This window comes from Phoenix dactylifera, chromosome 2 (genome assembly GCF_051530095.1).
Source record: "Phoenix dactylifera cultivar Ajwa chromosome 2, Ajwa_hap1_PhDact_Kaust_v1.1, whole genome shotgun sequence".
NCBI classification, from domain to species: domain Eukaryota; kingdom Viridiplantae; phylum Streptophyta; class Magnoliopsida; order Arecales; family Arecaceae; genus Phoenix; species Phoenix dactylifera.
Genome location: NC_143191.1, coordinates 32071751 through 32215327, shown reverse-complemented (window position 1 = coordinate 32215327; position 143577 = coordinate 32071751). Strand labels below are relative to the sequence as shown.

At 40.0% G+C, this 143577-nt stretch overlaps 9 protein-coding genes and 2 long non-coding RNA genes across 22 annotated transcripts in view; 4 read left to right on the top strand and 7 right to left on the bottom strand.

Annotated features, from left to right (window-relative positions):
- Positions 1-2313, bottom strand: part of LOC103711466 (protein PHOX1) — an 8602-nt gene extending 6289 nt beyond the window's left edge. The window contains exon 1 of the mRNA XM_008797603.6: positions 1-2313. This exon is cut by the window's left edge and continues 292 nt beyond it. Within this exon, the coding sequence (XP_008795825.2) occupies positions 1-1590 (1590 nt within the window). The 5' untranslated portion in view covers positions 1591-2313.
- An 11756-nt stretch (positions 2314-14069) lies between these two features.
- LOC148714680 (uncharacterized) lies at positions 14070-16078 on the top strand. The gene is made up of 3 exons (XR_015975321.2): positions 14070-14189; positions 14555-14716; positions 14816-16078. It is a non-coding gene; the product is annotated as an uncharacterized LOC148714680 (long non-coding RNA).
- Positions 16079-26589: 10511 nt separating this feature from the next.
- Positions 26590-31007, top strand: LOC103711510 (uncharacterized). The gene is made up of 3 exons (XR_015975322.2): positions 26590-26853; positions 30357-30469; positions 30549-31007. It is a non-coding gene; the product is annotated as an uncharacterized LOC103711510 (long non-coding RNA).
- A 16202-nt stretch (positions 31008-47209) lies between these two features.
- On the bottom strand, positions 47210-60779 carry LOC103711467 (protein S-acyltransferase 24). Of its 2 annotated transcripts, XM_008797604.5 has the most exons (13): positions 60191-60779; positions 59828-59968; positions 58374-58486; positions 57886-57965; positions 57564-57727; positions 54252-54390; positions 54063-54162; positions 50788-50845; positions 49484-49561; positions 49285-49383; positions 49057-49135; positions 48802-48950; positions 47210-47915 (listed from the first exon to the last, which is right to left on the bottom strand). In XM_008797604.5, the coding sequence occupies exons 1-13, from the start codon at positions 60443-60445 to the stop codon at positions 47505-47507; spliced, it is 1866 nt and encodes a 621-aa protein (XP_008795826.3). In that variant the 5' UTR covers positions 60446-60779; the 3' UTR covers positions 47210-47504. The 2 variants fall into 2 exon arrangements, with proteins under 2 accessions (XP_008795826.3, XP_088572056.2); XM_088715930.2 differs by lacking the exon at positions 49285-49383.
- Positions 60780-67775: 6996 nt separating this feature from the next.
- Positions 67776-71349, top strand: LOC103711468 (uncharacterized). Its single transcript, XM_008797607.5, has 4 exons — positions 67776-67930; positions 68100-68221; positions 70535-70593; positions 70783-71349. The coding sequence occupies exons 2-4, from the start codon at positions 68102-68104 to the stop codon at positions 71105-71107; spliced, it is 504 nt and encodes a 167-aa protein (XP_008795829.2). The 5' UTR covers positions 67776-67930; positions 68100-68101; the 3' UTR covers positions 71108-71349.
- A 4590-nt stretch (positions 71350-75939) lies between these two features.
- Positions 75940-77043, bottom strand: LOC103711469 (triphosphate tunnel metalloenzyme 3-like). Its single transcript, XM_008797608.5, has one exon. It carries the CDS (start codon positions 76734-76736, stop codon positions 76098-76100), a length of 639 nt encoding a protein of 212 aa, XP_008795830.2. The 5' UTR covers positions 76737-77043; the 3' UTR covers positions 75940-76097.
- Positions 77044-79079: 2036 nt separating this feature from the next.
- On the bottom strand, positions 79080-99698 carry PHT4;5 (phosphate transporter 4;5). 8 transcript variants are annotated; one of them, XR_015975320.2, is made up of 17 exons: positions 99096-99698; positions 98442-98587; positions 97796-97895; positions 97183-97235; positions 93845-93919; positions 91875-91955; positions 91558-91619; positions 87946-88049; positions 86864-86979; positions 84440-84476; positions 82164-82259; positions 81972-82039; positions 81322-81463; positions 81187-81239; positions 80508-80594; positions 80212-80402; positions 79080-79414 (listed from the first exon to the last, which is right to left on the bottom strand). XR_015975320.2 is itself a non-coding variant. In XM_008797609.6 (15 exons), the coding sequence occupies exons 1-15, from the start codon at positions 99486-99488 to the stop codon at positions 80307-80309; spliced, it is 1641 nt and encodes a 546-aa protein (XP_008795831.3). In that variant the 5' UTR covers positions 99489-99698; the 3' UTR covers positions 80012-80306. The 8 variants fall into 8 exon arrangements, 1 of the variants encoding a protein (XP_008795831.3); XR_015975319.2 differs by lacking the exon at positions 79080-79414 and adding an exon at positions 79581-79954 and having other exon boundaries at positions 80123-80402; XR_604768.6 differs by lacking the exon at positions 81972-82039 and having other exon boundaries at positions 79080-79954; positions 80123-80402.
- A 2634-nt stretch (positions 99699-102332) lies between these two features.
- LOC103711472 (pyrophosphate-energized vacuolar membrane proton pump-like) lies at positions 102333-108236 on the bottom strand. Its single transcript, XM_008797610.5, has 8 exons — positions 107681-108236; positions 104917-105491; positions 104237-104616; positions 104058-104144; positions 103609-103939; positions 103100-103510; positions 102955-103014; positions 102333-102835 (listed from the first exon to the last, which is right to left on the bottom strand). Exons 1-8 carry the CDS (start codon positions 107925-107927, stop codon positions 102629-102631), a joined length of 2298 nt encoding a protein of 765 aa, XP_008795832.1. The 5' UTR covers positions 107928-108236; the 3' UTR covers positions 102333-102628.
- Positions 108237-121622: 13386 nt separating this feature from the next.
- Positions 121623-126047, top strand: LOC103711473 (glycerol kinase-like). Of its 2 annotated transcripts, XM_008797611.6 has the most exons (4): positions 121623-121973; positions 122163-122384; positions 122974-123979; positions 125602-126047. In XM_008797611.6, exons 1-4 carry the CDS (start codon positions 121828-121830, stop codon positions 125842-125844), a joined length of 1617 nt encoding a protein of 538 aa, XP_008795833.3. In that variant the 5' UTR covers positions 121623-121827; the 3' UTR covers positions 125845-126047. The 2 variants fall into 2 exon arrangements, with proteins under 2 accessions (XP_008795833.3, XP_038985479.3); XM_039129551.3 differs by having other exon boundaries at positions 121623-122384.
- A 1370-nt stretch (positions 126048-127417) lies between these two features.
- Positions 127418-133055, bottom strand: LOC103711474 (ER membrane protein complex subunit 7 homolog). 2 transcript variants are annotated; one of them, XM_008797614.6, is made up of 7 exons: positions 132901-133055; positions 132735-132778; positions 129566-129674; positions 128297-128360; positions 128100-128216; positions 127897-128005; positions 127418-127764 (listed from the first exon to the last, which is right to left on the bottom strand). In XM_008797614.6, exons 1-7 carry the CDS (start codon positions 132978-132980, stop codon positions 127676-127678), a joined length of 612 nt encoding a protein of 203 aa, XP_008795836.3. In that variant the 5' UTR covers positions 132981-133055; the 3' UTR covers positions 127418-127675. The 2 variants fall into 2 exon arrangements, with proteins under 2 accessions (XP_008795836.3, XP_008795835.3); XM_008797613.5 differs by having other exon boundaries at positions 127461-127764; positions 129566-129680.
- A 2507-nt stretch (positions 133056-135562) lies between these two features.
- On the bottom strand, positions 135563-141051 carry LOC103711475 (ubiquitin C-terminal hydrolase 22-like). Of its 2 annotated transcripts, none has more exons than XM_039129556.3 (3): positions 139730-141051; positions 138614-138735; positions 135563-136671 (listed from the first exon to the last, which is right to left on the bottom strand). In XM_039129556.3, exons 1-3 carry the CDS (start codon positions 140659-140661, stop codon positions 135908-135910), a joined length of 1818 nt encoding a protein of 605 aa, XP_038985484.3. In that variant the 5' UTR covers positions 140662-141051; the 3' UTR covers positions 135563-135907. The 2 variants fall into 2 exon arrangements, with proteins under 2 accessions (XP_038985484.3, XP_038985490.3); XM_039129562.3 differs by having other exon boundaries at positions 135563-136668.
- Between the last annotated feature and the right edge of the window lie 2526 nt (positions 141052-143577).

Sequence of the window (143577 nt, the reverse complement as noted above, 5' to 3'; positions counted from 1 at the left end):
TAGTTCTTTTAAACGCTGCTCTTCCATCTCCTCCCACATCTCCGTGCCCCTTTCCATATTATCCTCAGCATTGTTGAAGAGCTCTAAAACATCTGCTGAAGGCCAGGTCTCTAAATCTACCTTGCTTCCAATTGCATGGTACCAAGAAAGCTTTGCTTGCTCAAATTGTTGCTGCCCAAGTGCAAGAAGGGCTTCATAGAAGTCTGGTTTGATTTTCAAAGCTTCTTCATACCTCTTTCCTGCTTTAACATATTCTGCCTGAGCCCATTCATATGCAGCTTTGGCTTGTGCAAGTATTGATTCCTTGGAAGCATTTTCTGACAGGAACAACCTCTTCCTTGCACGAGACATGTGAACATTGCCCCAATTAAACAAGGCCAGGGCTGCCATCTCCTGAAACTTTTCCTCAGCAAGTTCGAAGATTTCTTGAGCTTCTTCACTTGTGACAGTATCTTCCATTGCCTCGGAATACAACTTCATCCCAAGCTCATGAAGATCCAGATATGAATCAGAGTCAAAACCCACATGGTTCCTGAATAGCCGAGCAAATTGCACAATCCAGTCATCAATACAAGTTGAAGAGCTCTTGTCCTCGTCATACCTGGTGCTTCCATTTTCAGAAATGCTGTTATTATTTCTATCTAGCTTTTGCAACACAGAACCATTTTTGGCCTCCTCAAGCAATGGCTCTTGTTCAGGATTAACTTCAGTGATGTACAGCCTGATTGATCCCTGTGGGTCTGCAGATTCTTCAGCCCACTTTAGCTCTTCTGATGCAGTAATAGTCACCAAGTCACCTTCTTTGTCCTTGTATTTAACTAAAACTGCCTTTGGTCCTGGAAACTTGTTTCGAACAATCTCCCTCAACTGCAACATGCTACAATTTGCTGGTATCTTAGCCATTCTTATGTCCTCCCCAAGCACTAACTTCACAACCTTCATTGGTTCTTCCTTCACATCACTATGCTTCTCCTTCATCACCACCTTGTCCGCAGCTTTGTGGCTCTTCTTCTTCTTCGACTTCTCTTTCAATGGTACAACTTCTGGAGGTAATATAATTGTCTTATCATCCAACTTGATGCCTTTTTTCTCCATTGTCTTTTTAACCCGTTCAGAAATTTCCAATGCTGTGAGGTTGTTCGGCTCCAGACTCAAAACCACATCAACATCTCTACAGGCCCACTCCAATCTATTCAACGCTTCAAAACATCTCGCCCTCTTCAAAAATGCTTTGGTATACTTGGGTGAGACCTCAAGAGCCAGATTACATTCGTTGATAGCTCGGTGGTACTCTGCAGGGCTTATCTGCATGTAACAAGCAGCTATATTGCTACGGAGGTATGCAACATCTACGTGGCTCTTGGGAAGCAGCTTAATGGCTTTTTCATACTTAAGTATGGCCCCCTCATAGTCCCTCCTTTGGAATAGTTTGTTGCCCTCCTCTTTCATATCCTGAGCCATGTCGATGAACACGGTCGTGTCCTCATCAAAAACCTTTGGGCTGTGCTCAGAAGACCGGCTGTGTTTTGAGTTTGTGTCACTAGCTTTGCTTCCTGATTGCTTCTTCTTCTTTCCTGCAGGCTTACCCATTTCTAATTCACAAGTAAAATCAAAACCCTAGCTTAAGCTCAAACGAAAAACCTTCTTTTTTTTTTCTTTTTCTTTTTTGTATGTTTCCACCACTATCGATTGATCGACCACACAAAGTTTCGATACAACAGTTCTGTAAAATAAGATTAGAGAGGGTTCTGCGGTATAATTCCTAATAATACAGCATCAGCAAGCCAAACAACTTTTTCCCCAAGACTCCACCGAAAAGAAAAAAGCAATCTTCTGAACACAGCCAAATGGGACCTGATGGGGATGACGGGTTTTCCCTTAATCGCCCAAACTGAGATAGAAAAAACCCTAATCCCGCATCAAGGATCCCTCCTTTTCTTGCTAGGCCACCAAAACCGCCTCAAAAGATCCGTCAACAGAAACGAATAGACCAAATCAAGAGAGGGGTTTTCCCAAATCTCCCTCCCCGACCAATCAAAACCAAACCTTGCACCCGAAAACCCACTATTTCGGACAGAAATCAATCGAAACAGCCAAGAGAAGAAAACTTATCTGAATCACGAGTCCTCCTCAGATCGCCCGATTGAGAAATCTCGCTCCACCCCCCCAGAACCTTGAGAAGATGAGAAATTCCTCCTTAAACTTAATCAGGGAGGAGGGTTCTCTTCCCCTTCCTCGATGGAAACAGCTCCAGCTGCAGATAGCCTTCCAATTCCGGAGGAAACCAAATCGATGCCGTCAAGAAGTTCCCAAAACGTGCCTTCGCCCCAGCTTTCCCTATCTAGCGACAGTCGTCTAGGCCTCTGGATCCAACCCAAGGCGACCGCACGCAATCCAACCGTTTGCTTCCGCGCAAAGTTCCCTTTTTTTATCAAGAGATTCGGTAATCTGGACGGCAACGGGAGGCGCACAGGCGAGCCGCAGCCGTCCACTCCGGTGCATCGTCTTCGCTGGCGCGTGGGGCCAAAAGGAAGGCCGTTTCCTTTTCGCACAGGCTCCAAGATTTCCGCGGCGGGGCAAATACAACACCCCAACTGCCCGAAGTTTCAAGCTATGGATGAGTAAAGGCAGAGCGATACGGGCTTCACCGTCCCTTTCATTATTTTCCATTCACCTTCCCACCTTTGACCGGTTGGAGGGAATTTATGCCGGAGAACCATTTGGGCAGCTTCCACGCACCGTCCCGAAAGCCTTCTATATATGCCCATCCACCTGCCTTTTTTTTTTTTTCTTCTTCTTCTTTTTACGCAACTCCTAATGGATGTATTTTTCTTCGTCTCTTTGATATATAAAAAAAATAATTATATAAATATTTTTTTAAATATCAAATTTTGCATGTACCTTCTCTTTAAATTAATATTTATATATATATTTTCGTAAATGCTATTCTATTCTTTTTATTTTTATTTTTACATATGTACCTACGTCATAAAAAAATTAACCGTTTTCAAATAAAAATGACTAAACTATTCTTAATGAATATATGTGCAAAAAAAATATTTGCAAAGCGGTTACGGTAGTAAAAAAATAATTTTAAAATTTAATTTAATTTTTAATTAAAATAAATATAATTTTTATTAATGATGTTAGAAGAATTATTATATTAGATATATTTGTATAAAATAGTATTTTATGACAACATAAAAATAAATATAAATTTTAAAAAAATATTTATGGAAAAAAAATTATAAAAAAAATGAAACCTTATTTTGTTTGCATGGCAACTCTAAACTTCGGCAAGGACAAAAGGGATGACGACATGAGACAATTTCCCGTGAGGATGACAAGGGCGTGAAACAAACGTAGCTAGGAGACGATGGCATACTTTTCAACGGTCATCTGGTCATACTCATAGATGTCTAGAGACAAAAATAAAAGTGGCTAGCTTTGTTTTATTATTCAATAACAAAAAGAGCCAGTCCGTCAATTGGAAGGCGCTTTTACGGGACTTTGATAGTTTTTTTAATTAAACAGAAGACTTTCGTAGTTGTATCAAATGATCTGGAAAACTCCAACGGGAATGGATCCAAGATACCTATCTGGTCTTCTCTCGATAAATATAAACCTATCAGGTCATGTAGATTATCTTCCCTTTTCTTAACCTAAGAACTCCCTTGTCTTAAAGTTCCAGGGAAATAAGGATTACAATAATTCCTCTAAACAAAAAGAAAATTAAAATGAAATCTCAAGAGAGAATGTAAGTTGAACTTGCACACCATGGTCCATAACCAAGGTTAACGCAAGCTAAATAACTTCTTTTCTTGCATTGATCAATATAATTGAATTCTAAAACAACCCATCTACTAATGAGAAGATGGAGTTGATTGAGATAAAGGTTTATCCCCCGTGACAAATGAAGAGAACATGGAGTTAAGCATTGGAAGGGTCTCACTCTAGTCAAGTCCAAAGCATGGAGTCAGCGTGATGCTGGTAGAATACTCCAACTTTGATCATGGTCTCCTGCTTTGGACTTGACTAGAGTTTCCAACAGTACCTAACCCAACCTCAATTTGCAAACTAACCTTTGGTCGATACCAATACTTTCTTTCAAACAAAAAGAAAATGAAGGAAAGAATGGCTGTGCTTGAATACAAAAAATGTGGTTCAATCCATATGGCATTAATTAATATCGTTTTCATCTCTTTATGTAAATGAAGGAAAGATTCTCCGGAGGCAAGCTATGATTGCCACCTTATGTTCTTGTCTGCAAAATAAACATTTATTCGTTCCATCCTCTCCCCAAACATAAAAAAAAGACTCAAACCTGACCTTGTTCCATAGTATACCCTTCAAAAAGGTTGTGGATTATTCGTTCTCATTGACATAATAATGTACTAATTTCTGCATGATTGATTATATGTTTGCATGCTACTCAATGATCGTGATCACTAATTATTGATAAATACTTTTTAAAGTATTTATGATTTACCAAAAAAGAAATCCATGTGATGATTATATACATACATTGTTATTTTTACATCTTGAGTAGTGAACATATTGCAATTGGCAATAATGTTCAGCGAATAGCGGGAAATTGTTCTAAGATGTTCACTCCAAGCTTGAAGGCCAACATAATTTTGTAATCTGGATTTTACTGGCTTGAAGAGATCTAGTTCATTTCAAATTGTGAAATATCATTCCAATTTAGTGGGGCCAATGGACAATTAATGTGTTGATGTTGTCATATATTCTAAGACTTACTGGATTATTAAAATTATTTGATTGATATAAAGGGCTAAGTTCAACTTGTATGAACTCTCAAAATCTAAGGTCCATGTTCTTTTGAAAATGTCAAGGGGTTTTTTCAGTCTATCTGGTTGGATTGAAATCCAGGTCCATACTCAACAATATGTAAGGAATCATAGGCTTGGGTTCAAATAGCACAATGAGATTCAAATATGGCCACAACCCACAACGAATTTGGAAAAAAAAAAAACTTGCCACCATATAGTAAAGTAAGGTTCTCTAGATTGGTATGGAAGGTTGCATATCCGTATATATTGTATCGAGCCAACGTGAACTGAAGATAATAATCTAGAATCTATAGAATAGGAGGGGAGAGAAGGAGGAAATTGTAACCGTAACCTTGGAATGAGGGGAACTGGGGATGGGTAGAAAAGATGAAGGTGAGAAAGAGGGAGAGGGAGAGGGAGAGGGGCGAGAGGGACAAAGAGAGGTATACTCGGCATTGGCATCAATCGAAGGCATTTCAGTTGGCACCAATATTGATCAATGGTGGTGGCACTAATGTCGGGTATTGGTGGAGCCTCCGACAACTGCATAGTGGGGTTTCAAAGATCTAATCATGGTGGAAGGAAGGGGAGAGGAAATGCGTCGCGGCGTGGGGGGCTCAGAGGGTTTTAAAGACCATACCAATCTACCGAACCGTGTCGGTTCTTGGCATGTTCAGTTCGGTATAGCTTGACTCACTTTGTTCGGAATGTTTGAGTGAATTTTGAGTAAAGAGTTTTTTTGCAAAAAAACATAAAATTTGAGAAAGGTATAAAATAATTGTAAGATGCATTGTCCAATGCAAGGTACGCCGTACCGATCCGAACTGGACGGTATGGGGTGTGCCATACTGTATCGGCTCGACTCACCAACTCTATAGGGCGACCCCATAAAGGAAAGTAAATGGAATGCATATTTGCAAACTATTTAGTTTAGTGTATGCATCTATTCGGCCGAGAAAGATTTAAAATCTAAATCATAGTAAAGGCATTTCTCTAATGTTGGACTTGCAGTTTTTCTTATTAGAGGTGCTCCCACCTTTTTTATCTAAACAATAAAATACGCATCATTTAAGGTCTATTTGGTGCTTGCAACTGAGCATCCATGCTGAGCTCGGATAAGGAAAAATCCATGTAAAATATTTGGCTGAGTTCAAGTTTTTGTTGAACGGAATTCTCGCCAGGGCAAATTGAGGTTGAATAAAAGGGGGCACCAAAAGCGAAATGGACCCACCACTAAGCCCCCTTGCCAAACGGGCCCAAGCCTACATGCGTGCCTCAACGCAACCACCCTATTAAATAAGAAAACTCATCTAGGCCACTTCAAAGACAACCCAGCACACAATGGGTTTTTTTTTTTTTTGGCTAAAAAATAGAAGAGGAAAGAGGAAACCTCACCCACATAGCAGTCCCACTGGGCCCCCCTTCATCAGAAAATGTTTGATACGGATAGACAGGATGGCCATCCTTTCCTCGTACTCTTTCCGACTCGTAGGTTATCTCACGTGTGAGTACGTCACTCCAGCGCCACCTTAGTACCGGGCCCGGCAGATCAGATGGTGATTCCACCGGGCAAACCAGACGGAGGGCATCCGGTACCCACATTTAATCGACGCCCAGAATTTCGAATCTGGATCACTCTGGTGGAATCGTAGCCCATTCCAACCATGCTACCATCTTAGTGGCGCACACAACGTTTCTCGCGATCAACACGTTGTTAGCAATATATCTCCTAACTAAATAAATAAATCTATAAATTCAATTAATAAAAAAAATCTTAAAGGAAATAATATACATGCATATCATTCGGCATCCAGATAATTCTATTTTAATACAAAATAAATCTATTCTAGCACAAAATAAATCTATGCATTTAATAAGTTTATATCATAGAATTTCAAATCCTACCAATCTACTAATATTAAATTAAAAATAAAGGTAGAAGAAAGTAGCCTGATTGAAAGCAGGTCGAAGCGCGTAGACGCTGTCCCAAAGAAGTATTTGCCCCCACGTACGGGTCACCCGGCAATCCTTCTCGGAGATACGACGACCCTACAACCTCTTCTTCGGCACGTCTCGGAAGAAGTCAAAACGAACCCGATCGGACTTGCAGATCCAGCAAAGAGCAGTATGAAAAGAATAAAATAAAACTGAATAAAAATGTAAAAATGAAAATCGGAAGTGGCTAAGGGGAAGAAGAATTTCTCCAGAGTTTATCCACTATTTTTCTATAATTTTTTCGTGTCCTTACAGAGATGAAATGGAGGGGTTTATATAGGGATTTAATCGGGGGCAATATGGTCTTTTCGGCGGACGCGTCCGCGTTCTTCTCGCGAACGTGGGCAACGTGCGCCAACGGGAGCACGCGTCCCATTTAATGCAAACGAAAACGCCAACGGGCGTTTTCGTTTTCAAACGAGCACGCGGCCGCGGCCGTTTCCAAAATCAAATGCGTAACGCCCGCTGGGCGTTACCTTTTTTTTTTCTCCTCTCAAACGCGCACGTGGCCAAATTTCGGGCCGCGTGCGCATTTAAATTTTTCCTAACAATCCCCCACAAAAATTAAATAATTTTAAAATCAAAATAAAATGCTGGATATCTTATATTATGTAATAGGTGTAGGTATCTTTCGGTTTGAACCTTCACTTAGTGACAATTGATTACATCTGTGGAGCCAAGGTGGTCTTAACCTTGAACCTCGGTCCATGGCTCAGATTAAATCAACAGCACACATAATATAGCCCGATCTGGGTTCTAAGCGGGTTGCGCTATTATGGCCATGCGCAGGTATCTTTCATGTGCTTTTTAGGGAATCGCCCATTTTCCATAATCGCGGCCTCACGACTGCACATATAGGTGAGTCCTAATAAGGAAGCTAGCAAGGAAGCTCCTGCCTCTTGGGTCTCGGACTCATTAAGAGTTATACAAACGAACTCATCCTACCGCTTGCTTTTATGAGCACTAGCGCCATAGGGATGAGGAAAACATGAAATAGTGCTCCTCTTAGTCACACTCCGGTTTGTTTCTACCCATTGAACCTTTTAAGGTTGGGTTCCCACCGTGGTGATCTATCTTTATGGGCTAAGCCCCATCCCCCTCGACGACTCTAGAACTACTGTTCTAGACAAGCCTTTAGTAAGCTGATCAGCCAAGTTATTTTCTGATTTAACAAAATTTAAGGCAATAACATTATTTTTCAATTTATATCTTAATAATTTATGACACACTTTTAAGTGCCTGTTCATTTTTACATTGGCATTTTCTTGGTTGCACTTATCTATTGCAGATTTACAGTCACAATGTAAGGAGACAGGTGGTAAAGGTGACTCATCTACAGGAAGGTCTATTAGTAGATCTCTAAGCCACTCAGCCTCAGTGCTTGTGGTGTCTAAAGCTATCAGTTCAGACTCCATGGTACTCCTAGATATCAAGGTTTGTTTGGTGGATTTCCAAGATACAACAGCACCTCCTAGGAGAAAGACATATCCTGTGGTGGATTTGACATCTAAGTTATCGCTGATCCAGTTGGCATCACTATAACCTTCTAGAACAGCAGGAAACCCACTAAAGTGCAAACTATAGAACTTGGTACCCTTAAGATACCTAAGGATCCTTTCTAATGCTGTCCAATGATCTCTATTTGGATTAACAGTATATCTACTAAGTCTATTTACAGCATATGCTATGTCTGGCCTAGTGTAGTTTGTTAGGAATCCTAGTGAGCCTATGATTTGAGCATATAGGCTTTGAAGGATAGGAGTTCCTAAGTTCTTCTTAAGATGTGTAGAGGGATCAAAGGGAGTAGAGACAGGCTGACAATCGGAATAATTAAATTTATTGAGTATCTTGTCAACATAATGACTTCGGGATAACTCAATTCCATTTGCACTTCTAATTATTTTGGTATTCAAAATTAAGTCAGCTTGTCCTAAGTCTTTCATATCAAACTTATGCCTTAAGAATTGTTTTACTTCATCAATTATCTGAAGATCTGTCCCAAAGATCAGTATATCATCTACATAGAGGCATAAAATCACAAATTTGTGTCCAACTCTCTAATGATATACACATTCGTCTGTGCTATTGATTTCAAATCCAAATGTCATTATGGTTTCATCAAATTTCAAGTGCCATTGCTTGGGTGCTTGTTTAAGACCATAAAGAGATCTGACTAGTCTACAAACTTTATTTTCTTGGCTTGGGGTTTTAAATCCCTCTGGCTGATCCATATAAATTTCTTCATTTAAGTCTCCATTTAGAAAAGCTGTCTTAACATCCATCTGATGAATCACTAATTTATGAATGGAGGCTAATGCTATAAGGACCCTAATAGTAGTAATCCTAGCTACAGGTGCATAAACATCAAAGAAATCTACACCAAGTCTCTGAGTAAAACCCTTGGCAACTAATCTAGCCTTAAATTTATCTACAGAGCCATCAGGCCTAAGTTTCTTCTTAAAGATCCATTTGCATCCTATTGTTTTACAACCAGGAGGAAGATCAGTCAATTCCCAAGTATGGTTTTGGATAATTGATTGCATCTCATTGTCCACAGCTTCTCTCCAAAAAGGTGAATCCAAAGATTTCATTGCGTCCTCAAAGGTAGTTGGAGAGTCTTCTATTAGGAAGGTATAAAAATCATCTCCAAATGTTTTCTCTACCCTGGATCTTTTACTCCTCCTAGGTTCTGCTTCTACTTCTATTTCTCTTGTCCTTATTCTACTAGAGCTACTAGCTATACCGCTATCTACTCTAGTCTTAAGTGGAAAGGTGTCTTCAAAATATGTTGCATCTCTGGCTTCTATGATAGTGTTGTTACTAATATCATTTACTTCTGAACTTATCACCAGAAATCTATTGGCATTACTATTGGCTGCATAACCTATGAATATGGCATCCACTGTTTTAGGGCCTATTTTTTTTCTCTTAAAATCAGGTATTTTTACTTTTGCCAAGCACCCCCACACTTTTAAATAGCTAAGATTAGGTTTTCTATGTTTCCAAACTTCATATGGGGTTAGATCATTATTTTTAGAGGAAATCCTATTAAGGATATAACAGGCTGAAACAAGAGCTTCCCCCCACAAATTTTCTGGCACTCCTGAGCTTATAAGCATGGAGTTCACCATATCCATTAAAGTCCTATTCTTCCTTTCTGCTACTCCATTTGATTGGGGAGAATAGGGTGCAGTCACTTCATGAATGATTCCATGATCTTCACAAAATTGAGTTATATCATTGGATGTATATTCACCTCCTCGATCTGATCTAAGAATTTTAATTTTCTTTTCTTGTTGGTTCTCAGCTTCGATCTTAAATATTTTAAATTTGCTGAGCACCTCATCCTTGGTTTTAATTAGATAGATATAACAGAATTTGGATAGATCATCTATGAAGGTCACAAAATATTTGTTACCTCCTCTAGAAGTTCTACCAGAGTCACAAACATTACTATGGATCAACTCTAATAGATCTGAATCCCTATTAACGGATTTAAAAGGCTTTCTAGGGATTTTAGCTTCTACACAAATTTGACATTTCTCATGGTTCTTAAGATCACTTTTTGGTATTAGATTTAGGTTCATAAGTTGCTTAATTGAATTATAATTTACATGACCTAATCTACCATGCCAAATAGAAGGAGGCTCTATATTCATAATCAAAGGATTTTCATTTATTGAAGGAGCTATTACATTCAATTTGAACAATCCTTCACTAAGGAATCCTTTTCCAATAAACATAACACCATGAGAAATTACAACCTTATTGGACTCAAAAACAAGACGAAAGCCTTGCTGGACAAGCAAAGAACCACTAATGAGGTTTCTCCTAACAACTGGAACATGTTGGACGCCGTGCAGTGACAGGACTTTTCCAGAGGTAAGCTTTAAGTCCACACGTCCTACTCCTAACACACGTGCCTCCGAGCTGTTTGCCATGATCACAGCTCCTCCACTTGAGATCTGGTAAGAAGAAAACCAGGAACGATCCGAACAAATATGAATACCAGCTCCGGTATCAATCCACCAATCTAGTGATTGTAAAGTCATGTTAACTTCAGGAGTGAAGGAAACAGACCTGAAAGCTGTCTCAGAAGAGCCAGCGCCGGAAGTCACCATGTTGACTTGAGCACTGGATGTGTGTGGACCCTTCTTCTTAGATTGAAGAGGTGCAGTCTTCTTATAGAAGCACTGTGGAGACAAATGGTTGGTCCGACCACACACATAACAGAAACGAGCACCACCTTCCTCTTTCTTCTTCTTCTGCTCCTGGGATTGAATAGGCTTCCCATTGTAGTGATGGTTAGGGTTTCTAGGGTTGTAGGGTTTCTTCTTGAAATTCTTACGGAAGGGTCGGTTCTGATTTTTCTTAGGAGGAGCTTCTACATTATATGCATTATTTTTGGGTCCAGTAGAGTTATTATTTCTGAGCCTATGCTGCTCTTCAATCCTAATGGAGTTTAAGACTTGGGTTAGGGTGAGAACTCCTTGGGTATGGCTCAGGGTCTTGGCAAAATCAGACCAGGAAGTAGATAGTTTATCTATCAGACAGGCTACCTGGAATGATTCATCCAAATTGGTTCCATTAGCCCTAAGCTGGTGGATCAGGGTTTCAAATTCATGAATTTGGTCATTCATAGGCTTTGAGTCCACCATCCTAAACTTATTGAAATCGGAGGCCTTGAACCTCTTTACCCCAGCATCATCAAGACCATATTTGCTATCTAGGGTGTCCCAGAGTTCTTTGGCACTCTTGGCTGTGTAATAGATATCATACAGCCTCTCAGAAAGAGCACCTAGGATTCTATGGATACAATGATAATCTATCTCATCAGGTGTCCTAGAGGGTGTGCTAGTGGAGGCAGAATGTTCAGTGTTGGAAGAGGTAGTTGGGTTGGACCCGTTATCAACTTCGGTCGTACTTTCACCTATGGCTGAGATTAACCCTAATGTGGTGAGCCAGAACCGCATTTGGTTCTGCCACCTCCGAAAGTTATGGCCATCAAATTTTTTAGGTTTGGCACTAAGATGGTCACTAGTGTTTGAGGCCATAGGATCAGGGTTACAGAATAGTGACAGAAATCTGATTGAAGGCAAAAAATCTATGTCAAAAGATTGCACTAATATTTATATTGAACTTTGGATGTCTAATTGATATATCCAAAAAACTAATAGCCAGATCAGCTCCAGATCGGTGGTGGAGCACTAGGCTCACTTAAGTACCAGCCTTTCTTAGGCACGTATGCCTTTTTGACAAGCTTTTCTTAGACACTATTAGTTAGTGGATATAATCACTAGAAATCACACAAATTCAATATTTAAAATAACCTAAATGCAAATTTAAACGAATTAACTAATTTTTGAATTTTTCGTTTGACCTTTCCGAATTAGTAACAATTGATTACTAAATTTAATTCTAGCAAACAATTATTGTAATTAAAATCTAATTTATCAATTCAATGAATTATATATATTAGAGTTGATTTATTTGCTTATTAGAATAATTGATTAGTAATCTTTTGGTAGCAAATCAATTATTGTAATTAAGATGTCAATTCAATGAATTAAAAGATTTATTTCTTTATTAGAATAATTGATTGAGATCTAATAAGTCAATTTAATGAATTATAAGATTTATTCTTTTATTAGAATAATTGATTGAGATCTAATAAGTCAATTCAATAGATTAATTATTATGTATCAACCAATTTCCGAATTTCCCGTTTGAATGGGATCTGGAAATTACTCCTTGAGGAGTCCAAATGGAGGTATAATAAACCTCTTGGAGGTTAACCAAATTATTAACTCTTTAGAATAATTTATTATTGATGATGTGCTAGCAAAAACAGTTATTGCAATTAAAATCTAATATGCCACAATTGTAATAAAGAATTTAATTAATTATATATTACTAACAAAAAACAAATACTTCTTTGGATTGTTAGCAATATATCTCCTAACTAAATAAATAAATCTATAAATTCAATTAATAAAAAAAATCTTAAAGGAAATAATATACATGCATATCATTCGGCATCCAGATAATTCTATTTTAATACAAAATAAATCTATTCTAGCACAAAATAAATCTATGCATTTAATAAGTTTATATCATAGAATTTCAAATCCTACCAATCTACTAATATTAAATTAAAAATAAAGGTAGAAGAAAGTAGCCTGATTGAAAGCAGGTCGAAGCGCGTAGACACTGTCCCAAAGAAGTATTTGCCCCCACGTACGGATCATCCGACAATCCTTCTCGGAGATACGACGACCCTACAACCTCTTCTTCGGCACGTCTCGGAAGAAGTCAAAACGAACCCGATCGGACTTGCAGATCCAGCAAAGAGCAGTATGAACAGAATAAAATAAAACTGAATAAAAATGTAAAAATGAAAATCGGAAGTGGCTAAGGGGAAGAAGAATTTCTCCAGAGTTTATCCACTATTTTTCTATAATTTTTTCGTGTCCTTACAGAGATGAAATGGAGGGGTTTATATAGGGATTTAATCGGGGTTCTTCTCGCGAACGTGGGCAACGTGCGCCAACGGGCGCATGCGTCCCATTTAATGCAAACGAAAATGCCAACGGGCGTTTTCGTTTTCAAACGAGCACGCGGCCGCGGCCGTTTCCAAAATCAAATGCGTAACGCCTGCTGGGCGTTACCTTTTTTTTTTTTTCTCCTCTCAAACGCGCACGCGGCCAAATTTCGGGCCGCGTGCGCATTTAAATTTTTCCTAACACACGTCTCAAACATTGTAGAGACGATCTCAACCTTAGATCAAGGCAGATGAGGCGTTTGAGAGAACTTCCAGACACAATTGTTGCAAGCTGAGCTGCACAGGATCCGCTCCACGTCAAGTGTTGCTGCTAATCGTGACACTCCTTATCGTGTCCCACCTTTACCGCATTCTTTTGCTCCCACTCCGACTTCGAGCGTTATAAGGGGCCGATCTTTCTTTTTTTTAGTCCTTCCACAGAGAAAGTAAGGCCCTTCGATCGCTTTTTAAGAGAATTCGGAATGAGGAGAGTTAGAAAAATGCCTTACGCCAAATCCAAGTCTCAGCAACTAATTTACTAATCTATGGCGTAGAAGGACAGCTGCCGGTTACTAAATCCCGCTTCGGTGAACGGGTCGTGTAGCCCGTATCGCGGGTCACAATCTGGCCTTATCGGTCTCATGTGCTCTCATCATCGGCAATAAGGCAAGCAGTTCCTCGATGGCCTCCTGCCCCTATAAATATGGCCTCTCGGCGTCTCGGTCTGATCTTTTTCCGTTCTTTCCTCCTTTGTTTCTTTCTTTATCGTTTCTTCCGAGCGGCGAGTGGGAGAACAGAACAGAGGTTGTCTCGCTGTTGGTCTTCTCTTGGCCGATCTCTCTCTGTCCTTTGGCTCTGAGGTGAGCTCCTTTTCTTTGGTTTCTTTTTGGAATTCTTTAAGAATCTGTCATATAGCCTCAGGTATTACTTTTCCGCTTTTTTCTCCCCCATCTACTTGTGCTGCATCTTCGATTCATCGTCTCCTATCTTCGGAAATCCTAGATTTTTTTTTTTAACGCTGGGTAGAGATTCCTGTCGTCGGCGGATCTTTGTGGAGGAGGAAAGAAGAGGTTATTTAGTGATTTACTACTGGTTTTTTGATTCTTTCTGACTTTTGTCTCGATTTGGAAAGTTAATTCTGGATTTTTCTGGGAATCTTGATGCTTTTGCTTTTGTTTTTTCAAGAATGATTTGATCCTTCTTTCCTTTTCTTTTGATCATTTAGGGTTTAAATGTGACGACTTGTGACAACGGTGTGGATATTTGTGAGAAAGACGTGGCATTACAATGTCTTCCCTTGGCAGAGAGTAGGTTTTCTTGATCTTGCAATTGCTTGATGAGGAGTTCAAAGAGACCGTCCAAGAGTACGCGTTCTTTTGGGAAAAAGGTTCAAACCTTCATTAGTGATTTGTTTTTCTAACCGCTGTTGAGTAAAGGTTCTGTTTATTAATTTTTACCTGCCTTCTTCTTCTTATTTTCGTGATAGGCTTGAGAAGGAATCTGGTTTCTATTCCAATATGAAATTCTTTGAAGATGAAGTGTGTTGCTGGAAATTGGACCCGGGGGCTGCCGCGAACCGAGAGGGGAGGAGTTCCGCTGCCGGGACAGTAGGTGGCGGTGCGTCGACTGGTGGCGTCCTCCTGAAGAATCCTGCAAGAAAGCCGGTGGCCGGGCTTTCCGGCACCGGCCCTCCGAAGCTTAAGTCAGAGGGGGCTAATATGTGGGGAGTGAAGGAGGAGAATGTTTTGCTTTTTTGTGTCTCTGTCCCCCTCTCTTTCCCCCCAGGCTCCCTTTTATAGAAAGGTATTACGTTACCTGGGAGGTGACAGGGAAATTTGTCTTCTTTTGTGATAATTGGGCACGATCACGCTCATTAATGGCGTTGTGGAGAATAAGGCCGGATCAGGCCGGAGTCAGGGAGTTGTCACGGTTGATCGGACCCGTTGGGGTGGTTGAACCGCCGGCCGTGGTGGGCCTGGGGTTCGTAGATGGCAAGTGCATTGATTGCTGAGTGAACCGGTGGTCAGGGAGAGCCATACGCTTTGATGGTTCAGTGATCCGGAGATCATCTTGAGCCGTGTTCATTTAATGACCGAGTGCATCGGAGGCCTGAGGGGGTCTCATGCATTAATGATAGGGTGTGCCGAATGCCTGCGGAGATCACGTGCCTTGATGACTTAGGGATGGTGGCAGATTGCAGTGGAGTCATGTATTTAGTTGTCAGATCCTTTAGAGGATTAGGTGGAGATTGGATATTTGGCTAAGGCACGGGCCCGGCACGGGTGCCGAGCCGAGCCGGTTGCTTAGCGGAGTGTCCTGTGGCGGGGTTGCTTCTCTTGGTCGGCGCTCCTTGGTCGAGCGCCTCTCTGGTCGGCGCTTTCTAGTCGAGCGCCCCTCTGGTCGGCGCTCTTTGGTCGAGCGCCTCTCTGGTCGGCGCTTTCTAGTCGAGCGCCCCTCTGGTCGGCGCTCTTTGGTCGAGTGCTCCTCTAGTCGGCGCTCTTTGGTCGAGCACCTCCGAGGAGGCATGACTTGGGTTTTTCCCCCAACACTACCCCCCGACTTCCGAGTTCCAGCTGGTTACCAGCTTGAGCGTGGGAAGTAGTTTTAGTTGGGTCATCATGAGTTGTGGGAATTTTAAATTATCGCGCGTTTCGAATTATCAGGCGCTTCGAGGTGCCTCTAATGGGCGGCGTCTCTTCTTTCCCGAAAATGCCTCATTATTGGGATGCCTTCTCCGAAGCGTCCTCGCGTCGTGGGCTCATGATGGGGCCGCACGATCCGACGGGGCGCTTCTGTGTTCGAAGCGTCAGCCCGAATTAAATGTGGCGCTCCGTCTTTTAGGCCGACACGCGTCGTAATCCGAACGGGGTGCAGCGTTTTTCTCGCTGATCTGGGCCGTTGGAGGGATCTATATAAACCCTCACCTGGCCTCCTGTTCCTTTCTTATTGTCTCCTTCCTCCAGCTTTTCTCAGTCCGAAGTTTTCTTTCTCCGGCATCCTTTACAGGTCCCTTTTCCTCTCAAACTTTTTCTCTTCCTTCCTCCTAATGGGTCCTGGTCCGAATGAAGTCGAGTCCACCATGGGTGTACTGGATGTCGAAATGACCGAGGAATGGTTTTTTTCTCTACAAGGGTTCCGTTTGGAGCCCGCCAGGCGGGGGGATCGGGTAACCAATCCTCCGGTAGGCCGGATTGGAGTGTACTTGGAGGCACTCTGGGCCGGCCTACGATTTCCTCTTCACGGTTTCGTGAACGAGTTGCTGACGGAATACCAGTTGGTTCCGACGCAGCTCGCTCCGAATGCCTGGAGGACAGTGGTCGGTTTCCTGTCGCTGTGTTTAGCGTACGGGATTCCGACTTCTGTCAACGTTTTTCGGCGACTTTTTGTGTTGAAGTCGAATCCGGAAGACGGAGAGTGGCTCTACATTGCCCTTCGGGCGGGCCGGCCACTCTTCCAGGGCGCTCCTTCGTCCATTCATGACTGGAAGAAGAAGTTCTTCTTTCTAGGTTCTGAACGGATATGGGGGTTTGACCCTAGGTGGGGGCCGACCCAACTCAGGTCCGTCAACAAAGTCCCCAAGCTTTCTCCGTGCGAGCAGGGGATCATTGACACCATCCGCAGCCTCGGGGACGGTATTTTACTGAGCGGCCTCATAAGTGAGGACGCTCTAGTGAACGTTGGCCTGAGCTCGGCGCGTCCTCAGGGTAAGGGTAACAGTAGGGTGTCTTTCATTTTGTTACAGTTCTGAATTCTAATCCCGCTCGTCCTTGCAGATATCGCAAAGATGGTGACCAAGAGCGAGGTTTTATACGCCCGGTTCCAAAAGAGGGCGGCCGAGCTCTCGGAAGAGCCGACCGAGCCGAGAAAGAAGGCGAAGGTCTCGGCGACCGCAGCGGCCGAGGCGGGCGCTCCTCGCCCCGCGCACTCCGAAGCTGGTCGGGGGGAGGGCGCGGGTTATAGGGGCGTGGGCTCTAGTGGAGCTACGGTGGCGCTTCCGTGCCCAGCGCCAATTTCACAGATTCCTGGTCGGCAGGAAGCCCCAATCGCCGACCAGGGGGGAAGTTCAGCGAGTTTGGCGCTCGCGCGCCCTGCTCCAGTTTTGCGGCAGTCAGATCGGCCGCCTGTCCGACCCCAGCCCTCCAGTTCCGAGCCGGGGAGCAGCCAAGGAGCTGTGGGGCCGGCTCTGCCTGGGCCAGCCGAGGTCGGCCTTCCGGGCTCGTTGGGCTCACGGGAGCGGGTGCCTTACGCTCCCGTCTGGTCGGTCTTCGAGGGCGATTCGGCCCTTGATAATCCCCAAGTAGCGCGCGAAGTATTCCGGGTCGCGCTGCTCCCGGCCGACCAGGCCAAAATTCGGTCCATAAACTACGGCGCCTTCATGGACTCCACTCTTTGCTCTATCGTCCGGGTAAGTTAGTCTTCCTATTTGTACAGTTATGCAAGTTTTATTTTTAGTTTCTCACATTTCTCACGTCTCTTTTTTACAGCATCTGCACGAGACGGAGACGCTGATGCACATCGTGCAAGACTACCGGGAGCGAGCCCGGAGGCTTCAGCGGGGGCACGAGGAGGCCGAGGCAAGGTGCCTGGCGTCCGAGGCCGAGCGCCAGGCGCTCCAAGCAAGGGTGGGAGCGGCCGAGGACGAGGTTCGAGCTCTGACCGCCGAGCTCGAAGAGGAGAAGGGCGCGCACACGTTGGCGAGATCTGAAGTGCGCGCTGTGGAGGCTCGTTTGGCCGAGGCCGAGCTGGCGCTGGCCACCCGCGAGCAAGAGGTGGGGAACGCCCGCCTCAAAACCTTAGAGCTCGAGCGGGAAATAAAAAACCTCGAGCGGAAAGCCGCGTACCACGAGGCTCGGGAGCAAGAGGCTCGGGAGCAGGCCCAAGACGCGGTTAGGCTCTTCCGCGAGTCGGAGGAGTTCCGTGACCTTCTGGAAGAGGAAGGCGTGAACGGGCTGATCCAAGGCTTCAAGGACTTCCGCAACCAACTGCGGCGGCTCCTTCTGGACTTTGACCTGAACCTGCTTAAACCGAGAGCAGGGGTCGAAAGGTCGGAGGCGGAGGCAGAAGCTCCGGGGGCCAACCAGGAAGGTCCGGCCGAGGCGGCCGAGGCTGTCCCCGAGGTCACCGAGATGGCTTCCGAGGCTGTTCCTGGTACTGCCGAGGCTGCCGAGGAAGAGGCCTTGATCGCGGAGCCGGCCATTCCTGAAGTCGCCGAGCCCGAGCCTTAGTATAGTTTTTTTTTTTTGTAAGTCGGGATGGCCTCTATACTTGTTAAGGCCGAGCCCGAGCTTTGTACTTAGCCTACGGGCTTTTTTGAAATGAATATACATATTTGTTATAACTTGCAGCTTGACTTGTGCTTTGATTTGATTTTCGGTTGACTTAGATCTCTTTCATTTGGATCCGCTTTTAGGCTCCAAGGAATTGGGCTCTACGGCCCCAACTTCGTCCGCCACATAGTTGGACTTGCGTTTAGGCTCGGCACAGCCGAGCTTAGGTCCTAAGACCAGTAATATAGCGATGCTTATGTCTAGGACGTGCTTGGGCTCGGGGGGTCTTTTCGAGCTTAGCTCAGAATTCGACCGAGCCCTAGGACTAGGGTCACTAGACTTAAAATTCTTTAGCGAACTTTGAGCCCGGACCTCGGGTTGCCGAGGCGGATGATCGGATTTTTTTTTTCGACAAACGGGTTGAACGCCCGTCAGCTCGAGATGGGAATTCATCGAGCTGACGGTATAAACTAAGCTTGCTATTGGACGATGCACGTAGGAGGGGCGAGGCCGAGCAATGATTGGCCCGACCAGGTACCTCGACGCCGGTCGGGGGTTCATTTAGGTAATTAATTAACCAAGAATGAAAATAAATGAGATAATGTAAAGACATTAATTGAATGGGTACCTGGTACCGTGAGCGTTCTTATGCCGAGGCTATGAACTTCGCCTGGCGACTGAAGACGCTCTTCTGCTCGGGGTCCGTTCTTTGGGGACGCCGGTAAGATAGAAGAATCCGAGAATGAAAATAAATGAGATAATGTAAAGACAGTAATTGAATGGGTACCTGGTACCGTGAGCGTTCTTATGCCGAGGCTATGAACTTCGCCTGGCGACTGAAGACGCTCTTCTGCTCGGGGTCCGTTCTTTGGAGACGCCGGCAAGATAGAAGAATCCAGTTTGTTATCAATCACGGACTTTTCGTTGATCACGAACAGGAGATTGAGTCGAGCTCTGTGATCGATGGAGAACGAGTCGGGCTCGTTGGTTGATGGAGTCCGCATCCCGAAGTATCGGGGCATCCCGACCGTGGTCGGGGTAGGAGAACGAGTCGAGCTCGTTGGCCGATGGAGAACGAGCCGAGCTCGTTGGTCGATGGAGAACGAGCCAAGCTCGTTGGTCGATGGAGAACGAGCCGAGCTCGTTGGCCGGTGGAGACCGCATCCCGAAGTATCGGGGCATCCCGACCGTGGTCGGGGTTGGAGAACGAGCCGAGCTCGTTGGTCGATGAAGACCGCATCCCGAAGTATCGGGGCATCCCGACCGTGGTCGGGGTAGGAGAACGAGCCGAGCTCGTTGGCCGATGGAGAACGAGCCGAGCTCGTTGGTCGGTGGAGACCGCATCACGAACTCACGAACATCTTCAGGGAGTCCACGTAGGTACTCCATCATCCCGAAATATCGGGGCATCCCGACCGTGGTCAGGGTAGGAGAACGAGCCGAGCTCGTTGGCCGATGGAGAACGAGCCGAGCTCGTTGGTCGATGGAGACCGCATCCCGAAGTATCGGGGCATCCCGACCGTGGTCGGGGTAGGAGAACGAGCCGAGCTCGTTGGCCGATGGAGAACGAGCCTGGTACCATGAGACAATTTAGGAGAATTGGTGAGTTCGAATGAGTGCACAAGCCGTCATAAAATGAAATTTATGGTTAAATAGTAGGGGACCCCTCGGGGTTCTACTGGTAGTACACGCGGAGATTTTCAGAACTCCAGCTTCGTGGAATGGGAGTCCCATCTAGAGACTCTAGCTTGTAAGTTTCGGGCCGGCGGATGCGCGTGACTCGGTAAGGCCCTTCCCAATTTGGAGCCAGTTTCCCTTGCTCGGTTGGTCGGGAGGCCTCGGCTCTTCTGAGGACAAGGTCCCCTGCTTTGAAGGATTTGACTTTGACCCTGGCGTTGTAGTACTGTGCTGTCTTTTGCTGGTACCTCGCTATGCGAACTCGGGCGGCCTCCCTTGTTTCCTCGATCAGGTCAAGGTTGTTCCTGAGCTGTGAGGAGTTGGAGCTGGCATCGTGATGCTCTACCCTTGGAGAAGGGAGTCCGATCTCCAATGGGATAACAGCTTCCGTTCCGTACGTTAGATTGAAGGGAGTCTCGCCGGTGGGGACTCGGAATGTAGTCCGGTAAGCCCACAGGACATTGTATAGGTCCTCGACCCATTGTCCTTTGGATTTGTCGAGCCTGGCTTTGAGCCCCTGCAAAATAGTACGGTTTGTTACCTCGGTTTCTCCATTCGTCTGAGGGTGCGCGACCGAGGTGAAGCGGTGGTCGATGCCAAGCTCGGAGCAGAATTCTCTGAAATGGAGGTTGTCGAACTGGCGGCCGTTGTCGAATATGAGGATGCGGGGGAGCCTGAATCTGCAAATTTTTTGACTTCCAGACAAAATCCCACATCTTCTGCTCGGTGATCCGGGCAAGAGGCTCGGCTTCCACCCACTTTGTGAAATAGTCGATGGAGACGACCAGGAATTTTCTTTGCCCGGTAGCCAGGGGGAATGGCCTTAGAATGTCAATTCCCCACTGGGCAAAAGGCCAAGGGGAGCTGATAGAAGTTAAGGGAGCCGAAGGTCGGCGTTGGACATTGGCGTTTCTCTGGCATCGGTCGCATCTTCGGACGAAGTCCACAACATCCTTCTGGAGTGTCGGCCAATAGTATCCTTGGCGCAAAATTTTATGGGCCAATGCTCGTCCTCCCAGATGATTTCCGCAAATCCCTTCATGGACTTCGCGCATTGCATAATCAGCCTCTGTTGGGCGGAGACATCTGAGGAGGGGAGAGGTGAAAGATCTCCGATAGAGCTTTCCCTCATGCAATATGTACCAGGTGGCGGAGCGCTTTATTCGGCGAGCCTCTCGTTCATCACTGGGGAGGACTTCGTCTTGCAGATAGCTGATGAGCTCGTCCATCCAGCTTGGCTCAGACTCAATATAAAGGGCCTGCTCGGGCTCCTCCGTACTGGGTTTTTGGAGGTACTCCAGTACCGCCGTTTTGGGGAGCTCGCTCATGCGAGAGGACGCCAGCTTTGACAGCTGGTCGGCCCTAAGATTCTCCGACCTGGCAATATGTTGGATGTGGAAAGAATTCAAGGTCGAGGCGAGATCCCGTACCTTCTGAAGATATTTCTGCATTGTGGGGTCTCTGGCTTCGAAGTCACCCAGGATTTGGTTGACGACGAGCTGAGAATCGCTGAAGGCCTTCAGGTCCTTCACCTCTAGCTCTCTGGCTAGCTTGAGCCCGGCGACGAGTGCTTCGTACTCCGCCATGTTGTTGGAAGCAGGAAACTCGAGGCGTAGGGCCTGCTCAGCGACCACCCCCTCCGGGCTAGTGAGGATGAGACCTGCTCCGCTACCCCCCGAGTTTGAAGAGCCATCGACATGCAAAGTCCATGCCAAACTCGGGGTCTGCTCCGTTGGTGTAGGCTCAGGTTCAGGCTCGACCTCGTCCGGTATGGTGCACTGACTATGAAGTCGGCGAGTGCTTGCGCTTTGATCACCGGTCTGGGTCGGTACTCGAGGTCAAATTCTCCGAGCTCGATGGCCCATTTAGTAATCCGGCCTGCGCGGTCTGATCTTTGCAGGATCTGCTTTACTGGCTGGTCGGTCAACACGGCCATTGTGTGAGCTTGGAAATAAGGCCGGAGCCTCCGAGCTGAAATGACCAAGGCATAAGCAGTCTTTTCCAGCTTGGAGTATCGGGTCTCAGCATCCCTCAAGACCCGGCTGGTGTAATATACTGGTTTTTGGAGCTTGCCCTCCTCTCGGACCAGGACCGAGCTTACTGCTACAGGGAAAACAGCTAAATACAGGTAGAGGAGTTCACCCTGTTGAGGCTTTGTGAGCAGGGGGAGGCCAGAAGGTGCTTGAGCTCTTCAAAAGACTGCTGGCACTCGTCCGACCATAGGAAGTTTTTTGGCTTCTTAAGAGCCGCAAAGAATGGAAGGCAGCGCTCGGCTGAGCGGAAGATGAATCTCCCGAGGGCTGCAACTCGGCCCGTAAGCCGTTGTACCTCTTTGACTGTCCTCGGAGGCGTCATCTCCTGGAGTGCTCGGATCTTTTCAGGATTGGCCTCGATTCTCCGTTGTGTAATAATAAAATCAAGAAATTTACCGGAGGTGACTCCGAATGCGCATTTGGCTGGATTGAGCTTCATTTGGTACCTTCGGAGTGTGGAGAATGCTTCATCAAGGTCGGCCACATGGTCTTGCGCCACCTTGCTTTTCACCAGCATATCATCAACATAGACCTCCATGTTTCGGCCTATTTGGTCTTTAAAGATCCGGCTGACCAGCCTCTGGTAAGTTGCCCCGGCATTCTTTAAGCCGAATGGCATTACTTTGTAGCAGTAGGTACCCCCGTCGGTAATGAAGGCCGTTTTTTCTTCATCTTCTGGCGCCATGCGGATCTGGTTGTATCCGGAGAAGGCGTCCATGAATGCTAACAGCTCGTGCCCCGAGGTGGAGTCCACGAGCTGGTCGATGCTGGGGAGTGGGAAGCTGTCCTTTGGGCAGGCTTTATTCAGGTCGATGTAGTCCACGCACATGCGCCATTTCCCGCTGGCTTTTTTGACGAGGACCACATTGGCGAGCCACTCCGGGTAGGATATCTCCCGGATAAAGCCAGCCTCAAGGAGTTTGTCGACCTCTTCAGCTGCTGCTCGTTGTCGTTCCGAGGCGGCGCCTCGCTTCTTTTGTCGCACGGGCTTGCAGGTTGGCTTTACTTGGAGCCGGTGGACCATGATCTCTGGATCTATCCCCGGCATATCCGCGGGCGACCATGCGAAGACGTCCATGTTGTCTCGCAAGAAGTTGACGAGGCGGTCCCTTTCGCACTCGTTGAGGCCAGAGCCAACCTGCACGGTTAGCTCGGAAAAGTTTTCGCGCAAAGGAACTTGGATTAGTAGCTCACCAGGCTCTACCCGCTTTTTCTGAGGGCTGACTCGTGCCTCCAGAGTTTTAGCTGAAGGCTGGTCGGTTGCTGGGACGGGCACCTCAGCTGGTCGCTTCGCTTCATGGGTCGCCATGTAGCATCGTCTTGCGACCGTCTGGTCCCCACGAACTTCGCCGACTCCTTGGCTGGTGGGGAATCGCATGAGCAGGTGGCGAGTCGAGACCACTGCTCGGAGGGCGTTGAGACCTGGTCTTCCGAGGATGGCATTATAGGCCGAGGGCAGGCGTATCACAAGGAAGCTCATCCTCACGGTACTTTCACGGGGGGCGAGCCCGACCGTGACCAGGAGGTCGACCTCGCCCTCTACTGGGACTGAATTCCCAGTAAATCCGACCAACGGAGCATTCATCCTCCGTAGTTGCTTTTCTGTCATCCCCATTTTACCGTAGGCATCAAAAATACAAAACATTCGCCGAGCTTCCATTATTGATTAAGATGCGTTTTACATCAAATCTATTTATAATCATGGAGATGACCACAGCATCATCGTGGGGAGTTTCAACTCCCTCCAGATCATCGTCTGAGAAAGAGATGGCTTCCGAGGCGCGTAGGCGCTTCGAGGAGGTTCCTTCCCCTGAAGCTTCTCCAATCGAGGCCCCGCCTCGGATGGTGTTGATGGTGCCGGCGATGGGCCTGTTGGCATTTGAACCTTCAGGCTGTGCGGCTTCTTCGGCTGGCTTCTTTTCTTCACGCCGGCCTCGCACGAATCGATCGAGCACCCCTCGGCGGATGAGCGCTTCGATCTCGTTCCAGAGCTGATAGCAGTCCTCAGTATCATGGCCGTGATCCCGATGGAAACGGCAATATTTCCGGGGATCACGCCGAGCTCCGGAATCTCGTTTCGGAGGTGGGAGCCGGATGCAATCCTGACCCTCAATCTCCGTGAGGATTTCGGCCCGAGGAGCGGTGAGGGGAGTGTAGTTTTCATACCTCCCTTCGGGTGCACGGGCCCGTGGTGGAAACCTCGGGCGGAATGGTGACCTCTGCTGAGGCGGTCCCCGTAGTCGGGGTGGACTCTTTAGGCGGGGCGGATTTTTGACTCGGCGCGGGGACGGGCTTCTGGGCTGGCCACGCTTCTCGCGGCGTCTTTTCTGTTTCTTGGGGGTCTGTTCAGCCCCGCTCCGCCTAACAGCCAGGGCTTCCTCAGCCTTGGCGTACTTCCGCGCCCGAACAAGCATTTCGGTGAGGTCCGCAGAGAAATTCTTCTCGATAGAGAAGAGGAACCTGTAAGACCGGGCTCCAGTCTTCAGTGCTGACATGGCGATCGACTGGTCAAGCTTCCGGACTTTCCATGTTGCGGCGGTAAACCGGTCCAAATACTCCCTGAGGGACTCTCCCTCTTTTTGTTTGATGTCAAGGAGGGAGTCCGATGTCCGCCGCTGGGGCTGGCTGGCGGCAAAATTACTGGCAAACTGCCTGCCGAGCTGCTCAAAGGAGGAAACAGTACTCGGCTTCAGCCCGGTAAACCAAAGCCGGGCTGGTCCTCGGAGCGTTGCTGGAAAAGCTTTACACATCATGGCCTCCGAGGCTCCTTGTAGGGCCATTAAGACCCGATAACTTTCCAGGTGGTCAAGGGGGTCAGCCCTGCCGTTGTAAGGCTCCACGTGGGGCATCTTGAACCGCGGCGGGACTGGCTCGTCTTCAATCTGCTGGGAGAACTCGAAGTCACCATCATGTCCCGGTTTCCTTTCGTGGAGTGCTTGGATCTGGCGTTCCAGCTTCTCGACCTTCTTGTCGAGTTCATCATTCTGGGGGATCGCTGCAGCGGTTCGCTCCGGTGCAAGTTGCCCTAGAACCGACTCAGCCTCCGAGGGTTGTGGCCAGCCACCAGGGCCTCTAACTGGATGTTCTCTCCAGAGGGAGGCCTGGACTTGAGAGTCCTGACCTTGAAGGGGAAGTCCCCTTGTAGGAGGCTCCGGTTGAACTGGAGCCGGAGGGAGCGGTGCCGTCGGGATGCCCCTGGGTTGCAAGCCTTGGACAGCGGTAGCCAAGGCCTGCACCTGTTGCACCAGGGCATCAAACTGCTCCGGCCGAACTTGAGGAGTTGATTCGGCCGGAGGCGGCGAGTTCTGGACAGAGTGTCCAGGACTAGGTGGAGGACGTCGAGAGGCATTGGAAGCCCCCTTACTTCTCAGTTTCATGGCTGCAACTCGGGCCCTTCCTCTAGCGCCAACTGTTGCTGGAAATTGGACCCGGGGGCTGCCGCGAACCGAGAGGGGAGGAGCTCCGCTGCCGGGACAGTAGGTGGCGGTGCGTCGACTGGTGGCGTCCTCCTGGAGAATCCTGCAAGAAAGCCGGTGGCCGGGCTTTCCGGCGCCGGCCCTCCGAAGCTTAAGTCAGAGGGGGCTAATATGTGGGGAGTAAAGGAGGAGAATGTTTTGCTTTTTTGTGTCTCTGTCCCCCTCTCTTTCCCCCCAGGCTCCCTTTTATAGAAAGGTATTACGTTACCTGGGAGGTGACAGGGGAATTTGTCTTCTTTTGTGATAATTGGGCACGATCACGCTCATTAATGGCGTTGTGGAGAATAAGGCCGGATCAGTCCGGAGTCAGGGAGTTGTCACGGTTGATCGGACCCGTTGGGGTGGTTGAACCGCCGGCCGTGGTGGGCCTGGGGTTCGTAGATGGCAAGTGCATTGATTGCTGAGTGAACCGGTGGTCAGGGAGAGCCATACGCTTTGATGGTTCAGTGATCCGGAGATCATCTTGAGCCGTGTTCATTTAATGACCGAGTGCATCGGAGGCCTGAGGGGGTCTCATGCATTAATGATAGGGCGTGCCGAATGCCTGCAGAGATCACATGCCTTGATGACTTAGGGATGGTGGCAGATTGCAGTGGAGTCATGTATTTAGTTGTCAGATCCTTTAGAGGATTAGGTGGAGATTGGATATTTGGCTAAGGCACGGGCCCGGCACGGGTGCCGAGCCGAGCCGGTTGCTTAGCGGAGTGTCCTGTGGCGGGGTTGCTTCTCTTGGTCGGCGCTCCTTGGTCGAGCGCCTCTCTGGTCGGCGCTTTCTAGTCGAGCGCCCCTCTAGTCGGCGCTCTTTGGTCGAGCGCCTCTCTGGTCGGCGCTTTCTGGTCGAGCGCCCCTCTGGTCGGCGCTCTTTGGTCGAGCGCCCCTCTGGTCGGCGCTCTTTGGTCGAGCGCCTCCGAGAAGGCATGACTTGGGTTTTCCCTCCAACAAAGTGCAGAGTGGAAATTGGGATATAGTCGAGCGATGCCTCTCTGGTTTTACTAAGGTTGATGATGACCGGTAATCCATGAAAATCTTCTTTGAAATTCGGAAATAGAACTACCTTGAGTCATTGGATAAGTAAGTTTCCTGTTCTTGTATTTTCTTTTAAAGTGATTGAATTAGAGTTGGGCATCGGGCCGTGCCGGGCCGGCCCGGCCCAGGCCCACCGGGCCCAAGGTCTAAACGGGCCGTGCCTGGCCCGGCCCACTTATGAAGCGGGCCGTGCCGGCACGGCCCGTCTCGGGCGCAAAAGGAAGCCCGGCCCGGCCCGGCCCGTCTACGAAACGGGCCGTGCCAGGCACGGCCCGCAACGGTTCCAAAGGGGCCGTGCCTGGCACGGCCCGTCTGGAGAGGGGGGGAGAAAAATAGCCGTTTCCAATGGCTATTTTGGGAAATTTTCAATTTTGCCCCTCCCAACAGTCCAAAAACGGCTAAATTGAGAGGTATTTTGGGAAAAAAAATTTTGGGCTTCTATAAATAGCCCTTTCCTCCCTCATTCTCACCACACCAAACCAACTATTCTCTCCTTCTCTACTGCTATTATTTCTCTCTTCTAAAGTGCTCTTCTAGCAATTTAATTTTTAGTTTGCATTTAGCAAGTGTTCAAGTGCTACACAAGAGGAGGTTCCTGTTGAGAAGAGAAGGTCACTCCTGTTGAGAGCACAAGAGGAAGCTCAGAATCTCGGCTCTGCCTCTGCCCTCCGACCCTCTACTCAATTCCTCCTTGTGGTTAGTTTTTATTTTTTGAATTCATCAATTTAGATATGTCATCTTTTGAGGAAAGTCAGTTTGGCATTCCTCCTGTTTCTGAGGGAGAAGAAACTAATCCCCAACCCCATGTTCCTAGTTCCTCTAGAACTAGTGAACCGAGTGAAGATCAAACCTCTTCTCGTAAGAGGACTAGTGCTGTATGGAATGAATTTGATAGAGTTATGGTTGATGGAGTCTGGAAAGCTAAATGTAAAAAATGTGCCAAACTTTATAGTTGTAGTAGTAGTGGGGGAATAGGGCATTTAAAAAGACATCAAGAGAGTCATAGGATGCATGATTCTCATGCTCAAACTCAAAGTACCCTTAATATACAAGGGGGATTACTTGTAGGTAATTTTGCATATAATCATGAAAATCAAAGAAAAGCACTTGTAAAATGGATAGTTAAGGATGAATTACCTTTTAGTTTATGTGAATCTTTTAATTTTGAAGAATATGTTCAATTAAACCTACAACCTGCTTACAAAAGAACTAGTAGGCGTACATTTAGAAGAGTAGCTATGACTAACTTTTTAGCAATGAAACAAAGTTTAATTGAAACACTTTCTACTTTAAATGTAAAAATTTCATTAACTTCTGATATTTGGTCAGCATCTGTAGGTAGTAATTGTTTTATTGCCATTACTGCTCATTATATTGATAATGATTGGCAATTAAATAAACGTATTCTTGCTTTTCGTGCTTTTGATTTTCCACATTCTGGGCAACAAATTTCAAATATCATTTATCAAACTGCATGTTCATATAATATTAATGATAAAATTATGTCTATTACTTTTGATAATGCATCTAATAATAATTCTGCTGTTGCATTATTAAAAGACTCATTGCATCCCATGTTAGATGGAAATTTATTGCATATTAGATGTGCATGTCATATCTTAAATCTTTCTGTTCAAGCTGGCATGGGTATGATTCAAGATGTGATTGGTAAAATTAGAAATGCAGTTTCTTTTATTCATGCTTCAAGATCAAGACTTCAAGAATTTAAGGAACTATGTATAAATCATGGTAAACGTTTTAAAAAATTTAAACTTGATGTAATTACTCGTTGGAACTCAACATATAGCATGATACATGATGCATACCCATATAAAAACTTATTAAGTGCATATATTAATGATCGTGGATTAGGCTTTACATTGACTGAAACTGATTGGAATAAAGGAAAAATTTTGGAAGATTTTTTGCTTAGTTTTTATAATGCTACCAATGTTCTTTCTGGTATTTATTATCCAACTTCATGTTCATTTTTACAACAAGCATATATAATTAGTCAAAAATTTGCAGAACATAGATATGATGATGTTTTAATGCCTATTATTGATCTAATGGAATCTAAATGGAATGAGTATTGGGACAAGATATGTCCTATGCATAACTTAGCTACTGTATTTGATCCTAGAGTTAAATTAAATGGCGTGCTAATTTTACTTGATGCATACTGTGAAAATATGAATCAAGATTCTGAATCTGCTAAAAATGAGGTAAAACAACTTCTTTATGATATTTATGCTATATATGATGAAAAAATTCGTGGATCTAGAACACAAATACAAACCTCTATTTCTTCTTCTAGTAGTTCTCGTTCGTCATCTATTTTTTCATTCATTGCACAGAGAAGACACACACATGCTTCAAGTTTATCTTCATCTTCTTCATCTTTAAGTAGTGAACTAGAATTTTATTTATGAAATGATCTTCAGTCTGCATATGATGAAAATCAAATAGAGAATCTAGATGTATTATCTTGGTGGAAGAGTGTTAGAAATCAATATCCTGTTATGTCTGCAATTGCATGCGATATTTTAGCTGTGCCGATGTCCACGGTAGCATCGGAATCCGCTTTTAGTGCAGGTCGGCGTGTTCTTGACGAAAAGAGAAGTAGGATGACGGGCGAAACAGTGGAGATGCTTCTCTGCTTCAAAGATTGGTTGGATGCTGAGGCAAGACTTCAAGATAAAGGTAGACATAATACAACATCCTCTGATGATGATGATACAAACACTACTGAAGACTGAAGAGTGAATACTGATTCACTGAATCACTGATGATTAGTAAGATTTCTTAATTTTTTATAATTGTACATTTTTATTGTATTCTGGAGGTCAGATCAAGGTCCAAACCTCGGCCCTTTCTTATTGTATTCTGGAGGTCAGACCAAGGTCCAAACCTCCCTTCATGTACCATTTTGATTTAAATTAATAAACTGGTAGGGGTCTATGCCAAACCCCCCACCATTAAGGTGGCTTTATATTCATAAATCCTTAGTTTTCAATATTTATTAATTTATTAAAAAATTTATGAAGCATTAATTTTTATCGGGCCGGGCCGGGCCCAGGCCCGGACCGTGCCAGGCCTGCGGGCCAGCCCGGCCCAGGCCCTTATGGGCCGTGCCGGGCTGGCCCGCGGGCCGTGCCGTGCTTGGCCCGCGGGCCTAGAGCGGGCCGTGCCGGCCCAGGCCCGAATCGGGCCGTGCCGGGCTCGGCCCACGGGCCAGTAACCTGTGACCCAGCACGGCCCCCTTAAATGGGCCGTGCCCGGCACTGTAGCTATCGGGCCGTGCCAGGCACGGCCCGCTTCGTGCCGGGCCGTGCCGGGCCGTGGGCGGCCCGGCCCAGTGCCCAACTCTAGATTGAATTGAGCCCTTGCAGGGGAAGTGGTTTTAAATTGGAGAATTTTTGTTTCGTTTGACTGGAAAATGGCTTGTCGGGCTTGTTTCCTGTGATCTTTATCATTCCATAGGATTATCCTTTTCTTCCCTTCTATTTTATAATTAAGCATGATTTTTATATCATTTCTGTTTCAAGGCATGATCGTGCAAAAGTTGTTGATATCCTCGTGAAGGATATGAAATCTTTGCCTCATTTAACGACTAGCTTTTCAAGGAAATTACACAACATCTCGCATTGGAGAATTTCAGGTAAGGTTTTTATAATAATTTATCTATGTCTGTTGGTTTGGTATATGGTTGGTCTTTTAGAAACATGCTTATTTTTTAGGGGGAATGAACAGCTCTCAAAATATGGGGATACAAAATCAGCAAAGACAATAATGCTTGCTGAGCTTAAGAAGCTAATTGAGGCAAACCCATTATGCCGCGACAAACTGCAGTCTTGCAGGCTAGCACTCTTATTAATCAGAGGTAAATCAATGGGGGATGCTTTCTCTTTTTATAATGTGGTGCCACTTTAGTTGATATTTTTCCTTCTAATTGCAAACATTTTCCTCAAATATGAAGTTTGGGATTATTCAAAACTTGCATTCATCACATTGCTTTTACTTATTAGTAATAAACACATGTATAAAGGACATGGAATTGTGCTTCCTTTTGTCTTGCATCACTTTAACTTGCTAGTAGTAAGTACATGCAAAAGGGACTTGCTGAAAAGGCTTAGATCACTTAAGATTCTAGTTCTACTAATGTAAGGGTCTCACATCATCATATAGTCTCCAGCTACCTATGCAACATAAATGTTGCCCAAGGTAACAACCCAAGAGGGGGGGTGAATTGGGTTTTCTAAAAAATTATGTTCCCTAATTTACTTTGAATTGAATGCAGCGGAATGATAAGATGTTATTTACTTAAGCTCTAGGCAATTACAAGTAAAGTAGTGGAAGATTAAGCTAGAGCAATTATAATATATGTGAATGGTAAGGATGGAGTGGAAGCTAAGCAAGTTCTAAATAATCACTTATAAATCAATAGGAAACAAAGCTAGAGATATTACACAATCAAGCAAGAATGTAAGGTATGTAACATAAGAGATAAAGCATCACAAACACGAAGATGTATAGTGGTTCGGTGCACCCCAGCACCTACATCCACTCCCCAAGATCTCTTGGAAATTTCACTATAATTTCTCAGATTACAGCCGGTTGTTTTACAAGCTCACAACCTAACTTGTTGTTTTCACGAGATCACAACGAACTCGGTCGGTTTTCGCAGGCTCACCGACTAGAACCAATCCGATTGTTTTCACGGGCTTACAATCCAACCCAGTTGGTTTTTCCAAAGGCTCACCAACCACAACCTTACAACGATTGTTTTTCGGGTTCACAATCAACCCAGTTGGTTTTCCCAAAGGCTCACCAACCACAACCTTACAACGATTGTTTTCCGGGTTCACAATCAACCCAGTTGGTTTTTCCAAAGGCTCACCAACCACAACCTTACAACGTTGGTTTTATACTTGGCTCACCAACAAACCTTAACCCCTTGATTCAATCCCTTGACTGAATCAAGTTACAAGATATTAGAACAAGAGTTTAAATCAAATACAAGCTTCTCAAACAAGCAGATATAACAATATAAATAAATAGAGGAAAGAGAAGAAGCCCTCAAACAAGTTTTGTAGATGAAGGAACTCGGCTTCTTCTTTACTTGACCCTCTTTTGTTTTCGCATGAGGTAGAGGATCACTGAGGCAGCACGCTGTTGGAGAGGAAGCTTTGGGATTCACTCGGATGCTCTTCTTCTCTTACTTTTGCTTTGAATGGCCCTTTTGTGCTTTTGAAAGGTTTCTCTTGAAATCTCCTTGAAATCTCTTCCCTATGTGTTCTCTCCTACTTTCTTGTCTTCTCCCCTAGCTCTTCTCCTGATTTTATAGCTTTGGATGGCGTGGGAACAAAAAACTAGCCGTTAAAGACAAAAATAGAGCCGTTGGAGTTGAAAAAAAACTAGCCGTTATGCCTCCCAGCGTGCTCGAGTCGACTCGGCTGAAGTAGGAGTCGACTCGGCTGAGGCAGAAGTCGACTCGGCTGGAAGTCGACTCGAGCACTGCAGCGCTGAAAATCAACTCTCTGTCTTTTTGTCTGTTCTCAGTCGGAGTCGACTCGCAGAATTCCGGAGTCGACTCGAACACTGTTCCTTGAAACTCCAGAGTGCCAGAGTCGACTCTGAACTTCCAGGAGTCGACTCGAGGACTATTCTTTTGAATCTTTCTTTGAATTTGCTCCTCCAACTTGAATCCTTTGAACTTGAAACTTGGGCCAATGAAGTGTAGCTTTCTTCCAACTTTTCTTGAGAGCTTTTGAGGCCTTCTTGTATTTTTTCAACTTGCTATGTTTCTTGCAAAACAAATTATCTTTCTTCTTGCAACACAAACATTAGTAATTATACTTCAAGGTTTTGTGATCATCAAAATCAATCTTTAACTCAATCTTTGGGTCATCAGTCTCTCCCTTTTTGATGATGACAAAACTTGGAGTATGTGCAATATAAATTATATTGTGTTCTAGAACTAATGCATAGCTAAGTTGCATGAAGTAGAAAACATATATCTTTAAAATATACTTTATGATAATGCTTTAGATTTAATCAACTTAACATAATCAACACATAAAGCATTATGAGCATATAACATAATCAACACATAAAGCATTATGAGCATATACTCAGATATTTCTTTCTTTTTTTGACAACATCAAAAAGGTTGCAAGATAATGAAACATTAAGCGCAAAGATAATGATACTCAAATATTTCTTTTTCTTATTGTACTCTGATTTTCAGTTAATGCATGTCGAATTATTGCACAAATATGAATTATATAACTCAAGGTAATGATGTCAGAATAAGATTAATGAGCATAGATCAGAGCCAATTAAGATGATTTCAGAGCAAGTTATAATGAGAGCACATCGAATGTGATTCCAAAGATAGTTTTCAAATCAAGTGTAGGTGGAACCTTTTCAAGTTAATTCAAGAAGTATCAAGACTGATATTCAAAGAAAGTACGAATGGAAATCTAACCTCCTTTTTTTTTTAAAAGATCTTTAATAACAATTATGAAAGCTTGTTCATTTAAGATCTTTTGTCCAATATATTTAATATATAGCAACATGAGAGCAATCTAATCAATTTTTTTTGGAGTATAATATCAAAACTTATGTACGCGAAAATATAACATTATGTTGGATCATTAATTCTTAATGACTTCAAAGTTCTTTTATGATATAAAAAATATTGGGGCACAAAATACCGAAACATGAATTCATGCAATTTTTGATACATCTTAGAGCTCTTTTAAGACTTTCTTTTATTCCTTTAGAGAAAAACACATTTTGATATATATAAAAATGAATTTGGCACAGGATTGAAACTCTAAAGAGCAAGCCAATAAGAACTCATTAGTGAATTCCAAAGTAGATTTTCTAATAGAGACAGATGGATTTTTTTTAAAAAAAAATTTCAAAACAGTTGATTTCCCAATTATGTGTATTTTACCATCTATAAATCTATCACATATAGTAGTTACTTTAAATTTGTGTTCATAAGAAATACTGAAGGAAATTTAGCTCAACACATTATTCTCCCCCTCTTTCATTAAACTAGAAACTCTTAAGATCAACTGTTTGAATTGTAATTTGGTTCATGATTGATGCATAAAATATATTAACCAAATAATAAGCCTCAAGGTGTATTACAAAAATTTTCATATTTAAATTTTAGATATTTATATAATGGAGAGTATTAGGATTACTTCTCATTTAGTATTGTTTCTCTCTCCTTTAGTTATAGATTTTTGCGATTAAGTTCCATATGATCTCTTCCTCTGAAATTTTCTTTCTCCCCCTTAATTGATCATTCCATTTAAGAGTTTAGAATTTGAAGATAATTTTCAATAAAACATTCAAATTATTAATCTTGAAAATATATTTTTTTACAAATTTCAGCATATTTTCAACTTAGCCCACTGAGAGCATATTTGCAAGTATCACATCATATTCATTTGAAATAATAAATGCTCTATAGAATTAAACTCAAAGTATAGGCTATATATAAATAAGACAAGTAATGGCAACACAAGGAGGTTCATCAAAATCTATTCATAAAATATTCAAGGAATGCATCAAAACGTACATAATGCATTTAGATTAAATATCTAAAGCTCCCCCTCAAAAGATGCATTCTTCTATAATCATTCTTTTCTTTTTGTTGAATTTTAGATTTTGATGATAAGCGTGAATAAAACTAACATTCTATGATATCAAAAATGTAGAGTGATCTAGAATTATTCAAAATTTGTAGCAATCACTCTTTTTAATCTTTCAAGAGCAAGTTATGTTTCCTCTTAATCTTTGAAAAAATGTTCTGAAATATTAATCAGAAAATAATTCATTTGAAGCTCAATTTCTTTCAAAAGCAATTACATTTTCTTTCTTTTAAGAGTCATTTGAGTGAGCTGAAATGTTTCTAACTTTAAGATCATTCACTCTTTTAAAAATAGCTTTTTCTTTTAGTGATGGAAGCAACAATCATGCAGAAAGAGATATAGAAGATCATTTAAGTGAATGTTTATACAATTTAATTTCTTACTCATAGATTCACAGCAATGCATACATGAAATATAATGAATCTTTTTAATATCAAAATAAAGTTATATATTTAGAAACATTTGTTCGCAATCAAGATCATTGAAAAATACATCACTTAAACCAATTTTAGTATACTTTAAAGATAAGAAATGATATGTTTCGGATGCGTATCGGAGCAATCAACCAAGGCATCAAAATTAATTCTTTTCAAATAAACTCCCCCAATTTAAATATAATCTTGCACTGATTTCATCCTTAAGGTGTATTTTCAAGTGATTAAAATTTGACTTGATTCTTCTTATATCTTTCATTTACTTTGTCATTCATTTCCTCTTTTTTTTTTAATTTCTTTCCTTAACCAATTAATGAACATTTTGATTTTGTTTTTCGTTTTTACTTTCTTATGCTCTATACTCTATTTGCTCCCTATCCGGTGGAGTTGGAAGGGGCACGAGGTACTACCACTAGCCTCCCTCTTGTGCCGTCCCTAATATACCCTACACCGAATAGTTGGGTCAAATAGTGCCGGGTACTACCACTAGCCTTCCTATTGGCACCATCCCTATGATGAGCAATATAGAAAGGTTAAAATGTTCACTTCAAACTCTCCCTGTTTAAGTGTAATTAATTACGAATTTTACACCTTCCAAAAGAATGCTCACACAAGTCTCACAAATGTATCGAATATATTATGCTTGTTTTGCTTTTCCTTAAGATTGAAGTATTTGCCTTTACTTAGATTTTACTTCTCTTGAATAATGTTCATTTTCTTTTCTTTATCTCTCTCTCTTTTTGTTATTCTCAAGTAATTTACAAGAAAGAGCAGAATAAAGAAATAATCTTATGTATCATATAGATGTATATCAGCAAACAACATTTTCATTATGCTCAAGGATTCATAGCTTCTCACAAATTATTTTAAATCAAAATTTTAAGCATAAACTTGTATATTTCATGGTTATGACATAGGCAAAGATATATTTTAGTTTGGGCAAACCATGAAACAATTTCTAAAAGCATAAGTCAATCAATACATATATAGACATGATATCAAGAAATTAATAATTAAAGACTATAATCATGCCATAATAAGATTTAAATTATTGACTTTGCTCAGCTAATTTATGAGAGAGGTATCTAAAACTACCGATTCATTCTGCCTTCTTCAAGTCAAATACCTACTAAATTTCTTATGTGTAAACTTTTGGCTGAAGAAGGTTCCCTTTCTTATTTGCATGTGAATGTTTATTGTATCTTATGTGGAGATATCCTTCAAGTTGAAATCTCTCATTTCTTGCTTAAGGATCGTGCATTATTAACAAAATCTTTTTCTTTCTTGAAGGAAAGTTATTAGTTTCTTCAAGATACAAAATATTCATATAACATATTTTTTAACTAGATGACTCAACATAAGATATGATAATAATTGAATATTGAGTCACTTTACTCAAGAGATTGCCTAAATATAAGCAAGCACATGTCACTTGAACTAAAGAGATAGTTTCATTAATCAAGATGGTTCAAGGACAAGCATGTGAGGCGATAGGAAGATTCATCAAGGTCAAATCAATTTCTTGTTTTCAGAATCAATTTAGCTTAGATTCTATTTGCTTAAGATAATTATCAATAAGACATGCTATCTAAGTTTTAATTAATTTATCTTAAACAGTTGTTTCTATCAAAATTCAGATTATGATTCATTTGTTATCAATAAAATATGTTTCATTAGAGTTAGATTGAAGTCTTGCACAAGGGCACATAATGAGCATACAATCTGGTTTACTAGCTGTATGATAAAATAATTATTCTATCATGCTTCAATACAGCTTTAAAACAATAGATCTACTTTGCTCATCATTTTCAAATTCTACAAGATGGGGTCATAGACATACCTTCTTCATGCCAATCTTCTATAAGAGTTTTCTTGTGGACTAACTTTGGTCAATGAAGATTCTCTTTCTTGTTTGTCTTAATTTGGAGTTCGAAAGAAAATGTTAATTCATTCATCATACATATTTCAAAACTCACCTTGCATGAGCTTAATAAAATCTTCATATAAATCTTCATTAGTAGAACCAAAAATGATGTCATCAATGTATACTTTGAGTAAATAAAATATCACAAATTCTTCTTTTTGATGCATAGATTTATCATTATTACTTTCTATCAAAAAGGTTACTCAAAACTTTTATATCATGCTTTTGGTGCTTGTTCCAAATCATATATTGCTTTATCATATTTGTAATGAGTGTTTTCAAATAAGCTGGTTATTTTACATAGATCTTTTTTAATGAAATAACCACATAGGAGTACATTCTACACATTCAATTGACAGAATATAAAGCTCATAAAGCAAGCAAATGATAATGGTGATCTTTACTTCTAATCATGCAAGAATTTCATCAAGATCTATTTCATCTTTTCTTGATTGAATCTTTTAGTAGTCACCAATTTTTCTTCATTAAGTACATTTCTGAAAAACTCAATTTGATTCTAATTATTAACAAGTTTTCAGATTTTATCGGCAAGATTTCAAATTCTATCTCTTTTGAAAATGATTTAGTTTAACTTGACCAATTATAATCTTGTTCATTCTTAAGTGTTTTAGTTTCAGATTGTTATATGTAAGCAAAAAGATTAATCATATACATATCAAATAATCTGATTTTAGTGTCTTGATGAAAGATCAGTAGTCTCATAAAGAATAAAATGAATTGATATTTCTACAACTAGAATCTTTTCATTGAATATTCTATATACATTGCTTGATGAATGATATCCAAGGATAGAAATATCTTTATCAGATTTGGCATTATTTTCATAAGAACATATCAAGCATAATATGTATGACTGAAAAATATGAAAGGTATGCAATAGTTCATTTTCTATTTTTCAGAAGATCAAAAGAAGTTTTCATCAAAAATAGATCTAATAGAAACCATATGTATGACAAGCAATGATGATAGTTTTTTTTTTAAAAATAAAATGACTATCATACAACATTGTCTTTTTCATTTCTTTAAGGATTCTATTAACCTTATTTTACTTATGGTGTTCTTGGTGCAGAAACAATTGTATTCAATATTATTTTCTGTGCACAACTTAACAGAAAATTGGTTTTCTAAACTATGCCATGATACTTCTTTATTTTCACAGTTTTCAAATCTTTTTCATCCCTTTTTGTGAGTTTGTGCCAATGTAGAAAATATTTCAATTTAAGTACCAAGAACAAAGCTAATGTAAGCTTTTGAAAACATCTTTAGATTTAGAAATTGATTTTTGTTTATTTCCTTAGTTAAATGCATAGCAAACTTTGACCTTGCAAAAGATAATCTAGGTAAACCAATGACAAGGTCTTTTGAAATTAGGTTCATACTAGCATAAGTTAATTTTACATGCCTAAAAAATCTTTAATATTAGTATTTATAATGCATATTATTTTTTTTAAGAGCATAATAAGTACATATTCTTATGTCTATGATCGATAGAAGATAATGACATTGATAAGAACTCTTAATCAAGCATATAGAAAACTTATAGAGTTATTCTAGGAGAATTAATTTACCAAATTATCCATCTATAAGTAAAGTATAACATAGAAGAATGGAGGAATTTGAATTTATTTCTTCTATTTTAATTGCTTTTCTTGATTATATTTTAAGTTCCATTCTTTAACGTGTGTCTAGAACACCCATTTGTATGAAAGTTCTATTTGTTCCATGGGTATCTTGGCACACCTACATCTACATCCTCATATTTTCATTTTGGGTACCCAAGCTTGCTTGGGTCCTTGAGAGTTAGGACATATGGTTTTTTTTGGAATCCAAATCTGTTTAATAGTAATAACTTTACCATTTGATTTAATTGTACTAGAGTATAGGTAAAGTTGTTAGGCCCATTCTTTTGATGTTTGAAATACGTTATCCTTTTTGATGATTTGCTTGACGAAATTATAACCTTTTTCTTTAGGGATTCATTGTTAAGTGAAGGAGTTAAGCCAAATTTTGATTTATCAAAATCAGCATGTTGGCTTTCAAACATCATTTTTAATCTTTCTGAACTTACAGTGAATTTGTTAATAAAAGATTTCAATTGGTTAATTTCTTCACTTAAGTTTTGATTTTCTTTAATTAAATTTTGATTTTTCTGAATCAATTATTCTGAATTTAATTTTAAGCTTTCATTTTCAGAATTTAGTTTGTCTTGTATTTCAGCAATAGAATTTCTTTCTTTTGAAATTTTCAGATTTAGTTTCTTTAGATTTTTATTCTTCATAGCTAATTTTCTACATTCACTATACAAATCATGAAAAGTATTTAATAATTCATTATAAGAGAATTCTTCTTGAAAATCATTTGATGTAAAAGTAGATTCAGATTTTACCTTATCTTCTTGTGCCATAAAGCACAAGTTAGTTACCTCTTGTAGTTCTTTGGAGCTAATATCATCATTGTTGCTCCTAACTTTCATTTTTTTGCTTGACTCTTCCTTGGTCAAGGCTTTCTTTCTTTTTATCTCTTTCTTCCTTTCTTCTTGCTTCCTCTTCTTTTTTGTCTTTAGGAAGCTTTTGAATTTTTTTCTTGTTCTTTCTTCCTCGAGTCGACTCGGGTTTACTTGAAGTCGACTCGACTGACTTGAGAGGCGACTCGAGATCTTCGGGAGACGTCTCGTTCTCAGAAGCCGAAGAATTTGTTTTCTGTCTTTTGAATTGTTCTGCCTCGGAGTCGACTCGGGCTTTGTTGGAGTCGACTCGGCTAACTTAGGGGTCAACTCTGAAATACTTGGAGTCGACTCGTTCACAGGGTCTCCAAAACTGAGTCTCTGTCTTTCAGACTGTTTTTCTCTAGGAGTCGACTTGGACAAACTGGGAGTCGACTCGGCTGATGTGGGAGATTTTACAGTCTCACTGTTAGTATGTAATTGAAGCACATGTGAGCTAATTTGAGATTTATCATAAATAATTTCTAAAGTATTCCAGATTTCTTTAGCAGATAAGTATGTAGAAATCTTATTAAATATAGTTTCATGGATAGCACAATATAGTATGTTCATAGCATTAGCATTCAATTGTGCTAAGTCTTTCTTATTAATAGTTTGAGAAAGTGTGTGAAGGTCATTTATTATGATATTCCATAAATCATAGTTTTGTGATTGAATAAAAATGCGCATGCGTGCTTTCCAATGTGTGTAGTTTATGCCATTAAATAGTGGAGGTCTATCAATTAATTGTCCCTCTCCTAGAAAACTATCTATTTGAGTTGTCATGATCTTTAGTTCTTGATCATGAGATCAACAATTAATCTTAGAGCACCTACTGTGATACCACTTGTTGCCCAAGGTGACAACCCAAGAAGGGGGGTGAATTGGATTTTCTAAAAAATTATGTTTCCTAATTTACTTTGAATTGAATGCAGCGGAATGATAAGATGTTATTTACTTAAGCTCTAGGCAATTACAACTAAAGTAGTGGAAGATTAAGCTAGAGCAATTATAATCTATGTGAATGGTAAGGATGGAGTGGAAGCTAAGCAAGTTCTAAACAATCACTTATAAATCAATAGAAAACAAAGCTAGAGATATTACACAATCAAGCAAGAATGTAAGGCATGTAACATAAGAGATAAAGCATCACAAACACAAAGATGTATAGTGGTTCGGTGCACCCCAGCACCTACATCCACTCCCCAAGATCTCTTGGGAATTTCACTATAATCCCTCAGATTACAGCCGGTTGTTTTACAAGCTCACAACCTAACTTGTTGTTTTCACGAGATCACAACGAACTCGGTCGGTTTTCACAGGCTCACCGACTAGAACCAATCCGATTGTTTTCACGGGCTTACAATCCAACCCAGTTGGTTTTTCCAAAGGCTCACCAACCACAACCTTACAACGATTATTTTTCGGGTTCACAATCAACCCAGTTGGTTTTCCCAAAGGCTCACCAACCACAACCTTACAACGATTGTTTTCCGGGTTCACAATCAACCCAGTTGGTTTTTCCAAAGGCTCACCAACCACAACCTTACAACGTTGGTTTTATACTTGGCTCACCAACAAACCTTAACCCCTTGATTCAATCCCTTGACTGAATCAAGTTACAAGATATTAGAACAAGAGTTTAAATCAAATACAAGCTTCTCAAACAAGTAGATATAACAATATAAATAAATAGAGTAAAGAGAAGAAGCCCTCAAACAAGTTTTGTAGATGAAGGAACTCGGCTTCTTCTTTACTTGACCCTCTTTTGTTTTCGCATGAGGTAGAGGATCACTGAGGCAGCACGCTGTTGGAGAGGAAGCTTTGGGATTCACTCGGATGCTCTTCTTCTCTCACTTTTGCTTTGAATGGCCCTTTTGTGCTTTTGAAAGGTTTCTCTTGAAATCTCCTTGAAATCTCTTCCCTATGTATTCTCTCCTACTTCCTTCTCTTCTTCCCTAGCTCTTTCCTTGATTTTATAGCTTTGGATGGCGTGGAAACAAAAAACTAGCCGTTAGAGACAAAAATAGAGCCGTTGGAGTTGAGAAAAAACTAGTCGTTATGCCTCCCAGCGTGCTCGAGTCGACTCGGCTGAAGTAGGAGTCGACTCGGCTGAGGCAGGAGTCGACTCGGCTGGGAGTCGACTCGAGCACTGCAGCGCTGAAAATCAACTCTCTGTCTTTTTGTCTGTTCTCAGTCGGAGTCGACTCGCAGAATTCCGGAGTCGACTCGAGCACTGTTCCTTGAAACTCCAGAGTGCCAGAGTCGACTCTGAACTTTCAGGAGTCGACTCGAGGACTATTCTTTTGAATCTTTCTTTGAATTTGCTCCTCCAACTTGAATCCTTTGAACTTGAAACTTGGGCCAATGAAGTGTAGCTTTCTTCCAACTTTTCTTGAGAGCTTTTGACGCCTTCTTGTATTTTTCCAACTTGCTATGTTTCTAAGTCATACTACTTCTGAGCTTAATCGCCAAGTTCCTCACGGATGCCGCCTGAACGCCCCACACTCGCCATCCCAGCATCAAACGAGCAAAAGCGGCCTTTCCAATACTTACATTGAGCGATAATATGGTAAGAACATGAAGACAAGCAGTAAGACTAGGGGTGGCAAAATATGACCTGATCCGCCAATCCGACCCATATTCGACCCACCATAAACAGGTTTGGATTTCGCCTAAACATATTCAGGTCGTAAACAGGTTGACCCGTTTAACTTGTTTATTAATTGGGTCGGATACAGATTTTAAATGTCTAACCCGTTTAACATATTGAGTCGGGTTGAATCAGATAACCCGTAAACGTTTATCCATTAAACAAACCAAACCCTAACTACTCCCCCTACCTCGCATTCGACATTCCTCCTCCTCCTCCTCCTCGCAAGAGAACGGAAACGACGACGGCGCCTCCCAGAACAGACTCCCGCCCCTGCCGGATCCCATGGCCAAGGACTCCTCTCCGACGAGGCCGAAGCCAAGAAAGGCCTCCAAGCTCCAAGGCGGCACCCCCCAAGCGCTCCCCCTCAGCGAGGCCTCGGCATAGCCCAGCTCAAGCACCTCTGCCTCCAGGAACGCTGGAAGAAGATCATTGAGATCGACCCCGCCCGCGAGATCCATCCCTTCTCGGGCTAGCTTTTCGTCTACGATTACCCCACCGTCGTCGCCCCTCTCGCCGCCTTTGGCTCCTCAGTCCCCCCTCCCGCCCCTGCCGCCGTCGCCCCTCTCGTCGCCTACGGCGCCCTGGTCCCCCCCTCTCGGCCTTGCCTCCGTCGCCGCCTATGGCGCCGGTTGGGGGCACCGGGGATGTGCTATATCCTGCGATGCCGGCTAGTGAGCCCAGGGTTGGGGGTTACGGCGGTGGCGGCCTAGGGATGGGGGTTTAGATCAATACCGGATGGGGATGGGGAGGGTCGATTCCAGAGTTCCAGGTCGAGAGTCGTTTTCAGAGCCCCTTACGAACCAAAAGATGCAGTGCTTCTCCGATCAGTGTGAGTTCTGTGCCCTGGTGAGCACTCTTCTCATTGTTCTCAACTCCAATCTACATTAGGGTTTCCATCTTTCTCTATTTTTCTTGACGTATTAAAGACCTGTTTATTAAACAGGTTAAACGGGTCGGGTCGGATTACCTGTTTAATAAACAGGTCGGGTTCATGTTCTAATTCCTAACCTGTTTAATAAACAGGTCGGGTTCAGGTTCTAATTCCTAACCTGTTTAATAAACAGGTCGGGTTCATGTTTATGACCTGCATCCGACCCGACCCATTTATGTCCGACCCGACTCGACCCGATTGCCACCCCTAAGTAAGACAGCCCTCTTAATGACTTTAGTTTGAATGACATAGAACTAACATGAGATAGGTACTTCTTGACCATTTCATGTCCTTACTCTAAGAATCCTGTAAAAAACATAGAATGAAAAGAGTAAGATCAGAACATTATACCCTCATGCACACAATCATTAGAGGCTTAGCCAGCCTGGCTATATCAGTTCCCTATACCACTGTGGTTAGAGGATCGAGAAGGAGAGGGAGCTCGGTAAAATAATTTTTCCATGACCTTAGATGATGAGCCTCAGTATCTGGCTATCTGCAACATGGATAATAGGTATAAATGGTGGAATTAAATTGTTCTGTTCTTTTGTTGAGACATACATGAACTGATTGTGATTTCATGTAGTTTGTAACTTTAAACTGCATGCCTAGTAGTTAGCCATTGCCCCCCGATGTTGCTTTTTGGACGTGCATGGATATCACAAAAAAACTGTGGTGTCTGGCCTATCTGATGTTTGTAGAATATAGCTCCGGGCTTGGCCAGGGCGTGCCGGCGAATATAAGGGCGCCCCGAGCTTGGCCGGGCGCGTTGGCAAATATGAAGCTCGGGGCATGTTGCTATGAGCATCAAGAAAGGTTGACGCAGGTCGTAGTACCGGATAGACTCGTCTGAGGTCGGCTGAGCCCTCGGCAAGGTCCGAGTTCGGATTGGCTCCTAGCGGAACCGGGGTCCAGCCCAATCGGCGCTGGAGTTTATTTGGCGCTGGAGTTTCTCCTCTATGTCTCGGTTGCCACATGTGGATATAATCCTGGAATGGACCGGTTTATCATGGCTGCCTTCCATACAGGCCCATAGAGCTCTTTTTTTTTTTTTGGCTAAAACGGGCAATTCATACTACTCGGGTACGAATACACCCAACAGAATCTGCGAACAAAAGGTCCTGGAATGCTCCGGGCACGTCATCCCCACCAACCCAAAAGGTGCCTTCTGAGTGGCTCGCAACATACGCCGCCACCCAGTCTGCCACCCCATTCGCCTCACGATATACATGCATAACCTGAAAAGTAAGCCCCTCCCTCATCAACCATATATCACTGAGTAACGGGTGAACTCCTCCATCACTGTGAGGGCCCTTCCGGACCCAACTAATCACTGTGGCTGAGTCACCCTCCAGGAGGATGGAGCTCGCCTGAAGTACCTGTCGTGCATACCGTAATCCCATCCAAGCCGCCCGCAGCTCTGCCCCTGGGACCGAGGTATCGAAGATCTGACAACCCCTGCTGCCACCATGCTGGAGCTCGGGCCCCTAATAACAAAACCTGCTCCTCCTCTCCTGCCTCCATCCAAGACTGAGCCATCAAAATTGACCTTGAGGAAGCTTGGGGGTGGGGGCTCCCACGTGAAAAACACCGTGTGAGTAGCTGCCGAAGCAGAATGGGGGCTCCAGATGTCCCGAGCTGTCAAAGGTCTATGATCCAGATCTACAGAAAGAAACTCTACTGCCTGAGCCCGAGCCCGCTCCATCACAAATCGTGGGGACAGGCTAGGCTCGCCAAAAACACGGGCGTTCTTGGCCATCCACATCTGGTAAGCTGTGCAGGATGCCCTAATAGCCACAGACCTCATCTGGGTGGAGATGGAACAACGCCGGACCTCCTCCAGAAAACTATCCCTCCGGCTCCAGACCGCCTCCTGAATCCCGGATAACCTCCAAGTCCCCCTCGCCCAGACACACTGGAATAGTGCATGATCCACTGACTCATCTGCCTCACAATACTGGCACAAAGGAGGAATGCTAACTCCACGACGGCTCAGCTCCAAGCTCGTCGGCAGACGATCCCATGCTACCTTCCAGAGGAATAATGCAACCCTCTGGTGTAGCCCAAACCTCCATATCCAGCCACAGTCCCTACCCAGGTCTGACTCTTGCTGAAGAACCCGAGCGACATCACCAACCCTGACTCTGGCCCTACAAGTGGTGCTCCAAACTCTAACATCTGGACCTGCCGATCCCGAGATGGGGAGGGCTCAAATCCGCTCTGCTAAGTGCTCTCCGAAAAACTGGCCCAACCTGTCAACATCCCACTCTGCCTCCCCAGGCATAAGGAGGTCGTGCACTTGGAGCCCCACAGGCCCCTCGTCACTGATCATCATCACAGCCTCAGTGGAAGTGCATCCATCCAAGGGTCCTCCATCACATCAATGCTCCGTCCATCGCCAATCAACCACCTAGTATGTGCCAGTGCTGTAGGTATATACCTCCCAACCTCACGCCACATGAAAGATGCCCTCCGGCCGCCCACCACCTGCCCAGCTGAGCCTGGCCGACCGTATCTCGCTATCATGACCTGACACCAGAAACCAAGTGGCTCTAGAACAGTCTGCACTGCACGTCGCGCCAGGAGTGCCTCCCGCCTCGCCAGCAGAGACTACACCCCCAAACCACCCTCCCTCAGAGGAAGGCATACTCTCTCCCAGGCCACCAAGTGTACCCCATAGCCCCTCCCAGAGGAGCCCCACAGGAAACTACGCATAAGCCGCTCTATCCCTACCAGCACCGTCTTCGGCACACTAGTATGGGCCATAATATAGACAGGCATGGAGCAGAGAACTAACCTAACGAGCGTCAACCTGCCCATAATAGAGAGTGACGAGGCTCTCCAACCCTCGAGCCTGCTCTGCACCCTCTGTATCAAAGTGGAGCATTCTGCCATCCGCAGTCTCCTCCCTGTGATGGGGACACCAAGGTAGTCCAGTGCCCCCTCCTGCTCCCGCATCTCCAATATCGCCCTGATCTCCCGTCTGACCCTCCGCTCCGTGCTCGGACTGAAGTGTATGGATGGCTTCTAGCGATTGATTCTCTGCCCAGACACCGTACAATACTCCATCAACACCCTCTGGAGGGCTCGCGCATCCCTCATCCTCGCCTTGGCCAGAAGCAGACAATCATCTGCAAAAAGTAAGTGAGAAATAGGGCGAGCACCCGGGGCTGGACTGTAAGCAGCCAACACCCGGTCCTCGCAGGCTACATGTAAAGCACGGGACAGTACATCAGAGCAGATGATGAATAGGTATGGGGACAAAGGAAAGCCCTAACGAAGCCCCATAGTAGTTCGAAAGAAAGACGAAGGCGTACCATTAACCAAAATGGAGAAGCTAGGCCCCTGCACACAGCCGAGAACCCAGTCAATCCAGATCTGATGGAAGCCAAAACTCTCCAATGCCCGTCTGAGAAACTTCCATCGGATCCGATCATAAGCACGCTCCATGTCCAGCTTTACTGCCATCAAGCATCGCCTCCTCGAAGCTCGCTGTAAATCTCCTATCATCTCCTGAGCTAGCAAAATATTATCTGATATACTCCTCCCAACCACAAACGCACCCTGCTCCTGACTGATAATAGTAGGCAACAGAGCATTCATCCTCCCAACCATAAGCCTCGCCACAATCTTATACAATGTGGTACACAAACTAATAGGCCTGTAATGACCAGGCTCCGACGCATTCCGGCGCTTCGGAACTAAAGTAATGTAAGTAGCCTGCCAGTCATCTGTCATCACTGCCCTACTGAAGTATAGCTGCACTGCCTCCACCACTGATCTCTGAATAATGCTCCAATATCTCTGAAAGAAAAAAAGTGGAAAACCATCCGGTCCTGGAGCCTTGTCCCCTGCTAAGGCCCAAACCGCCTCCTGCACTTCTGTATCTAACACAGGCTGAATCAATGCTTCATCATCAGCCTCCTCAATTCTAGCTGCCGGACTGGGAAGCTGACCCCGCACATAAGTCCCCCCTGCCTCCGTCCATCTGGATCTGAAAAAGTCAAACATCACCTGTCTCACTGCCGAGTCCTCCTCCACCCGCTGGCTCGCCCCAACTCTCAATGATCGTATCATGTTCCTTTACCTCCTGATGATCGTCGATCGATGAAAGAAACTAGTGTTTCGGTCTCTCTCCTTGACCTACTGTGCCCTGCGATTATCATCCAACGATTGTAGACATGTTAACCAAAGGAAGGACTGGTACCCTCATATCATATATACCGGCAAGTCTGCTTATTCATATATATGCACTCCGTACTCCTAAGAAAAAAAAGAGAGGAAGAAATACAGGCCGCATTTATTTGCATAGAGAAAAGTTATTGTTTCCAGCACCATCAGACATCTCAAGGAACTATCAGCTTCTCCTGGTGGTACCCATGTACATGCCGTAACCACAAGTACCTCCAGGTGTGCTAGGTCTGGGCTTCCGAACTTTTACACAGGGCCAAAACAGCTCTCAAGGAACAGTAACTAGTATCTAATAAAACTTGTAAACAAACAAAATCTATAATAGACAGTTCGACAGTTGCATCTACAAAGAGCACGATCTCATGCTCCCCGAGGGGTGATGAATCATGAGGCAAGAACTGATCGTGCATTGTGGCGAACATTGTTACGACCAAGGCCCAATCCCAACCCCAGGGCGACCCCATCACTCCTGCTATGGTTGCACTGCGAAGAGTTCACATGTCCATTTTTAGAATGCACATCAAAGCAAACATGGCCATTGCCGCTACCATGTTGAGAATGGGTGCCTCCAACCTGAATATTTGAACTTCTTGCCATTTGAATCATCCCCATCTCCTCAGAAGGTGGTGTTTGCTCCGGACACTCGACATCTTCATTATAACCATTCAGCAGGAACCCTGAACAGTTCTTGCGAATGCCATGATCATATGGGTTTCTGAACCAACCGCCTCGTCCTTTGAGATAGCTATATCTCATAAAATTTGCCATCTCATTTGTCGTAATGTTCCTCGAGATCTGCATAAAAAAAAGAAGCAATTAGGAAGGGTTAGTCTCTATCAGCAGCTACTAAGACACGGAAAAGCAAATTTACTGATACAAGAATGCACTATAACATTATTCAGGACGCTTGCAACTATAGCACTGAAAAATAGACCTGATGAACTTTGATGCACATAATTTATTGGAGCCATTAATTCCTTGCTGGGTAATAAAGCTTGCAAATAAAAATTCCCAAATCAAATTCAATTTTCAATGAACTTGACCCACTGTTCTGACTTGAGACTTACTAGCCCCGACATTTTCTTTACTTTTTATCTTTCTAATTAATGCTCGCACTTTTTTAAAGCTACTGTTTGCGGAAAGCGTGCTTCATCAACATCCTGCATATTTAATAGACTACTGTGAAAGAGGATTGAGTTCTCAGGCTACAATCACACGTGGAATTAGCAGCAGATTCTGAAACAGATGGACAAACAGGATACACATAAAAAGCAATATCACTCTGAACCAAGAGTCTAAGAGATTCACAGATACAGAGAGATGCCGATAAGTAAAAATATTCTAAAGATAATCACACAATTCAACTTAATAATTAATAGATAATTAGATATTAAGTTCAACAGAAAAACCAAACTGGAAGACAAGTTATGATCCCAAACTCAGAAGCATAAGGATGTGCAAATAAAACCATGCTACAGAATATTCACCACATCTATCATTAAGCCAAAAAGAAAACAGATTATATAGGAAATCATAAAAGTTACTGATATGTGAAAAAACTGCAACAGTAAAATTTTATGACACCACTTGTCATTTCAAAATGCATAAGATTCTCAGTATGCCAAATTAAGTATTTATCAAAAAGCTAAAGAAAATACAATCACATGATTTGTTTACATACCTGTGATGCCTGTATAACAGTCAAAACTGCAACTCCAAAGAAAAGAAAGAAGTCCATCATCAGAAATAATATGGCCCCAGGATGGTAAGTAGCAGAATGGCTCAACCATGCACCAAAAGATGTTGAAGCAGTTGGATCTTTCACAACTCCTATAACACAAATTTAGTTTCCTTTCAATGCAAGTAAAACACATAATATTTCTAATCAACATAAAAAGTAAAAGCTTTAAAAAATAAACTTCAACAAGACACATACTAACTATGGTTACTGCACCAGTAATGATCATAGCACAAACTTCTAGAATGAGAAACATGAAGAAATCCCACTTGTTTCTCTGCAATTGCAAACCAACATTTATTTAATAAGAAAAAGAAGCATATTATATGGACAGGGAGAAAAACCATAGCTCCTCCAGATGAGTTGGTGGCACAGAAAAGGCTAGAGAGCAAGAAACAAAGATGCAGGTAATAAGTGTCAAAGCACCTTGCCAATACAATTTGATACCCAAGGACAGTGATGATCAAACTGCTCGACACAGCGATCACAAGTGGAACAATGTTTTGAACGCAGAGGCTTGACAATCTAAAAGATATTCAAGTATGAGCTGAATCAAGAAATTTTTGAAATACAATTGTTGGACGGGAAAAAGAAACCTTAAAATTACAATACAAGGAAAATGTACCTTGCATGTTGCACAGAGCTGGGACCAATTTCCAGCTAGCAGAGAAGGATTATTTAGTTCCATCTTTAGCAAAGGCTCCTGTATCAATATAAAACCTTGTTAACTTTTTTAAAGAAAGAAGTAATATAATAATTATTGCCTTGATGATCAAATATCTGTGTAACAACCAATCAATTAGGTAATTGGATAAATAACAGCCTGTGTGAGTATCTTCTATTATGTGCTAGAATTGGATAAGTGCCTGGTGCAAGTACTCTTGGGTAAACTAATGGATTGGGGTAACTCGGATCAGCACCAAAGATGAGGTGACAAATAAATCCTTGCAATTCCAAGCATGTTATTATTTAGGCTATTTCTTTAACAAAGTGACCCAAAAAGAACCCCGAAATAGATTATTTTGAAATTTACAAATATCCTTGTTCATGAATTTCAACGTACTAGATGGTATAAATTAACAAATAGGTTCTACTGGATATATATTATGATTTGATTGCATAGTTATAGCTTCAAAACCTTTCAATAGAACCTTCATGTATCAGAATATAAACAAGCATAGATGGAGAATACATGATCTAACATGGGATAAATCTTTTAAATCACCTTATATTCAAATAGAGACATGTTGGCAGGGAACATATCATTATGACAAAGAGATTCTTATTTACTAAAGTTGTGTGACATCAGATAAAGTATATAAAACATCAAGATATCTTAAATTACATTTGCTCTGACTGCATTCAGCAATGCATAAGAGAATTTTATAGCACAATGGGGAGTCACAAATTCATAACTTTTTTTTTTTCTATCATAGACAGAGGTTCTCTTGAACAGACAAAAAAAACTAGCATTTTTAAAAATTTGCAGCATATGCATCACTTTCCTAAGATTACAAAATATGCATACACCTATAGCTATTAAAAAAAGGGTAGCTTATTCAATGGGATGATTGATACCACTTGTAGAATGCGTCTACTGATAAGGCACATAACTTGGCACAGAAGGCAAAAGGCTATAAGTTGTTGTAAAAGAAAAACTTTGATAGAAAAGAGATGTGCCTTGGTGTATCCACTAGCTTATACATGTATAACTCAAAATGCACTTAAAGTGCAAAGAAAGCGGCCACAGTGAAAAGTTATGTGCTATTACCCTAACGCAAAATGTATGCGGTACTCTAACTTAGTAAACAACCACAGAAATGAAAGAACAACTTGTTATTATGTTACAGTCAGCACATGCACCAGAAGAGAGAGATCAGTTGTTTATTGTGATTAGATTTACTCAGCAAGGCCAAAGTTACAACTCACATCATCCTGTTGATTTTGTGAATCCCGTACATTCATTTTAACATAACCAGGATCCTTCCTGTAGCAAATCACAAAAAGTAATGGCAATGAGATAGTGTCATGCATAAATATTAATGTCTGCACCATGTGGCATAGACTGCAAGATAACAATTTGTATTAAATTAACTCTACACAAGCAAACATCAGAGTATCACAATCAAGGTCCACCGAACCGGTACCAGGATCTGTAACAATTGGCGGCCGGTTCAGAATGGTACCGGTTATCAACACACCTTCTTCTTCTTCTTCCTCCTCCTTATCCTCCTCCTTTTTCTGCTGCTTCTGCTTCTTCTCCTTCTCCTTCTTCTTCTTATCCTTCTTCTTCTCATTGTTCTCCTTTTCCTTCTCCGAATCGGTCTTTCACAGCTGAACCGGCGCGGTTCCGCACCGGTTCGGCCGACCATGATCACAATAAAAAGTGATGCACACTATAGTGTTACACATGCTTGCATGTGTGTGCATGCGTCCATCACTTTTGATTTAACACTCCAGCTTATAAATTATGCCTTAGATAAGCACACCTTCCTATTCACTCGCTATTTTTCTCTTCATGTAGAATCATTTTAAAGTCTAGAGAAGTTTTAGAAGGTTGCACCATAGGTCCAAGAGTTTAATTGAAGGCTCCAAAAAGCATCTTATCCCATTGTACCCCATGGGTTACTGCCAAAGACCATTATGATGGAAATAATGGCTGTTATTTGCCCAATCCAGCCTTTGAGGAATAAAAGAGCAGCTATTATAACAGCCATGGTAGTTATTATAATATGTAACGACAGTGTAACATTATTGCACAAATTGCAACATAATAATTTTGAACTAATACTTCTGTTTTATTATTATAAATGACGTGAAGGTTAATGCCAGGCCATCAAGGTTGTCCCTATTGTGGAACATTGCTTTAGATATTGTGCATGTCTCTTAATCTCACATAAACAGACAAAAAGAAAGATAAAATATTATCAAATTGGGAGCGTATTCATCAATATACTTCTAATAGAAAAAGGGAAATTAAAATATAATCCTTAATATCTTAAGATAGACATAATAGTATCCAACAACTCTTCCTCTTAAATCATAATTGTCAATCACATGTTCCATCCACCAGCCACATTCATGAGGAAGAAACTTGGTTTCATCACCAGTAAGAGAAAGGAATTGAAACCAAGGATCGTTATGCCGGTACTAAGGCCTGTACTACTTGGTGGCATGGTTTGGTACGCCCTCGTGCCATTCCGTGTCGCACCTGTACTGACACAACAGAGAGGATGGGAGAGAGGGAGAACAGGAGAGAGGAAAAGAGAGGGGGGGAGGGAGGGGGAGGGAGAGGGAGAGAAGGGAGGGAGAGAGGGGAGAAGGTCGGCAGAGGCAGCTCAATACGGTAGAGAGGGTGGGGGAGAGGCAAAATAGGAGAGAGGAAAAGAGAGAGATGGGGAGGGAGGGAGAAGAGTGAAGAAGAGAGATGGAGGGTGGCGGACAACTGGCGGAGGCTGGTGGTGGGCCAGGGAGGGGCGCGAAGGGGCAGAGGAGGGGGCCCCATCCGAAACAAAGGTCCAGAGCCCCTCCTCCACCCCTCCAGCAGCCTCCGTTGGCCCTCCGACCGCCTTCGTCAGGCCTCTGTGGCCCTCAATCTCCTTCCCTCCCCCCTCCTCTCTCTTTTCCTCTCTCTCTCCTTCGCCGCTTCTCGTTTTGAATGCCGAAACCATCTTATTCTGACACCGGTACAGCTTGGTATGCCCCGAACTAGATGGTTCAAGACGGTTTCGTATTCCTCGATTGAAATAGAGCCAATCAAAGTCAGGGTCCTATTGGAAAATGCCTCCAATATGATGAATCAAAGAATAGAAAGGAAAGGATCATATCTAGTAAACTAATATTCCTCTTAAATCATAACTATCAACTGCATATTTCATCATTACAACTAATGATTAATTTCTCATCAAAGTATGGGATTGCAACTGTCCAGCAAATATTCCTTCATCCTAACTTATTCACATGCATTCTATGTGCCCCATAACTCCATTGACAAAATCAGTCATCCATCAAATACTCCTCTTGAAACAGCCATATGCTTTGCACATACAAACAACTAGTTTCACGATATTGATATAAAAACTGCTAATATTCTGTGTAAAACAGTGTGAAGACCAAGGAACAACTTTTATTGACATTACATGACCATTAAAACTTCTAACAGCTAAATAATAGTTTTTAGATGAATGTATAACATTAAAGGAGCCTCTGAAAAAATGTGACAGTCATTAATCTAATCCATTGCTCAAACATCAACCAGAAAGGTAGATTTTCCAATGTGCCTTCTAGGTCCCATGGCATTCCATCTCTAGCCTAAGTAGTCATGGTGAGGAATTTAACACCAATTCTTATGAACAATTTCTGATCAAGTATACCCAACAATATTGGATTTTTTTGCGTTAGATTTGGGCAAACCATACACCAGCCAACAAGAGAATTGGGTGAAAATTAACCTAATACTTGACCTAGTGTCCGTATTTTTGGATAAGTCGGTCTAACTGGTGTAGAATATTGGTTAGTTTTGGATTTCAATAATTTCCTTACAGTATGAAAAACCAATATTTTTTGCATATCTTAATAGGCCAACAAATTTAAAACACATTATGTTGATGATAGGAAGTATATAACTTTAACAGACAACAATATATAATAAACACCATAATAATTGCCATAAGAAATAAAAACTTTAAAAGAAATACAAACAAATCCATATCTATTCTGATATACAAAATCTTTTCTTTGCCATTCATCTTCTCTTTTTGGCACTTATATGTATTTCTCATAAAAAGGGTGACGCTAAGTACATGAGCAGTATCTAAATATGCATCTTGCAAAGGCAATACGCTGGTTGAGATATAGGTTTCTTCAAAAGAAGAACCAGAAATGCTGATAAATGAATGCTCCAGAAAAAAAATTTCTTTTCCAAATAACATGTCAGTAGACTCTTGCTGAAAACTATTAAATAAAATAGCTAGTATCCTTAAGTGTATTCTCCAACCATGCAACATAATCAGAATGTAATGATTATAGTCAAACTTATATGCATAAATTGCCTCAGAAGAGTCTTAAATATTTCCAAAACAAAACTGACTAAAAGTTGTCAGATGTAACAATTCCAGAATCTTCACATGCATACTGAATCATGAATTTGCATCCGTTTAGCACTTATCAGTTAGAAAATCATGATAAAGAAAAACTAATAATACCTGCTACACCTATAAAACATAACTAGTCCAACAGTTGCCAGAGAGACCCCTAACCATGCAAAAATCCCAAGTGCAGCTGTTAACTTCAAAAGATAGGATCCTGCATCCAAAAAGAAAATAAATAGCATAAACACAATCACTTGACTAAATGGATATGCTTCAGCTCATGCATTCATGCAACAAATATACCTGAAATGACTGAATGTATATATGTAACAAGCATGGCAATAATGATGCACCAAATAGCAGGTGCAAGTCCTAATTTCGATAACTTCCCAAGATGGCTATTCCCATCACATCGCCTGCCAAACAACCTTCTAGCATTATCCTGCACAAATTTTAATTCCATTAAAACCCTGATGACCCTCTGCAACCTTTGAGAAAGTTCTTTTACTTGTAAAAGTAGGAAAAGCAATAACATAAGAAATTTCTAATGCATCAATATGTTCTCATATAAGCTCTTCTGATTGCATTTTCATCAAAAATTTAATAAATTCAATCTCAACCAAGATATACCATCTCGGTACCGAGCCCTATACCGGTGCCACACTACCATCGTATTAGTGATATGGTACGGAGCTGGTTCAGTGTACTGAGTATCAGTATGCCCTACGTACCGTGTACCAATATCGTACCGTCCAGTTCGGTACGGCCTGTACCGTCCGGTTCGGCAAACCTTGCTTAATAACAATGGCAAGAACTTTAAAGGAAGCACTTTTCAAAACTAGAGTCTAGCATGCATGGTGAACCTACACATTTCTTGCATATAGATAACCATGATTTTTCAAAAGAAATATAAGAACTTTTATTTTAAAATAATACAATTGTAACATTAGTATCGTCCATAAACCTATCTAATTGTAGAGGATTAGTTTTAGTCATAAAGAGTTTTGGATATATGAGTTCCAATTAAAGAAGGAAAGTTGAAAATAAGATTTTTCTCATTCCTTTAGCGGTTGGCCAGGGCATCCATGCTATTTAGGGCTAGTATTCATGTGGGAAAGAAAAGAAGAGTATTGCAATATTTTCTTTTTCTTTTTTCCTTCTATGCACGACTTCAAGCTTTTTGAAGCCGGTCATGTAAGGCCTGCCTCAATGTCTTTTCCACTATATATATATATATATGTGTGTGTGTGTGTGTGTGTATGCATGTATTTATACTTATATAGTTGGACTTAGCTATACTTGAGTGGATCCCCACTCGGATTTGGTCAGGGTTTAGGTCGGATAATAGGGGTCTTGTATCGATAATCTGAGCCATTGGATGTGATCTCCTACCTCTAAACTACCTAGATACCAAAGATAATGTAATTTGGAGACCCCTAACCCATACATCAAGTAGTCAAAAAAATGGACAGTTCAAACAACACGAGACAACATAAATTTTTTTGATCACTTGATGTATAGGCTAGAGGTCTCTAAATCGCATGATTTTTTGTAAGCAAATTAGAGGTAGTAGATCACATCCAATGGCTCGAACCGTCAATATGGAATCCCCATCATCCAATCTAGACCTAATTGGATTTGAGTGGAGATCCACTCAAGTGTAGCCAAGCCTATCTACCTACCTACCTATATATATAAAAAGAGAGAGAGAGAGAGAGAGAGAGTAGATGTCATCTAAAACCAAACATTTTAGACTTTTGTTTTAGAGCCTAACAAAAGTATCATGGTGGTAGTTGGAAGAGGTACAAGTGGACAAAATCATAAAAGCATCCAGGAGTTAGAGTGGCATCAGTAAAGGTAAAAGTTGCTGCAACCGTAGAACCTTTCAAACTTCCTATCATGAGCAGCATATGCTGTTTTCTCCCATTGTCATGTTTTATCATCTAATTAAACATAAAGAGGAAGATGAATTTAAATAGAAGGGATAAGGCTTGTTTTTGGTTGCACATTTATATTTGTCTATTATTCCCTCATCCATTGTAAGCTCTTGTAAAGGTTTCTTCTACTTTTCTACAAGGAAGCTTTTATAGTGTACAGGTGAGATAGGGGAACCCTGTAAATGAAACTCAAAAAGATTCTAACTGTTTCAATTTAATACTAAAATTTTGAAGCACCTTGAATTTGTTTCTCAAGTATGGGAACGAGCAAGATGTGCATGATGCGACAATAGGTTGGAAGCAGTTACATTCATTATAAGCTCACGGACTTCATGAGGCATGACTTAACATTCATTGAAACCAAAGTTGCTCAAAACATGAAATGGTCAATTAGAAATAAGCAAACATGAAGAATTCATCAATCTACTTAATCTGACAAGGTCTACTACATGAATCATTTAATTTACTAACATATATCAGAGTCTGTAAAGAGTAGAACATGAATCTTAAAGAAGTTACCTATTTGTCTGTTTCTTCATATTATTATTATTATTTTGAGTTTGTACACCTTGTGTATATTATAATTTGTTAGTAGTGTAAAGAGGGGCCACAAACCTTTAGTCCCATACTGCTTGAGTAGTGGAAAGGATTGTGCTTATAAAGGGTCTCTATCCCCTTTCTCTCACGAAGCGCCTTTTGAACAAAGCCGTGAGGGGTATCTACCGTCCTGGAAAGGCGGGGGGGTCTCCCCAAAGCGGATAATACCTCGTAACGGGACACAACCCCTTTTTCTGCTTTAACAGATAGGGCATCTCAGGTGCGTAGACCTCCCTCCGCACAATCCTTCCCACTCGAGGGGTAGTGTTAAAGGTGTAAAGGGAGGCCACAAACCTTTAGTCCCATACTGCTTGAGTAATGGAAAGGATTGTGCTTATAAGGGGTCTCCATCCCCTTTTCCTCGCGAGGCGCCTTTTGGACAAAGTCGTGAGGGGTATCTCCCGTACTGGAAAGACGGGGGGGTCTTCCCAAAGCGAACAATACCTTGTGACGGGACGCAAGCCCTTTTCCTGCTCTAACATAATCCATTATGAAGTTTGTTTCTGGTCTTATGTCGTTGTCCCCAAATTTGTTTGGTGTCATAAGAGAAAGAGAGTTCAAGTTATTTTTGGGAGCTGTTCGAGTAAACTTAGTGTAGATGCATAGAAAGCTACTTCCCAGCATTGCAAGCTTCTGCAGGTCACAAGAGAAAAGGTGCACATATATATATAGCAAAACACAAAATGAAATTGAACTATTCGCCTCTACTTAAATATCAATGAGATGATCAATCATCCATTAACAAAGGACAATGCAGCTAATGAGGGAAATAACAAGCAGAAGGAAACAATGCTTGGCATTTTATAAAAGAAGGCAGAGGTAACTGATTAAAAAACGAGAAAACAAGAGGTTCTCATTTCCAATTAGTTTCGAAAATGCCAGGAGCGCACAGATGATAACTCAAAACAACAATAAAAATTTAGAACTAACCTCTTTCAGTGCTGGATAAACATTAAGGAAAAGCATAGCTAGATTGTTCATGCATTTAGCAAATAAAAGCTGCTAGATATGAAAATTAAGAAACCATTGATTTATTTCCCCAACAATAAACGCTAAACAACACCATGTACAGAATACGTACAAGGAAGAAAACAACTTGCCGATGATTCTTGTTAGAAGCTAGTTGTGCTGGAGTTAAGCCAGTATTATCTGTCGCCATCAGGTCCTCCTTTTTCCCTGCTTGAACCAGCACTGTGCATGCCTCTAGATTCCCTCTGATAGCAGCCCAATGAAGAGGAGTGCAACCTAACAACAACAGCATATGACTCAGTACAAGTGCCAAAATTTCTGAAAACATGATCATAATACAACCAAATAAGGTGAAATGCATTGGCTAAGGCACTCTATGCTCCAAAAACAGAGAGAGGGAAAAAAAAGGATGACAAAGATAAGGTTGTGTGGACCTTCTTTATCCTGCCGCCCTCTGTAAGCATCCAGAAATAAAAGAAGACGTATGCAATCAGCATATCCCTTGTAGGCAGCCCTAAAAGCTCCAACATATCAAATTAGAAAATTCAGAAAGAGAAGAATCATAGTCCATAATCATCCTGAGATGATAAAATGCATTTTATTTTCTTACAGCATATATTTAGGCAAAAGCAAAGAAAAATAGTCTGCAATGCTATGACACTATGACACGAAAATATGAAAAAGGACTACATTGGAATTTACATCATCAGCAAACTGGGGGGACAAAAGAATTTGGAGTGTTTATATTACTTGCATACTGCAGTGAGATTACTAATTCACAAAGCATACAATTTTGATTGAACATGAAAGACAAGAAGTTTAATGTTTGCCAAAAAAAAAGAAGTAGAATTATGTCTTAGCCAGGTTAAAAGTATTATTCTACACAGTGTAAGTTAAAAGCAAAGGACAGGGAGCTGCATACCAGTGCAAAGGGCTTCTTCCATCATTATCAGGAACATCAGGATCGGCATTCCATTTTGTGACGATGTGATACAGAAATGCTGTTTGTCCATATTGGGCTGCAACATGTGCAGTCTGCAATCAAGTGAAACTTGATTAAAAGTCCATTTAAATGAGCAAAAGCGACTAATTTATCCTGATTTCTAGCAAACTTACTGTGCAGAATTTTTATGGCAATATTTTATCATTGAAATATGAATGAGGTCCGTAAACGGCATTATTTAGTGGAACATGCCTAGGAATGCAGGGACTTGAAATGTAGGAAATTAGTCACAGGCTTGAAGCTGAAGCTTCTTTGGATTGTTGGCAAGGTATGGATTTTGATGAGGTAGAAGCACAAGGTCTTCATTGAGGCATTACATAAAGGATGACATGGAGCCTTCATTGGAAGGTTGAATCTGTCAGCACTTTATCATGGATTAGGAAAATTGATTGAATTATCTATTTAGCTTTTGTACCTTCAGAAGGATAATTGGGCTTCAAAACCATTAAATTGCTCCTAAGGCATTTGGTAGATGCACAAATTGGTACCGAGCAGAAAATTATTGGTGACATGAGGAAAAAAAGAAACATAAGGTCGTAAGGCTTATGTTGTTGGTTAGAATGTAAAGCAAGTAAACAAGATGAAAGTGAAAAGAAAAAAAATGAATAATTGAGATGAATGTCTAGTACAACTCGAGATGTAGAGTGAAACACAATGATATTAAAGGAGGCACAAGAGTTTCACCAATTGAGGACAAAGTCATGAAGAACCAATAGAGATGGCCTTTGGAGGTTTCACTAAGGAGAAATGCTTGAACAAATGTCAAGGGTCTATGCAGAGGATGGGATACTTAAACTTATTTTTAAGCATTTCAGAAAATTTGTAATAACACTGGAGGTATATTTACCATGTACAGTTGGAGAGTGGGGATTCACAGAGCCAAGCATCAATTCCAAATAGCTGGGACCGGGCCTGATATTTGTGATCATGATTACAAAGAAGAATCCAAAATATGCGAACATAAACATCCACAACCACTCCTTGTCAGAGATAGTTAAGGATGTGTTTGGTTCACTACTAGAATCAGAATGGAATAGAAATCGGAATGGCTATATTCTCCAATGCGTTTGGTTCATGATTGGAATCGGAATCGAAATCAGATTTGAATATTATGGGAGAGTCGGGATTGAGTTTTGGGGGATTGGGGCATTCCCATTCCTCCTAGAATCGGAATCGGAATCGGAATGGGGCATTCCCATTCCTCCTAGAATCGGAATCAGAATGGGACTCCCCACCACCAAATGGTTGAAGAAAAATCAAGCATAATAGGCAATATGACTTTCCTTAAGTGTGCTACTAAGCAAGAAATAATAGGCAAGACAGCTGAAAGCCCAGAATACATGATAGAAAAATTACACTCCTTGAAGCCAAACCTGATAACCATACAAGTCTGCTGCGTCCACTCGAGCCCCTTCTTTCAATAAAAGCTCAGCAACTTGGATATGGCCGCGCACGGCACTCCAGTGCAGTGCCGTCTGCCCCGTGTGATCCGCCGAATTCACATCTCCTCCGTGCTGTCCAAACATCAACAATCAATCGCAGAAACAACCGAAAAACTATAATCACACAATAAAAAATATCAAATTTAATGATCTCGAGACAGTCCAAGATTCTTTTTTTCCCCTAAAAATACAAAAAAAATCATGGATAGCAGATAAAAGCAATAGATATATGATTAGATAGACACCCAAAATTTCTATCGAAAAATCATTAAAAAAAAAAAGGAGAAAGCAGACCTCGATGATGTACTGGGCGGCGGCGGCGCGGTTGTTGAGGGCGGCCCACTGGAGAGCGGAATAGCCGAGGCCGTCGGGCTCGGAGACGGAACAAAGGTCCACATCCACCAGCCGCTGAAGCTTCTCCAGATCGCCGTACGCCGCAGCAGTGTAGACGTCGTTCCTTAGCGCCTCCTCCTCCACGGCCGCTACGCCTCCGCCACCGCCGGCGCCGGCGGCCGGCCCTTCCTCCACCACCTCGATCTCCGACGCCATTGCGGCCCACGGCCGCGCCTCGGAAAGCCCACCGCGATCCCACGACGCGGAGACGGAGAATGAAAAAGATCGCTGGGGTTTTGGGGGGTCGGAAGAAGCGAGAGGGATATAATCGAAGAAGACCACGACGACTGGGTTGACTGATTTTCGGGAAGACTGAAAGGATAAGGAGAAGCCGGAAGCCGGAAACTACATTGCGATGAAAGTAAACCCAAAGATTCTGAGAAAAATAACAAGGCCAGGTCCGAGTGGAAGTTTGAAGGAGGTGGGAAATTCCGGACGGGGTTCGCTGATCACTGCCATATAACAATGCTCTACAATTTTTTATTTTCCCGTTGTTTTTAAAGCACAGTTAACTATATAATAAATAAAAATTTATTGTATAATAAATTTTAATAATAATCGAATAGAAATTCTACACAACTTACCTCACAGGCAAGGTATAATTTTCTCATTTTTTGAATTATTTTCAAAATAAATTAAATAATATAATAAATTTTAATAAATAGAAGTTTTTAATAGCCAAATATCTTCTGCATATTTAGCAATGAACTTGAATAATAGTGAGTATATTAATGCCGGCATCCATATGATGAATGGAGAACAAGCCGAATAGTCAAGCAGACTTTAATATAGATCTCATTGATTTCGATATTCTACATAGTAAACATAAAAATCTAGGAAGGTAAAATATCTTTATAGAAACTCTCATCATTTAATGGTGGCTAAATATCTTGATATCGGCATCTATTAAGACATGAATTTTAATGATAGCAAGTACATTAATATTATCATTATAAATATTGGCATTTATATAACAAATAGAGAGCTATGCGCATGTGCTCTCCATCTAGATAATAATACATTAACATATGTTGTATGATAAATAATCAACTTTTCAAATAGCTGTCACATTGGTACCCGCATCATTAATACCGACATCATAAATAGAAAGTTAGGCCTTAATTTCATCATTATATAATAAATATATATGATAGATTAATATTGGCATTACTAATAATTGTTGCACATTAAGCAATGAACTTTGATGATAACTAACATATTAGCATTATTAATACCGGTGTCAACGAAGAGCTCTAAATGTATATAATAGATAAAAAATAATAGATTAATATCTGCTATAGATTAACTAATGAACTTTAATATCATTAACACTAATATCTATATGACGAATGAAGAACTCTACAAATCATGATGTATGATTTTTAATAAGATGCGGCATATATAAGATTTTAATAGACTACAAAACATCGTAGGTTTATGGAAATGGACCGCCTTCTAGGATAGAGGAGACCAACAAGCTTATACTCATCAAATAAAAAGTGCACCAACTGGACTTAGATTTTCATGTGTGGCCCTCCTCGGTGCATTTTATGCTTCCAAAACTTGCGTTGCAATATTGTTTCTGATGTGATGATGTGATGAGTTGATATGCATTCATCCATGAGACTCCTATCTCTTAAGCCACTACAAATATTAAGGTTCTCATTTCTTCTGGTTCAAAAGATGAAAGGCAAAAAAATGAAGCAAGAGAGACAGAGATAGAGAAACAAAAAATAAAAGAGATGATTGGCTTGTTATGTGGTGCAGATTAGGTTGAAAATACATGACGTTACTTTTCTTCACGAAATGCCTAGCTCGTGCACCCATATTTCTAGCTTGCATCAACATTTTGCTCTCATCAAGGATTCCTTGACTCTATGCCACCTTGGTAGGGCATAGCAGCTACGGAGATCGGATGGGTTTCAACGTTAGAGTCTATTTGGATGATTGAGTTGAAAATTCTATGAGATTCAAAGATTGAGCTAATATAACCAGCAAAATCATAAGTTTATATGCTAGACTAGTTCTATATTCATAAATACCCAGAAATAGCTTTAAAGTGGGCTGATCTGAATCCTATAAGAAGAAGAAAAAAAATATGTCGGCCCAATTATCCAAATAAACCCTCAATAAGAAGAGCCAATACAAGAATGATGTACAATTATTATTGTTGCAAATTAGAATTGCAAGTCAGGCTGATTTTTTTTCCCGATGTCCATTTCGAATCAATCCCCTCGTTGGGTCAAAGGATGTCAATTTTTGCCTGACTTGGGTTGAGCTGTGGTTTGAAATGGTTAACAAGGACAAGTCAAACTGGTTTTGGGTTGAAATATTGGATATTAGATGACCCAACTGCAAATTAAATTTCCATAGGAGGGTTTAAGCAAAACTCCACAATCAAACAACTCAGACCAATCAATGCAAAAATGTGAACCCAAACTCATCTCCACATCGAAGCTTCAAATCTAAATTCCAATCCAGCTTAGTCCTCGCTGGAATCAACCCACTTGGCCCAAGTTGACTTGATGTGACTTGGTTGAAAACCATACTTGGGTTGGAAAATTAGTGTCAAGTCAAAAGTTTAGGATTTTAATATCCATGCCCGTTGTTGGTCCAGGTTGAGTTTTTGGACTGCGTTTTTTTTGTTGGTTGAGCCGTAAGCCCAAAACCCCCACCCAATTTGCACTCCTATTACATATTTAAAAAAACAAGAGCTTGCATACAGGAGGGAATAAACATATTGCTTAACTCCAGATGCATATGGGACATGATTCATTGCTAAATGAAATCATTCTATTGTCTTTTGATGAGAATAAGTGAATTATAAACCACTTACCTAGAGCCTTTAATTTGGCATTTCCTTCAGGAAGTCTTTCCAGCAACAAATCTAAGTGAAAACCATCCAAGTTTGAGCAAAACATACTTAAAATTTTCAATGGGGGCCTATGGCTCGACTCTTGATAGCACAAAATTACATTCAATTAGGTATTTGAGTCATCTCTTGTATGCATTGACACCATATAGTCTGAAATATGTGTGCATTCTATATACTTTGAGCCTTGTTCATATGTTAGGTAGTTTTACCGATATAATCTTACTCCTTCCAATAGAGAGATTGAGGTTGGAATACAAAGTGAGGTTGGAATATAATCAATAGCATATGATTTTGGTGCATTCTCAATAATCAATTAGGCCGAATGCAAATTACTAGACAAGGGAGTTTATTATACATGTATGTCCCTTTATATATTCTCACCCTTATCGATTATAAATTATAATTGGAAGTACTGAAATGATAGGTACAATCCAATAGGTTCGGAAGATTCATTAAGGATTTTTTTTGTAATGCACATTTTTCGTATATTAAAGAAAATGTTTGATGGGAAAATAGGAGCAATTGATTAGGATTTTCTCCCTTTTTTGGGTGAAAAAAAAGTGTAACTAGATTTCGGAATATGTTATGCACATGAAGGTAGAGATACAACATAATGCGCACCATTTAGAGCTTCATGGATGCACGATGCTTGGTATTTTCAGTTTAGTAGTAAAGTAGATCTTATACAAGAGTTATATTTATTAATGACATTGAAGATACAATAAGGTAAGCTTACGTATACATACATACATACATACACACACACACACACACACACACATATATATATATATATATACATGAATATGTATATGTCTATGGAACTCCTCTCTCTCTCTCTCTTCACTTATAGATTGTCATGTTATATGTGTAAGTAAATGATTATATATATATATGGAGGACAAAGGGACAGAGACCCACCTATAATAATTTATAGATCAAAATACTTGGGGATGCACTACATAGGACTTGAGCACAGTTCATTAATCACATTAACAGTGGCAACATCATAAAGTTGCATGGCACTGCTATTCTGGTATTTTTAAATTTTTCTTGATTCATGTTAGTTGCTATTGCAACATCAGTTGAATGTGCAAACATTGGAGCATAGGCAACTAAGAACAATGTTGTTAGCAAAATAATTATTTTCTCAAGTGAATTGATAAGAGCTAACAATATTAATTCTATACAGCAACCGAGTGCTTCCTCGAATGGTACACGCAAGTGACAACAGTGAAGGATCTGCCTCAACCGTCGAGGGGCTAGGGTAGATATAAAGTAGAAAGTGAGGATTAACCCCTCCAAATCTTAGAAAAAATCTATATTAACATAGATGTTGGGATTGCCTATCTTATCAATAATTATTATAGTGAATTTAAAGATTTACAACTAGGTTTTAGATATAGATTTTTTTTTATGGCAATTAAAAAAGAAAATACTTAATTTTCAATTATGACATTATGGTGGTAGCATATTATTGAAAAGTTCTTCTCAAGATAAAGGTTAAGACAACTCTATATTGCAAAAGAGCTAAATGATGCTATCCTTGTGCAAATGATGCCAATTAGATATGTGTTAGTCGTTGGAGACACCTCATCTCAAAAGGCATGCAATTCATACGGTAGCTTCACAACAAAGCTCGAGTATTATGTATACATATCCTATTTAATCATGTATACATCTTGGGTATCAGACAGTATAATGAAGCATGACATGATGGGGATAATCACATATCTATACAAACCAACTATCTGATCGATTTAGGATTTAGAGGTTGCATCATAATCCCATTAAATATAAGTTTACATTACTAATCTTCTTGTCAAATTGACCAAACAATATAATGCCAATAAATATGGTTGTATTTGCAGTAATATAGTTCTCTTGGCTCCGACCTTTCGTCCACCAAACAAGAGAAAAAAACTCTCACCTTATTTCAAGATCTTTTTAAATTTTAATAAATCAGGCATTCTCACCCTTCCAAGATTCTTACCCTTCCAAGAAGGTAAAGTCCTGCATGCTAACATGCTACGCTAATGCGGTATCTTTATGTTTGCCCCTATCTATTAGAGGAAAGAGGCACGGCATTGTAACCTCTCTCTGATGCACGACAGCAGGAAAAAGAGGAAGAAAGAGAGAAGAAGGAGAGAAGAAGGAAAAGAGAGGAAGGAGAGGAAGGAAACTAGGCTTCACACCTAGCTCTTGCTCTTGGCTTCACACTAGGGCAGAGACTCAATTTTTTTATTCATCATAGCATAATCCTAAACAATGTACGGTCCAACATATTTATAAACCAAAAAATGCAAAAGACTCCTAAAAAGAAATTAGTCTCACAAAAGACCCTCAAAATAACGAAATAACAAAATAAGCTCTAAAGGCTGTCAAATAACAAAATGCCCTAATAAGTCTAAATAACATAAAATCACTCCAAAATAAAATCAAACTGGCTGGCCCATCCTCCTATGACGACTATAGACCCGAATGGCGGGGGATCTCGCACTGGTGTCCGCACCACTCTCCCTCATAGCAAGCTCTTCAATGCCTAGTGTACTTCCACTTCTATATCCTTTTCTCTACGTCCATTTCGATTGGATTAATCTCTCTTGACGTCTCTCATAACTGCTATCAGCCATTGTTGTTGATCTCTCTCCTCCTTTGTGTTCTCCCTTTCTTTTTCGTCCAAATCACCGCCTGCTCCGCTGGTAAGGATTGTTATTGTGATGTATGCTATTTCTCGTATCCAATATATGTTTTTGGAACAACATGGCCAATATAATATAGATTCTGTCCCCAGTACAACTCTCTAAAGAAATATAGAAATTAAGGACTAGAATTTTCATATATCTACACTGATAATAACGATAACCATGTCACCATTTCGAACTTGAAAGAAAGGATAGAAGAAATGGAAGTTAGAGAAACCAACCTATGGAAGGCTCACCAAATGTTGGTGTGGAAGTAAGAGAGAGTACTTGGAGAATACATACTCCCCAGTTGATTATTATTGCAGCTAGGTGGTTTTAGGTTGGTGTCTTTGATGAAATGCAACTTTATTTTCTTTTGAGACTTGCATCCCCCGAGTAACACCTAGGAAAAGGTGACGGCCACAAAATTACACAGGTGATACGGAAAGATGGACGAGGATAAAAGGGCTAGAAATGGAGACGGAAGAGAACTTTGTGAAATAGACGGGGCAACGCCATGTCAGCATCTGAGAAATGCAATAATTATTTTCATGCCGATATAGCAGTGCTTAATTGCATCTTAAAGAACATTTTTTTCAGCTCAAAAATCACAAAGAATATAACTAATCTTTAACGATCGCAATTTCAACGTCGTCGTCATCATCATCAGTGAAGAAAACCAAGGAGAGGTTCATAAAGTTTGAAATTTGTTCATAAATGATTACTTCTATGCCAATTTATCCAAAACCCACGAGCCACTAATGTTTCATTAAAACAAACACACATCCGTATGGTTACAACTATTCGGTCATAATTAAAATTTACTATGTCGATACCGGACTTCGTATCTATACCATGCTAGCACAGTATTGATATAGTATAATACGAAATTTTTTTAACATATCGAATATTGGTATGCTATCTATTAATCACAACAATAATCTTCGATGTTAGGTTTAAACAGTAGCCTTATGGCGGAGAGTGCCCGTGTGCAGGCGACGGAGATCAGTCACATCTTACCGGTCAAATAGCCCTTGCCAGTTCGGAAAATCTATGGTTCTCATTCTGCTTCGGTAGCATCTCGTACGGTATTTTTTACCTAGGAGCCCCCACCCTTGAGTTTCCTTAAAGTCAACTTCGATGGATCTGTCTTGGATGGAGGTATGAGAAGCGGTACTGATTTTATTATTCGGGACCTGTCTCCCAGAGTTGTGACTGTAGGAGGCAGTCAACTCTTTAACATATCGATTCTGGTTGCAGAGCTGAGGGCCGCTTGGGTGGGCCTTCGTCATGCCCGATGTGTTTTACGGGCCAATTCCATCGTCCTGAAGGGGGACTTGGCTACGATCATCGGCTGGATCCGAGAGGTCCAAGGGGCAACGGTTACGTCCACCCTTTGCTTCAAGATATTTGGATAATGGTGAGGGATGGAGGGGCTTTTTAGGCCAAGCATGTCTTCCGTGAAGCTAATGAGGATGCGGATTCGGTAGCTGCTTATGGAGCTAGTCACTCGGATAGTACCCTCTGGATTGAAGATGGAGAGTTGCTCCTGGCACTCTGAAATATTTTGTTTTTTGATTTTATTAGGTGCATACATACTCATGTGGTATGATCCATCCATCTTGGAGGAGGAGAAGAAAGGGAAAAAAAAACAGTAGTCATTTTTTTTCATATTTTGGGCGCTCGCAGCACTGGCATGTAAAGGGTTTCCCACGTGTACATGCACTTGGCAATCACTTTATTTTTAGATCGACGCGCCCAGTAACATGGCCAAGATCTACTGGGCTACGTACATATCTCTTCCTTCGTCCCTTCGTATCTTTACATGATAGGATAAAATGCCACTGGACACCGAGTTTGAGTCCACTCACTTGTTGTCCGCAGTCCAAAAGCCCTAGATAAACTCGGCGCGAACCTAAACCCTAACACCCCCCAACCCTAGTCCAAAAGCCCCCTTTTTTTTGCCCCTTTTTTTATTACGCATCTCCAGTGAAAGCGATTCTGGAAGAAACCCTATTCGCACTGTGTTAATCTCGCCGGAGCCCTCTGCTCTTCTCTACCTCTCTATCTCTTCGATTTAGGGTGAGGTTCTTTTCTCCTCTTTGTCGATTCTTAGCTAGGGTTTGGATTTAATTCCTCTGTTCTTTCTGAGGGTTTTGAGTCTAAGGGTTTTTTCCCCATGTTTTCTTTCTCTTTTTTTTTTGTCCCGAAAAATAGCTCTAAAGGGTTTGGAATCTGATGTTTGTTGTAGAGATGGAGGCGCTGTGCAGAAGCGAGAGCAATGGGCCTGCTGTTCTCTTCTCCATGATGGAACTCCTCGTGGCGGAGACCGTTTTGGCCGCCGGAAGGTCTCTCGTTTGGCTTCTTCTGGTGGTAAGGCCGATTTTTTCACCTGCGGTTTGGCTTATTTCTGGGTTTTTCGTCTTGGTTTCGGTTGTGGTGGCATAAAATTGTGATTTTGTGATGTGGGGAACGATATTTAGGGCTTTATATGGTGCAGAGTTACGTGGGTTGTGAGGTATTGGATTTTTGGTGGTGCTACGGTTTTGATTTGGGACTGAAGGTTTCGGGGGTTCCTGGAATTAGGGATTTTTTGGCTTCAAGCGTTGGTCTTTCAGAGTTCTTTAGTCTCTTCTCCCTTTTTTTTGGCCTAATTGCCCTTTTTTTTTTCAAATTGTAAAATCCATTGTTGGAAGATGTGAAGATTGCGAATCTTATGTAATGTTTATTTTTTTCCTTTAGCCTTGGGAACGAGCATGTACTCATCCTTGTTCACCTTATCTTTCAAGGCTGGATTTAGATTTTTTTTAAGTGCTTCTGTTCGTTAGAGAGTTTGGGGGTAGGACTTCTCCTATAATTTTCCTTTTTGTTATGTATTCATTTGCTGGTCTTTGGACGAGCTTTCTGTTTCTTATTAATCTTTGATCTTATGGATATATATTTTTACCATGCCTCGAACGTACAGATCTGTAAGCTCGGAAAGAACTTCATTATTTCCTATATGCTGGTATATATAAAAAAAAAGGGACATTACCCAGTTATGTTGTTAGCGATCCAGGATCCTGGGCGGAGCGAACTAGGGACAGTCCTCACCTTTGGCAATTTTTGCACAAAGTGGCTGCCAGGACTTGGTGCACCAAGCAATGGCCCCTATATATGTTGATAGATAATTTTTTTTCAAAACTTTTTAAAGCTTCCATAACTTTATCTTTGATTGATCAGGCACTTTTTTGTCATTTTCAGATTTATTAAAAGCTAGAATCTACATTGAGTAATATTGTTCTCTGTTTTGAGGCTGTTATGGCCTAATTTGTATGTCGATAGTTGAGAAGGTGGTGAGACTCTATTTTTTAAGAAGAATTGGTTTCTATGCACTCTGAAAAGAAGGACCTGTTTATTCTGAGAGTGTAGTTATTGTTCATTGCTTGATTTTCTTGCAAATGAATTAAGTTCTGTCAAATAGCTAGTAGCATCATCCACCTTTACTCAGAAATATAGGGGCAAGGATTGAGAAGTGAGGTATTGCTATGTGATGTGGAGTTCTAGATCTAGATCCAGGGCTATTCAGTAATTTATGATTGCTTTTCATATTTCTAAAGCTACACTGGGCTTTTAAAAAAAAAAATATTTGCTTTGGGATCAAGCTTGCTGTATTCATCTTAACTGTATCTGGTATTATATGCAAGCTGAAACATACTTGATCTGCTTCATAGTCAATGGGAAGTTGAACACCTAGTTTTCTAAACTTTTTTGGTGTTATCCAGTTCTATTTTTCATGCTTTCTATTAATATGTACAAATATCAAAGGATATTTTTTTTAATGTTATTTTCTTCTTATGTCTGGCAGGCAAGTGAGCATGCATTAGTTCTTTTCTTTTAATAATTTATGGCAAATCTATTTGTTCAAACAATTTATTTTGTAGACTAAATCAGGGCCTGTAGCCTGATAACAGTTTCCTGTTGAAAGTGTTTTAGATGCAGATTGATGTCATTACTGATTCTGTATCTATGAATTGCTTGTGTTCTTGTTGGCTATTTTTATACTATCGACTGTTATTTGCTTTTTCTCTTCATAGTTTTTCCAGGGTTCAGCCTTAAATGGGTTAAGGCAAAAGAATGCCTTTTATTATTATCATTTAACATATTTTTGTTTGCTTGTTTATCCTGAAGGGCTGGGGACTCCCTTACGCTATTTTCATGAAAAGGTATTTTGGGCCTTGACCCATGACGTCAATGTTTCTATGTGTTCGCTGTTTGTGGTCCTCTGTGTTTGCATGTAATCTCATCTACTCCAATAGCAGGTTTTTGGTTGTTTCTTTTGGGTAAATTTGGTTAAAATCCTATAGTGTGACTTCCCATCTGTTTTTAATTTATTTAACCCAGGGACAGAACTACTAATCACATTTCCTTTTTTGGTAAGTAGAAAGCAGTTGTATTGTCCTCTGATAAATCATGTTCCCATTCATTCCTTGGTCTTTAGGTCCTTAAAGCTGTGCTGTTTGTATGCAAGGATTAATCATCTTTTAATTTCTTTTCTTTTCTCGTTATGGTGTTTCCATAGCTAATCCCCCTCCCCTTGTGCGTGGATGACTTGCCTGTTTCTTAGTTTTATAGGCCTTTTCTTTCTTTATTTTCATCTGAATCTTTCTCCATTTTATTGCTCATATAAATTGAATTTTGTTTCAGGCAAGCTCGTTGTCAAGCGAAATCGATGCATGGGGTAAAAGACCAGAAGTAGTTTATGGGTAGGATCTTGATTTCCTTGCATTTCTGTCCAATGACAGTAAGAAGGCTAGTAAAATTTGGCTAGTCCTTAATTCTTGAGGACACCATAGCAATGATGAGATTTAAGCTCTGTATCCAGCTTGCTTACCTATGCAAAGTGGGTTCAATTGGTTTTAGATGCACTTATATTATCTGGTGTTTTTCTGAAGGGCACTTGGAAGAAGCAAAGCTGAGCGCGAACCTGAGAACAAGGACGATGGTGAATCGGATGATGATGATGAGGACGATGATGATGAAGATGATGGAGAGGATCAAGACGACGTTGGGGATCAAGATCTCTCTGGTGAGGAAGATAATGATAATGGAGGAGATGAAGATGATGATGACCCCGAGGCTAATGGTGAAGGAGGTAGCGAAGAGGAGGAGGACGACGACGACGATGAAGATGATGATGATGGCGATGAGGATGAGGATGAAGAAGATGACGAAGACGAAGAAGAGCTCCCACAGCCTCCTTCTAAGAAGAAGAAGTGAGGCAAAGTGATGTTACATTTAGTGCGTGTAGCACCTGTTTCATTCGGATATCGTTTGTTGGTTAAAGGATAGAATTATGGGGGGATTTAGCTTGTAGCAGGGGTCTAGATTGTCTTAGGGTAGGAAAAAGAGATGTGACCAGTTGTGAACGAACTCTTAAATTTTTCTTCCTTCATGTGTTCTATCCTGGAAACACCATATTGCTGGTGGACATTTGTTGTATTCCAATTGCGATCTCTCTCTCTCTCTCTCTCTCTCTCTCTCTCACTCACTCGCTGTGTGTGTGATGTATAGTGTTGGGTACATATTGAGACAGCCAGTATCCATCCACTGTTATGATTGGTGAGCCTATCAGTGAACTTGCTCTTCCCTGCATTTCTTAGTTTTATCTGTCGGTATTCCTTTCGGTGGTCCGGTGTGGTTCATGCATGGTTTCGACAGCATGAGACGGTCGGCTCATACATTGCAGTTTAAACTTGTGATCGTGGTATCGTTTATACCGGGACTTCATATTTTATTTTTATATGTAAAGGTGTTGCTTTGGATTTGCTGATTGGGTGATCAATTCTGGTGTCTCAGAGTGGTTGCCTTGAATAAGTGACTAATTGCAGCTTGATAAATGGAAACGGTTGCTTCTCTGTGCGAGTTTTGCTTCTCTTGTGCAACCAATCAGAAACTTACGTAATGGCTTATCTTTATACACAGATCAATCTAATATCGATGCGTAGCGTGTCCAAAGAATCCTAGCAAAATGCTTTCGGCAATCCTCTGGTGGAATTAGCCTAGTAAATTATGGATGGAACTAACCTCGAACATTATGGAAACAAGGTTTCAATAAACCGTGTCTCAAGTCTTAACCTTGCATTTCTTTCTTAGTCGTTGTTTCCTGTTATAATATGACCACTGATAGCCCTTGCTTATTTGGTGCAGTCCCAGTATGGCTTTCCTGGAAATCAACAGTTACTGTTATCATATCCCTCAGTATTTTTTTTAAGAAAAAGAAAAAAACAGCTATTATTATGACTGACTTCGCCAGCTGTTAGAACGTCACGGGCATTATAACAACAATATTTAACGAAGTGACCGTCTAGAGAATAAAATATCATGTAAAATAATGTAAGTATGGGTATTTTAAAATATAATTTTAAAGTGGTAATGTCAACTGCCATTATTCAAAACCCATACAGACACCAGGTCTCTAGACTTATTATAACAGCAGCTGTAAGGGCCTTATTTTCAACCTTGGAAGTCGGATCAGAAAGAGGAGGCTTGTATATCTTAGTTGCGAATCTTTCAGAACTCTGCACAAGCTTCTTCAAATTATATGTTACCGTTACCAGGTCTTCTAATCACCTACCTAACCAGCCAACTCTTAAGGCTTCTATAAAGTATATTAACATATAGGAGAAATCAGCTAAAATATACATGTATGCAATACAACCAGGGGCCAAAAATAAGAGGCTGTAAAAAATGTGTGAGAGCGTGCGAGAGAATTTGGGAAAAGTATTGTTGGATAAGTAAGACACTAGGCCTCGTTTGGCAAAGTTTTTAGAGAGCCAAAAAGCCCTCCAAAAATATTTTTGGATGGTATAATTATATTTGATAAAAAATCTGAATGTTGTTTTAACTGTACTAAAAAAAATAAAAAAAGATCTACTTGGAAGAAGCTCCAAAGTGAAGCTTTTCCCTAAAAGTGCTTTCTAGCATGTGCCTGAAAATTGTTTTAGCTTTAATAAAATTTTTATGGTGACCAAAATGCCTACAACAAATGTATACTTGATATGATATTCTATTATATTATATCTTTTCATATTATATTGTTATACTATACTAATAATATTACATTACCTTATAATTATCATAATATTATCTTATAATATAATATAATATTATATTATAATAATATATTATGTAATAATATTATTATATAAAATTATTATGTTATATTATAATAATATTATACTATGCAATAGTGCATTACTATATCATATCATATCATATTATATGGTATAATTATGCTATGGTATACAATATTATATTACACTATATTATAATAATATTATATTATATTCCAAAAGTACATCACAATAAATGACATTACCATAATATTATACTATATAATTATTTTAATATATAATATTATATGATATTATATTATATTATACTTTACTGTACAATACTATGTAATATCCTTTATTATCCTTTTGTCATATCAAAAGCATTTTATCGGTTTGGTTACCAAACATAAATTAAAGTTCCACAGCACTTTAGACCTGTTGCCCCTTGGGACAGCCGGAAAAATCTGGAGTTCCCCTTTCGCTCCTATAATGTCCAAGACCGTACAGATTCCTAGGAGCCCCACCTTCTGGCTTTTTCAAGGTAAATTTTGACGACAATGTCAGAGAGGGAGAGTGTACCGGAGGCGTCGAATTCATTATCAGGGACCACGAGGCTTGACTGGTTGCGGCGGGAGGCCGGCAGATCTTCGACATGTTTGTGGTTTGCGCTGAGCTTAAGGCTGCATGAGAGGGAGTCACCTATGCGAGGCGGGTGCTGGGGGCGGACCACATTCTGCTTGAGGGAGCCTCGACTACAGTGATAGAGTGGATACGGGGTCGGGGTCTCGGTGTGAGTTCAAGCATGCTGCTTTGTGACGTTCGTAGACTCTTAGACGAGGATGGTCTCTCGTGGGCCATACACATCTACAGAAAGCGAACAGTGCGGCCGACTGGGTGGCCTCATTTGCAGCTCACCACTCGGAAAAGTTCATCTGGGGCGATTGTGCATCAGTGCCTCAGTCTCTTTGTCATCTTCTTTTTTCTGATTTTGTAGGTTATACCCACGCCCAATGCGTGTAAGTTGCTATTGCACCAAAAAAAAAAAACAAATTTTAAAAAAGTTCTACTTTTCAAAAACTTCTACAGCAATCCCAAATAGGGCCTAAGCATTCATATAAACTGCAGCATTTCCATATAATTCCAAGGTGATTTTCCATGATGTTTTCCCCCTTGAGTGCCTGCTCTAAACTAATTGCTATCAAATATATGGCTAACAACACCAGGTTATAAAAGCAGGATTGAGATTGTAGTGTTGATGGTAGACAGCAAAAGACATGATAGCATGATTATGAATGATTGCAGTACTCAAAAGTCCTCATAAAATTCAAAATGATTCAGTGCTTAATAAGCAGCATTATCCTTCTCGACTACCACTGAAGGAAGGGCCATTTACCTAAAGTCACCTGCTGTGGGTTGCTTTTCTAGATTTACTGGAGATGATCAACCAGCTCCAACACGAAAAAAAAATTTAGATTGACGTTGTTTGATCATTCTTAAGCAAATGATGCAACCATCTTAAAATAATTTGAATACTGTTCCATGCTGGATGTAATCAATCTTCGCAAGGGACTGACCGGATTGCCTGTTGCAGGATCGAGGAGAAAAGAGGGAGCAGAGAGTGACCCTCTGATTTGGTCCCAAGTTTTGAACCTGACACTTTAACATGGGTGTTGGTACAAGACCTGGGTAATGGCTGCAAGAAGAAAATCTTAAATACTGAGAATTTGACACTCACATCAACACATATCCAACTAGATCAACCCAGAGTAATGAAGAACTTTGCTATAAATACAGCCCTTCTCTTTAGATATAACACTAACATAGATGGGAAGAGGGCTGAATTGTGTGACAATTGCAAGGAAAGGTTTGCTCCCAATAAGTGATGGAAGAATTTACCAATTATGTCCCCACGATGCATGAGGGGAAGAATGCCTTCCAAGCTAAAAAATACTCTTGAACTAACAGCAAGTGTGTTGGTAGGGACTGTATTTTGCAGAACATATGCAGTGGAATAATATATAAGCAATGGATTCAAGGGAATGGACCTCCATGATATGGCAAGACTTAGAATTACAAGGATATTTTCTCATATCCATATGGAAACATTCAGATAAGCAAAATTCCCTTACAACTCATCTTAAAGTCATTCCCTTTGAATTAGACAGACTATTTTGTCTCCTTTGAATTGGACATACTATTTTAATGTGGAAAGATCTACCTGGAAATGACTCATTCTGATGGCTTGTAAATGGCATTTGGGCTAGGATAAATCTTGGATCCACCAATTACAACCTCAATGATATATGTCTATATGAATGTAATGCTGGTCGTAAAGATCTAAATGGCCTCGATGTCCACAACAAGGGCCTTGTGGTTGCAGATGAACATGTCTGAGTGTTGTATAGAACAATTTTGTATATTGAACAAAGGAAAGACAGACACACACACACACACACATTCCAAAAGAAAAAACAAAAAAAAAGACATCTTGCCCCTGACTTTCCTTTCATGTAAAAGAACTATGGATGTATTCTATTTATGTTCAGTAGGATAAATCCCTGCAAACCTGGTTCAGATCAAATCAAGAAATTTATATTTTGATATATTATAAACCAACAAAACAATGAGCTCTAATCCCTTCAAATTTCTACAAATATTTCTACATTCAAAAAATTGTAATATTGTCTTTCTTGCTATTGATCTTCTGTCATCAACATCATTTTCCACAACTTCCATGCAGTTTCAAGACCCAAGAGGGCTGGTTAACTCAAATAGCAGAGCATAATTAGATATGCCAGCATGGTTAGCTCCTTACAACAATTCATCTACGCCATTGGTTTAATACACGAGAATTCCAACCTCATGAAGGTCATACCACACATGATCACTGATGAACAAACGATAAACGATTGACGTTCTGAGATCACAACAAAGCTAATTTTTGAACCATATGGATACAAATATATATTGAAATGCATCAAATCAACCCACTCAAAAAGAAATTTTATCAAGAACTCGATACAATCAAAATGTATTATCCATTTAAACCAGCAACGACAGAATCAAAAATTTATTCAACATGAAGAGTTCTCTCTCAATTCAAAAGAAACAGCTCACATATCTAAAATTTTTAAGAGGGGGAAAGACAAGACCTACGGTAAAAGCTTCCCTGCCCGGAAAACTGCGAACTTGGATGCCTCGGAGTAGGAGTAAGGGACCCCATTCTCCTTCAAGAAGCCCTCCAGCAACTCCTTGGCCCTCTCCGGGTCGGCGGTCTCGCACTCCACCTCGAAGCCCGTACCGAAGTCGTAACGTGTCTCGTCGAGCTCCAGCTCGAGCCCCTCCTTCCACCCATACACCGCCCTCACGTTCCGGAACCCCCCTAAGCAAACAAAAGAGCTCCTTTCCTCCCCCTCTTCCGCTTCACCGCCCAACCCGAACTCCTCCTTGATCCTTCCCATGATCCGGGAGGAGCCGGCCATGGCGGCGAGGCGCCAGGGCTCGGCGGCGCAGGAGCGGCCGAGGGAGGGATCGATCTCCTCCTCGTCCTCCTCGACACGGCTGATGCCACCGGCAAGACGGGCGCGGGCCTTGAGGGAGAGGACGCAGCGGGAGTCTCCGTCGTAGAAGCGGAGGCGGAGGACGGCAAGGCGGGCGGAGAGCTGGCCGGCGGCGCCGTCGAAGAAGAGGTTCTCCTGGAGGTGGGTGCGGAGATGGTGGGGGGCGAGGGCGTCGGAGAGCCGCTGGTGGGCGGCGGCATCGGGTAGGCGGAGCTTGACCTCGACCTCCATTGGATTAGGGTTTCAGGGCTGGTGGAGGCCGATGCGCTGGGCTTTTGCGGCGGGGTCGAGAGGGGAGGGGTCCAGGTATTTGTGGAGGGGATTGGGATTAGGGTTCGAGGAGGGATGGCCGTCGCGGGGGGGTTTAAGGGAGCGTTGGCGGCGGGCTTCTTCCAGCTCTTCCCTGTCCTCCGCCTTCACTTCGATCTTGCTGGGTTTCCGGCTCAGCATTCTCCCATTACTGTTCCTTCTCTCTCTCTCTCTACAGTGAGTCTCTCATAAAATCCCCTCCTTTCTTTCTAAAGTATATATCACAATGGGAGGTGAGGTCACTGAAGTAGGCCCGAGTAACACTGAGCTAGTCTGCCGCTTCTCTGTTCATAATCAAAAAAACTAATATATTTCTTTTTTTTAAAAAAAAAAACCCTACGTTTTGAATCTATATTTCATCAGCCTGATCGTAAGTTCAGCATTTAGACCGCGAAGGTTTCAAAATTCGGCGAGAAATTCATCAAAAGTTTTAAAAGAACATGAATAACACATAAAAAAATAAAATTTAAGAAAGAATATGAAATTATTGATATAATAGGAAGACTAACAAAAACAAAACCGCATAATCAATTTTCATTCCGTTCCATTCGAACAAGTTATGCCAATTCATAAATTCAAATAATTTATTTAACATGTTAACAAATCTTAATTGGTTAAGACACTTTGACAGGAATTCAAGGACATGTCTCTGCAGTTATAGCCTACTATGGTTAATGTAAACAATGCAGATCTCAAGGTGTGTAACCTTCTCAGCCCGAGGCAGAGGAGCTGGGATGTAGCGATGGTTCAGTGGCTTATTGGGGAGCAGTTGGCGAAGAGAATCCTAGCTGTGCTAATTCTAAAGTTAGATGGACCGGATAAAGCACCTAGGGCTCGACTTGCCGGTCTAAGGTAAGAGTCTCTGATCTTGAGGAGCTGTACAGAATCATGGCGCTGCAATCGATTAATGGGAGCTGGCTGTGGAGGCTTCGCATTCACCCATAGATCGTCTTGGTCCTGTGGAAGGTGGCGTGGGGTAGCTTGCCAATTAGGAGTGTGCTCTGCAGAAGAGGGGTGAGACTCTTCCCTAATTATGATCGATGCTTGGATGTGGAGGAATCATCGGAGCATGTTTCTTTTGGATCTCCGAGGGCAGCTGTGGTGTGGCGCTTGACTGGTGTAGTTTGTTGTTTCCTGTCGTCTTCGACCCTAGTGTGGCGTTCCTTGATCACCTGAAGGAGTCCATCCAGCTAACTCGGCCAGTGGTGCCAGATGTGCCTATGTTGCTTATTATATCAGGTTGGACAAAGATGCCAAAGTTTTTGAGGGCAGATGGCAAAGCCCGAGGATTATAGCTAACATGACGTTTATCTATGCAACAGAGCACGCTCAAGCTCAGACCATTGATGGAACCGAGATTGTGAGGGACATCTGGGGCTCCTGTTTAGCTTTGATTGCGCCTCAGGTGATATTTATCACCTGGGAGCCCCGACCCTAGAGCTTTCTCAAGATGAACTTCGATAACAGTGTATCGAATGATGGAAGGAGAAGTGGGGTTGGGTTTGTCATCAGAAGCTTTGACTCTAGATTGATTGCGGTAGGGGCTATCGGCTTTATGATACTTCCGTTCCTGAGGCAAAGATGAGGGCAACTTGGGAGAGTATCTCTTATGTTCGCCTCATCCTAAGGGCCGACCAGATTCAGCTTAAAAGGGATTCGACGACTGTTATTAGGTGGATATAGAGTCACACGGGGGGCAAGTGTTGAACATCCTCTTATGTATGATATCCGTGGTGTTCTGCGGGATTGCGTGGATGCCTATGTCACTCATGTGTACTAGAAGGTGAATAGGGTGGCTGATTGGGTTGCCTTGTATATCGCCCAGCACTTCGGTGGTTTCTTGTGAAATAGTTTGGAGTCCATACCTTCTCCTATTTGTCTTCTTTTCTTTTCTGATTTTGTTGGATATACTCATACTAGAATGGTATAAAGATATCCGTGTTATCCAAAAAAAAAAAAAAACTGACAAGTCATGACTAATCGATAATCTAAAGTTTTTTTTTTCTCGAATGTTTGGAGAATATACTACCATGTTATGAACGAGTCTTGGTCGCGTCCCCCTTTTCTTGTTACCTGTTTTATTATTACAACCCAAAGCCTGGGGATAATATTTGTGAAGCGCCAGCCCTTAATGTTTCCACACCGGTCATGCTTGATAACAGGTTGGGCACACCGTAAACCAGGGGTTTGGAGTCGGTTTGGCGATGGTGACGTTCAGAGATTGTTGGGAGGGAAGGAAAAAAAAAAGGCAATGGAGAAGGTGAATTCGTGAGAGCATTAACGCAAAATTTCATATTTTGGTTTATCTCTATGGTGGCATTCTTGGACACTTGATCATCTTATTTACAAGATATATACTCAATCACCCTATGGAAATATAAGAGAGAGAAACTAGTATAATTGCTTCAACAAGTCCCAAGTTTTTCAGAAAGTCGAGTACGCATCTGAAAAGCTGATTCCTGCTATTCTGAGAACCTCAAGATGGCAACATCTATGGACTCCCATGATGACTCCTGATGCCTCATCTTCCTCACATGTGAGAGGAAACATGGACAAGCTAGCTGACAATCCGAACAGGCTGTTTGGTGGTGCTGGTGAACCTGATAAGTAGACAGGCTATAAATTAATCGCATTCTAAGGCACAAGCTAGAGGCAACTAATCAAGACATGTAGAAATAAAATCATCAACAGTCACCAGTCAAATATAGCAATTAACACTTTGTTCATTATAGCTTTCGATGAAGCAATGCACATACCGAGCATACATTGCTAAGACGCATATTCTTTGATAAAAGAATGAGTGTGCAAGTCAATTTTGTTACATATGTTCTATAATAATCACAGTTGTGGAAGCAGAAGCAGATATAGTATGGAGAGTACTATAACAAGAGCAAGGATTTTAAAAAATAGTAACAAGCACCATAGTAGATAATATTTTATCACTAGAATGAAAATTTCTTCTGTACAACCTTCAAGCTCTTTCAATACATAAATCCACAAATTTCTAATTGGTGATCAAGTGTTCCTAGATAAGGGAATAGTCATTCTGTGCCTGAGCAGCTGCAATGCTTCAGTTGCTAATTAGTTCGCTAGTAGATTGAGCATTTCGCTGCATCAACATCGTGACAAAAACCAAGAATCTGTTTCATGCACAGCATACTTCCAAATTTAGAACAGGTATTCACATGGATAAAAGCTGGAGACAAAACTAAATATTTCATCAATCAATATTCCTTTTCTGTACAGAAGTAAATGTTGCAATTATATACATTAAACAATTGCATAAGTAAATATACATCATCATTTACCCTTCTTTTTCTTTTTTCAGTCACATGCTCTCCTTCACACCTCCATGATTAGAAAATGAAGACTGATGGATGTCATTAAATTCAATCACCTTTTCAGATCCAATGGTGCATCCTTTCTTCTATTGGATATGGTTGGTCACAAGTTCACCAAGAATGCTTCGGAAGAGTGTTGTTGTGACGAATCTCACTTAGAAAAGTCCTGAGGTTTACTGCTGGCAAATACTAGCCATACAACCGTACCAGTTAAATAGAAGAAGATTGATGGGGCAAACAATGATATCTACACAAAGAAGAACAAAGCACTAATTAGGTCCAATGAGGTAGCAACTTGGCAAAATTATAGAATAGAAAAGAATCCATGTGTATCTCCATCCTGATGACTTACACTCCATGAATGGGTCAAATCAAGAAGATAGCCTGTGAGGGCAACACCAACTATCCCAGGTACTGCCCCTACTGTGTTTGTGATACCCTGTACCAAGGTTTCAGAAGCAGTATTCATGTTAAATTCCATATAAACATAGAAGTTTTCTGGTCTGTATTATGCTCTTCTTCTTCTTCTTTTCTTCTCCTCTCTCTCTCTCTCTCTATATATATGTGCGTGTGTGTGTGTGTGTGTGTGTTACAGCACAATTGTGCAAACATCATTTAGTTGGGAACAGGAACAGTATTCAGAATTTGTCTTCACAGTCATTTAATAAATCACCTAAATATGATCCTATAGGCTGAAAACAACAAGTTTGGAGAGAAAGAAATGCATATCGAAATTACCCAAAATATAAGATCTTATTAGATGGTGATATAAGAAAAAATACATGGAAAATGAACATTGTAATTACTTGCCAAACTAAAGGCATACTCAAATGTTCTACATGAGCTTTGAACTGGCAAAGCCACATATTCTAAATTCCTTCACCAATATATGATAATGTTAATGTACATGCTGATTACCTAAGTATTTGAGATGGAAATGATATGGTGAAACATTCTCTCAATGACATATCTCATATGAGGTGACATAAGAAAATCTAAATAGAAAACAAGCAAGGAGTTTCATTGCATACCAATAGTATACTCGCATATTCAAGAGAAATGTCTTGATGGGTACAATACAGTCCTGCAGTGACACAAAATATGTGTACAAGTTACCCTAGGAAAAATAGCCAATAGTCACATATAACGTGAAATTCAAGCAGTACCTGACAAGGCAAAACTTGACAGTGCCAAACCACTAGTAAGAAATGCTACAATTTCCCAAGGTGGCAGGCCTAGATCCACAGAGGAAAGAGTCATGCAAACTGCGGGAGACATAAAGGCAATTGTTTGGCAAATTTTTCTCACCTACACATGCAAAAGCAAATGATCAGAGCTTGATAGGCTCCTCAGTAAGAGGGTCATTCAATATTTTAAGATTCGTGTCTCGTTGCATCAATATACATACATACACAGGCATATATATTACAACATATATTATAAAAGCACAATCTGGCAGCTTGAAAATCTGGTGACCAAATTTCCAGTCAGTTTACTTGTTTTCAACACTCATCACGTGGCACACCTGTCTGACACCCATACCCAGTTCTCACCACCCTATGATTTTTGAATATAAACATTTTTCAAGACACAGAGATCCTCAGTATTGTACTATGGTTGTCGGCAAAAGATAATTACTGATACCTAGAACCCAGGAATTAGAAAAGAATTTCTCAATGACCATGTAAAACTTGGCTACATATGCATCTTGGTGTTGAAATTCAAACTCCCTGCTTATGCGTGAAAACTCTAGTTAACCAGTTCTCTAACATTTTCTTGGTAAGATGTATGATACAAATACGGCATTGGTACCTACACTATAATTATTTCAGCTGCGATCCTTCTGTAATATTTTTTGAAGAATCGGCAAGTGTAACAAGAAAACTGCACATATTAGATCCAGAATTAATAAGCAAAAAAAGTGGCAGAAACATACCAAAGCATAAGAACATCATATGATTTTTAAATGGAAATGTAGAATGGTCAGGATATCGGTGTCCCTCCTTACCACTGTGGTCTCAACTCCACTGGAGATTAGGTTGTCTGCAAAAGGGGCTGCAATGGAGGTAATAAGAATCGAACCCAAAGAAGGGAGGATTGAAACCTGAAATAGAAAACAAAAATTATATATAATTTTATTATTTTAATGAATTGCAAAAAGCCTGAGGCAAGTTTAATCTACCAATTGCCAAAGCAATAGTCAAGGAATATAGTCCTTGACTAGAGAAATACATACTAATCCTTGTCCATCAAACACAGATCTTGTTACGACCACATTCTCTGAATAGGTATAAGATAAAACAAGCATTCATACATCCACTATATGAACTGCAAAACCATCTGGATTCACTTTCATTATGTAGAGCACAGTTGAAATTTGAAAGAGCGTTCTTTGGAAGGTAAATGTAGCACTACATGACACTTTGTAATCAAATTACCAGTTCCTCATTTTTGTTTGTTATTCATCTCATGCATCATAATTTTGAGGATGTGGAGTTAACATAAATATCATGCAATGTTTTAGTAGTCAAGCAATCTTTAGTTCTGTACATAAAGAAGTGCAAGATGAAATATAATTGTAATCCATCTGTGATCTAAGTATGTATTGCCCATAGCAAGTGCAAAACAAATTTAGAAGATTCAACTTTTTGTGGCACTTGTGGCAGTACGCGGCACTACTTTTCAACTCACCAATTCCCAGTTTTGGTGCTTATTATGCCCTTCTACAGAATTTTGTGTATGTAGAAAATGTTAGAGAAAAAGCATTGAATAATTCCTTATCCAGGATATACACAAATTTGATGTTAGAGAAAAGCATTGAATAATTCCTCATCCAGGATATACGCAAATTTGATATTGCTATTTTTCTGGTCTTATACTCCAAGTAGAATAAATAATTTTGACATGACACCATGCTGAAGAGTTAAAGCAAAGTTGTATCTACAGTGATGGGTGGAAGTCACATCACCCAAAAAAAGTACAATAAATCCTTTCTCTTCACATGCATGGATTTCAAGTATGGGAAGAATAGTCTCAGATAAGTATTAGCGACCTTCATGATGCGGTGCAACAGACTGACTTCCACTTTCATGTGCCCAGCATGTGGAAATTGTGCAATGTGAGATGCTAGTCCAAGGATATTTAATATGGACAGACTTGCATCTAGCCTGACAGAAGCCTGCTCTACATCTTATATCTTTGATACCTCGGTCAACAAGATTAATGCATTTACGCTGGGGATTTATGTCTAGATGGAACATTTATTTGGCTCAACTACCACAAGATTTAAAAAGCGAATGTCCCCTCTAGGATTTACAAAAGAGAAGATAGAGTCTATTTATTCTAATTTTTGGATTATGATCACAAAATCTGGATATAGAAACAGGGAATTAAATCCATAATTTTCACAAGGTGGGGGTGTTTAGAGAGATGGACAAAGGCTGTCTGATGATTACCAGTCAAAGGAAAGAACATCAAAAGCTGTAAAATAATGAGAGGAGAAAGGAGAGGGTTGCAGCCTTGCAGGTATTTTGAAAAATGGAGAGGTAAAGAGATGTTTGCCTGCAGTCATAGAGTGGAAGCAACTAAAAGGAGAAAATGGACAAAGGCTTCTTTATCTTTAATCTTAGGCACATTTTGCATTTGACAAATTTTGATGGCTAACAGAAATCAATTAACCACACTGAGACACCAAAAGCACTGGCTTCTACTAACCAATGAGCTTCTTTATATGGAACATAATAGATTGTAGTCTGATTGAAGATTTTCTTTTTTTCAAGGTTCGCCGTCTCGGTACCAGACCCTGTACTGGTGCCACACTAGCACAGTGTCAGTATGGTACAGTATGCAATTCTTTTGGCATACCAAGTGTCGATATGCCACCGGTATCGGTTTCGAACCGGTACGGTACATCCGGTACCGTCTGGTACGGTACGGCACGGCATACCATGCTTTTTTTTTAAAATTTCAATAGCAGAAAATGCATGTGCAGTAATTGGTCCAATAGTCTCTACAATGAATAACTGATTACCACAATATAGATGCAAGCGACTGAAAATAATATAAAATTCAACATAATTAGTAGATAAACAATCATATTGGATTATCTGTTGAATTACAGCGGCTAAAATATATTTACTATATAGCTATCTTCTTCTTAAGCTAACAACATCTTATTGACTGTCCTCTCAATCACTTTTTTCCCATAAGAAAGTAATGATATAAATCATTCCAGATCTTAATATGAAATGATAATGTACATCAAATATGTCATCAAGGACTTACCCATGCAGCTTCCATCAAGTTTAAGTCCAGCTCCTCACTGTGGTTATTGTAAAACTGGAAAAAATTAGTAATATTTCAAAACACCCATGAGGATATCATAGAGTATCACAGCAAGAAGTTGCACCATAATCTACATTACAAATAAGGCACTGTCTATGTGGTCAGTGTGGTTAACAAGTTTATGCATGGTCCACATTCTCCACATGTAGACTTGCATAATGCATTTTATATGAGATATACTGTTAGGTGCACAAGGCACTTTGAAGTTTGTGAATATATTATGTAAATTTGTTAGGTTTCCTTGTTAAACCCACAATACACTTTAGGATACTACAAATTCACAAAGAAAAACTTGGTTACTAAGAAGAGAAAGAAAGATTTTATGTTGCTCAATACAATAAGGAGGTCGAATACAGCGCTATCAGGTCATTTCTTTCATCACAGGTTAACTAGGTGTGCACTTAACTTTGGTGAGTGGAATACTTATCTTAAAACTCATTGCACCATTTGCAACAAATAAACAAAAATAATATGCAGTTAGCAACCTGTGTTTCATGAACAGGCTGACATATTAAGGTTGACTGCCCCCATTAATGCAGTTCTAAGTCACAGTTGGCAGATTTGCTCACTTGAGTTCTCCAACAAGATAGATTAAGGACAATATTTTTCAGTTGAGCATGACTGACAGGTTGTTGGGAAATGAGATAATCATAGGCTGTTAACTTCAATTGTTGACTGTAATTTGGGATTGATCATTGGGCTGAAATAGGAAGTTGGATTGTAAATTATCTTGTGAAATAACCTAAATTAGGCACGTAAATAACCAATATTTTTAACAGCTGCAATCACTCATTACTTCCCCAGATTTGTAGCCAATCTCCCTTACTATTGCATGACTGATATTTAACCTGTGCACTCCCCCTTTCGTTACTCTTGTTACCCTACACTCCCCTCTTTCTCCTCTCTCTTCATCTTTAGTGAAGAATGTGTCACTGACAATTTAGAGATTGAGAGGCAATTGAAAGTGGAAATAAAGCTGGCTGACTTATTGTAACTTGGAGTTACATAACAGCAAATTACATCAATTGGGTAGTTGCTGAAATTTATGGAAATTGCTACCTGACAGCTAAGACTTTATGTATTTTGCTTCTTGCTTGAGCTGGTTTTAGCTTTTTGTGAGTTGCAGGATCTCAACATGATTGGGTCTCATTATGGTACCATAGAAGAACAGCAGTAGTAGAGTTATTTTTATATCGTCTTTCATGAGCAGAAGAATTTGTTATTTTAGCCTAGTAGCTTGTATTTTTTTCTACATCAAGTTGATTATGCATAGGAAACAAGTCTCACAAAAGGGGCGGGAGGGCTGTAATAAGAACATCTTTTCATTTTTAAAAGTACATTATAATTTGACTTTCTCTTCTCTCTTGTAAAGTCAAGAGAACCTTGCTGATCTGTTAGCTTTGGAGATACTGGGCTTCAGATTTGGCTTAATCACTTGAGAAGACAGTGATATCATGTCCCTTCTCGCTTATGTTGCTGCTTATCTTCTTTCCAACTTATCTTAATTCTATAGCTACCACGACAGTCTCAATTTTCAATTCTGAACAGAAGGATATAACAAATAAACCATCAGTTTCCTATTAGTTAACTACTAGAATACTACTTAATTTTTGTAAGTTGTAACATCTAAATAGCTTGTAGAAAATGCTAAAGATATAACATTTGGCAGAATTTTAAAAGCACCACTGCTTGTAAATCCAAATAGACATTTTTATTGAAACTCAGAAAAGAAGCTAAACAACATCACTAAGTTGATAGTAATGGTAACCATTTCAAGAAAATTAACAGGTCCCAGAATGAGTCCAGATGGTTTTGAAACAAAAGAAGAATATGAAGTAAGACACAGCATTTAGTTGTGTAATGGTACAGAAATACTTAATGTATACAAGAAAACAAATGGGATGGTTGTGGCCTCAGATATTCCAGTTGACAAGATACTTCTGATACTAGAGGTCAAACTGATAACAAATTTAATGTAATCAAAATGCTAGGAAACATTCTCAAGAAACTATAGCTATACAAAGAGCAAACAAAAATTTATTATGCTGTGGGAAGTAAGTTAGCAAGGAAATCATACTGAAGTATGTCCAAAAATTTCCAGAAAACTTATTTAAATAACAAATATGAATCAAGTATGACCATGACTATAGCCATAACCCAATACAGAAAGAACATACAAATCAATAATCCATTTCATGCACAATTCGCAGAAAGGATATGTGAATCAATATTTGGAGCTTCTGTAATTTATTTCAGAACTTTCACATACTATGTTTAATTGTAAATAATATTAAAATCAATGGTGACAAGCCATCTAAAAGTCTTATGCAAGAAGTCTGAAACAAAAGGCATGAAGTGAGATACCTAAAATATGTAGGTAGCCAAGATAAACAAGTGTAGTGGCCCCAACTTCCACAGAAGTGAGCATATATCATTGCCCAAACTGCAGGACTCTTGAAAAATGCCTTCCATGGTACATCCTATTGAAACACAAGCTATTAGATAACCATGTCAACAAATATTGGTTGACACATCTAAAATTGTCATCAGTGAAAACACAAACTTCATGTTTTGAATCAACAGAATTACTAAAGATTAAATGCAAATAAAACCATCAAATATTAAGGGCCCACATTCCCAGCCCACCCTTCTATCTCTCCAACAATGTGAGTTGCAACCCATGTGTTTGCATGCTCAGTCGCATGACTTATGTCTTTTTTTGAGGGGGGCATGACTTACGCCATATGATGATGTCTTCTATCATGCAGAAAACCAATAGCAATCACCTTGATAAAACAAACAATTAGGAGTGCATCAAATTTATATGAGACTAACTATATGGAGTCTATGCTATTTAGTAGGGCAAGAGCCTGCAATTTCTGCATTAGGTTAAAAATGGTGGTAGGTTAGAGATTTTTTTAATTATTTTAACTATCTTCTGTTACTGATATCACTTCTAAGGCAAAATTATGAACCTACAGGAGTACAAAAACCACATAGCTTTCTCTTAAATTATAACATGTAAGAATTAAATTCTTGATAGAAGACACAAAAGAAACCTAGAAGTTTTAGGACAGATATCAGGGTTATAGAAGTTTATTGTCAAGTCTAGATGGTTAAGAAAATGGACGTGTTAATTGCAGGAAAGAAATTTTAAATATTGATAACATATTTAGTCAGTCTAACGATAAATATTGATAAAATATTTCTGTGGGAAGTAATTTATCTTATTTTCTTGTTTCTTGGCAATTCTTGCACTGCAACTTATTTAAAAGTCATGACACTTTGTGCTCTTCATGAGTCAATTTAATAACTCTGCATGTGTGAACAAGATGACCAGCACATGTGGGGATGCTCATTAACACAGGCTATATATTTGAAGTTGGAATTATCCTTTCCAAAAGACTAACACTATATACGCAACAGACATGCAAATGGCATCATACCTTGAGAGAGTCGCCCAATTCTTTGAAAGATGAACTCCATGAATTTCTTGTATATACAGATGTAAACAAAGAGTTTCTGATGCCTGATGGTCCCTTTCTCAAGCCTAACAAGCATTGTAATAATTATTCTAGCAAGAATTTAAACAAAATAATAATGATAGAAATTGTCTCAAATTGATTAAAGTTAAGCTGATTGCAAAAGTTGATAATCAGTGAAATAAAAAGCATTTTAAATGCAATAGGAGTGCAATTGCCAAAGATTTTCTTTTTGGCTGAGGCTGAAATTTCCTCAGGTCTACATAGGCAAAGTGCTTTCACCAATTCAATTTTAATAACATAACCACAATTGAAATGTTGACTTATCTACATGAAACTGGCTTTGTAAATTATCTTTTGTCATTCCTACTAATGCCATGTGTCAGCCAGAGGTAATTTTTTACAACCCTTTGCAGAACTTTGATCTACGCAGACATTGATCCCTCATCCCTCATTTTGCTTTCCAACAGTTCAAGAAATCTGAGACCTTCCTAGATAATATGGTTTGGATTTGATATGATACTAGTATCAATACAAATTACTCCATCTGTTGAGCCAACTGTATGAATCTGGCTTTGTTATTTCAAACTCTCTCAAATCCTTTCTGATACCTTCTAGCCATAGATCTCTCCATCCATCCACACCTGCCAGCTTTAATTGTCAATGTTCTGTATTTCACATGACCATGCCATCTAACTTTGTTGTCAATTTCCATCCTCTATTAAAGTGAACCTCACAATTTATCATACTAAATTCAACAGTCCTTAATATCACCACATGTAAACATAAGCATCCCCATCTCTGGTATTCTTGTAGAAATAGAATAACATCTAAACTTAAGGTACCTTTTCAGACTTAATTATATCTGTCACATTTATATATTTGTTTCCATGCGTCTTGATGAGAACCCTTTTTTTAAATAAAGTTGTTAAACAAATTGTGACAGTGTGCTGGCAGAGTTACTAGGTTTTGCAAACTCTCTCACAATGAAAAAAGGAAATATTTGTTTACTTTTGAAGTTTGTTTAATTTGTTTTGGAATGGATATGATTAGTTTTACATGAGTCATCATTACCTCTTACTTAAAAACATGAACTGGAAGTGCCTTGTCACAATCACACCCCTCTTCTCCCTGAGGGAGATTCTGGGTTCAAGGTGCATTGCCAATTTGTTGGACCCAGGTGATGTAACTTTGATGGGTCTCTGCTCCCTCCCTCTCCCTCTCTATCAAAGAAAAGAAAAGGAAAAAAACCCTCTTACTTAAAACCCTTAAAACAAATTCTATGTCTTGTAACTATAGCGACTTATCAAGCAATCATTATTCTGCCCAAAAGTCTTCTGTTTAGTCGTGTGACTTTGATCAGTTTGGCTCCACCCATCTTGGTTGTGTCAGTTAATATGTCTAGTGCAGTGCTATGTTTTTGTTCAACAAGCAAAGCAAAAATCTTCAAGTTATCTCTGAATTCAAGCCTCGGAATTGACCTGTCCTGTCCAATTGTTCATGACTGAAATGAGTTGATGTTCAACATAGAAAGAGATTTAAATCTTTTAGGATTCCCTCCAAACTTTCTAACAAAAGAATTATTCAAATGACATTTCTAAAGGCACTAATAGTCTTTTTCCTTAGTTAGAAACGGAATAGTTAACCAACTAAAAGCTGGTTTCTAGATAAATTCTCCGTTTATGTCTTTTGGGATGAGTTCATATGAAGCCTAAAAATAAATGAGATAAATGAATAATATTTTGTTGGTTGAGATGGATTGGTGATGTCCAATATAGACCTGCTGAGGCATCAGTAAGAAAAGGGACACGAGTAAAAGTAGCCGGGAATAGTAGGAGGATAGGCCTAAGATTGCAAAGTTAAGATAAAGCAAAAGGCCCTGAGAAGACCATTTGACTTGGTTTCTCATAGAACTAAATGATGGAGAAGAATCTAGAGAGCCATCTTGAACTAGCTTCAGTTAAGTGTTTGGAATATAAATAACCTAGGGGTTAATAAAAAGGAGATTAGTACTCATGCAGGTGATAAGACATGTTTTGTTTTTCCACATATTTCATATATCCACTGTCATATTTTATTTATTTGATTTATTTTGTTCTTTTTTACTTTGTTAGCACTCTTTTCTCTCTCCACAACTTCCAGCCTTTTCCAATATCACTAGCATTATTTATTGGAGGCAAGCAACCAATTATAAGAATTTTCCCACTCCTAAGTCTTCAATCGAAGTCGTGCTTTGTAGCCCACCTTTCTCAAGTGAAAAAAGAAACGAAACAAATAGAAAAGACTTGGATGACTAAAACATTCCTAATTTTCCCTCTATTTATAAATCCAAAAGTAAATTAAAAATAAAATAGCATAGTCATAATCATTAATCATAATCATCAAGCCTTGTCCTACCTATTTAAGGTCGGCTTTATGGATCCTCATTCTCCAAGTATTCCTATTTAGGGCCACCTCTGATCCTATTCCAAATTTAGGCTTACTCTATAAAATAGTGTAAACCTAAATTTTAGGAACTCTCTACTTACATCTTCTTGGATTTGAAGAATGTTGTAACTTTCAGTACTAAGGAACTTGATGATGCCCTCCTCTCATACTACAGGGGAGGATCTGAAACAATGGAGACAGAGTAGTCTACAAAGAAGAAGGGAGCAACTCTCAAAGTTAAGCATTTTTTGAGTGGTGTGAAGCAAAATTTTCTAAATTTCTTTAGATAGAAATGATCACATTAAAGACCAGGAGAAAGCATCAGCCATTTGTTTATATGGAATCTTTAATCTCAGAATGACTGAGAGTAAACATTAGTCACCTTCTATATTGGTTCTTCTTATATGTTTCTTTCATAAAGATGCTAAGTAAATGCAAGACATCTAATAGGTAAATATGATAATTAATAAGATATTTAATTAGTTGCACAAGCGATCTGTCATAAATATGGACTAGGGAACTGCAAAAGCTTCAAAAGAAGACCAAGGAACATGCAAGAATAGTTGAGGAAATGTGCTGGGGTGTGCTTTCTTTGGGCAACAATATGCTTATAGGCAGGGGAAAGGAAAAGCTTAAAGCTCAGTCATCTCATCGACAGAACCATCTGGCATGTTTTATATTACGAAGAGTCTTGTTACCTTCTCAAGCTGGTGGGATTTCATTCTTATACTGTATATCTGACGTATGGGATGTGACACCTTACTTAAGATAGAGACAAGTATGATAAACACATTTGCTAAAGTCAATTGCAGTAATAGCTTGAATGATTTGTTCTGTATTAGAAATGTTATATCATCGGCAGCTCTTTGTAATGAAAAAACAGCTCGACCTTACAATGCATTTTAAATTTCCATTTTAAGGCTGAATTGATATAAGAGAACAGAATATTCAAATGCTCATTTTTATGATGCAGGCAAATCTTTCATATAATTGTAGATTAGATGAAATTTGTGAACATCTTAACATTTTAAAAATTCAGGGGTTAATGGCAAATCCTCTGCAAGAAGCAAGGGAAAAGCGCTGAACACATCTGAATATATCAGGAAACTCGATTTTTTTTAAAAAAGAAAGGAATGGAACTACACTTACCAAAAAGGTATTCTGCATCAAATGGTGATTGCCCTTCTTTAACAAACTCAAATCCCAAACACCTTGTATGGACAATAAAAGCAAATTAACATGCAAAGTATTAACTAAGATTCAGATCTTAGATAAAAATTAAGCGCATTTTGGAGATCTCTGTAATCTTTACCATCAATAACAGCAAAACTGGTGATTAAGAACTCAGTAACATAAACAGTAAACTTTACTAATCAATTGTATTTTGCCTCAACCAAAATAAAGATTCATATACAAGTTGGAAAATAGGATCGAGAATATCAGGCATTTAGTGTTTGTTTACTCACCAAATAATCCCAAGAAAGCCAAATATGTAAAATACAGATTCCCAACCAAAATTTTGGATAATGGAAGGAGCCAGCAGAAGCCTGCAAAATTTCCAGACAAGATGAGAGCAAATTTCATATGTTATTGTACAGGTACAAGCAGTTGTTTAGTTTCAGTAGACACAAATAAAACTGGTAATCTGGTATATTTACTACAACAAAGAATAATGTTATTATCACACATTTTTTATTATGATTTTAATTTTGCTCTTCAACTTGCGTACTTTCCCTTAGAGATGAGTGTGATTTCCTATACTATGCCTTACCTTTTTTATCTTGGTGCCTAATTCTTGGCTAGGGCAACTCTGGGCAAGATAAACTCCTGCAACAAAAAGTAAACCACTTGGTGGGTATGGAACCTACCTTGTTGGTCATGCAGTTTAAGCTCATTCAATCAGGATGGACCTCCAAGATTCTTGTGAATTTGGAAAGAGTCATAATTTAATCCATAAAACCAACTTCATATCATAGGAATGAGCCATGTTGGTTGAGATTATACATTTACTAGCACTTGGCACATGCAATGCACATGACAATGCATATGGGAAATACACAGATATGCATGGGAGAGGGAGATTTTTGAGTCTTTGAAATAGTTCAGACTCTTGAGAGAGAGGATGGAAAAGGAATAAAAGAATAGTACCGGCTCAATCTCGGTATTTGAAAAGGAATTTATAATGGAGATGAAATCTGACTTGCTTCTGTATTTATTTAGAGTCCAAAATGCTGAGGAAAGTGAGAGTCTCCAGCATTGAGATATATTAAAATAATAGAGTAGAAAATGGAGAGTTCCCATCATGATAGCAAGATACACGCACAGAAATATACACACAACCACTCTCTCTCTCTCCCTCCCCCCCCCCCCCCCCCCCCCCCCTCTCTCTCTCTCTCTCTCTCTCTACTTCCAACATTGAGAATAAAAGGGTTCATGAACAACAATACATGAGTTAAAATTTTTCAGATAGATTATGGTTACAGGCATAAATATATAGAGCAAAAGTCTTTCTGACTATATATTGTTGACTTTGTTCTTTTTAATGAACATACACATATCATCCAACACACACACACACACATATATATATATATATGCACGCACAGACATACACATAACCACATTCTGCAACACCCCCCCCCCCCCCCCCCTCTCTTCTCTTCCCCCTTCTGACTTCTAAAATTGAGAATAAAAGAGTTCATGAACAACAATACAAGAGTTAAAAATTTTCAGATAGATTATGGTTAAGGGCATAAATTTATAGAGCGAAAATCTTTCTGACTATACATTATTGACTTTGTTCTTTTTAATGAACATACACATGAAGGCTGATTAGAAACAGATCATCCAATATATTACGGCAACATAAATGTGCATTTATTGTTTGGGTTTTGGAGAATCTAATCAGGAGGTAGACTGAAAAACTTAAACAGTCACTAATACAATTGGTCTAAATTATGAACATGTAGATGTCCACAAGTTCTTCAAGCCAACAGACCAAACTTGATTCGTATACTGTTTACTGGAAGAAAATGGTACGATCCAATATTTCCAGTAGCCGAGTACGTCCAATGAAAAAAAAAAAACCTTCTGTTTGACAATACCGTGGAACCTGGACAAAGGGCACAATATTTCTAGCTTCCCAATAATTTTCTTGATAACAATCTAGTATCTAAGGTGATCATATATTGTCTGCTCTGAACAAGTATGGGCACATATTTCATCTAGCAACATTGACATGCGTGAAGAAAATCAACTGTCAGGAATATTGTATTTATATGATAATACTGTGACATGCTACAGCTAATGACTGCTCAAAAATTATTCATGAAGAAAGCAATTGGTGTATGATATATCGATATGCAATATTCAAACTGCAGTATACCTGAAATGGTGCCCAAAACATATTTAACTACTACCAAGTTCAGAGATATACCCCAAGATGCTTCCTACACTCAAACCACCAAAAACAACTGCAACTGCTCTTGAGCGTTCTTGCAAGGGAATAGATCTGCATAAGGTTGGATAACCAACCATGTTAAGATAATAACAAATTGAATAATATCATGTCTAACATTTAATGAAAAAAAATTAATGTTAGATTCATTACAAGAAAAAAAGGGGAAATCATGAAATGAATCATTGTCTTGATAGGTACCAGAAACTTGCTATATTATATCAAATCCTGAAGTTTCTTATTTATGATTATTAATTTTGTCACTGATTCACAACCAATTGCATAGAGAAAGAAGCCATGATACCCAAACTAGATAATTTCCTTAATAAGACCGAATTTTAAGAACTTAGAAATCTTGAAACTCATCATAAGATAGATTATTTTGTGAAAACTATAGTTTATACTCCATATTGAAATTTAATTTGGAGACATCTTGGTCATAATTACAATCATGATAATCAAAATCACCTAGCATTTTCCCAACAATTTCGGTCGGCTTTATGGATCCTATTTCACCAAGTATTCCAATCGAAGGCCACCTCTAATGTTATACCAAGTTTCTCCATGTCCTTCCTCAATCTCTACCCATGTTAATCTGAATCTTCCTCTTCTTTTCTTACAACCCTCAACACAAACTAAAGTACCTCACCTTACAAGAGCATCCTCATATCTTCGTTGTACATATTTGTACAATCTCAGTTGATTTTCCATCACTTTGTCCTTAAATTGTGCAACTCTTACAGCTCCTCTACTATATTTATTTCTTAATCTATCCTTTCTAGTTTTATCATAAATCCATTTTAACAATCTCATTTCTATCACACCTAATTTGTTTTCATATACTTTCTTTATGGTGCAACACTATGAGTCATACAACATTTCAGACCTTAATATTGTTTTATAAAATTTCTCTTTAAGTATCCAAAGTATGCGATCATGGAATACCGTACCGGCCCGTAGGGCCGGTACGTACCGGTCCGGTCCTAGACCGGTACCGGAACGGCAAAAAAACCGGTATTCCCGGTTTATTATCCGAACCGGCCGGTACGGGCCCGTACCGGCCGGTTCAGAGCCCGTACCGGCCGGTACCGGCCTCGTACCGGTGCGAACCGGCCGGTTCGCACCGGTACGATTTTTTTTTTTTTTTAGAACCACAGCACCGCGCGCTGTGGTTTTTGAAACCACCGCGTACCGTACCGGTTCCGGCCGGTATATACCGGACCGGACCGGTACCGTACCGGTCCGGCCGGCCACCGATACGCCGACCGGTACCGGTACGGCGGACCTTGTATGCGACTACCACATAATATTCCAAATGCACTTCTCTATTTCATCCAACCATATCTTCATCTATCTCCCATATCTTCATCTATCTCCCATATCTTCATCTATCTCCCCATTATTTTGTATAATAAATCCTAAATAACAAAATCGGTCACTCTATGGTATCTCCTGTTCATCAATCTTAATTGATACTTTGTCTTCATTTTCATCCTCATTAAATTTACATTCGGCGTACTCTATCGTTGTCCAACCAATTTTTTAAGCTTTTATCCTCTAAAATTTTCCTCTGCAAGTCTTTTAGTATTTAAATGGTTTCTTTTCATCAATCAATATCATACCATCTACAAATAAAATACACCATTGTACATCTTCCTGAATATTAGCTGTGAGTTCATCTATAATTAATACAAAAAGATATGGACTTATTGCGATCCTTGATTAAGCCTTCCAACTGGAAAAACCCTTGTACCAAAACCACTTCTAACATTTGTCCCTAGCATACATGTCCTCAATTATTTCAATAAATTGTTAAATGAATACTCTTCCTTCTTAAAGCTCACCAGATGACTTCTCTTGACACCCAATGATAAGTTCTCTAAATTAATGAAGACCATATGTAGACCTTTTTTCCTTTTTCTATTAACTGTTGCAAAAAAAAAGATAGCCTCCATAGTTGGTCTTTCAAGCATAAATCCAAATTGGTTACATGACAACATCCTCAATAGATATAATATAACTTATTTACATGCTTTTGTTTATTTGAAGAGCATTTCCATTTATCTATTTTCTGAGAAATATTTCTATGTATAAATCAATAATATGCATATAATTTTGTGCATCTACAATGTATACAAACTACAAACCAAATTGTTATGTATTCAGGCTAGGCCTGTTTTATCAAAAGGGTTTTAGAAATGGAGTCGAGCTCGGTTCACTTTCTAACTGAAGGGTCTCAAGCAAAGTAGTTATTGAGCCACGTTGAGTCGACTTATGTTAGCCAGGAATGTTAATGCTTGGGTTGTTTACAACACAAGCCTCAATGTTAGGGTTCTGCTTGCTTTTTATCCAAATAAGACAAGATGAGCCCATCATCAAGTTAAACTTGACCTGTTCATAAACAGCTTGATTTGTTTCCGATCATTTTATGCATATGTTGAGGTCCATCCAGTGGCTTAAAATAGAGCCTCAGTTTATTTTTCATATTAACCAAGTCCAGTCTAAGTACATGAAACGGATTTGGAATGCTTAGCCGCTTTAACTGATCGAAGTGAGCCAAGGATGTTAAATTAAAATGTCATTACAAAAAGTAAGCAAACTTTCATAAGTCAACTAGTTTAAGCATACCTCTAGCAGATGGTGGCATGTGGTGCCAATACATGAATTTTCTAAGGTGCCAATAGAAGTAATTGTGCAATAGCATGATACACGTAATATGCTGAATATTATGGAATAAGCGACAGTCTTATAGAAATTACTTCACTCTTTATATACATATGCACACCAATATATGCAAAAAGATACATAATTACATAGTTACATGTCATTCATTTAAAGGTCTAGTTATATTTACATCTTGCACTCTCTTTGTTGATGTCATTTTGATGGTCATGCCCAAGTCAGTCACATTCCAGATATAGAACAGGAAAGTCTGGACATCATCTACTATATGAAAATGAGAAATTTTCATTTCAAATAACAAAGAAAAAGCTTTATACTTTATAGTTTATATGAATTTTCATACGTAAATTTTCTTGGTGCAATTAGCAGAGAATGCATGCTTCATACTTATTGGTGATAGCTATTGGAAATCCTTGGAGTTTTTGAGCAGCTTGACAATATCTTACGCTGACATTTGAGTAAACTAACATGTTTTGGGAACAAACCTCGTGGATATGTTTTGGGTCATAATCAGGAAATATTAAGCTGCCTAAGTAAGGAATTTGGAAGAGAAAATACATTCAGTGAAACTGGTTTTACATGCCACCTATGGAAACAATTTACATATGAACTGCACTGATATCCTAATATCTTGCCTTGCAATTAAGTCAGTTGCAGCTGATGGAGAAACACCTTCTCCTACCCCAACCTGAATAATGCAAAACCAAGAACCTGCTCAGTATTGTTACAGAAATTTTACAATAATATACGAAGTTGTGTGCAACATTATCTATAGTAATTCTGACAGTACAAACAAAGTTCAGAATCAAGAATAAGTTGGCACCTTATGGGTCACCACTGTGCATGACAACAAGCAATTAAGATGATCAAAAGTTAAAAGGCTCGATGGTGATTAATTAGCATAAAATGACTTTTTCTAAATAATTATGTAGACCTTATTATTTTTCAGACACAGTTCCCAACAATCAAATAAACAAGAAAACACATAATTTTTAGATCCTAGTAATTTAAATAAAACAACATGGAATTAAGACTTGGGACTTGAGAAATGTGATTAGTTTCTTTAAAGAAAATATGTTCTTGGAGTAAAATATAAGCCCAAGAAAATATTTAGCAAAAGGAGAACACACTATATGGATGAACATGTAAAACTTATTGTATTATCAAAATCATTCATGTACAAGTTAGTAAAAAGTTCAAGAGTAAAATATCAGAAAGTTAACAGACATGAGACAAGCAATAACGTACCAAAATTCTTGACAAAACCAGCCCTGGCATAAATCCTGCTACAAATGGAACAAGAATTGTGGCTAAGGACCAAGCAAGAACACCAACTTTAAGAACTTTCCTATATTTAGAAGATGTTTCATCAGCATAGGTACATAACATATTAGTAAGTTACATAGAAAATAGTAGAACCAACGTGTGATACAAATCAAGATAAATAAAAAGACATGCCAACAAATTGTAAATGAGAAGAAAGCTGAACAGAGAAGTAGAAGACAAGAGGAGAAAGGTTCGAGATAAGCTATTAAAAATAGCTAGGATAAGACTCATTTATTATTTCCAATATTTATCTTAATTTGATTTTTAGAAAAGGAAGGAGAATACAATTGAATTTGTTTATAATAAAACTGGTAAAATAAGCAGCATTCACAAAAGAAGAGCATATCCACTTTCCCATTTGGGAAAGCTGCAACATACTAAAATTTTTTCTTTCTACTGGGAGTACCTGCTTGTGTACTGATTAGCATAGCAATAGACAGTGAAAATTTTGACTTGATTAATGGTGATTGCCCATTATTATCATCTATGAATAGTGAGTATCTTGACCAGTGGCCAACCCTATATTTTACTTATCGTGGCTCAAATGGCTTTGTTGCCTGCAACCAACCTTCCACCAAATAACTTAGCAAGCGATCCCCCAGGCAATTGACTCAACGCATAGCCCCAAAAGAATGAAGATTGAACCAAGCCAGCTGTTGATGAATTCCACCCAAACTGATGTGACATCGGAATGATGGCAATGCTCAGGTTAACCTGGAAAAGAGAGAGAGAGAGAGAGAGAGAGAGAGAGAGAGAGAGAGAGAGAGAGAGAGGTTTTTAGTTAATTTGGGTATCCATCTACAAGGATCTTAATTTAATGAAGCACAAAGTGCATACAAGATAAACTGACCAATCTAAAATACAAGAAATGAAACAAAACGAGTACTGGCAATTTCAACTTCTAAAATCTCACATATGAACATTTACAATACGATATGCCTTTTCTCAACTCTTGCGTTACAAATTTTTTTTTTTTCAACAACATCCTAAATTCTAACATCGTATCTGATACATGCCACGTTAATCATATCAAATAAAATTCCATATGGACAAAATATGGCAGCCTTAACTCGCAATAACATCAAGAAACAGATTACAGATTCAAAATCACTACTCAAATGAGGAAAATTTTCGAATCTTTTTCGTCTGTCTCCATGTCAAGTATTCGACATCAAACTGGCACACGACAAACAAACAAAAAATCCTGGATGGGAGGCGATACCTTGTCCATGTTGCAGATGACAAAGGCAAGAGATGTCGTCCCGATGAGCTTATACCGCTCCGGCAAATCCCTCCAAGGCGGCCACTTCCACTCAAACCCTTCATAGCTCCCATCCAATACCACACCCCGTCCTCCTCCTTCCTCCTCGACATCAGTTCCAACTTGCGAGGCCTCATCCCGCTGGACGTCGATGAGAACCCCACCCCTCTTCTCCTCCTCCCCTTTCCTCCGGCCGCCGGAGGAGGAAACCCTGAAAGCCGGACGTCGCCGGCCGGAGGGGAGAAGGAAGCGGGGGCGACGGGAGAGGGCGCGCTGGGGGTTTAAATAGAGGAGGGGCGGGGGTCGGTGGAGGAGGGGGCAACGGTCGGATCGGAGAGCGAAGTTGGCCGCCATCCGAACAAGATCTTTTTCCGATCCGGTTCTTGATCGATTAGTGATAAATTAACTGCTCTCTCTGCCTTCGCTATTGCTTCTTTCCTCCTCCGGTTTCTTTTTCTCCTTTGTTCTTTTACTTCTCGTGTTTTGAAAGGAGCGGAAAGAGCCACGCGACAAACAGCCGCGGACTACGCGCGCCATCGAGGTGAGAGTCCCCAACAGCCACAAAAATCGTTGCAGGTCTCAAATCAGAGTAGGACTCCGAGAATCCTGGTGGACACGTGTCAAGCTGCCAAGTGGGAAGAAAGAACTGCTCCAATTCAAGGAAATGACTGGAAAATGCTCTATTATGTTCGTTATTAGATGATAAGGATTACATCTTAGCTCATGCTCCGCTTGATTACAAGCTTCAACGAGCTCATTTGATCAACAAACAAAGATGAGCTAGTAAATGAGAGCTAAAATGGTTTTTGACTCAGATGTTTAATTCTTAGATAGAATTATAATTCTTAGAATAATATAAAAATATAATAAATAAATTAAATAAAGCATATAAAAAATCTGCTATTCTTTTACATCGTTAAAGCATTAAAAATACATCTCAACCTCATAAACTCTACTATTATAATGGCCCCCACCTCGGGGCTTTGATATCTATGCAATTTATCATCCGTGCTGGACCAAAAGGAAAGCGAATTCTTCTTTCATACGAAGGATGCAACCATATTCCGCCGAAGGCACTTCCCATAAGAATAAGAGTATGATCTTTCTACATGAAGGAAGAACAATTTTACTTTATCGTTATATATCTATATTAGAATAGGAGAAGACAACAGCGATCGAGCGAAAAATAACAAAAATGATAAAACTCGTGGCTCCGGTCGCCATTACTTTCGCCCTTATCTATCCATGGTTCCTTCACCGCTGCCGATAGTCTCGACTTTGCCAAGTGTCTAACATGCCCGACAATTCTTGAGCACTACCCTCTTCCAGTGTGGGCCCATAGCGCTGCTATACGCAAAAGGAACGTAAAGGAGGTAAAGCGTTTGATTCAGCAACACTTGATGATGTAGGCCAAATCCTTCCTCTCCCTCCAACCCAAGGTCTCTGCCTTCGCCCACAACGATAGCCACACATTGAAACTCCTCCAAGTGAATGACACCATCTCCATCGTGTACCAAGGCACCATCTCCAACATCCTTATCATGACCTAGCTCCTCAAGCTCTACCTTGCTCCCTAGTTACTGTATTCCTTACCTTGATCTACAACATGGTTATCAAACTTGGCCACCCTAACGTCAACCACTCAGGCTTCATCCTTGTCCCCTACCTCCAACCCTAGGTTTTCCCATCCCCCAACCTCGTTGACCTTGTCGTGTCCCTCTCCCACCTTTTTAGCCTCGACCCCTCCTCTACCAAAATCTTAATAATCCTACTACCCCTAACCCTAGTCTCTTCTCTTCCTATCACCCCTTCTCATCTCCAATAGAAGTTAATTATAAAAAAAAAATTAACTACTTGCTAATGGATTTTTTTAAATTTGAAAAGTTCAAATAAAATTCTTACTCCTTAGACACCTTTTTTTTTATAAATATTTTTCTTTTTTTCATAGAGTCTTCTTATTTTTCTTTTTCCTCTGATTTTTTCTGCATTTTTTTTCAATTTTTCATGAATTTTGGGGGTTGATGGTTCAAATAAAATTCTTGCGACACCATTTTTAAAATATATATATATATAATTCTTTTTTTTTCATGGAACCTTCTTGTTTTTCTTTTTTTTCTCTCTAATTTTTTCTACAAATTTCTTTCCATTTTTCTTGAATTTTGGGGAGGCCACCAAATTTCTCTCTCTTCTGTGTTTAATAGGTATAGAGATTAGCTTAACTTGGATATCTATCACTTTTGGCTTGAGTAACCCTTAATACAACAAGATAAGGTAGAGTACAACACAAAGGTCGGCTGGTTTTTAGTTAGGAAAGAAATGCACGGTAACCTAGAAACCTCCGGCGTATCAAATGCCATAATATGCCTTAGACCTCTAGATATTTAATGATGCATTAGATAGTTATGTCATGATAAAAGAGGCCATTACCCAGATATGCTTTAACAAAATCGGCATGCACTATTTTAAGAAAATGCGGAACCCTGGCTAAAATCTTGTTCCACAGAAAATCTAGAAAAGCCCACACACACACAGCACAGAGCACGTGCTAAAATCTAGCTGTAGATAACTAGGATTTGTCTCGAGCTGCGAAGACCTATTCCGATAAAACCCAGAGTCGAGAGTACCGAAAGTAGGGAGACGTTCAGTCATCATGCCAGATGGACCGTTGCAATGATTAAAAAAAAGAAGGTTTAGTAAGACCCTGCGCGAACAGACCAAGCCTTCTTTTTGACAAGCAATCGCTTGAACCTAATACATGGGCTATAGAGAACTTTCAGCCTAGCGAGCAAGCCAAACAAGCCAAATGTAGCTATAAATCACCAACTATAGAAAGTAGAAACCCTATAATACTTTTGACGGCTGGAGGACGATGGTGAAGAAAAAGCTGAACAGGCTCCTAAGCTTCCCTGAAGCCCTTCGAGTGACGGTAAAAATTTGAACAACGTGGCACACGACCACCAACGGTAGGAAATAGAAAGCAGCTACCGAACTGAAAACTTCTTGCAGCCCTAGTCTCTGTTGCCTTGTCTTGACACCAAATATACCAAGGATTTGAACTACTCAATACGAATGTAATACCTAATAGAAGATTCATGCCCTTGGCACGGTAGCTATCTTCCTTTAAATACAAAAATAAATGGATTAATCACTTAGAAGCTTGGGCACGCAAGAAACATGACAAGCAAGCCGACCACAAGATTTTATGAGAACTGTCTATAACTCTTTCGGAGATCATCATTGTCGTCATCATCACAATTTATCTAGCACAAGGAAAATTTAACTGCTCATGTCCAGCAAAGTCGGGCACTTTGACATAACACCGCGAAAACTTGAAACTAAGGACCAAAGATAAAAATAAAAAAGGAAGTCGAAGTATAGAAGACCAGGGGGGTGAAGATAGATTAAAAAAAAGGATGAGATCAGGTGATGATGTAGCGGTGCAGAGGGGTGGGACGCATCTTCTAAGTAATGAAGCAACTCTTTTCTTTTCTCCTTTAGAAGATCTTGAAGAGAAGACCTCCATGGGCGGCGAAGAAAGGAGCAAATACAAGTGATTCCACAGCCATGAGCTTGATGAGGATGTTGAGCGATGGCCCTGATGTGTCTTTGAGAGGGTCCCCGATGGTGTCACCAATCACTGCAGCCTTGTGGGCATCTGATCCTTTGGGACCAAGGGTCCTAGCATGCTCCGAAGCTCCAGCCTACAACAAACAGAAACAAAAACACAGGGGGGAGATTTTTTAGGGACTTAGATCTCTCGGTTAATTCACCCCCAATGCTCCAAAGGCCAGGAAACAAGAACAAATATGGAATAATTTACCTCGATATATTTCTTTGCATTGTCCCATGCGCCACCGGTGTTGGATGCGGAGATAGCAATCTGTCACATATTAAAACCAATTCAGGACTGGACAATACCATATTAAAAGTATGAACGACTTCGAATGTAGAGAATCGCTGCCGACCTGAACACCGGAAACAAGAGAGCCTGCAAGGACTCCTGACAGAGTTTCCACACCAAAGAAGGTTCCAACGATCAGAGGGGTGAGCATGACAAGAGCACCAGGAGGAATCATTTCCTTGATGGAAGCATCTGTGGATATCTTGACACAGGTTGCGTAGTCTGGTTTAGCACTTCCCTCCATGAGCCCAGGAATGGTGTTGAACTGCCTGCGGACTTCCTCAACCATCTTGAGAGCTGCACTGCCAACACTCTTCATGGTCATGGCTGAGAACCAGTAAGGAAGCATTGCACCAACAAGCAACCCAATGAAGACTTTAGGGGTGAGAACATCAACGGTTGAAATCTCTGCTCGGCTCACAAAGGCACCAAAAAGTGCCAGAGACACCAAGGCAGCTGAACCAATAGCAAATCCCTAAAAAAAAAAAAAGACAAGGGATGCATTGAAATGCACAACCAAGACGAGTTATGATGAAGAGAATTACTTTATATCACAAGAAGCAATTATAGTACCTTTCCAATGGCAGCAGTAGTGTTTCCCGCAGCATCTAGAGCATCAGTTCTCTCACGAATTCTGTGGCTCATTCCAGCCATCTCAGCAATACCTCCAGCATTGTCACTGATGGGCCCATATGCATCAATGGCAAGCCCAGTAGCAATGGTGCTGAGCATACCTAGGGCAGCGACAGCAATACCATACATGGAGGCAAAACTAAAACTAACAAATATGCTGACAGCAATCGCAAAAATTGGAATGATGACAGATTTGTATCCCAAAGCAAGCCCGAAGATAACATTAGTGGCAGCTCCAGTTCTACATGAATCAGCAACATCTTGCACAGGGCTGCACAGGGGGAAGTAGAATTAAAATAAAGATAACCAAACTAGAACATGAGGTAACAGAAAGTATTTGGCCATCATTATTTTATTTTTTTTTGAAAAAGGGAAACTAATTAGCGGACCTGTATGCATTGCTTGTATAATATTCAGTAACAAACCCTATGACCAGGCCAGCCCACAAACCAATTGCCACACAGAAGAACAGCTCCCTGCCAAATTCCAACGCAACAAAATAAGGTACTGATGAAGAAACAACATAACCTTACTAGGCAAACAAGAAATAAAGTTACATGCAGCTTACCAGTTCTTTACTGTCTTCTGTGCACCGAAATTGAAGATTGTAAAGGTTGATGGGAGGGCTATCCAACTAACGATCCCAATTCCCAGAGTCATAAGAGCGGTGGAGATTATGAGCTGCCCCTTAAGTGCAGGCTCGATCTCCTTCACTGCCTTTATCTCAAAGAAGTCAGTTGCAAAGAGAGTAGTAACCAAACAAACAATGATACCCATGGCGCTAATGAGCAGGGGGAATAGAATGGCAGTCAGTTCATGGTTAATTCCGAAGGAAGAGATTGAGGCAACCACAAGGGCAGCACAGGAAGACTCAGCATATGAGCCAAACAGATCTGAGCCCATACCAGCAATATCCCCAACATTATCACCAACATTGTCAGCAATCACCTATAAATCATGTCAAAAATACATCAAAATCTACAGGAAGAATAGAAAATATCTGCAGTTAAACAAAAGCTAGAATATGTTGGTAATATAAACAAAAATTCTGGTAACTATAGATGTCGGTGATAACAAGGAATTAAAATGATATGGCATCAAAAAAAGAGAGAGAAAAGAATCTTATCATCCTAAAACAACGTAAGAGATCAGCTGCAGAATCTAAATCAGGAAAAGATAATTTAGGGCCAGGGATGAAAAATGAGTGCACCAAAACTAAGTGTTTTCCTGAACAACAGAGGTTCTTACAGCTGGGTTTCTAGGGTCATCCTCAGGGATGTTCCTCTCGACCTTTCCGACAAGGTCAGCACCAACATCAGCAGCTTTTGTATAAATGCCTCCACCAACTCTCCCAAAAAGGGCCATGGAAGAACCACCAAGGCCATAACCAGTAATTGCCTCAAAAAGGCCTTCCCAGTCTTCTCCATAATACAACTTGAAGAGGTTAATTGCAATGAAGAGTACCAGAAGCCCATTCGCAGCAAGCAAAAACCCCATGACTGCACCAGACCGGAATGCAGTAATGAATGCCTTTCCAACACCCTTCCTGGCCTCCAAAGTAGTCCTGGCATTTGCATATGTTGCAATCTTCATCCCAAGAAAACCAGAAACCAGAGAGGTGATTGCACCAAGCAAGAAAGACACTGTGCTAAAAATGGCATTAGCAAGGGCAGGCTTGCAAGTCTTATCCTTGCTATAGGTGCAGGGCTGACTCTTTGTGCTGAAGCCCTCCACAGAGCCAAGGAAGAGGAAGATCAGAATTGCAAAAGCCACCATGAAAACTCCAACATACTGATATTCAGTGAAAAGGAAAGATGTAGCTCCTGTTAACATGCATAAAAAGGCTGAATGTCAGATCCCACATATGACATGCCACACTATGAAAACTTTTTTTTTTTACTTAACACCATCAACAAAATAAAAAAAAAATTAAAGAAAAGGAAAATAAAATAAGCACCAAAACAATTTCATGAATCTAGACAGAGTTCACATCTCATTTCACAACAACCTATAATAAGGTTGCTAGGTAGGTAAACAAAATCAACACAAGTTATTTATATAGTCATTTTATAGTAGTATCAACAATAATATCCATAGAACAACCACTATTGATTAATACGAGTTATAGGCAGACATAGTTTCCATCTGCATAAACAAGAATTTGAACTAATTTGAGTTTTCACTCTATGCAATCAGAGCCAAAGCAAACAACGATTTGACTAGCTGGTGAACCATGATTAATAGATTAAAAATTGGGGTAAAAATAATAAAACCAGGCAGTTATAACCTTCAAAAACAAATTAGTTTCCCCCTCTGTTTCACAATACTGGCAGTAGAAGACCTACCTTACAAAGCAGCCAGTAAATCCAATAAAAAAATCTAATCAGCAATATATACAAAATTAGATAAATGCTAAAGGAAACATTCATAAAAAGAACCCTATAATGAAATATAAACCTGGTTTTGTTCCCTGCAGAACAGCTCAGGTCAGCACAAAGGGTGAAGAGGAGGACAGGGGTATGGGGTCTTTTCTGTTCACAGGATAATGGATCTAGATATAATTACTCCACAGATCTGCATTTTTTTTCACATGCCATGCACATGCTTCTATTCACAATTTCATTAAAAGAATGTTTTATCTTAACAGCTCACATATTCTTTCACAAATTATGAGCCGTTGATGGATACAGATAGAAAACAAAGATCAGTCTGCCTAACATGAATATCAAAGCAATTATGTGCTTGTGCAAGGTCATTGGACATAGATCACTTTTCTTCCACAGCCACCCAAGAAAGTTGAGTTTTTATCAGAAACACACTGCATTACCACTTGTAACAATAAGACATTGGGTAAATATACAATTTTGGGGATGATTAATTTCACAATGTACTTTCATTCATGTTACTAGCAAGATCTGATTGGCAGCACGTAAGATCCAGTAGTCGATACCGAAGAATCATTAGATAAGAAGGTCATGCAAGTGGAATATACAGATGAGAATCAATCTAGGATCTCATTTAACAAAGTTCTATGAGGCTCCTCTCATGACGTTCTAATAAAGGACACTTTTTTATTTTAGCAAAGAGCTACCCTAATAACCATATAAAAAAGAATAATTGAGCATTTTTATATGGATAACTAACACTAGATATGAGAACACAAATATTGGAACCACTGTTGAATTAACATCATAGCACGTCATTTCTATGAGAAACAAGAATAGTTGGGATAGGAATGCTGCAAGAGTTAAAAAAGAATTACATAGCGAAGTCAGGACAAATCTCGTATGAAAAACAGTTCTGAGGACCGCAATCAACAACTGCTTATCTCCTTAACAAAGTGTCCAACATAAACCAGAAATATAAGAGATCGAAAAAAATAAAACGAGAAAAGAGTATAACCGAAGAGCAACACTAGCATAATACCAACATAAATATCCTAGAAATATCAGCAAAAAATGGCTTGAAAAAGTATAAACGAAGATAAAAGAAAATTTTGATATAAGATCTGGCTAATGTCTGAAGCACAAATTTAAGCTATAGAACGCAGATGCAAAAGAATTGTTTATCTGAAACTAGGAAGAAGAAAACTATAACATAGAGATGACGGAAAGCAAACTAAATGAAAAAAATCATCTCTTGCGGTCAAAAAAATAGTAAGAAAAGATCTGGAATAACTACACTCAGAAAAACAGAAATCCTATAGGGGGAAAGCGTTTTTTTCTGTCAAAAATAAGATAAAAACTTTTTAAAAAAAGTTATATCAGTTAAAAGCTTCGGAAAGGAAAAGAAGGCTCGTAAAATTAACGAGTAGATCGAATCAAGACCTGGAAAAAAGGAAGAAAAAAAAAAACCTTTTTCCTCCAACTATCGGGGAGATCTGAACGAAAGCAAGAAGCTTCACCGAACCTTGATTTTGAGCATAAAAAGCTCAGACCGTAAAACCACCAGATCTGAAAGAAAGAAAGAAAGAAACATCGAGACGCAACAGATCCAACCAAATAGTTCTCACCCTCCGAAATGGCGGTCTGGATGTCGGCGCACTTGACGACGACGTTGTGGTCGTTGAGGCCTTCCTCCTCCTCGATAAGGTAATCGGAGTAACCGTTCTTGTTGCCGCTTGCCGGCGGCTGCTGCTCCGGCGAGAGCTTCACCTTGGAGACAAAAGTCCACTGGACCAGGGCGAAGACGATCCCGACGACGGCGGCTACCGGGATCAGAATCACCGTCAGGAGATCGGAGAGGATCGCTGCCCCCATTGCCGTATCTGGCCGGAATGAATCGCCCGACGAGACGAGCAGCGCAACTCCTACTCCCCAAGAAACGCGGAACCGAACGCCGAGGGTTTCGAGAGCTCTCTCTCTCTCTCTCTCTCTCTCTCTCTCTCTACCGCCTCTCCAGGACCAGCTCCGGTTCTTTATATAGAGACGAGCGCGCCGAAGAGAGAGAGGAGTTTGGTTTAAAAAAAGTAGGGGCTAAAATGAACACTTAAAAATAAACGGATTTTTTGAACAAAATTTTTCCATTTCCGGGGCATTACGGGAACGGTGGTTCGTATTGTTGACTGCATTTCTGATGTCGCTGCAGAACGGTTTTCTTTAACCGCTGAGCGCCATCACGCTGGCGCTGCAGGTGGGCATCCCGACGGGAGTTTCTGCGAGAGCACGTTAGGTAAAATGATCTGGAGGAGCACGCGGCGAGTTTTTAAACGAAGTCGCCGCGTCGACCGGCTCCCGGATTGTGATTAATGTACGGCTTCATCGGATCGAGCTTTGGGACGAAATTAACAATAAGGGGGCATAAAAGATTGGAATAGACTCCATCGGTTTAACGGTCCTGATTGATGATCTAGTGTTCGAAATGGACGGTACCGATACGGCCCATTGCAAGATATGACACGCTTGCTTAACCCTAAGGAGCTTAAGAGACGCTTTCATGAGATATAGAAATAGAAGTCAAAATAACATTAATCGTGAAACTGAATTAGAAATTAGCCGGTTTGGATCGTATAGAACTATGCGGATTTGGATATCTATTTATAAATCTAATTTAGATATTTAGCTATTTCTATATTTAGTTCGGATCAGATTTGAATAGTAATGATAATATTTAATCGAATATGGATTTACATATGCCTTGTAAATTTTGCTGGATCCAGATCAGTATTTAAATTTATCCCACGATATCCATTTTTTTATCGGGTTTGGATCAAATTAGGATATGTACTTATAAATCTTACTAAATATTCAATAAAAAAACTCGAAATAAACCCTTATATAAACTTTGTCGGTTATCTGGTAAAAGAATCCAAATAAAACCCTTGTCCAATCTAGATATATGCTTATAAAATATATCGAATCCAGGTATCTACTTTAAAAGTTTGTCGAATCTAGATATCTACGTATAAAGTTCGTCGAGTTTTAATCCAAATGACTCGAATTCATATTTATATGATCGATCTTGTTATACATCCAATTAAAATCTCTAAATAAACCCCTTATATAAACCCTTACAATAGAAAAAGTTACGTTTCCTTACTTAAGTGTGTACTTACAAATTTTGCCACATCCAGATGCAGATGATCAAAAAAATATTTATATAAAATATGTTCACATCACTACATAGTCTTATGATGTATATTTTCGTACTTTATATTCTATTCATTATTTTTTTGAACTAAATATTTTAATAAAAATAAATTTAAATATATTTTATTTTATTATATGATATTTTCATAACTTTCATGCCGAGGAGTACGAGGATGGTGACGATCGTGAATTCTTCAAAAGATTGTTGGAGCAAAAGAACTGGCAGATCGATCAGCTTGTTTCTTGATGAAAAATATTTAAAAGTACTAACAGCTTCTTTTTACTCCGAATTTATATATATATTTTCTCACAAGCTCCCTAATATTATTCATAATTGGTTTTATTTATATTGCAGTTAAGGTGCAATGGTGGCATTTGATGTTGAAATTTTATTAATATTTTTATATTATATATTTATATTTTAAATATTGTTAATGCAAACTCGGGCGAATTAGTGTCTTGGAACTTTAAGTAGGTCAATCATTATCCATATTTAATAATTAATTATATCTTAAGCCCTTAATTACTCGTGCATTGAATGATCTAAATGGTGGATTCTATTTCAATCATTGTATAATTGATAATAGGTTTCATTATTGAATTTGCTAAGAGCCTAGTTTATATCCGGATAATATTCAATTCATCTCTATTTTTTGAATTTAAAAAAATATAGGTATACCTAATATCCAATTTATATCCATATCTATTTAGAATAATTATAAATATATTTAATATATGATTTGTACCATATCTATTTAAAAAATAAAAATGGATACTTATCTTCATAAATCCATCATTAAACAATATATATACAAATATAAATATATTAATATCTCCATCATAAATAAAATATTAATATTAAGAGAAGAGGAATGCGATGAGAATCCAACTCAGAATGGCACCACTTAACCTGTTTAATTTGGCTTAAATCATGGCAAATTATTGTGAATCAGGTTGAATTATTCTTTCAATAAAATAAAAATATTCAGATCCAAATTTTCAATTTATTTAATAAATATGTTAAATTTGATTGAAAGATTTTTTTACCTACTTGATTGACTTGCCACCTCTAGTTGCAGATAAAATAAAAGAGAGAAATTTATAAAATGAAAAAAAAGAGAGGAGAGAAAGGGAAACGGGATTCCCCTTTTCTTATAAAATCTAGGACTTCTAGAAAAGTGGGGTGGGTGACGTAGAACGGGACGACCGTTTCATGAAATGGCGTGCTGCCGACTCTTTCACCTTTTGATCTTTTGCCGGATAAAACTGTATTCTTACTTCATAATTAATAATTATTTTTTTGTGATGACAGGTGGGGTCCGTTACGGTCACCGGAAAGAGGGCGCCGAATGTCTGACTGGCCCTAGTGGTACGCGGCCGAGAATCAACGATGCATGCGCGGCGGCGACCACACCGCGAGTGAGCGGAATCAGATGCCCTTCTGGACTTTTGCCGGGCCCATTGGGGGGGATGCGGCTCAGCGGCCAAGCTGCTTCGTTGCAACGGAAGGTGGCAGAGAATAACATTTATTTTCTTCCGTACAAAATATATATTTAGAGAGATTAATGGTGACTCTTTATGTATTGTAAAAAAGAAAAATTACCTTGGACATTCGATGGTACATTATTTTCTGATTTTATTGGATGTATCCATATTCGTATTATATGATATATCTATTTTAACAAAAAAATAAAAAAATAATATTTTATTTGAGGTAAATTATTTTGGAAAATAAATATTATTTTCTATATATATTATATTTGATTCATTGGTTTAAATTAAGGCTACATTTGGCAGAGCAGTTGATGGTATAGTTTTCAAAAATAGAATAGAATTTTATGAAATAGAGTTTTTATAAATAATTATTCACATATAGCTTACTGATTTTTTTTATTAAACGCTACTGTACTATCCAAAAATATTTTTAGAGAATAGAAAGTGCTTTTGACCTAAGTAAAGATAGCGATAAGCACTTTGTAGATTATATAATTTCTAGGCTTTATGAGCTGAACATGAACATTATCATTGATGCTATATACCCATTAATACGTGTTTAAATAAGTAGACCTTGATCTAACAGAATTATATCTTCTGGTGGAAATGTGTGAATTAGCATGCCATATGATGATCATTCAAAGTAGCAAACTTGAGCATTGCACCACTGATGATATTATAGTATTTATCATATAATAGTGTGTTGAATAATAATCTGCACTTCATGAGCTTCACTTCTCATCTACTCCATGATCCAAGATCTTAAATTGTTAGTTTCTATTGATCCAGGAACATGATATTGTGCATGAGGGGCGCTATGTTCTCTACCACAGACTGGATCTTCACAGAATCATAGATCTTGCAATTCTACATCACAGCAGAGCGCCCTGGAAGCATGTCTTTGTCTTGCTGGTTCCTTGGCCAGATCCAATTGAGAAAGATGTGGCTTCAGATATATCCAATGGATTTTATGTCTTTAAATTCAACAATGAAGCATATACATAACAATATATCACACTTTTAGAGGGACCTTGCATGACCAGGTACCTAATCCAATCAAAGGAGGTGGCAGGATGACTTCAGGTGTGGTTGGATTAGGTCCATTCGACCGCGAAGCAACGCACACAAATTTGAAGAAAAAAAAGAAAAGCATACAATATACGTGTGCTTACTCATATTGCTTCATGATTGGACTGATCTGCTAGCTCAATAGTGGACTCGATCCAACTAAAAATTACATCTTTGAAGGTGGCTGAAAAGGCCATTCACTATATTAGATCCAACATGCAACCTAAGATGATTGTGGTTGCAGCATCAATTAACAATAATTTAAGTATCATAGTTTATTATTGAATCTTACTGTCGAGCATTTTTTGTACACACTTTGTCCTTAGCTTTGGGCACGTATCAAAAGCTAAGAACACACGTTTGTAATTTGGTTATTGATGGCCCAATTCTAGCCACCGGCCATTTATTTATTAAAAAATAAAGCTGGGGGGAAGCGCGCGTGATATTTTTCCCAAAAATATAACCGAGACTGGAATATTAGAATATTCGCATCTTCGTGATTCTGGCTGAGAGATGGAAGTCATGGCGCCGACATGTACCGCGCGAGAAGGGGACCCATTGGTTGGAGCGCCCCCGCAATAATCTTGGTCTGACACCCCTGTTACGTTATTCGGATAGGCAACATCGAACAATATGGGCTATTATTTTTTATTATTTGCTATTGCAATGCACTGTTGTAACATAAATAAAAATCATTAATTTTTCTTGTACCTTCTTCTAATAAAAGTTTAAAAAATAACACTATTATTTGATTGTCATTGTCTATTATTTAATATCATGAAACCATTATAATGGCTCTTATTTTTGTTGATTATTTCAATGTAAAAAATAATGATTGTCTTTTGTGATAAATAGTGGCTGTTCTAATTATTAAACATAATGATTTTGGTAGGGTTCGTCGCAATTAATCATGTATTATTCAGTTTTTTTGTTCGAAGTTGGGAAAAGAAACTGAAATCACTATATTCTCGTAGATAGGTCTTCTTTTTGTGGGTTTAGGTCATTAATCACCATCACATTTTTGGATTATGGATGTTATTATGATTTTTATATTTTTCATACATTTTAATCTTATAGTTATCTAACTAAAACCAATTAAACTTTATTGCTTCGGTATCACTTTAAAGAATCTCTGGCCAGGGACCATGCATCCAGGTTGATTGCAGCAGGAGGACAGAATTCTCAGGGCATGACTGCCATTGGGATTGAGTTTCAGGCAACTTAGGAGAGTATCACCTTCGTGAGGCAGGTGCTTGGTATAGACAAGGTGTATCTTGAAGGGGACTCTTCTATCGTGATTAATTGGATTCGGAGAGCGCACCGATATGGGCGCAGACACACCTTGTTGCATGACATCCGTCGACTGGTGGAAGACTTGGATTCCTTTCAAGTAGTTCATATCTTCAAAGAGGCCAATAGGACAACTGACTGAATCGCTTTTTTTGTTGGTCGACATTTTGGTGCAGTCCTGTAGACTACTGATGTAGCTACCCCTTCATGTTTACACTATTTTCTCTTTCACACTAGAGCTGTTTGTGCTATCATTGTATAAAAAAAAAAAAAAAACTCTGGTCATCTATTTACTTCAATCATATACCAATGAATAACACTAATAAATAAAATAATTATTTATACTATAAATACTACTGAAAGCTAATAGTAACTATTATTAGATATTTATATGTATGACAAATTTAAGAATCCCTGATTCTATGTTATATATTATAAAAAATAATTTTGATAGAAATTACTTTACTTCATCTAATAATAGTTGATATATTTAGATTGTTTAAATGTATAAAACTTGGGTGTTTTGCCTATTCCTCACGCATACCGGGAGAACACCGGGCAGGACAGAAAGATGCGCTTGGGATGGTGTGAAATTTAATACTTATCCTGCCAATGCATCACTTCCAAGTATGCAGGGCTGGTCCCGTTTGGGGCGTTTCTGAGATGCTGCTCAGCGCTAGGGTTTCTTCTTAAGGATTGGGAGGCATCACTAATTCGGATGCAGGAATCACGTGTGCTGCACGTGACTTTGTTGCAGTTCGCAAGTGATAACAAAGTGAAATCTTGGAAAATAGATCTACTTATTTTCCATTTTTTTCAGAAAAATTTACACAAATAATTTATTTTTGGGCTCGAACACAGGCCAAACTTGAACTTTTGTATCAAGTTTTACTTGATCTCCACACTCCCTTTGATATAACATGCTAAGCTTAGAATTCCTTTTCTTTTTTTTTAAATTTTTTGCATGAACATCCTTCTAAATATCAAATTTTGCATGAATATCTTTTCAAAATTAATATTTGCATGTATACCTTCGTAAAACACTTGTTTTGTTATTCTACTTTTTTTTTTATTTTTATTTTTGTATATGTACCCATACTATTTAACAACGTTAAAAAATTAACGATTTCAAATTAAAATGACTAAAATACCTTTAATGGGTAGATATGTAAATAGATTGCGATATATGATAGCAGAAAAAGAAGACAGAAACAATACGTAATTTTAAAATTTTATTTTATTTTTATTTCATATAAATATGATTTTTCTTAGTACCGTTAGAACAACCGTTTATATTACGGGCATTTGTACAATAACAGAGTTTTACGAGGGTATGTATGTAAATATCAATTTTGGAAGGGTATTCATGCAAACTCCGATATTTAGAAGGGTATTCGTGCAAAAAAATCATTTTTTTTAATCTTCTATAGCGTAACCGCCCATAGTTATGCTGATGTTTTATTTCAAACAAGAGTAAAAGAGGACATTTGAAGATTATCTATATAGTAAATTAATTAAAGATCATGTATATGTCAGAGCTGAATTTTCTTAGCATTTTATTGTTTGATTTCGACAAATGTATTTATTCTAGCTTGGTTTAATAAAAATGTATTCGGTGAACTCCACAAGGAGGAAAGTAAACACTAAAATAAGACATTGTGCAACAGGAGTGGAATTTTTTTTATTATTATTTTGGGGGAGGGGGGATGGAAAGTTCATGTCACATGCTGGTGTGTGTTAGTTTGCATAGCCCTTTCATGTGGTTCTACAGCAAGTAATATTAGATTGATGTGGAGAGGTATCCTACTTAATAGGCCTAAAAATATTATTTCACTAGCATTTAGCTCATTTTTAAAACATTCCATAAGATATTCCAACTTCCAAGGCATATCTTTCCACAGCTCAGCATTGCCTAGCAGAGTTGGTGGGAATTGTGGGGAGCAAATAGATCCCTCAGCATGTGAATAGCTGCTTTAATAATAAGATCTTGAGGGTGACTATATTATTAATGTCAAAGTTAATGGTCAAACCATGTAATGCACAAACTCTCTCTCTCTCTCTCTCTCTCTCTCTCTCTCTCTCTCTCTCTCTGTGTTTAGATGGGCGTCTAGTATACGAGTACGAACATACCTAATAAAATTTAAAAACAAATATCGCAGAGAGCCGTGGACAGCTCTTCTCCTGCATCTACAGAGTACTGCCTGAGTGACCAGCTACGTAAGAAGCCACCCAACAAAGGAAGTGATTGGTTTTTTTCCCTATACAGCTCCTAAGAACTTCAAATTTGTAATATCTCCTTTTTCTTTCGCTTTCCAAATGACCTCTCATGGAATCCAAATGTTGGCAAAAGGCTACTGCTCTTGGTTAACAGACACTACTTTCTTGTCCCATCTTGCAAGCTCGAGCCAAAGATCGTTCATTGGGTGTTTTATGGAGACAAAATTATTCGAACAATTATACAAAAATGCATCTTTTCTTACATATGCGCACATCTTTATCAGTTTCCTTTGTGCATTCTCTTCACATTTTTGAGTGAATCACTACAAGTATATCTTTCTATTAATTTTATATGAAGGACGAGGAAAACCACCAAAAAAAACAAGGTACTTATTAAAGAAGAAACTTTGGAAAACACCACTCTGGAAAATAAAAGAAAAAGGCCGTAGAATCTTGTATAGAAAATTTTCATATGAAAATTTCTCCAGCTGCTTCTAAAAGTTGCTCCTCGTTTTGCAACCATGATGTAGTCAATCTAGATGTTGTAAATTAGTTTTCAAGAACCAAGTTGTACCGTAAGAATTTATACGAATATATGTTTAGTCCCAAATCGACTATGCACTGAATAGATTTGGAGTATTATGCACAATTGAAAAATTTAAATAATATATTTCGGCTAGATATTTTGGATGAAATTCCAGGCTATTACAAATGGTATAAAAGTAGGCTTGACTTATGACCCATGTAGAGTAGGGAACAATACAACATAGATTTATTTGGATTGACTGCAGGCTGATTATGGTGTTTGTTTGGATTTATAGTATTTGTGATTAAATTTGAATGTATTTGAACTCTTAGTCTGACAAGGATGCCGGTGCTTAAAATGGGAAGTATATATGAGGATCCATAAGGATGTGTATTTAGTCCCACATCAGCTATGCATTAGATAGATCTTGGATATTTATATAGAATTAAGAAATCAAAATAATACTTTTCAATCAATCTTGTTGGGTGAGGTTCTAGGTTATTATATATACTACAAATCTAAAGCTTTGTGAGAGGTATACGAAAAAACTGAGACTAGATGCTTTATACTTGAAGGGGGTGACCCACCTGCAAAGGAGACAATAGCGTTGTTACAACTCAGATGGAGATCACACCACGGCTGCAGGCCATGGTCCCAACGTTTGCTTTGAAAATGATTTGATCTGTTGTTGGGATGGTTGTGCAGCATTATTTGTTAAATTATTTGTAGAAGAAGAGAAAAACAAAAGAAAAAGAACTTTATATCTCTATTCTATCATATTTAGTACATCTCAGGGGTAATATATACTCGTGTCCAGATTCAATACAAAAAAAAATAATATTATGCTAATATAAGATCATGATAATAAGAAAAAATAATACTCGCTAATACAAGTTGTTATGTGATCCCTAAAATCACTCTAACAAGATCATGCTAACAAAGAAACTTGATACTGATCGATACAGGATCATGCTAACAAAAAAAAAAAAATACTGACTAATACAGGATCATGCTAACAAAAAAAAAATAATATGGGCTTATATAGGTTGTTACGTGATTCCTAAAATTACGCCAACATCTCTCCTCAAACTCAAGATGGTACCATAAGTGTCAACTAGAGTTTGGAAACAAGATCACGAATGTATCTAAAAACTGACGTGCTAGATCAAGAGCTGAAGTAGCAGCTCAGAAACTGACGTGATAGACTAGGAGCGAACATAGTAGCTTAGAGGCTGACGTGGTGGTAAATCAAGACCTGATGTAGCAGAACACAAGCTGTTATAACAGTTCAAAAGTTGATGTAGCAAATTAGGAGTTGACATAATAACTCAGAAGTCGATATGGTAGACTGATGTGTCAAGTTGATGTGACAATGTAGAATTTGATATTGCATTACAAAAGCTGATATAGCAACTTAGAAACTGATGTGATAGAGCAAGAAGCTTACGCAACAAATTGATGTATTTGATAATGCCGATGTAACTAACTGACGCGGCAGACTAATGTGTTTACTAACACAGCTGACTAACATAACAGACTGGCAGGCCTGACTGACATATCTGATGATGTAGCAGCGAGAAAATACATAAAAGATGATAGTTGCAGCAAGGATAGAGCTCAAAAAGAAGACAACCGAAGGTCAACGATCTTCGTAGATGGAGATACTATGGAAGAGGAGCAAGAGACGTTGAACTGGATGGTGAAGAAGCCAGAGGCAGCAAATAAAATCAGAGATGGAGAGAAAGGGGCCGAGCGGCGATGAAGAGAGATAACCCAATATTTGAAGTTGAGGAGAAAAGCGGTGGAGAGGAACCGCGGATCCATTAGAAAACAAAAGATCTTCGGATATTAATCTACCAAAAATAGATAATATGCAAATCTACTAATGAGATCTTCAAATGTTGATTCACTAGAAAATAGAGAATCTTCGGATGTTAATTGACTTGGAAATAGAGATCAATAGATCGACAATAGGGGTCTTCAAAGCTTCTAGGCATGGCAACGATGGTCACAGTAAAGGCGGAAGAGATGGTGTAGCAGATTAGGTGATTGGTGGCTTTGATACCATATTAAAATATTTAGAGAAGAATAGAAAAGCAAAAGAAAAGGAGCTTTATATCTCCGTTTCATCATATTTGGTAGATCTCAGAGGTTATATATACTCGTATATAGACTTCATACGAGAAAAATAATATAAGCTAATATAAGATCATATTAATAAAGAAAAATAATACTCGTCGATACAAGTTGTTATGTGATCTCTAAAATCACTCTAACAAGATTATACTAGCAAAGAAAAATAATACTGACCAATACATAATCACGCTAACAAAGAAAAACAATAGTGACCAGGATCACGCTAACAAAGAAAAATTTCCTCCTTTGTGGCACAACATTTCGGCAAGGTCCTTTGGACACATCAGGAGAGGTCTCCCCTCTCCTGATTCTACTGGCTGTACTCGAGCTAGAGTAGCATAAGCAGCCGTTGTAATAAAAAAAAATAATATGAGTTGATATAGGTTGTTATGTGATTCCTAAAATTATGCTAATATTATTCTTCTTAGTTTTATAATAATAGTGGGATAGGAGACTAAGGCATGGGTATAGGGGCCAGGCAAAATTTTAGATCTGGCAGCACAATAATTAGAGTGTTTTCCGTTGGATTGGTAGGCTAGCTTATATTTTTCAAGGATGTGGGATGGCTTCACATCTTCCACCGCCTGTTCACGTTCAGGTCCTTGCAAATTTCCTCCTTTCGTGGGTCCATCATCAGATAGCCATGAGCCCACGGGTTCCTGCGGTTGGGCTCGACGCTCGGTTCCAACCGCAATCATGCAAGCCCCGACCAAGTGGGCCAAGTGATTTTTTAAGACAGCGGCGGGCGCGACGTTGTAACGGTTTTTGAGCTGGATTTGAATGGGTACCTCTTCTAACATTTTCAAGCAAGTTGGACATTATTTATGTATCATGACAGCTATGATGACATTGCGATGTATTAACTTCCATTTTTGACATTGAAGCTGTTGCGGCTGGCATCCAGCCTGGCCTGACCTCGACGCCGAGCAAACCGGATGGATGGAGAGATCGGTGGGTTGCCTGTTTAGGCCGGCAAGATCGACCCTCCTGCTAATCTCCGAGTTGAGATAGAAGGGTTGAGTGACGGTGGTTGCGTTCGGATGGGAGCTCCCGCATTGGATCCAACTTAAAATAATAAAAATATAAAAGTTTATTTGATAGAGAGTGTCCAGCAAGAGATCCTCCAATGCCTAAATTAGGCGCTGATCTTAGAGAGCAGTGGAGATTTGGTAGAGTAGCAATGTGGTAATAGAGTCGAAAGAACTTACCTAAGGGTCCTGCTTTATATAGGCGAGGGTCAACACCTGTTGCCGAGTAAATAGGACATGTGCGGTAGTTGTTTTAGTAATAGTCTGCGTATCTTGCCCGGGTATTACATCTGCGCATCTCACTAGTGCGGATGGCTTGTGTATCCCGCACGTAAGAAAATTGCATACGATCATAGATTGAGCTGTTGCCAGCGAGAGAAAAGTTTGAAATTTTAATGACTTTATGCACGCTTTTACTAACGGCCATGTGGGCGAGCCCTCATTGGTCGATTTGTTACAGTAATTGTGATGAGTTTCAAATAGGACTGAAAATGGGTCGAGCCACACCTCTACTTGAAGCCCGGCCCGAATTATTTTTGGGCTTCGGGCCAGCCTTAGGCCCGAAAATATTTGGAAAACCCTAGCTTGAGCTCGACTCGAACATAATTGCATCCGCAACACCCCTGGGCGGGCTCCTGAAGCGCTTCAGCGGGCTCTGGCCCGGGCCCCCCGGTCGAAGGCCCCCACTGGAGCTGGGCCGCCCTTCAAACCGGCTCAGACTAGGAATCTCCCGGCCTGAGTCATAAGTCACCTCGGCACCTGACCCAGTACCCGCACCGAGTTGACTCGGTCCGCCCGTCAACAAGCTCGCACTCGCCTCCGATACATCTTTCTCCGGCGTCCTCCGGCGAGCCACCTTGGTTGGCTTCTGCCACCCTTCAAGATCGAACAGAGAGGCCGGCCCGTCCCCCGACCAGCTCGGACTGGGGCCGGGCGCCGCGAGCCCCACCGTCTTCCTTGCATCAGGTCCTGGTGTCTCCTTCCGAAACGCCGACGAGGTTGGCCCAATCCGATTTGTCACAAGCCATGGACCAAAGGCCCCTTCCTCCCGGAACTGTTCTTCTCCTCTCTCTGCTTGCTTCGGGACCTCCGATGCAGCTATCCCACCGCGGGCCTCCTCTGATCCACCATTCTCCTCCACCGGTTTCGACCTCCCCTCCGCCGGAGGCAAAAACTCGCACACCACCGCCGTGTGGCCAATCCACCCGCATCTGGAGCACGGGACTGCCATGTTTTCATAAATAAAACCCTGCCAGAACTTCACCTCTCCATCCGCCGATCTCCCCCACACCCACGTTTCGGGCACAAGCGGGGCAGAGACGTCCAGTTCCACCTTCACCCTTGCGAAGCCGTACCTCCGTCTCTGCTCTGTGAAGCCATCCAGCGCCAGGGGGTACCGGCCCTCGCCGCTACCCTAAAAATCGATTCCTTCTTCCAGTAATCCATCGGCAGTCTGGGAAGACGAAGCCAAACAACCACCCGCCCAAAGCACCCGGTCCCCGGAATGAAGTTGGGACGCCATCGGTCCATGGCGAGCAACTGTCCAGCCACCATCCACGGACTGTTCCGCATCGCAGCCTCCCGGTCATTCTCATTAGCAAACCTGATGGCGATGACACCGTCCGACAGGGTGAAACATTCGGCGTCGTACTCCAGCTTCCCGACTCGCCGTATTTTCTTCACCACCCTGTCGGCCAGTAAGCTCCTCCCTAGGCTCCTCACAAGGACAGTGGTGCTCCTCCACTCTGACCGCACATCCTCCAGTTCTTCTTCCGGCACTTCGACGACCTACGGGAACATATTCTGCAGCTCTTCCAGTTCTCGAGAGGGGGTCCAGTGGCAGGTACACGCCGGAGGCCTCGGGACACCTTTCGCCACCTCTGCCCACGAAGGACGCTTGGCCGCATTCCTCGTGAGTACTTTGAATCGAGTCTACACTCCTGACCATCTAAAATTCTCAAAAGGGTGTTGAAGTACGGAGTTCCCGAATCGAAGGCTCCGTATGCTCCTATTTGTTGGTTTACTTTGATCTCCCACCTTCCCCGACACTGGCAGCCTCCCCCCCCTCCACCCGCTTCGGCCATAACACCCCGCCAACACTGTTTGTCGAAATGCTCGAAACGAAATCCTCGAAAGATCACCCCCCCCAAACACAGATCTCAAAGCACCCGCTCACCCGATCTTTCGTTTTCCCCCTGCGCCCTCCACACTTTCCTCTCTTTCCATGTTTGCTCCCTTGTTTGTGCGTGGATGCTTGCCACTTGGCCGTTGACCAAGTCAAATGCTTGGTTGGCCGCAGCTTGCTTTATTTGGCATTTCATTTTCAAATTTTAAAATATCTAATTTAATACAACATAATTCACTATAAATTACTATTTCATGTCACTTATGCCAAACAATATATTGGCTAGCTAGCTATAATCCACTTTTGTTGTTCATCACTAATCTCTATACTTAGTGCTAATACAAAGTAAACTGTAATTCGTACAATTAAATTGTCCTCAATATGCTGTGTGCTTCATCTTTTTGACAATTAGCTGCCTCTAACAAAACAAGCTCTTTGATCTTCTTTGCATTAACGTCTCCCTTTTCTGTAGGCAAAAGCTCATATGTAGGAAGAGCAACACTTATTTATTAAAATGGTATCAGTGGTTAGTTATCACTCTTCCCCAATTCCCTCCCATTCTCTCGGAAAGATCTCTTTTGCCCATATGTACAGCCTCACAAAGATCCTTATTTTTCTTTCTCCTCTTCGGAATTCACCATCAATCCCCACGGACGGCAGCGCCTGAGAGAAGGCGAAGTAGAGAAGATGGCGGAAGAGAAGGAAAAGGAGGAGGTCTACGTCGGATCCATCGACCAGGGAACGAGCAGCACCCGCTTCGTAATCTACGATCGAGAGGCCAAGCCCATTGCTTCTCACCAAGTGGAATTCACCCAGTTCTACCCCGAGGCCGGGCATGCACCGCTCCTTCTCGATTCTCGTTTCAGTTTTGATCTTGAAGATCCGTTCTTTTTCTCGTTAAAAATTGAATCTTTAGGCGAATGGAGCTTCTCTGCTTTGCTCTTCAAAAAAATCCGTTCTTTTTTGACCTTTCTCGTTAAGAATTGGATCCTTGGGTGCTTTTTTTCTTTCTTTTTTAATAGGTGGGTTGAGCAGGATCCGATGGAGATCTTGGAGAGCGTGAAGGTGTGCACGGCGAAGGCCGTCGACAAGGCCACGGCGGACGGGTACAACGTGGACAGGGGCTTGAAGGCTATTGGTATTGCGAACCAGAGAGAGACCACTGTGGTTTGGAGCAAGTCATCGGGTCTTCCCCTCCACCATGCCATCGTCTGGATGGACGTCCGGACCAGCTCCATCTGCAGGTTTCTTTGTGAATCTTCTCTAATCCCATTTTTTTTTAAGCTGTCGATGATTGATGTCAGTTTCTCGTCCTTGATTTCCTTTTTTTTGATCTAATGAGCAATTCCTATTGGCTATTGAGTGAATACTTGATTGATGGACGAGAATGGAGAAAAAGAGTTTTTTTAGTGTGGATTTTTTTTTTCAAAAAGATAAGTGCTTTGCAAGGAGAAAAGAATTTTAAAACTATATATATATATAAACAGGACTTTGTCTTGAAAATTACTTGAAGTCGACGTAAAATTGCGGTTTGTTTTATAGCTTCAACGAAGAAAACCGGTGATATGAATCCAAGAAAGTGGAGAGGAAAATTTCTTATTTTTCATTTTTTCTACAATTGCTATAGATAAAGAGAACCATGTTTTCTTGAATTCTTTGACGGAGGAAAAGAGTCTACATACAAAAAGACCCATGCCTCCGATGCTTTAACTACGCAAACCCATGATATATGAGATTGGTTGAAGGAGAATGGAGTGGAGCAAGGTCAAAAAAGAATGTTGCTGGTTCTCTATATAATCAAAACCCATGTCTCGGATTCTTTTGTTGATGCAGGAGATTGGAGAGCGAGCTTCCCGGTGGGAAAAACCATTTCCTTGATGCATGCGGTTTGCCCATCAGCACCTACTTCAGTGCCATCAAGCTCCTGTGGCTGATCGAAACAGTCGAAGCCGTGAAGCTGGCCGTTCAAGCCGGGGATGCGCTGTTCGGCACCATCGATGCATGGTTGATCTGGAACCTCACCGGAGGCTGCGGCGGCGACGTCGGCGCCGTCGACCAGGAGCAGCACAGGGTCTATGGCTTGCATGTCACCGATTGCTCCAACGCATCCAGGACGATGCTCATGAACCTCAAGACTTTGGACTGGGACAAGCCCACGCTGGAGACCTTAGGCATCCCCATTGAGATGATGCCCAAGATCGTCACCAACTCGGAGATCATCGGCGTGGTTGCCCATGGATGGCCCCTCTCTGGGGTGCCCATCGCCGGATGCCTCGGCGATCAGCATGCTGCGATGCTAGGTCAGTTGTGTCAGCATGGTGAAGGCAAGAGCACCTATGGGACTGGTGCATTCATTCTTATCAATACCGGAAAGGATATCGTCAGATCGCACCATGGATTGCTTAGCACGGTTGCATACAAGCTCGGCCCGGGTGCGCCGACGAACTACGCGTTGGAAGGGTCTATCGCCATTGCAGGCGCCGCCGTCCAGTGGCTGAGAGATGGCCTTGGGATCATTCAGAATGCAGCAGAGGTCGAAGAGTTGGCAGAGCTCGTCGAGAACTCCGGCGGAGTGTACTTTGTGCCGGCGTTCAATGGGCTGTTTGCACCGTGGTGGCGTGATGATGCGAGGGGGGTGTGCATAGGGATGACCAGGTTCAGCAACAAGGGGCACATTGCCCGGGCCGTGCTAGAAAGCATTTGCTTTCAGGTGAATGATGTGCTCGAATCTATGTACAAGGATGTTGTGGAGCATGGTGGAGTAGAAAGCAAAGATGGGTCATTCTTGCTTCGGGTTGATGGTGGTGCTAGTGCCAATAATCTTCTTATGCAGACCCAGGTAATATAAGATTTTCCTTCTAGTGTTTGCTCAGATGTGTGTCGAAATGCCTGTCTATACTATGGTTGTTGAGACTAGGGAATAGAGAAATCTTTGACACATAGGATTTATTCAATCACATAGTCCAATGCCTGCACATCACTGTTTTGTTATAAGCCTTTCACTCTCCCAGCCTGTGCCAACATGCCTAAACTTTTGTTCTAAAACAAAAAAGACTATAGTTTGGGTTCGGCGCTCTTGTGGCATTCTATTTGACTGTAACGAAAGGCCTACTAAATTGGGATTTTTCTATTGGGGTGGGTCATTTAATTTTGATACCACCAGAGAAGGAGAAATTTATGCTACATCTTGCAACTGTGACCATAACTTCCACATTTTCCATTTTTGGTGGAGATAGTCTTGTGGTTCAATGATACGGATCAAACAGCCACTTTGGTTCTCCAAAATGGACCCAATAGTTCAAATTGTCTCATCCTTTTCATGTGTTTCCGAACTCTGCCTTTCCATGTTATAGGGATCTATTCACTTGTTACCTCAAATTGTTGATAAAAGTTATGCTGTTATAGCCATTTTTCCTTATACACAGTAGAAAATTTTCATCTAACAAAATATATCACGAAAAATGTCATCGAGTCGCATCACCATCGGAAAGGGTGAAAGATCACTGATCATCAGAATCTAAAAATTTATGCATCATTGCTTTAGGATTCCTAGTGACTCTTATCTGCTGGGTACATGAGCTAGCAAACTAAATATTTACACAAACAGGAAATGAGTTTGTCTTTTTTTTTTTTTTTTGCATATTCTGTTTTTGAGAGAAATTCTTATGCATATTTTATGTTATGGACTTTTAGAGACATTTTCCTGCACATGTATCCCCAAAATTTACCCTGAAATATTTCTTCTGATCTTTTTTTTGGGAGGAAATATTTATGCTATTCTTAAGAGCAGGAGTCTTCTTCTTTTCCATCCCAAGGAAAAGGTTAAAGAGGCCGGCACAACTATATTCTTGGTGATTTGACAGAATCTAGTAATTTTATTTTTCTTTCTTTTGCTGCTTCTGTCCTTCAGTAAATTCCTACATGATATTGCATATCAAGATCCAGCACTATATGTTCAGTTATAATTGATTGTTTTCCTTCTTTTTTGCATTAACTAAGTTCCTTATCACATATGAGTACATGAACTTTTTCAGCACTTAGTTTAGGACAATTAACTTCTTGAAATTTCCTAATCAAGCCCTCCTTTTGTATGTTAATCAGAATACCTAGTTTAGGATAATTAACTTCTTGAAATTTCCTAATCATGCACTTTTGTATGTCAGTCAGGTTAACATCATCCGAAACTGTGCCATGTAACATAATGTAGGCCATAAATGCTCGTTCTTTGCATCCATGGTCTAAATTTCTGACCTGACTTCTTAGCTTTGTTCAGAGTAATTCATCTCCTTCTTTGTATTTTCTCTTGAAGGCAAAGCATACTTCTTCATTCACTTGTCATGAGGTCAAAAAAAAAGCATCGAAAGTTTTTTTTTTCTTTTCCTTTTGATATAATGAGAGGGAAAACCAACGATTTCTTAAACACTGAAAGTTGATAGGAATAATAATTTGTGCTGCTTGCAGGCTGATCTTTTGGGTAGTGCAGTTGTGAGGCCTGGGAACATAGAAACAACAGCTCTTGGTGCAGCATATGCAGCTGGACTTGCTGTTGGGATTTGGTCAGAAGAACAGATATTTGCATTTGGTGACAATGCAAAGGCTACCATTTTCCAACCCCAATTGGATGAGTCCAAGAGGCAGAAGAGGTCTGATTCCTGGTGCAAGGCTGTCTCTAGAACTTTTGATTTGGCTGACCTTGGCCACTGATGTCCACATATTTTCACGGTTAGCCTCCTAATCGGCCTCCTTTATAGAAGGAACATTAACCCTTAAATAAGGTTCTCACTGGAGATTTTGCCAAATGAAACAAGTATTTTATGTTTCTTGACAAGGACAAAACTCTTGTGAACGGAACATACCTCTTGTCTTTCAAAGCCTTAATGGGAATGAAATTGAATTCGTTTTTCAAAGCCTCAGTTAGCAATAATTTCAAAATTTTTGAATTCAGAGATTGAGAAAATTAATTTTTTCTGGGATCAGGGAACATCCTATGCTCCTGAATGAACTCATTCCCGGACAGGTCAGTGTTGAGCTCCTACCATCCTGCTAGATCTGTTTCATTCCAACCTCATTAAGTCACTATTAACATGTTGTCCATTAATTAAGTGGCTATTATGGCACCGATATGCCTTGTATTGGCACTGATCGACAAATTTGTAATATTTGATTAAGATTTCCTTAAGACAAATTTTCGCATGTTCTCCATGTCATAATCATGCAGAGGTAAATCTAAGCAGGCAATTAGTGCAGCTCTGGCATTTAGTTTTCAGTTCAAGCCTGTGGGATGTGTCATTTTAGAATTAAGAAGATAAGAATGACAATTGTTACAGCAGCATAACCTCGTATCTTATAATCTTACTTTAATAACAAGGTGTTTGTTTTAATGCACTCCTCAATTCCATCTGAACATTAACAAACAACACATATAAAACGAAGAGTAAGGATGGCTGAAAATTCTTCATTCTTTTCATTACTGGCTGCATCTTTGTTCTGACGAATCCTTGACCCATCAGCAGCAGCTGTGGGGTAGACTCCAATCTCTGTCACTAATTTGTCTCAGGTGGTGTTTCTGTTCGTCCACTCTGTTCTCTAGTTTCATCTCCTTCTTGTGTGTTGTTTCAATATCTGTACTTCTGTGACCTTCTACTATCTTTAATAAAAAAGGGTAGCACCCTGCTACCTCCTCTTCCTTTCAGAAAAAGATAATAAGGATTTTTGTGTTGTCCGAAAAGAATAAAATAAAGGTTACTGAGATGTTGGTTTGAGCTGCAGATAACCACAGAACCATTTTATAATGGTTTTAGGTTTACAGCCAATATGTTTGATAAAATAGAGGTTCCACAAAAAACCATCATAACAGCCATTATGTCATCACACAAGCCAAAAAAGGAAAAAATAATGGTTCAACATAAGAAAATGTAAAAATAATGGCTGGTGACAGCAACCAAGGACAATGACCAGTGCTTAAAGTCACCATCCCAGCTCAACAAGCATGATCAGAATTGGAGATCTTGAAAACACTTCCCCTGGCTCAACAGATCCCCATTTGGCTGGTTGGTCTCAACAACCTACTCTGACCAACACACCATAATTCCTTACATAGCAAAGAGGTCTTAACCTGCAAATCCTGGTCTATCCATATGCAGGCCACTGGCTAATTAGCATTTTAGATTCTAGTATCAATACTTTATTTCCTTCCTCATCATCAAACTCAAAAGAAGAAGAATCCAAAAAAAAAAGATTCTTTCTCGGTTGCATGAGATCAAAGGATTGCCAATGATAAGTCAAAACTATCTGCAGCACTTAGCCGAATAACAACAAGATTTGATGAAGCAATCACTTTTACTTTTATAGAATTACTTTAATGGAAATGATCCTAGCCACTGACATTAATTATGGTACACAAGAACAAAAATAAGCATTAAAGCTTCCATGTTGATGGAAACATTTGTTTCCCAAGCTGTACCACTTCTTCCTAAGCATTCACGTAGCAAAATCACCAACACAGTCTTGTTCGAGTCATATAGAATTCGGCAATTTAGTTGCTCCTTCCAGGCAACAAGCTGGAGAGGGAAGGAACACCTTGCGCCCTCATTTCCTCCTGGGCTCTTCTTATTTCTTCTGGATCTGTAAACACACGAGCAAATTCACATACCAATCAACAACAGAAAGGAAATCAGACCATGCGTTACAAGCCAATGCATCATTGGTTGGGATTAGGAAATCGTAATGCAGCAGATTGTACTAGTAGCATATTACCCATATTTTCCGTTAATTTCGGCATGAGGAACACCACTAACACCATAAAACCCATCATCAAACCCATAGGACTTTTCAATAGAGACATCAGCGAAAATGGTTCCCTTATCTGCAAATTGATGACAAAAATGATAAAAACAGCAAGACATTAGAAGAAATTAATAAAAGATGAGAGTAGCATAGCCTTGAACTGTCTTTCCCACCTCGTAATACTGCTCTTCTCTTAAAGGCTCCAAAACTAGCTCATGCAGAACCCTCCTATTCTCTGTCAGTGCTGCCTGGATCTCACCAGGATTTCTGGCACTAATATCAATACGAACCTGAGCATAAAAAAATAATGGGAAACCAGCCCTTGATTTTCATCAATTCAGATGCAGCAACAAAAAGAGAAGAGCATTACCGGTGAAAAGAAATAGCCCATTGCAGATACTTCAATGAGATGAGTCCCAGCTGGCACATTGTGGCTTAAGTATACAGGTCAAAGAATTACAAAGCCTCGGCAAGACCAGAGAAAGACCATTCCAAACAAATGATAGATGTATTCTTATAAATATTTTTCCAGATCAAGCCAATAATTTTCTTTAAACATAGTAATCAAAAGCATATTGCAAATGATATTGCTCTGTGACATTGCATTTGTATTGGAGTAACGCAAGCAATTTCATATTTGCTTACATGTTCAGTCTCTTTTAACATTTGAACATACTAACTTTCTATGAAAAATCATATAAGAAACCCTTAACTATCAGCATTTTGCAAGCGCATATGTTTCTGGTCTAGAATTATGTTCTGCTATTTAAATGCTGCCTTTTGCACGACCAAAAGTTCTCAAAAGTGGCAATAGTATGTGACCAGCTGGGGTATCACATACACCATATGCAGTATGTGAGTGCATATGCAGAAGCATATGTGCATGGCATTCTAGATATATCAAAAACTAAATAAGTTTCATATAAGTATAAACAAATTAAGTGGATAATCAAAAGTAATTAAGTAAACATATAGAGATAATTAAAAAAAAACATTTTCACACTAAGTCCAGAACATATTTCAAAGTAGCATAACATGATAACTTGAAAAAAGAATATGTGTATGTATGTATATATATATATATATAATATTCACTATACTCAAATTTCAAGCAAGCTACCGCAATGAACACGTATACCAATACCCAAATGAGGAGTTTGTGCATATGCAACCATGTGTGCTGACATACTCATTCTAGTATATGTTTTTGCAAACTATATATATTTGGGTTAACGACCTAATGAACACCATGATTTGATGTAAGACAAGTTCCTCTAGTTTCACTAAACATTTTAGTCTTGGCATCTATTTGTTTTATACCCAAGTTCATTTGCCTTTTTTAATTGTCTTGATTACCTTTTACCACTAATTTCCTTCACATCACTTCTGATTAGGGCATGGTCATGAATCAAACCTATTACTTCACACTAATTTCCATTTATCATTTAAGTGCCAAGAAATAACAAGCAAGCAATGCATATTTTATTACAAAAGCTTTCAACTTCATGCAATATGAAAAAAAAGTACTAAATGAAATAAATAATCACAAATGAAGATTGAAATTATAGAAATGAGCAAATACTTTATGGATCTTATTTTATGAAATTAAAAGCATTAAAAGATAGCAAAAATAGGATACAATGAAAAATAGCCATCTTCTCTAAGAAAAGTGACCCTCTGACCACCATTAAGTATCACTTCTGCGTTCGAATTTTTCAAAGGAGGAATAAAGCCTATGGATGTCTTACCTGAACCTGTCAAAAAAGGCTACCAATAAAAACCATAGGAATAACTTCCAGGAAAAAATCTTAATATAAAATTAATATTCAAACTAGACCAAAAATGCAAATCAATTAACATGAGCTGATATGTTTTAGGAGTCAATAAACAATTATATTGGCCATCCCAAATGACACAAGACAAGACAAATATCTATAAAATATTTATCTGATATATTGTCGAATCTAACTCAATCTATATTGGTGATTATTCAGTATAGGGTTGTTTCATGGTTAACATCAACAGCCAAATTCAGTAATGAAACAACACAAAACATGGTCGATTGAAGGACATAGGAAAAAAAAATTATCCGGTTTAAGCAAGTTACTGGAATAAGGTTTTGACATGTAGAAGTCTGCATTATCTGATTATGGTTACTAATTAGGTCAGGACCAAACATATTATGAATCATAGTAAATTATAACATGATCCTTTGATATGTGTATGGAATGCCAACTAAGAAACCTCATTCATAGTATGCATAGTTCGTTCAACAGCAAAAAATGAACCAATTATGGGTTATTACAAGTTACTGCAAGTAAACTGGTACTCCTTACATAGTATGTTTCAGATACTTATCTTGACTTTACCATATAGGCTTTGCATGCATTATTCCCATAAAGAAGTCCTAGACCCAGGGAACTATATCGCACCTCCTCGAAGACTGGTTACATAAAAAGGTCTTTTACATGCTGATTTCATCTCATTTATGGTCTTGAGGTAAAAATAAAATTTCTGTAAAGATCGATTCAGTATTTTACGCTCAGTTCTTCCAGATTCTGTGAATTCAGAAATTTACAGCGTCATTATCATCATTTAGACAGCTCTAAATCGAGAAGGCTTCAATGAAGGACTAAGCATATTTCTATAACCAGGTACCGAATTCCTCTGTTTATACAAGTCCAATTGAATTAAGCAATCTTAGCTTGCATCAGTATGGCTTGCCTTCGCCTTCTCATGGTTTTCTCCTTAACCAAACATTGATATGCTACAATAGTAGTACGGGCTTACTTTATACTTCATGTTGGGCATTCATGTACTTTGATCACCTAATTCCTTTGGCAGAACCCTCTTCTCGCACAACTCCAAAAGATCCCCTCTGTCACTCACAGTCACAGCAAGTACCTATGAGGATCTGCATGGGAATGTATTTAGTCTCACATCGGCTATGCACTAGGTAGATCGTGGGTATTTATACAGAGCCAGAAAATCCAAATAACATATTTTAGCTAGCCTTTTGGGGTGAGGCCCTTGGTCATGACAAATGGGGTCAGAGCGGACTCGGCCTATAGTCTATTTAGACTAGGAGAATTTATGGTACTTATGATTGAATTTGAATGGATTTGGAGTTTTGGACTCTTAGTTGGGTGAGAACGCCGGGACTTAAACAGAGAAAGTATATGAGGACTTGAGTGGGCGTGTATCTCATCTCACATCAGCTATGCAATGGATAGATTCTAAGTACTTATAATGGGCTAAGGAATACAAAAAATACCTTTTCACTAGCCTTTTCAGGTGAGGTCCTAGATTGTTATAGTACCTATAATCATCTTGGCCTAAGCTCCATCAGCCACTGAGATGCAACTGCTAAACTACCTCTTGGGTACTAGTCCGCATCCTTATCTTGTGTCCACCTTATAGTTCTAACTTATACAAAACCCATCTTTTCAGTCTTGGCCCTCTTTATACCACATACTGTCCAACACAACTATCTGAAAAGACCTCCATTAGACCTCATAGGCATATGCACCAAACTAATGATAGTTCCAAATCATCCCTAAAAACCATCATATATTTTTAATTTCATATAAAATCAATTTAATTAAGTCTTTCATTTTTTGTAATAGAGTCTTTCTTGGTCTTCAATTTGATAACAGTGCTGTCATTTGTCTCTTAATATGTCCACAAAACAAAGACGAAAACATCCAAATATAGAACATGCATCCAAGCAATATTAAGAAAGAGATGGCTTCAAAGTGTTGGAAGAAGCAAGCAAAAAGTTCTAGGATAAACTGAAGGATTTATTAAGCCCAAGAATGAAAAGGATATAATGCAAGAATCATCAAACTCATGTGCAAAGTCTAAAAGCACAAGATAATTTGCATGAAACTCAGTTACACAATCAATATGGTAGCGCAATGCAATACACTATCCTCAAAAACTTTCAGACAACTGTACAATTCATAACCTGGAATATTCCAGGCAATAAATTGCATTCCTGCTACAAAATGGGGTAACAGTTGTGAAAAATATAAATAAACAGTCAATTTAGGTTTCTAAGGTTAGAACAAAAAACTACGACATACTTTCGAGCTGAAGAGAAATTACGTTTATGAACCTTACAACGAATGGCCATCAAGGAACATATTTCTTGAACCTAAACAGTTGCGAATCTGCTGATCTCAAACTCTCTTTTTTATTAAAGCAAAAAAAAAAAAAACCTCCCCATTACAGCTTCCTAGTTTACTAAGTTAAAAAGAGAAAAAAAAAGTTTAATGACCAAGAAGAAGACCATGACCCATCAAAACTTACAAGCGGCGTCTGATACAGCTGATAGCACACAAAGCAGCTTACAAACTAACTTCCCACGTACAGATCTACGATGAGAATGCGTCCATAAAGAATCAAGTCGGACAAGCTATCGCAAGACCCATCAACAAAGAATTAGGGAACGACGACCATATCCTACTCTCCTACATAAACTCGAGTCAAGATTCAAACTTTTCACCCCAACTTTATGTTTAATAATCGACAATATACCAAGGGATGGAATTTGCATATCCCCAACGAACATTACCCATTATCCGAAGTCAAGCAAGCAGCAAGCACGAATATTTCAGAGACGACAATTTGCAAGCGTCATCGATCTCCACTCAATTTTCTCATCAAATTACGACCTTGTAACACGTTTAATTTCCATGGTGATTTGATATTATGCATCAATCCGTGTCTTTTAGGTCTCGTCTCATCAAGAAATGACCGAACGCAATTAATAAGGAAAACACACGAAACAAATTGGGGAATGTCACCTTCCAACTTCACGCGACCAGCAATCGTGTACCCATCACCAAGGCTGTGAAAATTACAAAAGAAAACTCCATAAAGGGTCCTTGTTAAAGAAGAACAGAAGAGAGGCTATATTAGGGTTCTCAAGGAACGAAGAGAGGAAAGAGAGATAGAGATAGAAGAGAGCACCTGGCGGGACCTGCGAGGACGGACGGAAGGAGGCATGAGAGAAGAAGAAGAGACGCGATGGCCTCCGCGGATCGCCGCATCGTTCACCGTTGAAGCCGGCTTTCGGAACTTTGCGTTCTTGGAGAGAGTCGGCGAGACTTGGAGCCGGTTCCGATACGAGATCATCTTATACTCCTCACGTGCGATGCACGTGAATGTTCCAATGACGAAAATGGAGTAATGGACAGCTGTTTGATATCACTTTTTTTTTTTTTTTTGCTAAAGACTGTTTGATATCCCTTCACTCGGCACCCAACGACATGGCTGTTATCGAGCCACCTTACGAACTCTCCCCCGGGAAGTATCTTACGTATTAAGTAGGGTACTCATAAGAGAAGGAAAAAAAAAGGGGTGACAACGATCCGATTGAACGCGAATAGGATAAAAAATTTATCAACTTAAATTTGATTTATTTATCAAATAGGTTAAAATTTTAAATCTAAATCTAACTTATTTATTAAACAATTAATCCGACCTAATTCGCATAACCCATTTATTAAATAGGTTAAATGGATTAGATGGATTTTAACATGTTAAATAGATTTAAACAGGTTAAGCGAGTCAGATTAAATATGTTAGAAACATGTTAAGTAGGTTTCAAACAGATTAAAAAGATTTTAAAAGTTATTTTTGGAGGGGTTCATCTTTCATGCTATCTTTGGATGCCCGAGGGCCGCCTAGATATGGGGATGTGCTTGGAGCCCCCATGATCTACAGCTGGGGCGGTCATCGACTGCGGATTTCTTGCTCTTTTTGGAGACTTCAGTAAGGAGGCCGGGTCTGGAGGGACTCGGGATCAAAGCTGCCTGACTAGTCTACTACTGTTGGCTAAATAGGAATGCCCGAGTCTTCGACAACAGTAGAGTTTATTTGAGGTTGGTTGCGGACAGGGTCTTTCATCATGCGGAGGAGATCTCCTGCACTGTCATGTCGTCGCCCCTTGGGACGGCTGGAGAAATCTGAGGTTTCTCTCTTGCTTCTGTAGCTCCAGGACCGTACAGGTCTCCTGGGAGCTCCCATTCCCGAGCTTTCTCGAGGTAAATTTTGACGGCAGTATCAGAGAGTAAGGGTGTACCGGAGGCGCTGGTTTCATTATCAAGGACTACGAGGCTCGACTGATTGCGGCGGGAGGCTGGCGGATCTTTGACACGTCGGTGGTCTACGCAGAGCTCAGGGCTGCATGGGAGGGAGTCACCTATGCGAGGCGGGTGTTGGGTGTGGACCACATTCTGCTTGAGGAAAACTCGGCCACGGTGATAGAGTGGATATGGGGCCGGGGTCTCGATAAGAGTTCGAGTCTGCTGCTTTGTGATGGTCATAGACTCTTAGGCGATGATGGTCTCTCGTGGGCCACTCATGTCTATAGGGAGGCAAACTGTGTGGCCAATTGGGTGGTCTTATTTATGGCCCACCACTCAGGAGGGTTCATCTGGGTTGAAGGTGCATTAATGCCCCAATCTCTTTGTCATTTTTTCTTTTTTTGATTTTGTTGGTTGTACCCACGTCTGGTGCATGTAAATTGTCGTTGCACAAAAAAAAAGAAGATTAAACGGGTCGAGTCATAACTTGATCTAATTGTTAAACATATCAAAATGGGTTAAATGGGCCAAAGGTTCAAACATGAACCTAATCCATTTAATAAACAGATTTAGACATGTTGACTCATTTACGATCCAAATCCGTTTATATTAAATCCAAACTCATTTAAAATGGATCGTACGCAGGACAGATTGACAGATCGAATCATAAATTATCACCCCAAGCTAAAAAGCCTAAAACAATTAGCCAACCTATACCGTGTGAGACTTGGATCCAAGCTCGGTCTGTCTACTCTTGGTCTAAAAATTATCAAAACCCAGGCTAGATGCCCACTTGGACTAATCTCACGGCGACCCAAAACTCTATCCAAATAAATGCCTAATTGAAAAATGCTTACAAGAAAAATTTATTGAGCCCACAACCATTGATCTGATAACCCCACAATTGACTGAGCCATCGTGTTTGACTACGAATCTGTGAGTTGCATTTACCCTCTCTCACCACCTGGCAAGAAAATTGTTCATTTGCACCATACGGAGGCTACATAGGATTACTCATTTCAAGTTGGCTAGTTTAGTTACTTTAGATTTATCTTCTTTCAAAGGAGTAAAGTAAAGTAACGCAAGCTATCTTCAGATAAACAAATTTATGTCTCTCCCGAGCTTATTTGTTAAGATTTGTCCTTTTCCTTTATTTATTTTATATAGAGCGAAAGTGCAACTAATTCTTCTTTTACTGTTTCCAAGGAAGAGAGCTTGATGGATGGCCATGGTGGCAAGTGGATGACAGCAAAAATTAACTCGACCAGATGCAGATAATTTTGCCCGACCGTGCCCCCACCTCGCGGCCAACCGCAGCCTTTGTCCTCGATCCACTGCCTAAACGAACAGTTCTCGCTCCGAGAATCATCACCAAGCTTCTCTTGCAGATGAACACAGTTTTCATGACTTCGAGTACCAGCATGCACGGAAATACTGCAAACAACAGGGACAAACAGCGACAGAGCACGTACAAGCTTCATAAATTTTGATGATACGTATCAGGAAAATATCAAACAAATATGTCACAAAATGATGCCAAAGAGTCATAATCAACTACTCATTTATGATCAAGTGTCCTATTGTTGATAGGAACACCTCAAAAATTTAGGTTCCCTTAAATCTTGCAAGGGAGTTTAGAATATACTTCCACAAAGATCAGAGATCTATTACATTTGTCACGCTGTATCAATCAGGGACGACTCATTGGTTAAAAAGAATTAGTCAGCTTGAGCCAATAACTAAATGTACCTATTTCAGTTGTATAAAATGGCAAACTATCCCCATAGCCAAATCAGCACTTCCAAGATTTAACAACCATGGCCCTCTCTTGTAACTCTTGTCCCAGCTGGAGCCTTTTTACGACCACCTTTCCATGGGTAATTCAAGAGTCAACCCACATCCTGGCTTGCCTTGTAGTAGAGGATTTTCTGTACGTAGAACAGCATATATGCCTGTGAAGCTCTCACGATACTTTCACTGACATGAGTCACCCATGCATCGTCACATTTATACCACTGATTATTGAGCCTCAGATAAGTTATGTAATGGCCAGCTTCTAAATTACCGCTGTGGGTCAGCACTGCAAATAGTTCAAGATCTGAAGCCAACTCAGTAGCTTCATCTGAATCATTCCCATCAAAAGCAAATATGCGGTTGCCATATCTAGCCGTCAAGATGGAAGATGAGAGGTACGGGGCCATGTCTAGGGAGAGTGGGAACTGTAGATAGCGGTCGACCTTTCTCGACATGTTCCTAATTAAAGAGTGCTCAAATCTCTTAATGTGAAAGCAAGCGACCAATGGAATCTTTCTAATGGACATCTGCTTCACGGATTCTTGCCTCGCTTGACAGTTTTCACAGAAGAATTTCTGATCAGCTCCTAATTTTTCTGGCCTCGTAAAGTGCTCCAAACATCCCCTGAGGGTAGAAATTCCATAGCATTGGCTTGTTAACATCGATTCTATCTTACTCTTGCATGCTTGAAGTTTCGAGGTAGCTATCTTCATAGGATCCTGGCTAGAATCCAAGTCCAGAGAGATGTCCACACAAGGGTCGTAAGTGGTAGATGTAAACCCACAGATAGTACAAGTGACATCAGATCTTAAGATACCAGAGAACACTTTATGAGCAATGCAGCAGTCCCCATTGCCTGCTGCATAAACATAGATACACATTAGAACCAAGAAATCTTAAGCAGGCAAGTTCAATTACCATGTATTGATATAAGCACCTTCCATGCAATAATAACCAGGCGGTTCAAGGATGGCGAGAATGGTAGACTATGTGAATCTTCTAATTAAGAAGTTCAGGATGAATCTATCAAATGAAGTTAACAGAAATAAAATTCATGGTCCGAACAGTATATACCCGCTTCAATAATCATTGGCTGAAGTCTGACGACTTACTAAAACATCCATGTGTCAGGAAAACTCATTAATTCTAGGAGTTGTGCAAGATATAATGATAGTTTCTGAGCAAATGCAACTCCATAGAACATGTGAATGGGTGGATCCATACGTCACATTACTGTTTCATGCAATTCCTTTGTAGCATCAATGTGAATGGTGTATTTTGCAGAAATGTAATGGGCATGCAAACGATGGAACAGGAGTTTGTGTGGATGTCTTGTATTGCTGGTGATCTCGACATTCATAACCAAATTTCCTACCTCAAAAGATTAGGATGACTTTTATACATTCTTATATAGGCTCATAAAAACTCCCTCTAGTATGCTCATGTCCAAATCCAATCTTCTTGCTTCTTTTGACTGTCTGGTCCTTCTTACCATATGCTGTGCTTGTAAACGATTTCAGAAGACATAATGAAAGGAAGGCATACAAATAATGGTCCACAATTTTCAGTTTTACTTACAACTACATAGAGTACATAAAAAAGAAAATGCTTAGGTAAATATCAAGAACCAGAAAGTCAAAGATAGATCTAAGGGACTTTTTTTTTCCCCTCTCCCTTTGCATTTAAATGTAAAAGGTTGTCTAGAATCTTAAAGGATTACATATTTGCAAGTCCAGGCCTATACAGAAGGTAATCTTTGTATTGGTTTGGCTTTATAGTTTCTCCTCAGTCATTTTATTCCTATCAAGGCAAAATCCTGCATCAGTCCCTCATTAGAAAATATTAAATTAAAATTCAATTCGTAGATTAACTTTGTTTTATAGTAGCCTAATAACTTGTCAATATTGGCAAATTATAGATGGTAATATCTTCATGGCCTAAGCATGTCGATATTGCTAGGGCTATATGTATAAGTACGAGAGAGAGAGAGAGAGAGAGAGAGAGAGAGAGAGCAACATAGGGCAGAAGATAAATGCTAACAGTCTAGTGTACCTCATACAAAAACTAATTGTAGTGTTAGAATGGATGCTATTATAACCACGCAAACTAATCATTCCACAATTTTTAAGATGACTAGTCTTTTATGACGCATGGAATTCAACATGCATGTGTATAGGTAATTAAAATAAAATCTCAGTTGTGAACTTTAGATTCAACTACAATTAGTTATTTAGAGTCTTAGACTTTTAAATGTGATTTGAGGTACCAAGTACATGACACCAGCTTGTTAAAAACTGAAGTTGGCATACTGGATTTCTTACATATATTTAACAGTAGGACCATGAGTGTTGACTAATTAACATGGAAGCCAGGCATTCAGATCAACATGGTAAAAGCCTAGATGTCATGCTAGAAAAGCCACAGTTCTATGCTTTCCCAGTTGTTAAATAATGCCTTACTCATTAACGAGGATGCATGCAAATTATATCCTGTACAGAAACAGAAGAACTACAGATACTAATTAAGTTCTGCATTCTACTTATACATTTTTCTTCTTTGTTCAGTTGTTCCTGTAATAATTAAGTTTTCAATATCAAGGGCCTAGCTTACACTATGAAGTATATAAACTAACACATATTAAGCAAAACATCTAAGCTTCATAAACCAAGATTGTCGAGTGGATGACTTTGTCAACATGAGCATTGAGGGCAGAATTTAAGTCCACTTATTAAATAGTTTAGCATAAGCCAAGAGTAGCAGAAAGGCCGAGGGATGGGTGAATAAGTTTTGAAGCTTATTACCATTACTGCAAGGCTTGCATTGATCTTGCTCCTTTTCATGGATCCCATCAAGAATGGAAATGAAAAACTCATGTGCATCCTGCTGTTCATAACTAGCAAGATTTGATGCATGTTGCCACCAACTGTGAAAGACAAGCAACCATGAAAAAAGTGAATCTAATCAGAACTTTGAAAAGTGATGTGTTACCAAAATGGCATCATGATTTGCTGATTTGAAATGTCAATTAGTGTTATGAAGCATCCATGTGTCCAGAAAGCAGATACAACAAAAAGACCACGTTTTCAAGTTTCTGTAGAACTGCCAATAAGCAGTCTGCCATACATATTTATATCCTCTGATAAATATATATAATAGGTTATGATACAAGTCAATCACTAAGTGGAGACACTCCAGTCCGTCGGATATGCCAAATGCTATGTGTTAAATTTACTATTGCAGGCGTAGACTAATTGTAATTAAGCAAGTCAAAAAAAGAGGTCATATTATTATATAGAAATTTTTACTTGTTAAAGGCGTGGTATTTGTGCATCTGCTCATGATGTGAATCGTGTGCACAGTGTAGAAGCTCAAGGGAGTCCGGCTTTTGCTATACAGTAGTAGAGTTTAACAAAAAAAAAAAAAAAAATGAAACTAGAGTAAGGTGTAGCACTTAATTCTAGGAAGGCCAAGAATACATCACAAAATATAACTTGACTGCAGCAAAATCATCAATGTAGATATCTTGTGGATGAAAAATATGAACCATTAAGCATTAATTGTAGGTTAAAAGATCTTCTCGAAGAACAATAACAGCAGGAATAGATAATTTGAGATAGGAATCCTTGGAGCGGCAATCCAGCTCCACCAAGAATAAGCCAAAAAACGACTGTGTGCATGTAATTTTAGTACAAGCTCCACCATAAACACCCTTTTTCTGCCCTTTCCAAGCATGGTTAACCTTCTTTTACGGGCTTTATGTTCATCTGATGGCGGGAAGTAACGTAATCACCAATCCAGCAACAGTTAAACAAGATTTATCTTCCTCCCTCCAACAATTTAAAAAAAAAAATAAAAGTCATGTTGCAGCCTCAAAATCAAATAAGCAAAAGGAAGAAGAAAGAAGAAGAGAACAAGACCTATGAAGAAACTTGGCAGGGCTGAGAGGCTTCCGATCGCCGGAGAAAACGGCCGAGTACATTGCGTCCAGATCACAGGCCAGGCACGGCGGCGAACCGCCGGCCGGATTTTTCTGCTCGGCCACATTGCTCTTCTCTTTGCTCCCACCCTTCTTTTTGTCCTTCTGCTGGCAAACGTAGCGGCTGTGCCGATCGCTCAAGAAGTAGTTCCTCAGCAGCGGCGTGTGGAGCAGCGCCTGGAGCACCGAGTTCATGAAGCAGGTGTTGCCGAGGTTGTTAAGACCCCTCAGTCCCCACGGCAAAGAAGAGGGCGAGGAGACGGAGGAGGAGGGGGAGGAGGTGGAGGTGGTGGTGGTGGTGGAGTTAGCGGTAGTGGTGGTGGTGGAGGAGGAGTTGCCTTCTTGGACGATCAACGGGCTCGACCTCTGCCCGATCACCGCCCGCTCATTCGGATCCGGTGCCCACGACCGATATTCCACCCTCCGCCGCTTCGCCCGCTTCTCCGGCGGGCGTGGCGGAAGGCGGGAGGACGATAGGGAGGTGAGGGCGATCACGACGGCGGCGTCGAAATCGGGGTCGTAGACCTGATCGCGGCAGGCGGCGCAGAAGAGCTCGGCACGGTCGACGTCGAGGACAATCTCGTGGCCGGGGACAAGGGTGGCGTGGTCGGGAGCGTGGGCGCGGCAAGAGACGGCGGCGCAGGAGAGGCAAGCGTAGAGGCGGGGGCCGTGGCGGGCGGCGGCCGGGGGGCAGGAGGCACAGCGGGGTACCTCGCCGGGGTCGCGGCGGACCTCGGCGCGGCCGGAGGGGCGGGGGCAGAGGCAGCCGTGGAGGCACCGGAGGGGCGTCCCGCCTCCGGAGCGGTAGGCCGCGAGGTGGGGGCACGGCGGCGGGAGACGGAGGGGGCGAACGGCGGAGAAGGAGGAGGACATGGGAGGCGGATCTGGCCCTCGTGTCGGTGGGGCGAGGGTGAGATAAGCCTCATCGGTCGGCTCGGAGTCGGAACTCAGTGAGTCATCGTAACGCGGATCCCGTCAAAACAAGGTTCCTTCGAACAAAATACTAAAATTTATGTATATAGAAAAGAAAAAAAAATAATTCTTTAAAAAAACAACACGCTACTACAGAGAGGATTAATGGGGAGGGACAGGCATTTTTTTAAATAAAAATAAATGATTTAATAATTGTAACTTGGAGCGAGTGAGGGAGGGGCGGGGGCTGAGTCGACTCGGAGAGGGTAGGGACGGTAGAGGGGCAGGTTGTGGTCGCTGGACTGATAGGCAGAGACGGGAATTTGCTCTCCTGTGCCCTGCCGGGCGTCAACAAGCAAGTACAGCAAAAGGGCTTCGTGCCATCCCCGGAGGGGAGGATTGGCTGTTTGGCCCGAGCAGCGAGGATACGGTGAAAGTTGGATTCACTGCATCGCACGTGTGAACTTTTGGTTGCGGACTTGGGCTGGCTGGAATACTGGATTAACGTTTGAATCCGAGTCTAGGCAGACCTGCATCTTGAGATCAGCTCGACTGGGGAGTATGGGTCCAGACTTGAGTCCTTAGGAGACATTTCACAAAGATCAAATTCAGGACCAAGCTCAAGGAAAGCCCACAACAAACATTAAATATATAGTTCGGATCCTATCAAATTTGGATAATGACATGATCCAAATCAAGCTAACATCCACATGGTCACTGCAACAATATTCAATTTTGTTATATAATGATGGTTTTAAACCTTATTCAAAACTTATTAGCATAAATATTTATGATATTCATATTTAATATTAGTCTTTTTTCAAAAATATTTTTTCCCTTTGATAAAAGGAATAATTTCCATAACACCAAAACATTTTATATGTAGATAAAAAGTTCCATCAGTTCAAAATTTTTTGTTTAAAATATTTAAAAACATCAATAACATCAAAATACTCCTATATTTGTATATAATTTTTCGGTAAGTTCTTTTACAAGATAGATAATTTGTGATCCTTTTTTTATACTGCAATTGAAGAGTAATTGTGGTATTTAATGTAGATTTTTAATAAATTTTTTATTTTATATATTTATCTAAATAAATTTTAATTTTAAATAAATTTATACAAATCTCATTGGATCAATGACTCAGACTTTCGGCCAAATCAGTCTACTTGTGAGTATAACAACTACATCTTAGACCATTGTCTGGTTATTGTGCATTGTTTGTGATCTTGTGGTGAATTTTGTTCCCAATTTTTATAATTATGTTATTTATATTAGTTTTCATTATTGAATTTTATTCAAACTCTAATTTATATCTAAATATGACTTACATCTATATCCAAATAGAAAAATATGTAAATTTAACTAATATCCAATATATATATATATATATATATATATATATATATATATATATATATATATATATATTCATACTTGCAAAGTTGCTATTTGCATATACACCCTTGTCAAACATTTGTTTTGCATGTATACCCTTCCTTTTTTTTCTTTCTTTTTTATATATATCCATACCATCTAATGCCTTTAAAAAATAATAGTTTAAAATTAAAATAACTAAAATACTCTTATAGGTAAATACGTAAAAAGAAAATTTTTTAAGGGTATGCACACAAATAGCAACTTTATAAGGATAGTTATGCAATTCACATATTTTGAAGGGTGTAAGCTCAAAAAAAATATTAAAAAACTGATCAAAATTTGGTGGAGACTTGCCAAGTTTTTTATGATTTAGTTAGATTGACAAGTCAAAAAGAAAGTTCAAGTCATATTGTTAATTTTTTTTTAACATCTTAAGTTGGTCAATTTGGAATAACAGATGATTATTTTGATAATTCTATTCTTTATTTGATTTTAATATAATTATCATATTTAGTCAATGACATCAATGTATTCTTCATTATTTTTAAAAGATTAAAGTGTATTGAATTTAATCTAACTATAGATGTTTAGATCATCAGAATATTTTGTAGTGTTTTATATATATTGAGTTATTATTTATTTGTTAAGACGAGAATTTTATAAAGGCATCATGATTTATTCTATAAGAATTGATGTTAACATAAGTTTATGCGGCATAATAGTATTGATTTTTTTTTGTCACCTTCTTCAATTAAGAAAAACTGAATTATCTTTATTGGCTATTTAAGCATGTGTTCCAAATTGAATATAATTCAATCATAATTTTTAGGAGAATAAAAGCTCTATTATTTGAATAAATGGAGAACCATATTAAACAATAGGTCCATTTATTATCTAAGTAAAGAGCTTTATTAATAATATTATTTAATAAACACATCCATATGCAATATATATTAGAGGTGAAAGTGTTGGAAATTGTATCCTAAATGTCAATCATCAGCATGTTGATGAATGAATTTTGTAAATGAATTGACAAATCAATAAAGTATTTTTTGGCATTATTCATCATTTTATATCTTCAAATGAACTCTTATATGAAGAAGTCCTTAGGACTTATTAATGATAAAGGAGGATTTATCTTCGAGTCCTTAAACTAGTTTGCGACCAAATGATATATTGTTACAAGGACGACCGCATTATCGAGGTTAGGTCGTTGTGTGACATATACTTGGTTGTCCTCTTAATTAAGGAGTGTGGAGACACTGGTATGCCACATAGGTGAAATGTAGGAGTACATTTTACTGAACGTGACCAATTCTGGAATGCTCTACTGTTAAGAGATGTTCCGAGTGGATATGGGTATAAGTTTGGCCCTCTGACCTAAGACCGCAACCTTTGACTAGCAAACAACTCATTGTACTTTGGTACCAGACTACCTGGATTTCTAATTCAGTGACGGAAAGTCACTAGGTGCAGTCAAGTACTTGCGTAGTC

Bases quoted from the DNA above. Each gene is read 5' to 3' on its own strand.
- LOC103711475 (XM_039129556.3), bottom strand. From the start codon at position 140,661: ATGTCCTCCTCCTTCTCCGCCGTTCGCCCCCTCCGTCTCCCGCCGCCG. The intron at 138,736-139,729 runs GTCTTGTTCTCT...TGTCTTTCACAG, and splicing joins CCTGCCAAGTTTCTTCATAG to TTGGTGGCAACATGCATCAA. The intron at 136,672-138,613 runs GTAATAAGCTTC...ATGTTTATGCAG, and splicing joins ATGCAAGCCTTGCAGTAATG to CAGGCAATGGGGACTGCTGC.
- LOC103711467 (XM_008797604.5), bottom strand. From the start codon at position 60,445: ATGGCGTCGGAGATCGAGGTGGTGGAGGAAGGGCCGGCCGCCGGCGCC. The intron at 50,846-54,062 runs GTATTATTAGTT...GATTTGCTACAG, and splicing joins ATGTTTTATAGGTGTAGCAG to GAAGGATCCTGGTTATGTTA. The intron at 49,384-49,483 runs GTACATTTTCCT...AATATCTTTTAG, and splicing joins AGCTCTGTGCAACATGCAAG to ATTGTCAAGCCTCTGCGTTC.
- LOC103711472 (XM_008797610.5), bottom strand. From the start codon at position 107,927: ATGGGGGCAGCGATCCTCTCCGATCTCCTGACGGTGATTCTGATCCCG. The intron at 104,145-104,236 runs GTAAGCTGCATG...GGAATTTGGCAG, and splicing joins CAGAAGACAGTAAAGAACTG to GGAGCTGTTCTTCTGTGTGG. The intron at 102,836-102,954 runs GTAAATTATTCC...TGTTTGTTGTAG, and splicing joins ATGCAAAGAAATATATCGAG to GCTGGAGCTTCGGAGCATGC.
- LOC103711473 (XM_039129551.3), top strand. From the start codon at position 121,828: ATGGCGGAAGAGAAGGAAAAGGAGGAGGTCTACGTCGGATCCATCGAC. The intron at 122,385-122,973 runs GTTTCTTTGTGA...TTGTTGATGCAG, and splicing joins CGGACCAGCTCCATCTGCAG to GAGATTGGAGAGCGAGCTTC. The intron at 123,980-125,601 runs GTAATATAAGAT...TGCTGCTTGCAG, and splicing joins ATCTTCTTATGCAGACCCAG to GCTGATCTTTTGGGTAGTGC.
- LOC103711468 (XM_008797607.5), top strand. From the start codon at position 68,102: ATGGAGGCGCTGTGCAGAAGCGAGAGCAATGGGCCTGCTGTTCTCTTC. The intron at 68,222-70,534 runs GTAAGGCCGATT...ATTTTGTTTCAG, and splicing joins TCGTTTGGCTTCTTCTGGTG to GCAAGCTCGTTGTCAAGCGA. The intron at 70,594-70,782 runs GTAGGATCTTGA...GTTTTTCTGAAG, and splicing joins AGACCAGAAGTAGTTTATGG to GGCACTTGGAAGAAGCAAAG.
- LOC103711469 (XM_008797608.5), bottom strand. From the start codon at position 76,736: ATGGAGGTCGAGGTCAAGCTCCGCCTACCCGATGCCGCCGCCCACCAG.
- LOC103711474 (XM_008797613.5), bottom strand. From the start codon at position 132,980: ATGCGGCGATCCGCGGAGGCCATCGCGTCTCTTCTTCTTCTCTCATGC. The intron at 132,779-132,900 runs GTGCTCTCTTCT...TAATTTTCACAG, and splicing joins GTCCTCGCAGGTCCCGCCAG to CCTTGGTGATGGGTACACGA. The intron at 128,217-128,296 runs GTAATGCTCTTC...TTTTATGCTCAG, and splicing joins TGGGCTATTTCTTTTCACCG to GTTCGTATTGATATTAGTGC.